The following is a 118,057-nucleotide window of genomic DNA, read 5'->3' on the forward strand; positions in this document are numbered from 1 at the left end:
GACTGCTGCAGAAAGTCAGTATCACAGTCACAGAGAAAAGAAGCTTCCTCTTGACTACACTTCAAAGCATGGTATCAGATTTGAATAAACTATAGAAACAACCAGTGGTGGTAGCCTACTGGTAACACCCTCCAGGCCCCAGCCATCAGAGGTGTGAAAGGTTCCACACATTTTTACAAAGCCACTCCTGGCCTTATTTAAATGATGGGCGGCCAGTGTTGAGTTTCAAATCAACACAATGCACGATTCGGGGGGAAAAACAACTGGTGGTTTTCAAATCTCAAAACTAAACTATACTATGTATAAACAGAAGTTCTATTGAAAGGGCTCAGAATGGAGCTTATGTTGTTTGCTTTAGTGTTGTTGAATACGTTGCTGCAGCTAAATGCTGATATGAAACTCCAATTAGAGTTGTATGCATAGGGTTGTATGAGAGTTTGCATGTCATTATTGGTCCATCGTATGTCTCTGATCGACCACACTGGAAACACGCCCCCATTCCCCAGGGGGCTTTTGTGTTATCGTTTTAGCATAAAGTTAAAGTTAGTAGACATATAGTAGGCGTTCATATCGCCAATCTGCCATTAGTGCCAAACTGTTTCCAAACTTGCTAATAATTAAAGTACCGTATTCAATCAAATAAACAAAACATTTGCTGCAGTAGGCTGCTGCGTCCACTACAAAAAACAACAACACCGCACATTCAACAAACAAAAACTGCAGAGAAAGTGGTCATGGCGCTGGTCGGTCAGTACCATGTAGTAGAATGGTTATATTGTGCGGTGGCACCTTAGAAGAGTATGCACTGGTTTCCACTAGGCGTAGTAGCAGTTTAAACGTCCGGTGAGAAAACGGATTGTCCGGCCAGGTTATGTTTATTTGAACGATACTGTCTATTATTCCATAGTCCGGGGGGACATTCACTCGCCCCACGATTGGCGGTTAGTTGGTTGTCAAGGCAACTGCTAAACTAGTTGTAGTCGTAATTTTATGCCCCCCCCCCGTCCCATCTCAAACTCTTCAGCTGTTCGCTCTGGCGTCGGACAGGGGGGTCTGGGGCCCACGGAGATTCCTTGTCCCAGGGCCCAGAATTTGGCCCCTGTCCTTAGGGGTATGGACCAGAGCTATTAAGCGGTTATCTGTGTATAATCACACAATAGTGACAATACTTAGGCCTACTTACTTGTCTGAAAAGATGCAGTTTACACTTCCACACAGTCTACGAATATTATTGTCTCTTCAAACTGGTTTATGTAACTGTCAAGATGATCAAATACATTGTCCCGTCTGCTGTTTACCGTGTTATGTTAATAACTGAACCGACCATGCATTTGGTCATGTAAGTGTGTAGGCACACACAAAAATAAAATAAACACGTTGTAGGCATATCATATATTAATTACACTATAGGCTAGTCACACACACACACACACACACACACACACACACACACACCTGTCTAAATATAGTTAAGTATAAGTAAAATAGGTTTAAACTAAGTGACTAGTCGTAAGCAAATTAAATTAGGCAAACTGTAGTGCTTATTCATTGTAATCGAAACTGGGACGTTGCTATGTGGTGGATAGAATTGGATTGAAATGGTTACATTTTCAGTGAATAATAGTGCCAAAGAGCAGCGAGACGCAGGCTGCTTCAATGCCAAAACAACGACCACACAGTCAGTCGAGTGTCGACTCTGGTCTAAAAACAGTGCCAGATTTTCCCTCCGAGGTGGAAAGCCTGGTGACGCGAGGTTAGTGCCAGATTCAACGGTTGGCTGATGCCCACCTAGCCAATCACAGCGCGACGGACCCTCCAACCTATGGGATGTAGCCTACCTTTATTGAATTGTGAAGAGCTGCTGGTGAAAAGGGGGAGCTACTAGTAGTGGCGCTAGTACTGAACAACACTTCTTGGACGCTATCGTTACTATTTTACCTGGCTTAACCTGAATACCATCATCGATCGTATTGCAGATAGAAGACAAGTTAAACGATTGTGACTTTGAAAATGGATTAACTCGATGGAAGTAGTTTGAAATTACTTGAAGTGATCGGGTCGGACTCTGTTCGCTCTGGGCTGGCTTGGAGGGGGAGGTCCTTTGGCTTTTGAAGCTCGCAAGTTTGGCAACGTAACAGCATTAGCCTAGTTAGCCAGCTTGCTAGCTAAATATCGCGACCGCCTTTGAGAAGTCGTAATTCCCCGCATTAAGGATTTATAACGCAGGACTTTGCACGAAACCCCGCTCTTTGCGGCGTCAGTTGATCAAAGTGCATCGGTAGGTTACGCTACATTGGCATGGGCGTTTTCTTTTTGTTTTCTTTTTGTGTGTAATGTTATCGCAGTAGCTAACTAGCAAAGCTAGCTAGTTAGCTCGCTCGTATGCTAGCTAACGTTAGCTTTCGTTCCCCACCTTAGCCAGCCAAGCAACCTCGGCAGGACAGTTTTGGCGAGGCTAGCCACGACAATATCGTGCTTGCTACCACCACGACGGCAGAGACCACCCAGTCTGCAGTCATGTTTGAAATGGAGACTCACATATCCTGCCTTTTCCCGGAGATTTTGGCTATCATTTTCAGCTATCTCGACGTTAAGGACAAAGGAAGAGTGGCCCAAGTGTGCGCGGCCTGGAGAGACGCGTCCTACCACAAGTCTGTATGGAGGGGGGTGGAAGCTAAGCTCCATCTTCGGAGAGCCAACCCGTCCCTGTTCCCAAGTCTTCAGACGAGGGGGATCAAAAAAGTTCAGATTCTCAGCCTAAGGCGAAGTCTTAGCTACGTGATACAGGGGATGCCACACATTGAAAGCCTTAACCTATGTGGATGCTTCAACCTCACAGACAACGGACTTGGGCATGCCTTTGTGCAGGACATTCCATCCTTGCGGGTTCTGAATCTTAGCCTTTGCAAACAGATCACTGACTCTAGTTTGGGCCGGATTGCTCAGTATCTAAAAAACCTGGAGGTGCTTGAACTGGGAGGATGCAGCAATATCACAAACACAGGCCTGTTGCTCATTGCCTGGGGCTTGCACAGACTGAAAAGCCTTAACCTGCGCAGCTGCCGGCATGTGTCTGATGTTGGCATCGGTCACCTCTCTGGGATGACCCGGAGTGCTGCGGAAGGCTGCTTGTCCCTGGAGCAGCTGACGTTGCAGGATTGCCAGAAACTGACAGACTTGTCTCTCAAACACGTCTCAAAGGGCCTAAGCAAGCTAAAAGTGCTCAACCTCAGCTTTTGCGGGGGTATTTCGGATGCAGGTATGATCCACCTTTCACACATGACCCACTTGTGCAGTCTGAACCTGCGCTCCTGTGACAACATCAGTGACACTGGGATAATGCATCTGGCAATGGGCTCTCTTCAGCTCTCTGGACTAGATGTGTCCTTCTGTGATAAGGTTGGGGACCAGAGCCTAGCTTACATTGCCCAAGGACTGTATCAGCTCAAGTCCCTTTCCCTTTGCTCCTGCCACATAAGCGATGATGGAATTAACAGGATGGTTCGCCAGATGCATGAACTAAAGACCCTCAACATCGGCCAATGTGTCAGAATCACAGACAAGGGTCTGGAATTGATTGCTGACCACCTGACACAGTTGACCGGGATTGACTTGTATGGTTGTACCAAGATCACCAAGAGAGGCCTGGAGAGGATAACACAACTCCCGTGCCTTAAAGTGTTAAATTTGGGACTATGGCAGATGACTGAGAGTGAGCGAGTTCGGTGAACGCTCTCCTTAGGCTTAAGTGTCATCATTGTTTATAATGTTCACTCGTATACTGAGATGGACTGTTTATATATCCATTGTTACCTTTGCCTACTATACTGTGACTAAACTAGGAGAGGAATCAACATTAATCACTGGAATATTGGAGTTTTGAGTATTCAGCTTCACTGCAGTATTCCACTCCTTAATCCCATACAGTTTTTGAGTTTTCATTCTTGTGCTCTCAATTGCTGTACTTACTGTACTTTGTATCACCTAGGCCTATGTAAAGTACTCATTAGCTAGCTACCTCACTCATCAACAAAACAGGAGTGCCTACTGCCTTGGAAACTCAAATCACATGTTTCTCTGGGACATTTACCAATGGAGGTTTTGATATTTCAGAAAATGTCATTGCAAAATAATAGCTAGTCATTTTAACACTTCCCACACAAAAAAGTCTGGAGTACCTTGGATGGACAATTTTGATAGAAAAGGATTTATTTGGCCGATGTATTTTTGCTTATGTAATAAATATTTTTTGTAATGAATGACTGTTGTCCAAAACATTGTACTTCAAATTGAAGTGAGATGATTGCTTTTCTTTTTCTTTTACCTATTTTAGTTGGCTGTCACTTTCTTATTCCTGAGGAAATGCCATATCATATTACAGTATGCTAATCTCTGATCACAGGCTATTGTCAATGTCAACATGACTTCAACTAAGCATAGTTACCAAGTCTATATGCAATACCTGCAAACAGTACACCGGTCTTCTCTCCTGAGAAGCTTCCAAGGATATAGTATTGGACTGTTTGAGTTAAAGCAGTAATTTAAATTTGTTTATATTCATACTGTAGTGATATTTATGAATAAAGATGGCAACTATGTTTCAATATTTTGTGGTGATTCATTGTCCCATTTGTGTATCAGCAAATTTAGCGGAAGTTAGAGGATGATCCTCAATTCTAGAATAGAAAATATTTGAGAAGTGAGAACAAATCCAATTTCATCTTCATAGATTGATAAACAACTTGGTTATGTTGCAATAATTTCAAACTGCAGTTTCTGCAGGACTAATTCGTTTTAAAGCAAATGTAATGTGAAAAACTTGAAAGCACAAATTACTTTATCATGGACATGGATTAAAGGCTGCCACCACAACTAATGCTGTCTTCTATGGAACCATTATAGGTTAGTTATTTTAAGATGAAATATTATTTGAACTGTTAAAACTAGCAACATGTTCAAAAGTATCTTGCGTAAACCCAAACATATTTCCACATATTTGCTAATAGTTCATGAAACACTGCACTAGTGTGATGAGGCTCCTTTCATGCTATTAAACAAATTGCAGATTTAAGGACTTAGCCTGACAAAATGTTTAGTTGTGATATTCCGGTATATATATTTAATCCATGTGATATTGATAGATAATTACATGGGATCAAATGTCAAAATGATTATGTAAAGTGCAACTAGTGGAAGCAGCAGACCAGAACATGTAAGGCCGTCTGGACAGGGTGATAATACCCATGTTGGATAAGTTACACTTCACTCAGAATAAACAAATATTTTTGTACAGATGTACGTACATTGCATGGTCCATCCAGCTCTTGGAACTTACAAACCTTATGTAGCGGCTCATCGTGACCAACATGAAAACCTTAGTACAGTACAGTGGTCACCAGGTTATGCATAAGCAATTGTCTGTTTAAAGCAGCAAATTAGACTAATATTCAGTCGTTTTCTTATGTTAACATTCAACATAGGGTGCTTGTTTTTTATACACAATATGCACATTAACTTTAAATTGATAATCATTCAAGACTGATAGATATATTTATTTACATACATACAAAATGCAAATACTCACAAACATCTGTTTTGCTTTCTTTTTACACAGTTTGTTTCTTATTAACACAAACAGACAGAAGGCAGTACATTTCTTTTACAAATGCAAAAGAAAAGTAAGAAAAATGATTACAGTGAACATGATAGAAGCCCCTTAATCAGCTCTGTGCTCCTGAATGAAGAATTGAAAGGAACGATTAAAAACAGATGACAAGACGTTAAGGCAAGGGCAGGGATACACAGGCCAAAGTAAGGGAACTCAACACTTTGAAAATCAATTTTTTCTAGTGAAAGATTAGTGATTTAAAAGAATGGACTAGAAGAGAAAGATGCGATCTCTATTCCAACAAGGTGACTAACCGGAGGCCAAATGAGAATGCAAAAGACAGTTTCCAACTTGGTTTTATGAATGTCCAGTTACCAGCTACTGTTGGTCATTCAATGATGACACAAATTCATAACCGATTTCCAAGTGAGAACTGAGTTTTTGTTCAAACAAAAACTAAAGTATCAGCTTTGAGAGATCCATATGGTTGTAAGCAAATTAAAAATGTGTAGGTTACTAGTACTGATTAGGCTAGAGGACCGTGGTTGGAGACTTATTTTTGTCTGCATGAAAAAGAGAAAACATTTTTGTAATTGCAGCACCCACACGAACACACCAAAAAAATACTTGAAATGATTAATACATTTACATCACTATGTGGTGGACTTATATAAAAATTACTATTAGAAATAAACACAAGTGAAGTACTCTCCCATCACAGTCACGGTTTGAAAACATTTGCAATTCACACATTTTGACACTTAAAAAAAGTTTGCTTTTTTGACACATTTCATCCCTCAGTTTTTTTCTCAGAGGACACGAACTTCACGTCCATTTTGTTCAGAGCAGCATGCTCTCCAAAATTCTGTGCAAACATTCAATGCATATCCATATGGTAAACATCATATTTTTTATATGTATATTTATATATATATATATTTATCTCTATCTATAGAACATGACTTTCCGCAAGTTATGGCAGTACCGTCACACACACATTTTGTCTTAAAGACAAAATTAGACACAAAAGACAACTGCACTGCTTTGAACTTCTCAGATTTTTTTTTAAAAGAATGCACGACATCTTCCACTAGTTACCTTTATTGAGTCATTGTATGTGTTATTTACAAACCGATCTAAAAAGTCAAAATCCACTGAAAAGTGACTCTTCCTTTGAATGTGATGCAATATCATTAATCAAAAACCTCAGCCCTGAAATAAAAAATAAAAAACATTTTCAGTGAATCATTCAGAAGCAAAATAATGTTTTGGGGGCTTTAACTAACATCTATAGAAACTTTGGATGAGACTGGATGGTCAATGGGTCAGATTGAAAATTGCCTTAGCACCAATAGTACAGAGGACTAAATATCCCCAACATTAGGTCCAGTACGGCTCCAAGGCCACTAGAACATTCTGAAAAGAAATAACATTGCATACCAAGTAAACATTGTGTGCAAACCATCAAAAAAAAATCAACGTTTACCAAGATTAAGCTCTTCTCTCTCTCTCTCGCTTCCAGTCTCATCCTAAATTGAGAACTATTTGTGTGAAACTAAGAGCTTCCCACATTAAATATTGACCCAAACGGGAGAATTATGTCAAAGTTCAGGCGAGGATCCACTGCCAGAAATCCTGTACAAATCCCCATTTTATGCCTGTAACCCAACCGCAGAAAATGCAATGAAACTCACCTAGAGGCTAGAGCCAAAGAATCCTTACAGATCTAATCTGTGAAAGGAAATATTAGAACATGCACCCTTTATTTTTTGGTTTTAATCAGTGATTTCCATCCGTTGCGGTTATTTCTAGCCAGTCTCAATCTACCAGCAAGAAGAAACAACAACTTGGCAAAAATACAGCCATTTTGTCCCTACCCACTACATTGGAAACACTGGCAAAAAAAGATAATACAAAAATGTATCTACAGTACATGCCTCCACACTACTCGCCCACAGGAGCATTTCTCCCTTCCTGTCTGCCCAGAAAGCAGACGTTTCCCACATTCCACCCAGACAGAAAAGTGCTTTCCTGCCCCAAATAAGGAATGCAACTGACCCAGTTTTTTTTCCCTTCTTGAACTAAACCAGTTTGTTAGAACAAGTCAAGGACCACAGAAGCACAAACACAGAACACAGTTTTTGCTGTACCTGAAGGCTAGTAATCTCTAAATGAAGCACTACACTAGAGCCTGACCGATTCCAGATTTTTGTGTCCGATGCTGATCCCGACTTTGGAGAGTCGTAAAACCACTGATTACCAATGTTTTGACTGATATATTGCCAAAAAGTTAAACATTTGAACAAACAAACTAAATTGTTTCCATTTGAGAATATTACATTTATACGCAAAATAATATATTTTTTGAAAGGCTGATCTACAAGTGAGCTTGTAGATAGTCTATTTTAACGTTTTTATTATGTTAGGGACACCAGGTTAAAAGTGGTTAAAATCGGCTGCATATATCGGCTAAACCGATACATCGGTCTGGCTCTACACTGAACAATGTAGACATACGGTATATGGGACAGAAGAGTACTTATGTCATGAGAGACCCTCCCATCATATCCCAGTATATAGGGCTTCCCTACGAAGCACCCCACCCCATGTGGAGGGGTTTGAAGACGAGGGTTCGGTGTTGATAAGAACATAGTGGGGGCTGGTGTGTGTGTGGGTTTTTTTTACATTTATTATCAGAGGTCGGACATCAGCATGACTCCTCCAGGGCATTGACGACCTGCTCCAGGATATCGGGGCAGTAGTCGGCGATCTGCTGCAGTACACAGTTGGCATACTCCTGCAGCTCTCCGCTCTCCCTCTCACACACCTCCAGCTCACGCTCCAGCTAGGAGAGGGCAGAGAGCGTGTCAGTTCAGACTAGCAGAATTATTATTATTATTTACGATTCTGTCTATCAGTACATAACTCAAACAGCGCCAAGTCGGCTCTAGCGGCGTTCGGTAGTGCCTCTCGTTCCAGAGACAACGCGCCTCTGTAATTTTTTTGCCAAACTACTGTTAGTCTTTTATCACCAAGTTGGCCGAGTGGCATAAAACAATGCCTAAAACCTTAAAGATGGAGTGCCGTACCTTTGTATTTTTCCAGTTTTTCATGTGTATGAGGTGACAGTACTTCATTAGAGGGGATGCACACGCAGATTAGACACACCAACGGACCGACATGCAGGTACAGCGGTCGGACATGCAGTCGAACATGTGCTGCTCCCGTGCTTGCGGTGACAGTCAGACCAATAGTATGTCTAAACTAAAGCCTGTACCCTTCATTAGAAATAAAGTCCAGAGGGAAGCACGAACCGAACGTGCTTGGGTCCCGGGTACCCATTACAATAATTAAATTTCGGTTCTCTCTATCGGTTCCCACACGCGGTCACACGCCATTTATTTATTTTCTACCCGCAGCGCAGGGAACAGAGCTGATCTACAAGTCTACACCGCGTTGCATCAGCGACGCGTTGTGGGCTTGTGGCTTGCAGAGGTGGAGCTATTTCTCTGCATAGAGTTGTCGAGGAGTGTAGAGACAGAGAGATGCGCGGTGCAAAGAAGCATTGAAGCAACACAATTATTAAAGTTTCTTTTTTTTCTTTTTTTTTTTAAGATATTTTTTTTGCGGCTTACGCCTTTTATTGATTTTTGAAGGGACAGACAGTAGGCTGACAGGAAACGGGAGAGAGATGGGGGGATGACATGCAGTAAAGGCCGTGTTGGGTCCGGGAGTCGAACCCGCGGCACACTGCGACTGGATTACCAGTCCGGTGCCCAGACCGTTACGCTACGGCCTGGGCCAAGTTTCTTAAACTTAATTTTCAAGTTAAGCTTATGGGAGGAAACTTTTAAGAGAGGGGACAGGAATATTGTGCCCTGAGTTGCCTCACTGCATGATCATGCATGTGCGCTGCACAGCATTGAATCAACCCACCTCGAATGCGCGCCCGTGTGTGTGTGTGAGAGAGATATCACGGCGTAGGGTTCAGAGGCCCAGTCAGTTTAGAGCTTGCAGTCTAACTTCGAAGAGAGGTGGCGAAAAAACAACAAATTATAGACTACTCTGGCAGCCCATGTGCATGCAAAACACAGCATGCAAGCCGCCTTTGTTTTCAATGATCCCGCCATTCGCACGTCAGCAAATCCGTTCACACTTATCGGCCGTAGATGCGCTGCCCCACCCCCCCCGCCCCCCATTTGCGATGCTAATTTGTGTGTGTGTTTGTGTGAGTGTGTGTGGCTCTCAAATCTCAGACATGCTTTTATTTGTTATTGTCAGTAGTTAGTAGTAAGATAAGTAGCCTGCAACACTGCCCTGGGTAAATACAGAATAGATAGGCCTATATTATATTTAAAATAATCACTATAGGTGAGGATGTTACACTATTCATTATAAAGCTTTTTTGTTAAATAAACATTTGACCTCTTATTTAAGATATTTTATACCATTTTGGAACCGAAATAGGGAACCGTTAAGAACCGGAATCGATAAGCAGAACCGGAACCGGACTCCTAACGATACCAATCCCTAATCACCACCCATCGCCACCGCGTGAATCTCGTTTGCGTCCGAGCCTGCCTGTGATTGGCCTACAGACGCTGCCCGTCTTGACTGTCCGCCGAGGTGGATATACGCATGCTGGATAGTCTGATGCTACTCTCTGTGGTGGGAAATAATACAAGTAGTACGGTGGATTGGAAGGCTAATGCTTAACGGTGACGCCATGGTGCCATCTGGTTTAGCAGGGGTTTTGGGAGTTAACTGATTTTGTGCCAGGTACAAAAATACTCATACGCCCCCGCCCCTCCGTATACTCCCGTGTATACTGTATAATGGTTGAGCCCCACGGATCCATCCACAGTTTGGATCTAATTTGTGACTTTGTACCGCGTCACTCTGACATGTAAACATTTCTGACGACAGGTTACCATGCCGTGTGTGCTTACGCCAATGATAGCAGACTGTGTGTGCCTAGTGCATGTGTGGGGATGGGCAAAATCCTTCTCTTAACAGTTTCCGTGCTTTGAATGGATTACTCCAGGTTAATGTCGCTGCCATATCGGACATACGCGACTTTTGTTTTATGTGTTTAATCCGCCGTAATGTAAACAAAAAAAAGAAAATTCTTCTTCGCCGCGGAGAAAGAGAGTAGGCGCATCTGTTGTGATAAAAAAAACGGAAATCGTCACATGCCGTGGGCTGCTAGGGCTTCTGGGAAATTGAGGCCAATGTAAACGAATGGGGTGCAACGCCTCATTGAGACCAGTCTTGTGTGCGTCTTCCGGGTGCACCAAGATGGTGGATGCTATACTCGGATCATAACAAACCAGGGGAGCTTTTTTTGCTGGATTTTCGCGGATTAAAAGCCCAAATAATTCAGCGTATGCTCTAAAGGTAATACAACAATCTCGGCAGTGAAGGGGGGTTGATTAAAAGTCAGATAAATCGTTTTCCGCAGTCAAACTGTTAAAGTGGATGCGGATGGTGACATTGGCAACTGGGATTTACGCTAACAGCTAGCAGCACAGAAAGTATTAATGCGGTCCGCTCATGGTAGAGGCAATTCCGTGTGTGTCACAGATTGTGTGTGTAATTTCGGGGAGAAAAAGCGCATTCGCCTCCAATACCTGTTCAAGAGTCATCTTCTGAAGTTCCTCCTCCCAGGCTGGAGGCTCGCTGTCGTCATAGTGAGAGGGTGCGGTCAGCTGGCTGAGAATGCTGGGGTCACGATCGTGGCAGAGGTCAGTCAGGTGGGCGATGTAGAGCTTGAGCTTACTGCGGTTCTGGGACAGGGCTAGAAGAGGGGGGATCATCTGCGGGTTCGGCGGGGTGGGTAAGAAGGGTGGGTAGAGAGAGAGCAATGGGAAGTGAGAATCAGAGTAAGGATTAGGACGTAGAAAATAAGGAAATCAGGGATTGAGATAAAAAGAAAGACAAAAATAAAATAAATATATAATATTAGATTAAAGGGACAGGACACCCAAAATCACCAAGGTAATCTTTTGTGTCCTTTTTGATAGGGAGCAATGACAGTACAGTTTGCTCATAGGCTTCTGATTTAAGAGCATTCTGCCGTTTCTGTAGCTAGCCTATTTCCCGGTTTCTGGGTGAAAATAAGTTTTTGGCGCACACATATTTATGTGTGTTTCACGTGCTACGCTGAGCAGACGCACAGTACTGTTTCATACACCACTGCCGTCCACTTCAAGCCGTTTTCTGAACAGAACACACTTCTCTCTCGCTCGTCTAGCAGAAGTCAAATTTAGTGTTTCACAAGTAGTTTCTTCAAATGTAGTGTTTTGTAGTGTCGAAGACACGCTGAAACAACAGTGTGGCGTCGTTTCAGAAAAGAATGATATGCTGCACACTCGACTCCCACCCCCCCCATCCCCGCACAACGATAGCCACGCCTGCATTTTATGTTTCTTTTCATTTCTCAATTCAGATCAAATAAATGACGAGGGGGAGGTGTCCTGACCCTTTAAACATCAATGATCTAGAGACTCAGGGTATTGAATTGAACCACTGGATGGATTACCAGTCGTTCAACAAGAAGAAAGAAAACCCCACTTACACAAAAACACAAACACTGGATCATATTCAACACGACTGAAATGGTATTCACATCACACAAACAAACATGCATGGACAGTCTCTGGTCTCAACACCATGCTACTCAAACTGACCTTCCACAAACACATTATGCTTCACATTTAGCACATTTCTGTAAACTGACATTTCGTAAATTTCCACATGTGACATTCACCACACGTGTGTTGTAGATAGAAATAAACAGAGTTATACGATTGATAAAAGTGTGTTATAGAGGCTATTTTGCATACTGTAGATATGAATATAGGTATGCCTTGAGATTTTCACTTGCACTTTGGTGTGCCTTGGGCACAAAATGTTTGAAACCCACTGATCTATACCGTGTCAGTATATGCTTTTGCAGACACACACTGAGCCGGGCACAAAGTCATGTCACTCTGAATGTGTGGGTGCACACTGCACATGCAACCTGCCATGATCCCTTCCACACAAGCCATTAACCACTTGAACCCCAACATGCCTATTCATGGGCGTTTGACAAAAAATAGTATATCTACAAGTTCACAACGCATCTTGTAGATTGGTTTTTCAGCAAAGAGATTTGATAAAGAGGGCTACAAATATTCACGGATCTAGTACAGAACCCTGGGGGACTCCGGTCAGATAAGTATATAGGGTTTTAAAAACAGTAATAAGATGAAGACAGTGTTGCATGGTGTAGACAAGTGGACAAGTGGTTGCATGGTTTTAACGTCCTTGATGGCTGTGCTTTGCTCTCAGAAATGCCAAATGAACACACAAGCACGAACACCCACATCCAACACAAACACGCAATACACGACGGCAAAACAAACGCAAACGAATGGAAAGATGAGTAGGCATGCCGTGGAACAAACAATGAAGGATGGTTTGACGAGTCTGGCTGTCATACGTGCTCACCCTTACGAACAAAACGGCTGAGAGAGAGAGAGGGGGCAGGCAAAAGCTTGGCTATGCCCAAATACCCTCCTCATCATCCTGTTGGGCACAGGTGAAGCCAGTCGCAGCATCAGGAAGGAACATGTGGTTAGTGTGCAATGCATACAACGCCAGAGTAAGACAGGAACAAACAGCTCAAAATGTATACTTGTAGATCTGTTAGAGAGGAGATTGCGGTTCACCTGTGTTATGACAAAGACCCTACTTCAAAATACTGAAACCTTATTAAAAATATAAATTAGTCCTAAGTTGTTATCATGTTAATTAGTCACCTATGTGACAGAAGTTATTGAAATCGGACAGAAGTCTGTTATAGTGAGTTGGCAAATCCATCCAAGCAAAATGGACAGAAAGAGTGAAAAGTTACCTGATCAGGAGAGGGCTTGTGATTGGTCTGGTCGGGGGTGGTCTTCAGGTGGTCATCCTCGTAGTTATCTGCCATCAGCTTCATGCGGTTCTGAGTCTGGAGGCGCACGGGGGGAGAAGAGGAAAACAGAGACGAAACCCAAGACGTCAGTGACCGAATCCGCATGAAAAGGGTTTCAAAATGAATAGCAGCCATTGCTCTGGAAGATCACAGTGGTTTAAATCAGGGGTTCCCAACCTTTATATTGTCATGGACCGGCTGATAGTTCATAAAATGTTCACGGACCGGCGGGGGGTGGGGGTCGCGCGTCATCGTAACAAAAACGTTCTCAAGGAAGACAGTTGACTGGCCCTTAAATAGGCTACCCGCTGCTATAGGCCTATTATTTTTATATCATTGACCTAAATGGCGTTATATCATTATCAACAATGATGGTATGATTTATAAAAAAAAGGATTAGGCTCATGTCTTTTTCATAAATTGCTGGAAAACTTAGTTAAACATGCAGAGTGACACATTAGGCATTAGGCCACTACTTTACCTGGATAACATCATCTTTTTGTTTTGACATGAAATAATAATCCTGTACCGTCACTGTGTAGCGTTTGGTTTCATTAGCGCAATCTTGACAAAATAGCCTACAGCTGCTGCTGCCCGCAGAGCATACATGAACGGTACCAGTGGCACTTATCCCGCGGACCGGCACTGGTCCGCGTACCGGTGGTTGGAAACCTCTGGTTTAAACAGTTGTCACTGTCATTTCCTTTCACAGTCAAAGGTGAGCAAGACTACTCTGGTGAAATGCATTATTCAAACCGTCTTGAAAGCATATGCAGAAAAACCCATTCTCGTCAACAGTCAGGCCACTTGAGGATGTAAATAGTCTCTCCCCTTCCACACAAACTGGTTTTATGTAAAGTAGACCATCATGCCTAGCAGCTCTCCTCTGCATAATAATGTTTCCATGCAAGATCTCTTTTCTCTTTTTTTTATTTAAGCGCCATCTACACTTAAAAGTGCCACAATTTTTTGTGTCAGGTCACAGGTGAGGTGACAGTACTTCATTTTATGTGCAATGGTGTATTAACTTTGTATTTAGGGTTTCTTCCTGGAGGCTGAACCCTTGACAGTCAAACGGGCCAATGAAATAAACAGTAATATAGTGACACCACACTATCAGCCCCTGCCCTAACCCCTCCCCCTTTATCATACAACTACAGTTGTGGGTGCGGCTTCAGTTCACCACCCACCAGGCAAACCAGGCTAATACTGTACACTTTTTTGAAAAAATTATACCTCCTTATATAACAATAAGAACTGATGATCATGTTTTAGTGTGGGAAAAAATCACGGCACTCCATCTTTCATTTAATCACCTACCTTTAATCATCTACAGATGAAACTAGTCAGTCTACAAGCTCGCTTGTAGACTGCAAGCCACTCCTACACACAGCAATGTGTGTCTGTATGCATCTGTCCGAGCACTGAAATAGCGGTTTTCAGTTCAGACGGGTCTGATTTATTATTATTGTTTTGAGGGGGAAATGCTTCCAATTTTAGGGACACCAGGGTTAATATTGTTAGTGTGTTGCAAGAACTTAAACAAGATATCTTTTTTTGGTGGGCGATAAACAAACCTTGTAATGTATTATTAATGTAACCTGCTAGCCAGACCTCTGTTGCTAGGCAGTGAGCCCTATGGTCTTATGCAAAAGCAGCAAATAAAGAGCCCCTCGTCACCTGCTGTTTAAGCTGCTGCACCAGCCGGTCCTTCTCTCTCTTCAACAAGGCCACCTCATCCTGGGTCTTCTTCTTCTTGGAGGAGGACAGCTCCAGCAGAGCAATGTTGGCGTCTTTCTCACTGATGGCAGCCAACAGCGCCTCCTGCCTGTGAGGAGAGCACAGAACACATGCAAACATGCATGGCATTTAACGTCACAGGTACTGTAAATAGCTCGATTATCATTTATTATTGACAAGGCGACGAGGTGCCCTGGAAACCAAACGGGGGAGGGCCGTAATTGGCTGACATTTCAGAACCGGCAGGCGAGCAAATCAATGGGCTGCGCAGATGTACACTGGAAAAGTCCCAGTTGTATATTTAACTCTTGAGCGTGTAAAATTGGAACCAAATGGACCCGTTTGGGTAAGTTCTTAAGCTCCAATGTGTGTGTACTTCTAAGAGAGCTCGTGTCTCTTACTTCATCTCCAGGACCTCCTCCAGGTGTTTTCTCCGCTCCTGCCTCAGGGTGGTGAGGTGAGCCTCCTTCTCACACAGAGACTGCTGGGTGGAGGACAGCTTGGCCCGCATGGACTCCAGCTCCTGCTTCACCTTCTCCATAGCCCCCAACAACTCCTCCATCTGGACACACCCCCACACACAAAGACAGAGTAGAGAGTAAAGAGAGCTTCTTGAGCTGAATGAATCTGAGAAGAATGCAGCCAGCATTGACCATCGAATGAGTTTACTGACTGCCGTGGACTTAAGGTGACATAGGTAAGAAGGACTATTGGGGAAGAGTGGGGGCAGCTCTGACACAGGTAGCAAGACGTACAAATAAAATGTAGAATTTAATTTTATCATTTCCTTTTTATTTACCTGGTATTTACTTCAAAGAACACAACACTGCTTCGAATCCATACATGAGTGGTGGGCCACGATGTAAATTGAACGCACAAAGGAGCGGGTGAATAATGAATGCAATATTTTGGACGCACAATCTTAAGTTTACACGCATAATAAAAGTTGTTTATTTTTATAAAGTAAACAGCAGGTAAATATGGCTGCACTTAAGGGGTTTTGTTTGCTGATCACAGATGGGGAAGGCGGGGGATCAAACACAATGAGGAGGTGGTAACCTGGGCTCGTACCTTAGACCACTGTAAGTGGGCGTGGATGGACTCATGCATTGGTTTTTTCTGAGAGGCAGTGTGTAGCAGAGAGAGAGAGAGAAAAAGAAAGTGACAAGATAGAAAAAACTAAAGCTGAGAAAGCCGGAAGAGAGAGAGTAAGCGCAGAAAGAAAGGACGAGAAATCACACGATGGCAAACCGAGATGAGAAGGAAGAAAGAATTTAGAGAATCTTGGCACGTGAATGTAAACGTGTGTTGTCCGTTTGTGTCTTGGGACCGGCTTCAAGAGGCACATACCTGTCTTTCCTGCTGTGACCTTGCTGCCTCCTCCTGCGCCAGCACCATCTCCCTCTCGGCCGTGATCTGCACGCTCTCTCTCAGAGCCTCCTCCAGCTCCTCGATACGTTCCGACTTCTGACGAATGTTGTCCTAAAAATACAACGAAAACGTTACATAAGGACACAAAGGAAGGAAGGACGAACGGACTGAAAGACTGTCAAACGATGTACTGGATGCGGGTGTGCTGTCAAATGTGAGGTGAGCGCCATAGCAGCATCCGTACCAGCTAAGAACTGAGCCCCCACACACACGCCTCATCACCTTGACTTGTTGAGAGTTCTCTGACATATTGTCCTCCCTCTTCCTGGCCTCCTCCATCAGCCGGGCATTCCTGCTCTTCTCCACCTGCTCCTTGTGTTTTAGGGATGCCACCTTCTTCGATTGGTCCTTCATCGTCCTGCAGTCACAGCAACAGGGGTAACATGAGACCGGAGGCGCCAACCTACAAGGCCAAGGCCCCGTTATCGGTGACACAGGTCCAACTAAGAATCAGTGAGAATAGTGCGTGGAGGAATTAAAATGGGCTGTGGCAGGCGGAGGTTTATAGCTCATGATACGATGCAGAGGAGAGGTGATGGAGGATGCGAAAGGAAGGAAAAGGGAGTGAAGGAATGCAGCAAAGTGAAGGATTTGTACTCTGGAGACGCAAACGAGGACACAATGGTAAAAGAGAAAGGGAGAGAGAAAGTGAGAAGAGAGCATAAAATACTAACCTGGATGCCTGACTGTAGAGGTGATAGATTTCCAAGTGCAAAGACAAGAAGGGAGGAGAGAGAAACAGATTCAGGCACAAAGGAAAGCGAGGAGACAATAAAGGATGAGGAGAAGAGAGAACAGAACAGATGTCACAGCTCTACTGGAGGGGTTCTGCGGCGTCTCTGCTCACAGCGCACATGATAGACAGGTGTAAGTGTACATCCAAACACAGGGAGGGGCGCTGTATGCACTCAAACCAACATCGGTACCCGTCCCACACCCCCCCAGACATACTTCTCAAGCTCGCCGATCTTCTTGTCTTTGTCATTCTTCTCATTCTCCATCTCCCGGAGAATGTCCAGCAGGCGATCCACCTCAGCCTGAGCCTTCCCAGAGTCCTCCTTGTGACGAGCCACCTCCTGCTCCAGAGTGGCAATGCGCTCCGTCAGCTCCGTGTTGGCCTTGGCCTCCAGGGTTGCATTCTGAGCCTGACGGACAGGCATTAGCAGATGAGGAATTGATTTATAGATTGAATACCGTACTTTATTAACCGTTTGCAAATGGTACAGTGGTACGCTTACACAATGGTGCTAAAAGGATAACGCAAAAAGCCCTCACGGCTTATTTTACATTGTGGTCCTGTGTATTCAATTCATAAAGAATAGGATCAGAATCAGAGATGGGACAATATTTATTTACCCGCTTGACTTGGTTCTCCAGTTTGAGACACTCCTCCTTCTTCTGCTCCAAGCTGATCTCTAGACTCTTCAACTTGGAGTCTTTTTTCAGGCCAGAGGAGGCTAGTGACGAGGCGTGCTCCTTGAGGTCCAACAGAGAGGTCTGGGCATGGACAGACAAACACAGAATTAACCAAGAACGAGACATGAAAATAGATTGAAAAAATAATCATATCATTATATAATATATAATAATGTGTAGGCATGCAGCATGACTCAGAATAAAACATTTGGGACTGGGGGAATAAAACTTTATTTCCAACACAAGACACTGGCTATATAAATAGGATCCACCATTGGATGATTGTGTGTTTTCTGCACGTCATGTTCTGTCACCCCTATGCGTCCTGCACAGACTGACAGGCAGATAACTCCTCCTTCAATAATCACACTGAATGAAGTCTTCACTTGTTTAATGTGACATCCAAGGTAGGGTAGAAACAGCAAAGAACATAATTTACAATGAGCCAATGTACTTCAATACAATAAACACAATGTAAAACATAAAAATAAAATATTAAACTCCAATTTAGCTGGCATACAATAGCACAAGTAGGTATTATGTCTTCATCTTCATTATACAAAACATACAATGGCTGCAAACAGTAGTTAAATGTTAGAAAATGCAATGTACATTCTTCACAAAATACACACATCTGAAATAAGATCCAACCATAAACACAACGTACCAGAGATGCCTCCAAAAGGCCAAACTGGAACAGGTCAAACAAACACCACTGGAGAGAAGAGAAATGCACTGCGTGTCTGCTGCTTTCCAACTGAGAACTCCATCCATCCATCTTCAACCGCTTATTCATAGTCGGGTTGCTGGGGCAACAGCTCCACCAGAGCTCCAGACATTCCTTTCCAGAGCAACATTAGTAACTTCCTCCTGGGGGATCCCAAGGTGTTCCAAGGCCAGTGAGTTGATCCCTCCATCTGCGCCTTGGTCTGCCTGGGGGTCTTCCCGGGGGGTGGGACGTGCCTCAAGGACCTCCCTAGGGAGACGTCCCGAGAGGCATCCTAACCATCCTAACCTTTCCAGGCGAAGAAGCAGTGACTCTACTCCGAGTCTCTCTCGTGTGACTGAACTTCTCACCCTATCTCTAAGGAAGATGCCAGCCACCTAACTAATTGTGGCCGCTTACTTAGTAAAGGCACAGAACATATTTAATATACACAAGACAGCACACTCCCCGTCTGGTATTTCCAGATAACACCATAACTTTAACTAAGATAAGTACTCATAACTGTCCAATGCAACTCAAAGGAGAGGTGAAACATTATGTTCAGTTACAGGTCTGAGAACAACTTCTTTCTCTTTCTGTTCACAACTGTGATCTTGATCTTCCTGGAAGAGAAGCTGGGACTACGGAATAGAGTCCGCGGGACCACCCCCTGGGACAGGACTGGTGGTCACACACTGGACGTGGGCTTGGTTCCCATCACAGTAGAAGGCTTCTCCCCACTGACGTTCCCTGGGCCTCTGGTTCTCTTTCTTTGCCTTGACCTTAGTGTTCTCAGAGTTTGAGTGGCTGAAGAAGCCATTTTTTCTCCTCGAGCAACTGTGCAGAAGGCTCCTTGAGCTCATGAGTGGGTCTCATGACGAGATTGACCATCTCCTCCTGGGAGGCTGGCCAGAGTTACTGGTTTTGAGTGTGACTTTGAAGGACAGTGACTCAGTGATGGGACTGAAGTTCTGCTCTCTGGGACTGTGGTGCTCTGGAGGCTTGTTGTCAACGAAGTTCTTTCACTTGGTAAGTATCAGAACATGGCTTGACTGACTGATTATCATCTTCTAATCTAAGGTTCTTGTGAGGAAGACTTTGGTGTTGGTGGGCTCCTGAATCTTGCTCAGGCAGACGTTTCCCACTATAACCCAGTTTAAGTCCACCTTCTGGGTGTATGGAGCTTCAAGTGGTCCATTTAACAGGTTTCTCACCTTATGTGCTCTTATAACATCTGTCAATCAGCAACATGATGGGTGCCTTGTGATCAAGTTCTGGGATTTCCTCTGTAATAGGTTATTAGGTGTGGGTGATGACGAGCAGCTTGTGGTGTAGGAATTCCAGACCAATCGTCAGGAATATCGCTGCACTCTATCAGCATAGGTAAGGGAATTGTGACGTTGCTGTCTAAAGACTAAATTTGCTCATCTGCCGCATGTCTTTATAACACGAGTGCAGGTTTTTAGGCTGTGAGGAGAACTTGGACTGTCTACCGGTAGGTTGAAAAGAGTGAAAAACTCTGGTCGCACTAAGGACCGGTTACTCAGGTCATCCAAGATGGCATAGACTTTGACTGCTTTCTCCTGGTGACCAGAAGGGTACATTTGAACAAGAATTGACGTTGAACATGTTTTGCAGACAATATTGCTGCCACAGACCTCCGTACACATGGCTGACGCATGTCAGCATGTTCTTCAGAAGAGGCGAGGGGCTCACCCTTGATATTCCCTCATACAGGGTATTGTTGGTAACATGTACACTCCTGCTGATGTTTGTACTGCACACAACATTCTGGTGTAGCACCCGTCCAGAGACTTCTGCAGGGTTGGCTTCAGGGTCCAGCATTCACTGCCATATAGAAGGACAGACTCTACCGTTGCATAGAATAAACCGAGTTATGGGGAGGTTGGAATTCCATACACTGGTCATGCCATTCAGGGCCCTCCATGCCCAGGTACTTGAAGTCCTTGCCTCCTGTTGTCAGAGGTGGATGTTCCGGTGAGATGTTATAGGTGATAACCTCAGTTTTCTTGGCAGTTATCCTAAGGCCCACCTTGGCACACTCGGATTCCGCTCTCAGGAGTTCCTGAGAGTTCCTGTGCTTGTTACACATTGATCCTGCTCTCTTCTACTGATGGCCTTCCTGAGTGCATAATACAGGACTATGATGTAGAGGAAGGGGGCTAGGGTGTCTCCTTGCATTACCCCAGCCCGTATGTCAAACTCATTGTTGACGTCTGGGTTCACCACCTTGGCCCTTGTTCCTGCATACATGGGCCCTCATTTATCAATGGAGTGTAAATTCTGCCTTAAATTCAAGCGTGGGTCATGTCATGTCGGCACGGCATTTATCAAGTGATCCAAAACAGCTGATCCTGGCGTAAATTTGGTTGCAGCTTTGATAAAAATTTCACGGTTGAAATCGCGAAACAGCAGTGCCGCCACCCGCCAGTCCCTATTCCCGAAAATGCTCTCGCATAAGCGTTCAGCCTACTGTAGGTCTGACGATCTGGACCTGCAATTTATCTGAATGTTAAAGCACAAATTTAATTAGGTGAACGATTAAGCACCTAACTTAGCCTGTATTATTGCAAATAGGCAGGCTATATGCATGTCATTGTCACTTTATTCTAAAATCAAAATGTTATTTAATGACTGGGATTATTTATCGCACACATGCGCTCGCATGTTTTAACAGAGCCAGTAAAGCACTGTTTGATTAAGCATCTAACTTAACATGTTATAATGTTTTTAATTGCTTGTACAGTTGGAAATATCCTACCAATTTCATATTACACATCGTCAATGTATGCCTTTACAAAATATACGGTATATATTTTTTCACATGTATTATTTATTAGTTTTATAGCTATTAGGAATGAATACATAACTTTAGATGCCTGTCAGCAGTTCAGACAATGCTACTGAATTTTGGCGTGGCGTACTTCAAAGTCACGTTGGAATGATAGATGCTGGAAATTCCAGTGAACGCCCATTTTTGGTTGTAAATCACGTTGATAAATGAGGGCCATGGTCTCTATTGCCCGGAGTGAGTTGGGAGGTACACCGTAGGCCTCAAGGATCTTCACTATCGTACCTCTGTGGATCGAGTCAAATGCCTTTTTGAAGTCGATGAAGCAGAGTACAGCAGTCAAGTTATCCTTTTTCACCCTCTCGATCATTCTCCTTATAGTGACAATATCTGCGCTATGGTAGTCCTCCCCTCTCGAAAGCCATTTTGGTTCTCCCTCAGGTGAGGACCGATGGCATGCCTTATCCTGTTTAGTATAATTCGGTTGTAAACCTTTGCGATGATACACGTCAGGCTGATGCCTCGGTAGTTGTCTGGCTGTCAAAGGTCTCCAGCTTTAGGCACCGGGATGATGTTAGAAAGAGACCACATTTCACAGTTTGTCGTGCATTAACCTAGACTTTTGCGAGCTGATGATGCAAGCAGAAGTTTAGGTTTGTTTGTTTTAGGCTTTGCCTCCGAGTATACCTCCATGTCATCCAGAGCTGCTGCTAGGGCGTCGGCCTTGGCTACTGCTGCTGCTGCAGCACTTTCGGTATTTAACATTTCCAAGCGTGCATCTACAAATGCCTTCTCCTTTTCTAGGCGTGCCTCTGAGGATGCTCTCTCTTGATCCAGACGTGCCTTCTCCATCTTGAGCTGCATCTCCTTTTCAGCATATCTAAACTTGGCTTTGGCTACTTCAGCCTCAGCTCGAGCGGTGGCCGCTGCTGCAAATGAGCGGCAGGAGCTTCTGGATGAGCGAGATGCCTGTGAAATACCACGTTTTACTGACGGTGTCTTTTCTCCATCCATGATGTCTGTAGATTTTGTTGTAGATCAACTGGATAGGAAGCTCTGTTAGTCTGTTTTTACTGTTCTGTCACCCCAATGCGCCCTGCACAGACAGATAGGCAGATAACTCCTCCTTCAATAATCACACTGTATGAAGTCTTCACTTGTTTAATGTGACATCCAAGGTAGGGTAAAAACTGCAAAGAACATAATTTACAATGAGCCAATGTACTTCAATACAATAAACACAATGTAAAGCATGTAGAAAATAAAAGAATAAACTCCAAGTTAGCTGGCATACAATAACACATTCAAGTAGGTATTATGTATCCATACAGGAAAATACTACGGCAAATAATATGCTGGTTGTACAGTGTTCTTCATTATACAAAACATACAAGGGCTGCAAACAGTAGTTAAATGTTAGAAAATGCAATGTACATTCTTCACAAAATACACACATCTCAAATAAGATCCAACCATAAACACAACGTACCAGAGATGCCTCCAAAAGGCCAAACTGGAACAGGTAAAATAAACACCACTGGAGAGAAGAGAAATGTGTCTGCTGCTTTCCAACTGAGAACTGACTAATTGAACCAGGCGCGTAGCGTGAATTAAAGTATTGACTGTGCAGACACACACACTAATATAGCACCGAAGTCCTGACGTCACTGCAAGTAGAGGGCGTCAATCCACAGATTTGTGTACTTTTTATTTGCATTGTAATCTCCATAGGGGGATTTTAGATCACCTCATATAAGAACTGTGTTTGAAAAATAAACCGATAACGCCAGCCTTTTCACTCATATGGATATGAAGCATCGACTGAAGGTGGAAATGTACAAATATACCCAAAGAGTAACAAAATAAGCGTTAGAAACTACTCAAACAACCCAGAGACTACATTTCCGGGTAGACGGGTAGCTGCAACTGAATGTTAATTACGTTTATTTTTATTTTTTATTTTATTGATATTTAATGTTTCATGGTTAGTACGAGTCGAGTCACCACCAGCTGAGCTTACGTCAACGAGGAATCTCAGGAACGCAATGTGTTGACAGCTGGGCGTATATTAGCAGCGACATTGCCTTCATATGTAGTTTCAAGGCTTTTGCGGCCACATTAATTCCATTTTCTCCAGAAACTGGCTGTATCAAATATGAATGGACATCATTAACGACGCGCAGCCACTTCCCTGACAGAAAGTTGGTGGTCGGTTTATTTTTCAAACACAGTTCTTATATGAAGCGACCTGAAATCGCCCTATGGACTCGAGATTACAATGCAAATAAAGAAATACATGAACCTGTGTATTGCCGCCCTCTACTGAAAGTGATGTCAGACTTCGTTGCTCTATGGGGGACCATTTAATAAAGGCGGCTTGCTGTGGTTCGCTACCAACAGATATTTGCATGCACAGGAGGTGAAGGGCTGCCAATGTAGGCTAGGTTTGCAGAAGTTAGACTGGGCCAGCTCTAAATAGACTGGGCCAGGGCCCGGGTGGCCCAATGGAGAATACGCCTCTGAATTGAACTACCACCAGCAGGCTGCTACCTACTCAACACACCTGTGTGCCCTCAACTAATTAACTGAACTAGGCCTCCTGTCTTAAAAGCACCGTCTTAAAGGCACAGGGCATATATTTAACATACAAGACTGCACATGAATCTCACCTCTCTGTCTGACAGGTCTCCCTGTATTGTACTCAGTCTCTCCTTCAGCTCCTTCAGTTCTTTCTTGCTGGAGTCAATCTCCTCCGACTTCTCACGATCGTCTCTGTCTCGCTGGTCCTTCAAACGCTCAATGATGCGCTCCTGAGAGAGAGAGGGGGGGACGATTATACACGCCGTCACCGCAAATAACTAACCTCCCTCCAGGACAGCAAATGTTAAAGTAACTAACCTCCCTCCAGGACAGCAAATGTTAGAGTAATTAACCTCCCTCCGGGACATCTCAATTCAATTCAAAGGAGCTTTAAATTATACATTGCCAAAGCAAGTATCAAAGAATAATAAAACTGTTGAAAATGGGGAAAGTATATACAGTTGCGAAGCTTGTAGATCTGATATTTCTGCTGTTTTAGATTTTTTTTTAAATGCATGGACATTTTTCAACATGGAAAAGATTGACAATTATGCAAGAATTGTGTGAAATGTAAAATGTCACATTGCATCGTTATATACATTATATACTTCAATTCGAAGCATCTACATCATAAAGCTCACAGTGCCCTGGGAAGATAATGTGGGCGAAGCCTATGAGCGCAAGAAGCTTTGATATTCCAAGATGGCAGCGGATGCTAAACAACAGTTCGCCCGTGGAAGTGGGATGCAGAGGCTTCATGGGCAGGTCAACTACCAGTCTCCTCAAGGGCATGGGAATCCGAGGCCAGGCCCAACGTCAAACCATCAAAGCCCTATCCAGTGCTGCTGAAAGAGCAAGCCAGTGGCTCTGGATCAGGAGGAAGGACAACAGCTGGGCTCCGAAATAACGCCCAAGTCCAAGATGACATCAAGGGGAGTGAGGTTAGAAGGGGATAAGGCAGAGGGGGGCACGGGGAGGACGACGCCCCTGCTATGGACTGTCCGTGGCACTTTGGGTAATAACATATCATATCCTGTGTTTGTAAAACAGTCCTATTTAGTCTTCTGAAATGGTTTAGTCTTAGTCGACTAAATATCAAAAACCTTAGTATTTTAGTCTTAGTCAACAAAATGTATGTTTGCACAGATAAAACACAGACAAACACACATTGGCAACTCAAATGTGCTATTGTACAAATTTGTTATGTCTGCACTACTCTTCAACCTGGTCATAGACTGAGAAGAACCACCGAAGACATACCAAGAGGCATCAGATTCTCACAATTGGAAGATCTCGACTGTGCAGATGACTTGGCTCTGTTCTCCCACACACACCAACAGTTGCAAGAGAAAACAAGTCGTCTGAACACATTTGCAAAGCAAGTTGGCCTGAAGATCAACCAGAAGACAGAGCTGATGGTGCTCAACATCCCAGACCCCCCACCAGTACACAGACGGAATAAACATACCCACAACAGAGCATTTCACATATTTAGGCAGCATAGTCAGTCATGATGGAGGCACAGGTAGCGACATCACAAGCAGGCTCAGCAAGGCCAGAAACACAACAACGCCCAGTAAAGCACCAACACCAAACTTAGACTGTACCAGAGCTGTGTCCTGTCTACCCTGCTATAGGGTTCTGAATGTTGGAGAACGAAAGAAAATTATCTCCACAAACTGTCAACCTTCCACAACAAAAGCTTACGGAAAATTCTATGAATATTCTGGCCCAAAAACCATCTCCAACCAACACCTTCTTGATCTGTGCAAACAAGAAAACATGGATACCATTCTTATGAGAAGACGGTGGAAATGGATTGGGCATAATACGTAGTAGGACAGGACATCATCACCAAAACTGCCCTTCACTGGACAGTGTGGACACCAGAGGGCAAACGCAAAAAAGGCCGACCCAAGAACACATGGTGTAGGATCTATAAAGACGCTGGCCCAGAACAGACTGAAGTGGAGATCCTTTGTTGCGGCCCTACATGCCAGCCAGCATAAAGGGCAGTAAGTAGGCAGGGCATTAAGTACTAAGTAAGGAAGTCTGTTCCTAGTGTTCTTATGTAAAGCGCTTTGGGTATTTAGAAAAGCGTTAAAGCGCTATATAAATTTGAGCTATTATTATTATTACATAGCGCATGCAGAGGAACATGCTATTCTTTATAGTTAAACAACAACCGTGCTGACAGGCACTCTTCACCAACCCATGAAAACACAGCCAATTACGTTTTGTTATAACATCCAGCCAAGCCAGATGCACCACAGACGATTCAAAACAGTAGTAGTCTCAGCGATGGTGGGCTAGAACGTTACGTTACCCATTACCCAAAAAAGAGATGAAACGTACCTGGTTAAATAAAGGCTTAGTAAAATATACATGCACGCGCACGCACACACACACACCTTCTCTGCGAGGGACTCCTCCAGGGTGGTCAGAGCAGTGTCCGTGTTAGAGGTGTCCGTCTGCAGAGATTTGACTCTGTCTTTCAGGTTGCTCATCTGCTTCTCCTTGTCTCTCAACTGCTCCTGGAGGTTCTCTATCTGGAAGAGACCAAAACAGCAGCACACAAAGCCACTGTCAGACATCAAACACAGATTGACTATCTGTGTTTTGATATTCTTTTAAATGTTTCAACATGGAAACGATGACAATTATGCAATAATAATTGCGACTATCTACGATAATCACGATTATGTAATAATTGTGACAGGCCTATGTGCCTCACCTTCTTCTGGAGCACGTTCACCTTGCGCTCCTTGACCTCCAGCATGTCCTTGAGGTCATGGATCTCCCCGTTGAGCGTGCCTTTCTCCTCGGACTGCTCCTGGATCTGCTTGCTCTTCTTGTTCAGAGTGGTCTCCTTCTCCTCCAAGCGCAGGCGCAGGGCATCCACCTGGCCAGGAGAGGGCAGAGAGCATTAGGGCTGAGAAGGAGGGCCAACAAAAACGCCTGGGATAATGGTTTGATGTGCGACGCGTGGTCTAGGGCTGAAACTATCGATTCTTTTCTTAGTGATTTTTATATCTATGACATTTTCGATTAATGAAATAACCGAAAAGCGCAGGTTATTTTTAATACTTTTAAAATATATTTATCAACACATAGTTTAAGCACTTAAGCATTATTTTATACTTCGTCACACGTCATATAAATATAGTCAATGAATATAGCATAACTCCAAAGTGGAAAAAGCGGCACTTACAGGATGTAAGACTGGCTCAGATGCATTTCTCATATTTTACGCGGCGGCGTTTCGGTAACAGCCTTCCTCGGAGCAGATTAAAATAGTTAATATAGCAGATTATATTAGCCGTCTCCACCAGACCGAAGGTGTAGCAGAGACTATAGAGCCCCCGACGAGCGGCCCGGAGAGAATTTACCATTCATTTTTCCCATGGACGTTTTTCAGAAAGTATTTAGACAGAAAGGGAAGGGTACAGCAGTGCACTAAGCTCATCAGAATGGTTTACATAACCCGTCAAACCACCCCTACTGAAGTGCCGTATTATCCGCTGTATTGGAAACAATAATATCTAGAAGAATGTGCTCCTCAGATCTCTGCCAGGCCAGGTAGTAGAAGTTGATCTTAGCCATGACATGATTATAGAGATAATATGTACTGATTTGTGTAATGTTTGGACAAAATCTGTAGGACTAATGGCAAAAATAAGCCTCCTGGTGGCACTAAACAAGCCAATGTGCTGTTTTACTGAGCATCAGATCACACACACACACACACACAATGAAATTTTCCGATATCATGCAACTTTCAGGATGTCATAACAGTTAATACCCAAGGACAATTATCAAGGACGAAATAGGCCTATGGCATGCTGACTTCAACAATAACAATTCTGGACATAGTGGGAATTCCACGCTATCAATCTAGAGGTGTGGGAGTACTGACTTGGAATGTCCCACTCCCTCCCAAATAACTAATTTCAACAACAATCAAGAGGAAGCTGGGGGAACCATGGTTATCCACAGTCCACACTTCTAGTGAAGCAACTCGGTGGTCAACAGCAGCTTCGAAGTACGAGTGTGTGGGATCTGTGTTAAAAATGTACTTTCCTGGTCGAATATGGGATTAAATTTTTTTGTTGTTGTAGTTTCTTAACCCTTTTCTTAACCATGGGGCGGCAGTGGTTCAGCGGTAGACTGGCCGGATGGAAACCGCAAGGTTGCCAGTTCGAACCCGGGCTCCCCCAGAGTTGGTGTCAAAGTGTCCTTGAGTAAGACACTGAACTCCTAATTGCTCCTGATGTGCTGGTTGGTGCCTTGCATGGTTTCTGCCGCCGTCAGTGTATGAATGTGTGTGTGAATGTAATGCACAATCTATGTAAAGCGCCTTGGATAAAGGCGCTATATAAATGCACCATTTAACACTAAACCACCTTTTTGTCACACCGTCACTAAACACGGGTATATTTTACCCAATGTAAAATATTCCATGAACAATATTTCTCATCAAAATATATTGATGTACATCAATACATGGCAAAATTGAGTTGATCTTCTTTAATATTTCATCACAACTTTGCACAAAAATAGATAATAGGGGGGCTATCATGGGGGGGGGCAAAATCAGTAAAATGTGGGTATTATTTTAACAATATTCCTATACCAAAACATAATGGAGCTGGGAACGTCTCCTTTGGTCCATCCATTCCTGGGACATGTGACAATGGTCCAGTGAAGAAGACAAAATTGTGCGTGTATGGGATTTATTTCTATCACTCTATCACTAAGCACGGGTGAAATTCACCCGAACACCTGCCCGTAGAAAGAAACAGGGATGTGGGCAGGTAAACAAACCTACCTTCTATGATGTCACTGAGCATCATAAAGGTACTGAAAGACCCACCTACCTCAGACATCAGCAACATTATAAAAATTACAAAAATATAATTGTCCGGGTGAAAATCACCCGTGTTTAGTGTTCTACGGTTAATCAAAAATCGAATTCCAATGTTCTGTGATGTGTTTATGCTGTACCTCAGTCTGTAAGATGGCTGCACGTTGCTCCTTGGCGGTGAGGGATTCCTTGAGGACCTCAATGTGCTGCTTGCTGTCTGAGAACTGATTGTTGAGCGTCTCCAGCTTGGTCTGCAGACCCAGCATCTCTGTGTCCTTCCTAGACAGGTCCTGCTTCACCTGCTCCATCTGAACAGCCACAACGAGCAGAGGAGATTGAAGAAAAACATTTGTTTTATGGAGTTACCTACTTTAATCTCTGAGTTTCAGTCCTGTGAACTATTGTTTTATTGTTTGTTTTTGGGGGGCACACTCTCGAGTACCACCTAGCGTCGACGCCTGTATATACCGGTATACGGACTTGGGGGGGAAAAGAGTTAAGTAGGTCTGGAACCCAGAGCACACAAAGCGTATTGTAACCCCAACTACATTCCATGTTGGCATCGTGCCCAAACCTTGTTCTTCATGAACTTGGTGTGGCTGCGGTACACCTCCATCTGCTTCATCTCCTCCTGCCGCTCCTCGCAGCTCAGCAACCCGTTGGACTTCAGCATCAGCAGCTCCTCCTCCATGTCCCTAAGACCCCTCTCCATGGAGTTGAGCTTAGCGTCCTGAGACAGAGGAACACACGGGATGATACTGTTATATTCACACAATATCAATGATATCTGATGATGGCAATAATAATAATGTAAATAATAATTTTTTTCTCAATATAATGTATTCCCCCTAAACATAACATTATAACTTTATTTTATTTGGCGTCCAGGAAGTGAAGATGCTTTCATTGATGAGAGTCTGAAACCATTCATAGACACAAAAGTAAATGACTAAATAGGAAAATTCCCACCTTCATGTCGATGACAGTCTGTAGAGCCTTGGTTTTGGTGGATTCGGGGGTTCCCTCATATCGGCGGTGCAGCTCCTGTCGAGGAAGATGAAGTACAACATGTGATGAGCAGACGTGAAAGATTGTCATGGTAGAGAACAACACAGAAACAGGTGTTTCTCTGGTTTCTGACCTCTCTCAGAGCCTGAGTCTCTCTGTCTCTCTGGTCTAGGAGACTCTCCAGGTGGTGCCGATGCATCTCGGCGTCGGCCAGCCTTCTGGTTCGTTCCTGGTCTTCCTCTGAGGCCTTGGCAGATGGACCTGGAGGGGCAAAGATTATATGATATGTTGCTGTCGGGAGGAAACCACCCAACTCAATTTTTGTTTTAGCTGTGCTATTGAACACCCTTTACATCTGTGTGTTGGTTAAAAAACATATTTGAACTAATGGATAGTATTAAAAAGTGCTTCGGACAAAACCTCCATTGGATCCTCAAACTGTCTGCTAAAACAGCGAACTCCACCACCTCTTCTCCTCTCATGCAAGTAATTGACAATATATACAGTCACAACACCAACTTTGATGAGGCAGTATTACTTTGTGTGTACTGTGTGTGTATGTATATATACATAAATACGGTGTATCATTTTCTGAATAATGAACATTTTGGAGTGTTAGGTGATTGAATAATAACTGAATCGTGATAGTTGAATGCATACAGTACATATGGAGATCTTATCTTACATAAGGATATATTGCTTGCTCTGGGTGGGATCTCTGTCTGTTTGCAATCACCGACAGAGCGGTGTCGCTCTACATTCTACATCTGATTTGAGACTTTAATAAAGATTGAACTGAATATCTTCATTAGGGCACATTATTTCCAGAAATCTCTGCATGTTAAAAATGAAGACTGTCACAAAGGTGACAAAGCAAACAGCAGCACAGACCCACCTTTGCTCTGCAGCATCTCCAGCAGCTTCTTGATGGACTCGTCCCTGGCTCCCAGGGTCTGCTTCTGCGTGTCGATCCTCAGCTCCATCTCCTCCAGGGTCTTCCTCAGGAGGAAGAGCTCCTTGGCCTGCCGCTCGTGCTCGCTGTGCAGCCGCCTGAAGTTCTCCTCGGTGGGCTCGGAGGTCAAGGCCAGCTCGCGGCCGTGGTGAGACGGGTCCTGCTGGAGCAGCTGGTTCAGGTCCCTCTGGATTCGCAGCTCGTCCTGGAGGGCCTGCGCCGTCATCTGAAGGTGCTGGTGGCAAAGACATAAAAAGGACAAATGTTTCCCCATTTACGGTTTGGGTAGCCCATTCATTAGTCTACTACTATAACTTGCTTTTTTGTCCATTTAATTCATTTTTTTTAAATCCCCCCCAAACTAACAGGGGTCACTAAAGAGGACCTAATCTAGACATGGAAGGCCATTTGAGCAATTAACGCCTTATAAATTCTGTGTTTACACTGTAACAAATGGCCTTCCATAATCCCTCGCCGGAAACCCACCACAAACACGGCAAATAGCCTTCATTGGACCAGTGTCAAGTTCATCCAATCTTTATTTTGATAAGATACCCAAGAGGTTGGCTAACAAATTCAAAACCACAGCGATGACGAGAAACCGCCTTTCTCTGTGTTTATGGATCCTGGCATAATATCTCGTGTTACGACTGAACCCTGCATGATTGAGGATTTATTGATGACTTGAAAGGCAAGCGTTGCGGCCAAGCCTTGTGTCTTACATTTCATGCCCGGCGAAATACAAGTGGTGAAACACAATCGGCCTAGTGTACTGTTGCAATGTTTGTGGCATTTGAAGCCACGGGTACTTGGCAGTGACGCCGTGGCCCGTGAGACCAACGCATAATGCTGTATTACATTGTCTGGTGTGGATCAGCTGTGGGCCGTTTCAGACGACAGAACAAAGGGAGAAGTCAGTGGCTGCCACCGTTTGGCTCTGTCCGCCTCCTCTTCCTCCAGGCCCCCTCCCTCCATTTCCTTCCTTGTTCATTCTCTCCTGGACTCCTCCTTTCTCCACTCCCGTCCACCGACCGTGGACGCCCACGCCCTATCTGTTTCTCTCCAGCACTCTCACCTTTCGTATCGCTAACCCTCACTTTCCATCAGCCCCATACCGCTCCCTTCCCCTCCACCCGTGACTACTGACTGACTAAGGCTGACTCACTGCTGTGCCTGCACTGATCCTCCCCTCCACCCCCACACACACACACACACACACACACACACACACACACACCTCTTCCCTCCCGCTCGCTCCTCGCTCTTGCTCTCTCTCCGCCTGAGGAGAGACAACACAGTGAGGCGTTTCAGAGCGAAGAGGCCATAAAGAGAGATGTGATGCCATAATGCCATAATTAACCATAATGATGAAACAGATAAGCTTGCGGTGGGTCACAACAACAACACCACACTGCGTGAGCACAAAAAAAAGCCACAGTCCAGGCTAGAGACGTCCACGGTGCGAGGAAAACTGTGGTTCAAACAAAAACGTGCAACATGCCTTCGTCTCACAATTTCCCCTTGTCTCCTCCGCTTGCCTCCATTCACATAATCAGTTAATGTCTCCTTTAGACTGCTGGCATAATTTATCCGCGCTGACGAGCAGCGTTTGCCAACTTAAAAAGCAATGCCAATTTGCCTTGTGTCGGTCCGGACGGTCCGGCTTTAGCGAGAAGCGGAACATGACAGCCATTTCACAACAAGGCACATTTTGGAGGCTAGGTAACAACAGGCACTTATCACAGAGGATAAGGGGGATCAATGTCTTATAGTGGAGATTTTCTCAAAAGCTGCGTGGCCAGAGTACACAACACATCAGCACTGCCAGCAGAGAGCAATGACACATACTGTACAGTACACAGTCAAATATAGGCCCAGCTAAATTCACACATACAGGCCTAACACGCAGTGCTCTCATGTGCAAGGACAGACACATGCACGCTCAGTTGGAGGCTGGCTACATGAGGGGGCGGACAGTTACATGGAAGGGATAATTACCCAGATGCCTCTGTGCATTTGTGTGTGCTCACGCCTGCACTTGTGCGCGTGCGTGTGCAACCGTGTGCGAGTGGGAGGAGGCCAACATGTGAAAGCAGACGTTTTTAAATTAGAGCAACCACTGATTAGCTTTACGCTAGTGGGGCATTACTGGGAATTAGCCCATGTTGTGATTTCTGTGACTCAGCAGGAGCCAACACACCAAATTATACAGATCTGCCCATCGACTCCAGTACATTCATTAATGGATTAGACCTCTGGCAGCACATGCAGGGAGAAAACAACGGAAGACTCACATGATTCACCTTTTTTTCCTCAATAATATAATAATATTCTACGGATTCTAAATACCACAGATCTAATACGTTTCCAGTTGTTCTCTCCTCAAAATGTGGATTCTTGTTAAAATTGGATATGTAGGCACTTGTACGTGTATGTATTTGTGTGTGCTCTCAAATACACACACATCAAGACACACTGAGTGAGAGGGAAGGTGCTGAGCAGGGCATTACCCTAAATGCAGAGCCAGCGTCTCTTTCCCCTGGCTCCTGGAGGCCAGGGAGAGAGAAACAATCAGGGTAAAAGAAATGGGAAAAACAAGAGGAATGAGATGGATTAGGCAAGTGTGTGAGAGACATAAGTAGAAATAGGGCATGGAGGCACAAGAGTAAAAGTCTTAAGGCTCATTCATAGTCTGGATTTTCGGTGGTGAGGTGACCACCGCTCCGGTGGTGAACTGACCACCGGAGCTAAAATAACGTTGAGCGGTGGCAAGTAAAAACAGAGAGAAGGGCTGGGGTGTTGGAGGTGGTTTGCTCTTCACCGTGGCTCGTGACATCATGTTCTAGTTCGTTGGTCACCTCACCACCGAAAATCCAGACTATGAATGAGCCTTTACCGTGGGAGTTTTCATAACCTTTCCTACCATTTAAAGCAGTCTGTATGAACATGCCTTGGTATAACCCAGCTGACAAGAGATGGGAATCGAAGGCCATCGACCCCTCAATCGCTCACACTTGATCAGGCTCATCTCTCCATCAAAGCCTGGGTTATTATTCATATTTTCTTTAATGTGCGGTGTCCCCAATCTGAAAATAACTCTTGTACCGTGTCCCCCTCCCCCCACCCCCCTCAGGTCCCCCACCCCCCTCAGGTTTCCTGTCTCTCTACACTCTCCTATCCAAATAAAGCAGAGAATGCCACACAAAAAATATCTAAAATCTTCATTCAGAGTCAGACCCATGCACAGTGCACACGTGCAGGCTTTTTCTTCTTTTTAATGCAAAGTGTGGTTCCCTGAAGCTTGTCATTTACTATGTGATTTATGCCCAAGAGGAATTCCACGCTTCCTTATTCTTAGCAGCAGGTAAACCACTCCACACATACCCAAAGTCAAAGTCATATGATTTGTCACACACGTTACCGCAGTGAAATTTGTTCTCCACCCAGCTTTAAGATCTTCAGCCTCACTATATATATATATATATATATATATACATATACACACACATTTTCATATCCAGCCATTTCTAAAGCATACAAAGATGCTAATGCAGTCATTAAACTAACATCCTCTTTGATCTCTTAAGCATGAGCATATAGCTGCATAGAAGAGGATTAACTAAATGTTCGAAAGCTCACTCCAACCTATGCAGAGGAAGAGGAAGTGGGAGAGAGAGAGAGAGGGATGAATGAGACATAGAAAGGAGAATCCCTTACAGTAAAACGTTGGTAAGCTGCATTATGAAACACGGAAATCGTTGAATAGCATTTCCCACAAGCGTGACCACTACCGACAGATGATAATAGCTTATTTGCGATGTAATAAACGTGAGCTAAAATTGTGTAAACAGAGGAGCTCTGAGGAAATAACAAATATTTACTAAGCTTTGATTTTGACTTGCTGTGATGACGCCGCCTACTATGCCGCTTACTATGCAAACGCAGGCCAAAAGGATTGGCAAGGCATACATACCTGTGTTTCATCCTGAATTACACGGTATTGTTCCTTCCACACAGTGATCTTGGAGACCTCGTCTTTTCGAAGCGCTCGCTCCTTTTTCAGCTCGGGGCTCCAGAAGGTCTTGATAGAATTCATGGAGGAGCTGAGCTTGCTCTCCTTCACCTCCACTTCCCGCCGCAATAACTCATTCTCACGCAGAACCTGAGGGATCCAAAATGATTATGTAACATGATGCAACTAACACCAAGGCTAAAAGTACACACGCGACAAGGTTCTCCAGCAAAAACATATACAAGCAATGAGGTAAAGCCAGCATAAAAGCAGAGCGAGTTACCTCTTTGAGTTGGGCCTGCAGGTCCAATATGGTGTTGTCCCTGGCTTGTCTCAGAGAGTGGGGCACAGTGGACGCCATGTGGTGGTCCCCAAACGCCAGCGCATCACCGATCATCATGCCCACAGCATTGGTGGGCACTGAGGTGGCAATGTTGGGGGTGCTAGCAGCCACCCCGCCACCACTGCTGCCCCTTGACCCATACATCACCCTCTGCCTCCCCATAGTCGTCATTGTCCCACCACTCTTTGGGATGTGGTCAGTTACCAATGCAACCTCGTTGTCGCTCAGGTACATGGGCCCTGAGGTAGCATACGCCGCGTTGAGGGACTGTATGTTCTCCATGGACAGGGTTTTACCCCCCGGCCCTCCGGGGCCACCTCCGCTGCCTCCGGTGCTGTTGGTGCGACGGTGACCCATCCGTGGCGAGCGGGGCAGGCGAGGGGAGCGGCCGGATCCCTGACTAGCGCCACCCCCTCCCTCTCTCCCTCCACTGTTGGCTTCCCCTCTGCCAACAGAGCGGGCACTGCCGTACATCTTCTGCTAAGTAGAAGAATGGAGCTGACAGTCTTACTGAAAATCTAAGGTCTCACAGGTGCCAAGATATGCTCGCCGATTGTGTGACCTCACGTCTCCCAGCAGCAGTTCTGTGTGTGTGTGTGTGTGTGTGTGTGTGTGTGTGTGTGACGGCGATTCTGTTTCAAGAATCAGCAAGCACAATGTTCATGATATATCGGAGCTCTCCTTGACTGATGATGCTCTTCTAACCTGAGCCGTCTTCCGCTTGTCTCAATATACTGCTCTGAAAGAGAAGAAGAAATTAATTCATTTAGAAAAGAAAACAAATTGAGTCCGTCCTGTGTAATGATTATATTATATGCTATCAGGAGGAGCTATGCTGATTGAATCATACCCTATTCATTCAGATAGAAAGTCCTGTGTAACAACAGAGAGACAACTTGGGTGAATACGGGGATGGAACATAAACAATAAGCATCCCTTAAAAAGGATTACTGACCAATCCTTTACACAAAAACATGTTGAGGCCATCAACTTTCAGAGTCACTGGCCGGGTCTTTAAGCATTGAATGTAACGGTTCCCACCTAAACAATAACAATCCTGTGTTCATGTATCCATTTGTAACACACACTGACACTGATAAGAGCACAAATGTAACGTACGGTACGGTACGGGTCCACACTGAGGATTTATTTTTGCAACAAACCCACCACAGGCTTCTCAGGCATTCAGCTGACTGTCTGCGTGGCCTAGCTAGCGGCGCTACAGCTATAGCTAACACATTTTACTACTACCGTTACATTACATGGACTCATAATCGTGTCCGTTTAAAAGCACTTCAACGGATTAATGTATAATAACGATTACGTTCTCTATATAAACATTTGTACAGAGTGCTATCGATATAGCTACGGGCTACGGCCTCTAAGTGGGGAAGGACTGTCAGTCCAAGGAAAAATATCCTCCCAGGTTACAAAATTAAGCCTACGATTGTCTTTTAAAAGGAAGGGGGTCGTCTGATCTGATGTGTTCAATTTAGATCGGATCATCCGTATAAAATGCAGCAGAATGGGATAAACAGTAGAGTGGACCACTTCTTTACACAATCCCCACTATAACGTATAAGGTAGAACGTTAAGCGTTTGCTTTGGAGACACCCAAAGCATATCCCATTTTTCTCCTCCTCCACCTCCATTAAAGGGCTGATCATTTAGGCTACGCTTTTATTCATTCACATCTCGCATTCCTTGCTGCAGATCGTGTCATTGTAGCGTGCAAAGTAACCAAGTATAAATTGCACAACATATTTGCTCAGATTAGCTCACGATAATGGAGGTTATTCCTTTCAACTGAGTGGTCAGGCAGAATCTTATTTTTCCCCCTTTCGTTCGCTAACACAATAGCCTGTCATGAAAATATATCACTAAACCAACTACCTTATTATCCTTTTCCCCCCGATGGACGTCAAAACGGTGTCAATTTTGAATCCTGCGTCAAATGGAAATCGGCTGCAGAAACGCTCATTTTCTTTTAATTCCTCGCTATGATTATGAGTGTATCTGATTTTCCCATCTTTTGCCAGTAAAAGCAGCGGCTCTGGAGAGCCAGGGCGCTTCAGTGACGTCAACAAGCCCGTGATGCGCGTTCACGCGGCACTCATCGCCACGCTTGAATTTTACAAGCGCGGCCACGACTGTTGGGGAAAATGCAGATGGTCAGCGAGGCAGCAGCAATGAATGACCTGTCCTGTCCTCTGAATATTTAAAATGTTATCAGTGACTATTAGGCCTATTATTACGAATAAGTAAAAAATCAGATATGGATTCTTGATCCATTGATCCAATTGATTTAATTAACTGGCAGGCAGTAGGCCTAATAATAAACATTGACGTGGTAGTAATAGATTACAATTGGATAGCCATATGGTGATGATCTATAGATCTGCATGGAGCCGGCCAGCAACTCTACATCTGACCTCAAACATCAAACCCTTAAATCTCCATGATGGAGCTGACCTGTTCTGACATTCCATGTTGATCCCTCGGGCTCCCCACCCGTCCTTAGTCTTCCTCCCTTTTGACTGATAGTACCTGTCATACCTGACATACCATATGTTGATCTGCCCTCATCAAACCCTGTACAAAGCTCAAGTCATGCTATATGGCCAGTACATAATTCATGAGCGGACGTAGAATACGCACATCGACAGGCTGGGTGCTGGACTAAATAAACTTCAGTAGATATTGGATGGAGCCCGCAGCCCCGCACACCACAGGTACAAGAAAGACGTTCTTTATTGAAATACTGACAACGTTTCCATCTATTTGATCTTCATCAGGTCATGTACACAAAAGTTTGTACTTTTATACTAAGGGAGTGCCCCCATTAACCAATCAAAACACCACATTTTGGTGCCCCTCCCATCACTGCAGGTGTGACGTGTCAACCCTGAGTGAGTAGGTTAGGTGGGGACCCATGCAGACATATTGATGTAAATATATAGTCTGTTCCGAGATTTTAGTGCACTAATTAAAAACATTTTAAAACCATTTTAAAACATACATGTATATCTATACTCATTTCACCACCTGGCACAGAACTGTGATGCAGGAGCATGGAACAGATGAATCTGTCCTGGGGAGAGGCACAACATGCTGCCAGGGATCGAATGAAATGGAGAGCGCTCATTGAAGCCTTATGTCCCATAGGGGACGAAGAGGAGTAAGAGATACTCATTTCACCGGTACATCAAATAAAGATCTCACAAGTCCTATCTAGGTCTGTGGGCTTAATTTACATTTCCAATGTTATTCCTTTTGTTGTATTGTTTTCCTTTTGTAAGGTAAACTCTAGCAACTAAACTGAAAAACTGAAAAATACTGATGTAAGATAGATAAAGAACAAACAATCAAGATAACAACCAAAGGAACTACAGAAAGAAACCAAAAATGATATAATACACACCAACAGATATACATGAAACAACAACATATGCACCAGGTTGGATTTATTGTAAGTCTTACATTTTGCTGAAGCACAACATAGTGTCTCCTCCCTGAGATACATTGGTATAGAACATGTTAAAACTCCAAGAAGGGGAGGTAACATTGATAACCTTTTATTAAGAAGAGAAAGTTACTACATTCATACTCCATGATGCAGAGGGGCTTAAACCAGGAAGATGAAATTAGACACTTTCTGTAGAAACCTTCTTTGGTTTGTTTGGAGTGAAGCTCTGCTTCTCCAATTGATTTAAAAAAAGTAAAAAATATGGTTCAAATATATACTGCCCTAAGCTTTAAAAGGTGGCCTCCTGCGTTGAATAAATCCAACCTGGTGCATATGTTGTTGTTTCATGTATATCTGTTGGTGTGTATTATATAATTTTTGGTTTCTTTCTGTAGTTCCTTTGGTTGTTAAAAAAAACACTAAGATCTTACGTAAAACCTGTGCATAGCCACTATGTTATATTATTCTATGATTTACAATTTAGGCATTTAGCAGATGCTCTTAATCCAGAGCGATTTACAGTAAGCAAGAACAAAAAACATCGTAATACATCATAATAGTCATCATGAATCATATGTAAGCTAAGAACCGTGGAATATCATGAAACTACGCATATATACTATATAGTGCTATGTCTGCATAAAATGCTATCTAAGTTACATAAGTTGAGCCTTTGCATACGCCTGTAAGGTCGTCGGGGCTAGTGCAAGTGCTATGGGCTAAAATGGAGTCTGCATAGAACAGGTGGGTTTTCAGACTATGGGGGAAGATTGGGAGTGAGTCTGCAGTTCTGATTGCAATGGAAAGTGCATTCCATTTTATTGTAATATAGTCTGGGCAGTGCAGGGCTAGTACTCATCATCAGACCAAACTTGAACCATTATAGGCTACCGTCTTCAGAAACGAGATGTAAGAACAATAACTTGTATACATCCAAGACATTCATCTCAGCCTTTAGTTAGTCGATTAGGTGTCCTCTGTGTTTACCAAGTGAACCATCTTCAAATTGGTCTATTTGTTCATGGCTCATCTGGGAAATCCCTTTCCTCCTTATTTCATAATCTATGGTATAATTCTTATGGTATAAGGTCCATAAATACCAACAGGCATAGCTCGAATCACCTCAGACCTCCAAACGTCTCAAACTGCAACAGGTTAATATAATAATATAGGCTTCAGAGAGTCTAAAATATGGAATTCTCTGCCTTTACATCTATATGAGAGTTGTCTGCACTAATTCAAGAAGGTTCTAAAATCACTTCTCTTAACCACCAAATAGTGCCAATTGAAGCTGGGTCCATTCAATATTTTCCCTATACAGTTTACCGTTTTGTGACTTTGTCTTGGCTGGGTTTCCCGAACGCATTTAGTGTAAGACATGTAGTGCTGCACATGCTCAGATGCCCTCTAGGCCGCACACAGAAGCCTGTGAACATAGACATTCCGTGCATAGATGTGCCACGCAATGGTAGGCCTCAGGTCTACCATTCTGAAATTTAATTTAATAATATTTGGACTGCTGGACAGCTGACAGTAGGCTCTCTTTACTCGAAAAAAAAGAGAAAAAAAGAAGATATATACAAGTCTTACACTAAATGCGTTCTGGAAACCCAGCCTTTGTCTTTTACTATTGTGATATGCTCTTGCTGTTTTCTTTTCTTGTTATATTGTCTATATTGTTTTTCTTTTTAGGCATTCTCCTTCACATTTCTATTGATTTGTGTATCAATTTTCAATATTCTTGTAAGTGAAAATAAACAAACAAACAAACAAGTCATTCTTCTGTTTGTTTGTTTTTTACTTAATTTTCAAATAAAACTAGAAGTGTGCTCCTCTGAGCAAGATCAGTCAGTCGTGGAGTGCAGCCGTCAAGACACAAGCTGTGGGGGAAATACAGTTTGTAGGCTATACGACAGACAATTGTTCAAATTTGTGACCCCCTATGGGTGTCAGTGAAATCACTAGAGGCAGATCGGACGCAACGATCTTGGCTCGTGGCACTTTTTGCAAAACAGGCCCATACTGCATTTGAATGCCAATTGTAATCAGAAAAATCTGACTGATACATAACCCCCCATAGAATGTATACCAAAATCTGTACTATTAGTTGCAATTTTTTTGGAAAACTACTCAGCTATGGGTCAAGGCCTGTTATGGCATCACCATGAGGCTGAATTGAAAAAGTTGAGGTGGAGGTTCTTCCTTGGAGTGTGCATAAAGTTTCATGACGATCAGTCCAGCAGTGTCTGTTTGATCATGTTTACATTTTTACATCTCAATTTCTCAAACATAACATGGGAATACTCTCATTCTACAAGTCTACCACCAAAATGTTGCCCTGACACCATATCCATTAAACATGTAAATCACTTGATTCTTTCAAAACTGTCCTGAACCACAAAGGGGATAGAAATGCACCCACTGCTTTTATCCTTTTTGTATAAATATACTGTAATGTTTTGTTGATGACATGTATTATTGTGTTATTTTAATGCTATTCTGATTCATTGAATTACATAGAATCACAATGAAAACATGTCCCCACGATTTTTGTGACTGTACCTCGTGCTGTTTTGAATAATAAAGTTATCAATCAATAAATCAATCAATCAATCAATCAATCAATCAATGATCCATCCATCCCATCCCATCCATCCATAACCGCTTATCCGGAATCAGGGCGCGGGGTAACAGTTCCAACAGAGATTTCCAGTCTTCCCTTTCTATTGTGAGTGAGTATGTACACTGTACAGTATATGACAAACACTGTCAGCACTTTTGCAATCATCAAAGAAGACTCAAACCACCCCAACTAAACCATGAACTCTTTCAGATTATATCACATGGAAAATGGCTATGCAGTCTCAAGGCCATTGGCAGCAAGGCTTCTTCCCCCTGTATTAACAGGCAATCAGTACAAAAATAAGTTGTACTGTACACACACACACATGGGTGTGTGTGTAGTCGTGTACTCTCAATTACAGCTGCTATACCCTATTTTCAACCCTGACTATATAATACAATAGTTTATCATGAGCAGTTTTTATCCTCTTGGGGGTGCTACTGTACCATGTACTGAAGGCATGCATACAGTCAAAGTATGACTGCGTTAAAACTGAGGCTAATGCATGTTTTCACTTCAGTGTGTCCTTGTCCTCCTTATTCATATCAACATAAAAGGCATTGTAAGTTTGATAATTTGTTTCAAAACAGAAAACAATGCATTTTGTCCTTGGGGTGGTGCAAGAAGAAGTAACACAACACAACAATAACAATAATAGGCTATACTCAGTATAGCCTATTATTGTTATTGTTGTGTTGTACAGTATAGTATACTGTATATGTGAGCAAGAAATGTAAGTTAAAGGAATACTAATAAAGAATGATAAAGAGTCTCCTCTCCCCTGAGAAATCACTTTAGCAGCAGGTAATGTCTGGAGAATGTGCATATTCTGCATAAGTACCAGAAGGTGGGCCTATTTATGATGTAATAGATATGGCTTTTATCAATAGTTTTTGCCATGCACTTCTGAGATTGAACATTGATAGTGGAAACATTGCACACTGCACATCAGTGGTTCTTACGTGTGAGCGATATTAATGGGCCCCCAAATAATTGGCAAAATAACTAAGCTTTTAATGATAATATAACACATAAGCTTTCATTGTGATACAGATAATAAGAACTTGTGTTAGTTCCATTGATCCAAGCCAGAGCACAACATCCTCTGAAAATGCCCAAGCAGCGAACATAGGGATTTTCAAGTGGGCCCTGATCCAGAAAAGGTTGAGAACCATTGCTCTCACTGCTTCTTTGCCTGGAAAGGAGCCAGCATAGGTGGTTCGGGCATCTGGTTAGGATGCTTCTCAGGCATCTCCCTAGGGAGGTCCTCGACAAACTTCCCGCTGGGAGAAGACCTCTGGGCAGACCAAGGCGCAGATGGAGGGATTACATCAACTCACTGGCCTTGGAACGCCTCGGGATCCCCCAGGAGGAAGTTATTAATGTTGCTCTGGAGAGGAATGTCTGGAGCTCTTGTTGCCCCCGCGACCCAACTACGGATAAGCGGTTGAAGATGGATGGATGTTGGATGGTACATTTAGCAAAAAACAAACAAATAATCAGTCAGACTGAAGACAGACAGAAATCTCTGAAAGGGCACTATAATAGCTCAAATTCAGTGTTGTACACAGAGTCTATAGTACTCTAGACCAATGATTCTCAAACTTTAATTTCAAGGATCCCAAGTTGTTGGGATATCTTTTTTTATTTTTTATCTCTGGGACCCCAATTTAACATTTTTAATGTTATAAATTTTCATCCAATATGGTCTGTCATTTGGTCCAGAATCCCTTTACTCTTTGTAAATTGTGTGTGATAGCCGTGAAAGAGTTCCAAAGACATTCGTATACGTTCCCTATTTGGATGTAATAATCTATCAATCTTGTAGCTGGGGAGTGGGGACCCATGGAACCCCCCCAAGGACCTCACTATGAGAACCATTGTTCTAGAAGTTCTCAACCCTTGTTGTGCTTTTTAACCCCTTTCTCCCCAATTTAGCTGTTATGCCTATTGAGTCCTCACATAGCCTACATGTTTGTGTTGTCACTGCTGTTGTATCCTACTTACTCACCTGCCAGTGAGGAGCCCCCACCGGGAGGATGCTATTATACAAGAACCATTGTTCTATCTATTCTAGACAATAAAACGTCTGGGTTTCCGAGGCTTGTATTCATGATGGGTACAATGGTGCTAGTATGGTACCCGTCATGAATACAAGAAAGCTGGGCACTAGGGAAATCCATGGGCACCAGGAAAAGTGGGCACCTTGGTTGAGAAGAGTGGGGGGAATAGTGGGTGAGAAGAGTGGGCACAGCACTATAGAGAAGAGTGTGGCTACCAGGAAGAACAGGCATCTTATAGTAAAACTTTGCCTAACCCTAACCTTAAACTCAGTAAAAACCATGCAACCCTAACCTCAGCCATGACGCTCGTATGACAACCATGTTTCAGGGCTATGCCTAACCCACTTTATCCCCAGTAAAATTATGCATAAACCTAACCTTAACCCTAACCTCAGAAACTATGCCTAACCCTAATCTCAGTAAAACTATATGCCTAAAACCTAACCCTACCCCAAACAGGTCCCCTGGCCCATAGTGCCAGTCTGTCTGCCCACTCTGCCTGTCTGGTGCCCCGTGCCCACCATTCTTGTTACCGCTGTCATTCGACTCACTCGTGTAAAAATGTCCATCCAGACTAGAGTGCTACTGCAGCACTGCTACCCCGAGTAGCCCTGTGTGACACGATTGACTAATAAGTAACATTATAATTTATAACCGCTCAGGGCTCAGGCTGACACACATACAGGAAAGAAAGATTATTTAATGATATCAACTAGGTCGGATTTAGAAATCCACCTGCGTTATGAGGTCATCGTTCAGGACTCAGGAGCGCAGGCGCTTTATCAGATCAGCAGGAGAAAAAGCCACTGCGTTTGTTGGATTTAGAATCTGAGTCAAGTGCAATACGAGGCTCGGAGGCTGTCTGCTTGGAACATTGTTCAGATATATAGCCACGTGGCGACCGAACGTGAATATATTAAAACCATTTTAAATGTCGGTTAAATGTGTTTTTACGAATGGGATTTTTACGAATGGGATTCCTCTCCAGCGACTCACGGTCTCAACGCTGGTAGCTGTCACTTCTGTGGCTAAAGGGGTTAGTGCAACATCGAGGTAAGTGACCATACAATTCGTCGCCCGGTGACGGTGTATATTCCTCGCTGTCGACAAAACGACGCGAGTTCAACTTGAAAATGTGTCGACGCAGCTCACGGCGACAGTCTGAGTTGAAAATAAGCAATGTCTGTCGAGCTAAAGGTTCGCAACTAATTAGCCATTAGCCTAGCCCTAGAATAGTAACCAAGGTTAGGTAATCGACGTCACACACTATGGATAGATAATTGACGTCACACACTGAGTAAGTATATATATATATATATATATAGTGCCATTGGAGCAGGCGCCTCTTCCGCATGACTGTGACATCACTGTTGAATCCTTTGTATCTTCTATCCTTCGTTTAACCAGCTGGAGCAAGCCTCGAGTGTTATTAATCATACATTGTTAATACATCATCCTCGAGTCGGTTAAATAAGTGTCATTCGGTAAAAGCTGTATGTATCCTGAAACATGGCGGGATTAATGTATCGTCACTACTGTTTGAGACAGAGTCGCCTAGTAGAGTCACCCGTCAGAACTAGAGACCATAGACAACGGGAAAGCCTTCCAGAGTTTCAAGCCAAATAACTGGACATTGGGCTCATAAATCAAACGGGGGACGTCTGGGGGTGGATCCAGCCGAACCAGGCTTTCTACACGGTTCCACCTTAGAGTATATATACTCTATGGGTTCCACACGTCGGCCCAGCCCTCTAGTTTAGGCCATCTTGGTTGGCGTGAGGACTGGAGAGGGGAGGAAGACCCGCCTATCTAAGGTTGGCTAGTGTAGTTTGCTAGCTACCGCTAGCGGCCGTGCTGCTGCAGTTTCTGTCAGTGTTTGGGATCCTTTCCAACCGGCATACCCGGGCGAATGCGTCCGGTAGTGTGAACAGCGCGGCTTATGTTAACCCAGAAGTTGGACCCGGACTTTCGCCCATGGTAACATTGCTAAAGTCACACATAACCGGTGTAAACGAGTGGTGTTTTAACGTCAGCTAAATAAAACGGTGTTGCGTTAGCCGATGACAGTGAGCTTGGCCTATGGATAGCTAACTAGGTGGTTGCTAGCTCTGTCCGCAAGCAAGCTAACAAAGAACCATTGCTCCTCCTTGCTTTGTATTGCTGGATGTTGCCATTTCCAATGGCTCTGATGTCTCATTTAGATCAGATGGGAAGGTGCAACGCAACATTTGTGGTAATCAAAAATTATCAACCAATACCTTTTAAATTTACTTCAGTCTATATCGTAAGGCAACTGGTCTAACATGCAAGTGCCGATGTATTTAGGTAACTATAACGTAGCTATAACGTTACTCTGTCAAATTTAACTCTGTTTAATGTCTACAACAGGCAACAGCCATTCGGATGCGATCGATAAGTTGTCAATTTTTCGATTGCACTTCAAACCTTGTTATTTTCAGGAATCGATCCGATCCTACATGATATTTATTTTTTGACTGCTTGGCGTTTTGCCTTTAGGGAAGTTCAACCATGTATTAAAATACCAGAATTAAGTAGGTCATCCAACAGGTACACAGTTGTGGCTGGTTTTATTGATTGACCATGGCATCAAGCATGCAAACGTTTTGGTATCGAAACTATCGATTTAAATCCAGTTGTCTTTGAGACCGAGGAAGTCATAGTTGGCGGTGTTGTTTCATTAGTCAGTTCCTGCAGGCGGCGTTGCCAACTTTTGTCATTCATCATGGATCATAACTACCTACCTAGATACATTATATCCTTATTTGTGAGATAAAGTAATTAAACTGTGAAATCGGGGAGTTGAAAGATACAATTACATAATCATAGTCCTGTGGTTTTAAATAAAATAGACAAAGTTCACTTAACAACTTAATTGTATCAAGTTACAAGACTTTGTCCATTAAAAAAAAAACAAAGCAATGTTAACATTCTTGTGTACTGTAAATTCTTCACCAGCACCTCTTTCAAATTCTGTTGACATTTGACATATTGTTGGTTACACTCTGAAGCATGCTGCTGAACACTGTTTTGCCTAGCCGCAATTTGTAACACTAGTTTTAATGGTTTGAATCTAGAGTTGCAACACCAGCCATTGACAGTTTTGACACTGGCAGCCCATACATCCAAAAGTTCTATCTGATTGTATTAAAAAACATTAAATAATTTTTCAAATTGCACATAATGCGTTATTGAATAGGAGCTGTTCCATTTCCAAACTCCAACACCTGGAGTGAGTTTAACGCTGTTTAATACAATCGGATAGGAAATTTCTGTTTGGATGTATGGGCTGTCAATGGCTGGTGTTGCAACTTTAGATTAGACCCATTAGTGTTGAAAGTTACGTCTATGTTTTGCCCATGTAAATGGTGATTGTACTTGAGTGTTTTACTTTCTGTCTGTAGCCTAAACATTATTGTAACACCCCTATGACTTTGCTGTTTACATGACAAAAGTTATTTCGTTTGTTTTAGGATTATACTGATCTGTTTTTCGTTTCCCTTGCAGTAATATAGCCTGAAGCTCACCCGGAGTGTGGACACTTGACAGTCTGCTTTTGCCTACAGTGTGAAGTGAAGTGCCTGTAGGCTGTATCTCTTCGGCCTCTTAGTGATTCCTTATGCTTGATAGAAGCGGTGCCCTGTGTCCTACAGGATGGATGGTGTGGATTTAAAGAGACTTGTGTGTCAGCATCAACACTTTCTGGTTTGCAACGGTGTTCTGTTCTTTTCCATTTACAAAAGAACACCACCTATCCTACACCCAGACTCTGTGCATTGTATATGTACTGAGCAATAAGAATAGACTGAAGGGAAGTGGACAGTGCAACAAAAACAATCCTCCTTTTTAAAGGACAGATCAATACTGCTCAGCTGAGTCTGTATGGAGGAAGTCAAAGTATTTTTATTTTAAGCTCTCAGTTGAATTATACCCGCTCACTCTTGCCGTGGGTGGTGGGATGTCGGAAAAGTCCAACGACAAAATGGTGAAGTTCCTGGCCCCCCCTCCAAAGACTGGAAACGGCACCGGGTCTGGTTCAGACTCTAACGTGGGTGAACGGCTGACGACAGAGCAGGTGCGACGGCGCCATCACACCATGGAGCGGGACAGGGCTAATCCGGAACACCGATTCTTACGCCGCAGCGTCATCAGCGACTCAAATGCTACAGCTTTGGATCTCCCTTTACCCAGCAAGATCCCTGTCCTTGCGCCCCAACGGCCTCCTCTCCACGAAGCTGCTCCCAGGAGGGTGCAGGCTGCTGCTATCATACACACGCCCCGGGTTGAACCCAGCGTGCGTCTGACTGAGGAGTCTGCAAAAGGCAACAGTGAAGGAAATGGACAAGTGGTCAAGTTGGAAGCTGTCAACATTGAACAGCAGGCTGTTGTAGCGCAAGACATCTGTGATGGAGATGTGGTGGTGGCACGCTCGGCACCCAGTCTAGCGGCTGAACCACCGGGTCAGACCGAACCAGAGGGCACAGCTGAGGTGAAGCTACAGCATGAGGGAGAGGATGGAGAGGGGGAGGATGAAGAGAAGGACTCTGCCAAGGCGCGGGCAGAGGCAGAGCAGAGAGAGGCTGAGAAGAAAGTTCAGGATGACATCGAGGAGGCCGAGACGAAAGCAGTGGGAACGTCACCAGATGGGCGCTTCCTGAAGTTCGACATAGAAATTGGCCGTGGTTCCTTCAAGACGGTGTATAAAGGCCTGGACACGGAAACCACGGTGGAGGTTGCCTGGTGCGAGTTGCAGGTATGATATGAAACCACATTGAGCGTCTATTCCTAAAGTTGCCTCCATCTCTCTTTATCACTCAGGCACGCAGTTTTGCGTTTCACTCTTGAATTATATTAGGGTTAAGATGAAGTACAGAAGGCCAGACTGATTGAATACAGCCTAAGTGATTTCATTCTTTCTTGTTACCTGAGTTAAAGCTTTTGTAATTTCTTCTTTTGATGCCTAGCAATTCCCTCTTTACTAACGTTTCATTTTTGTATGCTCATTAGAAGAGTAACAAAATAGCACCCATGCACATTCTGTATCTTTTTTTTGTCTGTGTATGTAGTTATGTACACAGTATTTCTCAAGTTGAGGTTGACATATTTTTGTTTGGTATACTTCTCGCGACTCATTATAGTCACATTTTATTGACAAGTTACTTTTCCTGTCGTTGGAAATTGGTGCTGGTGAAAATTCCTTATGATGCTGTGAGTTTAATCGATAAGCACTGAATGTATGAATGAAGATGCAAAATATCACAAAAGTAATGCTTCCCAGTTCCCATGCTTTGCAGGGAAGCATTGCTGAATGTATAATAGAATGACTGGCCATACTGTTGAAAAATCATCTCCTCTTGACTAGGTTAAATCTAGTTCTGTGAAGTCGACAGTCGTCCCATTTAACATTGAGTTTCAGCATTGCATAATTAATTGGTTTATCAGTAGGCCTATAGCAGTATAGCTAGTCAGTCTGTTATGACTGAATACAATGTCTGTAGTCGAGAGGCCAAGACACTGCTCTGTATTATGATCCGGATCAATAGCTGGTCATTCTGTAGTCAGCAGCCTTGTGAAAGGCCCATACAGCTCTGCTGTCTGTCCAGTGAAAACGGCAACATTGGCGGGCCACAGCAAGATTTGACCTCATTCACCACATGCATGCATGCATGTATTGTCACGGTCTGCCCATTTTAAGTGACAGAAGCCTCACAACAGCACACACAAGCATTGGTTGCGCATGTGCATGCAGTCTGAGAGCACTGTAGAGATTACAGACTCAATGCCCCTCCCCCCATCACATAGAGAGAATCTTGCACATGCTCAGTCTATGCTTGCTTTGAATGCTTATGTGAATGTAAAATGGGTCAGATCCCTGACAGAGGAATTTCTAATCTCCTGTGTAAAGTCGCAGGCTGACCTGCCAAGGCCTGTTTCTCCCTATACTTTGAGTTTATTTCCCCTTTTTCTCTCCACTTCTTTTCTCTATACTACTGTCTTGCCTATTCTTCCTCCATTTCCCCTCTTCTTCAGTTTTACTCTTTCACTAAACATTTTTCATATTTTTCTGTCCTCTGTAATGGTCACCTGACTCCTGACCTATTACTATGAATATGCTGATGACAGAAGCATGGAGTTATTGACCTACACTGCTGCTCACTGTATTAACTTTCTCCATGCAATAGCATAACAGAAACCTAGCAACCCCTTATGATGACATTCCAATGAGTCAAGAATTCACAGATTTGGGGGCACGGTGGCATAGTCTAGCGCTGTCACCTCACAGCTGAAGGGCCTGTCTGTGTGTAGTTGGCATGTTCTCCCCATGTCTCCTAGGGTAGATACCCTCACAAAAACATGGAACTGGTTGGAATAACGTGTTCTTCCACATGCTACTTCCAACCGGGGAAACTGAACCTCCCCCTGTCAGGTTGGACTCCTCGGCCTTGGCTGTATTCTGTTCAGCTGCTACACTAAAGAAGCTCAAATCCCTCCTCACATGCTTATTAAATCTGTCCCATGATCACACTACTGCCATTTCCATTCTTCTCATTAACACTGAGCATTATATGCTCGGCATCAGACATAATTTCTCTGCTGTTCTAGGTAATCAGGGCCCCATTTTCAATAGTATATTCATTGAAGTGAATCATAAAGGTGTGTGTTAAATGGGTCACTGGTCACTCACAAGTCACAACTTTATCTATCTAGAATTGATTGTAATGCAATATATACCGTCCCATTTTGTCTTAAAATGGTATGAAAAGAGGCACTGAAAGAGTTATTTATTGAAAAATCTATGTTTTTGACAACATGACTACTGCAAACATATCGATTTATCAATACTCTACCTCTCTCGTGGTTGAGACACATGTTTTAATAGAAAACTGAACAGTCACATACTGGACCGTTACATTTGCATATTACATTTTCACCCTACCAGCCTACAACATCAAACAATGTAGATGTCTGTCATGTGTAATGCCCCCACCATATTACCTCCCCACTTGTATATTTAAAGGTCTCCACCCAGATTTTGTGTCTAGCTGTGTGTTTTTCCCACGGCACCAGCCAGCAATCTGTGGGCATATGCCAAATTCAGGACACTCATGGATGAACTGCAACAGCGCCTGCGCAAGTCTACATGTTTGGAACATGCCATGAGTCTGAATAGCCATACCACTGCACTCACTGTGGGTTCCAATTCATGCTTCCTTTTTTATTTTAACACTGCTAGACATAATTCCTGTTGTAAAATATGGAACAAATCTTATTTTGAATTGCAGACTAATGACTATTGCCTTTCTTTTGTAATTTCACAGTTACTGGTAGATAAGGTATTCTTAGTAGTGGTATGTCCTGTTATTATCTGATGATCAGTAATGCAAAGGTAAATGAACCATGCTGTCACTTGTTGTTCAGTAAATTGTGAATGTCAGCTGAGAGCAGTGGCAGTGAGGCATGCTAATGAAACAAGTTTGACAGGTTTCCCCCTCATAAAAATCCCAAATCTTGTCTTTTAGTACCTTTTGTGCAATAAAAAAAATATGTGGAATGGCACTGGCACACTCAATCTGGAAGCCATCTGTTCAGTGGTCTTGGTAGAAAGAAATGTTAGTCATCCACCCTTTTCCACCCACCCACAAACCCACTCAACATTTGTTTCGGCTCTCACGTTGCAGGCATGTTTGAACAATAAGTAGGTCACCGCACAGGGGAAGAGGAGCAAAAAGGAGAGGAATAAAATTAGGACCCTCCCCTTTTCTCGTTGTTCCTCAGCGAACCATGTCATCACCCCCCAAACTTTCTCGCCCCCCCCCCCCCCTCCCTCCTTCCTTCCTTCCCCCCCCATTACTGGCTGATGTCCATCTTTTGAAAGACGAGAACTCCAGGCATCCTGGAGTTCTCCAGTGGAAGTTGCCCATTCAGCTAGGGATGTGCTGGCATCCACTGGGAGTGGCACAGACACCAAAGTAGTCTAAAAGACGCTGCCTCTTCCTAAATTGCAGTCTTCCAGGGATAGGCTGACATGCATTTGGGTTTGTTGTTGTCTTTGACAGACACATGTCACAAGGGGTGCATTACCAAGTTCCGACCAGCCACTGGTCCGACAACGACAACCTACCTCAAACCCTAACCTAACCATAACCGCAAGCACGGAGCAGCGCATGTTCGCCAACCTTACCGCATGTTGGCAACCTTAATCCAGTCGTTTTCCGCATGTCGGACCAATGACTGGTCGGAAAAGCGTACAGACCCCGTCACAAGTAGAAAAGGGCTCTCAAGAAAAGGATTAATGACCTCTTAAATAAATGAGAATATAAACAGTCATCTATTTATAATTGCACCATGTCTATGTATGTCTGTAATCCACGTATCTTGAGAACGGTTCGCCCCACAGACTTCAAATTTGACACGCATGTTCCACACCACCACAGGAAGTGGTGGGCTTGTGTCTGTGGGATACACCGTTGTCCACCAGAACCAGCACTAAAGCCTCTGCCCAGGCTCCGGACAGGGCCCAAATCTAGATCACCCCTAGATCTCCATATATGGAGCTGGCCTATTCTGACATCACTATATAAATGGTGCATTCATATAGCGCCTTGCCGCCTTATCCAAAGCAGTTTACATAGATTGTGCATTACATTCACCCATTCACAGATTATTCACAAATTTCACACACATTTATAGTATACACTGATGACAGATGAAACCATGCAAGGCACCAACCTGCACATTGGGAGCAATTTGGGGTTCAGTGTCTTGTTCAAGGACACTTCGACACTAAAGGTCATTACACACTGGCGAATTAGCGACGCGATGCGAATAAGCGATCTGAAAATGTGAAATATTTGCCCGGCGAATTTATTCGCATTTGCCTATACAGTGTACACATCTATGCGACGCGTATTGTGCGACTATATTAGCCTCTCCTTTCCCTCCTCTCCTGTCCTCTCCTCCCCCTCCCGCTTTGGTATCCTTTCTTTAATACCCCCGTATCCAGTACTTCACAGATGGAGGGGTCCAATTGGTACCGGCCCACATGGTACAATTGGTACCGGCCGCGCCCGTGCATGTGGGCATATATTCTGGTTATAAAGTCTTTATTTTCGGGTCAAAAACGGGTCTGCACAGCAGAAATAGCCTAGTGCAAATCTTACCTTAATATGATGAGCCTGTTCACTGCGGTCATTTTAACTTTTTTCAATATTGGCATATTGCCTATGGTAAATACCATAATAACATCAATCAAACAACTCCTCCTCTCCTCCTCTTCTCCTGCGTTATGTCATTATTGGTATCCTTTCTTTCATACCCTAAAGAGAAGGCACTCATGTGCCGAAACGTTGGTCTTTAATAGAAGTGTTCTGTATCGTGATTCGTGACTATACGAGCTGTGCAACCGATCCTTCCTTTACAAGTTTGTCTCCCGTCCCGTGGGCAGCATGCACCTCGATCCTCACTATTGGTTTGCAGCGTGCGCTAATACCTCTTTTGTTTGTATTGGTAGCCTATATCTTACGATCCTTTCCACCACTTCTTGTCTTCTTCACTACCGTGATGTGGTGTCCAGACAGGCCCGGCGCCAGGATGAAATGACTGAGGGGGCAATTGAGATTTTTGAGGGGGCATTTTTAATGTAAATAATAAAATATAAAACGACGAAAAATCATATTGCGTTGTTAAATCAAGCTGGCAGTATCAGTTGTATATCTCAGGCGGTCCTATGCAAGATTAGAATGATAGCGCTCCCCCACCAGGGGGGGTCCAGGGGGCTCCAGATTATTATTATTTTTTGCGATGAAAATGCTTCAATCTGGTGCACTTTGAGATAAAAAGGAAGAGGCTAGATCTATAAAGAACTACACACATCAAATGCTGCAATTTATCAATCAATGGCACTGCCAAATATAAAACCAAGCCAGAACACAAAGTAAAATTACATTTTATTATTGACATTTTTACAAACAAATAGGCTAGTTACAGTAGCTAAGCTGCCCACTTAAGCACCCTGACCACACCCAGCACAATGACATTAGCACACCTCCCCATCTATAGATCATGGCATGAAATTAATGATGCATCCTTTGAATAGGCTAGTTACAGTAGCTACCCACTTAGGCACCCTGACCACTGCAACAATGACATTAGCACCCCTCCCCACCCCAAGGATGGCCTATAGGTGAGGAATGTTGTTTTTGCAGTTCTAGATGGGAGATCATTAAGATGCTGCTGCATCCTGTATTAAGATGCATCCTTACTTCCTTCCTTTCAAGCAATGGAATTTAATTGAATGCCTGGACAGTCCAGAGTCATTTGGGATCGACGGCCGGTCGGCTGCTCACCCGTGCCGTCGATAAAATAAAATTATAAATAGGGTGATGTCAGCCAATTTGGGCCACTTTTTGGTAATTTGGTAATTAAACTGAGAAAAAGCTATGCATGGCACTAAATTGGGTTTATATGATTATTATTGACTGTTTAATATGTTTAAGTTAAATGTATTTAATAACTAATAATATTTTAGTCCCTACAGCTTCTGAAACAAGCTGTCACATATTTTTAAGATGTAGCATTTTCATATAAAATAAGCCACCTGATCAGCTTGATCAGCTAAGATTTTAGCCTTGCTTTTTAAAGTTGAACAGCCAATGGATGCACATGATTCTCGCTACAAGTGTACTTGACATAAAACAGTCCATGGTTGTTATATATGACTGATATTATTTCATCTGTTGAGTCATAAGATGTGATGCATCCCGCCATGACTACTCAGGGTAAATGCCAGGTGAAAGCAATCTCAGTTGTCAATGATAAGGTGATCACGTAGCAGACTTTTTTTTTTCCAGCTAAAATGGGCCACTCAAGCTGCAAAGAAAAACAGTCATTTCTGATTTAAAAGAAATCACACCGTGACCCGTGTGAAGTGAGGGGTGCTCTTTTCATCGTACATTATCCATTCATTGTCAATGGGAATTTAGTCTTTGTGTAGGACAAAAATTGCCGATTTGCTCAGACACATGACGTAAATTCTCCATTCATTGTGAATGGCATTTCATGTTTGTGTTAGGACAAAAAATACGACACTATAGTTTAATATAGGAGGGGCTACCCACAATAATGTCATTAGCCCTACATTGTATTAATAAAACCAGTAAGACACCCTGAGGGCAAGAAGCGAGCGTGCATGCATCCGCCTGGGTGACAGCAGACTGCTGGGTGAGCGCTGGCACTTTGGCATGGGGGGGATCAGATCAACATCTACATCTACATACAGACCAAAGTTTGGCGGAGCCCGTTGCTGCTCGCCGTTGCGTGCTGTTAGCACACGCACACCCATGTGCCATGTCCACGCACGCACACGCGAGCGCACACACCCAACAGAGTTGTAGGAGGGGAGGTGTGCAACAGTGTGTGCTGCTGCGCTATCCCGACCTGCGTAGCCGGACCGAGCTGCTGCTCTGTTGCACACCCATGTGCCATGTCCACGGCACGCACGCGCGCGCATGCACGCGCGAGCGCACACACACCCAACAGAGTTGTAGGAGGGGAGGTGTGCAACAGTGTGTGCCGCTGTGCTATCCCGACCTGCATAGCCGGACCGGCGGCTGCTCTGTTGACAGCTACTGTACGGTACGCTGCTGTTTATACACAGCAACAAGTTTGGGCTGCATTCTGATTGGTCAGAGCCGTTGCAGTTCGCCTGCGAATGTATGCCAAATTCGACACCAGAGCGAACAAATAAAGAGCGAAAACTGTCGCATTTTCGCACATTCGCCACTGATGTGGAAGCTTGCATTGACTTCAATTGTTTTAAAAAAAAATGCGAATTATTCGCACGAATAAATCGCGTCGCCAATTCGCCAGTGTGTAATGACCCTAACTCTGGGGGAGCCCAGGTTCGAACTGGCAACCTTGCGGTTGCCATCCGGCTACTCTACCCCTGAGCCACCACCGCCCACAATGATGATCTGACATCACGTGCGACCTCGCCCTTTATTAGCCAATTGATAACCCCCAACGAGCACTGTTCTTTTTTTTTTTTATATATATTTTTTATCCCACGATTTTGTCCACCAACCTAGTCCCCATATATGGGGGACAAGGGGAGAGCAACGGACTTGAACTCATGCTTCCTTCATGCCTGAGTGTCCAAGTTGCTCCTTTACACCTGACAGGGGGGAGTTTCCCTGGTTGGACGTAGCGTGTGGAAGGAACACGTTATTCCAACCAGTTCCTTTCCCCTCCATCAGGCGCCCCGGCTGGCCAGGGGGAGGCAGTTTAGTGACCAGGATTACTGCATGTTTTTTGTGAGGGTACCTACCCGAGCACTGTTCTAGTTACAAAATATGGCACAAGACATTTCACAGCTCCCAAAAAAGAAATATGCCTTTTTTTTTTTACACAAACACAAACGGGAAAAGTAAAACAAAAATACCCCAATGGCAGCCCCTCACCTTCAGAGGGGAAAGAATACGGAACTCCCTGCTAGTGCTAAATGGAGGAATTGTCTGTGCAGCCACCTTAGACCTAGGTGCTCTGCTGGCGGTACGGTTCTGTTCCATCCCCAGTGTAGCCCGGCCATAAGCCCACAACATCGCTGAACAAATACAGCTTCAGCGAAAGGAAAAATATATATATTCTATACCATTACACTTACTATCCAGTATCCAGTATGTTGCTTTTCAGAGATCAGACCCCCAACATAAAGATTATTCTGCCCCCATTTTAAATCATATTTTCATTATTATTGAGGTATACCATGCCAATTGTTTGAGATTATGTAATTGCATCGCTTGTTGTAACATCTGTATTTAATTTGGCCATGCGTTGGGCTTCATAACTCTGTATTTTATGGGCTAAGACAAGTGATATAAATTTGTATGAGGAAAACTACCCCATTTGTTATTTATAGCATTAAGGAAGTGACCTCTGAAGTAATGAAAGCGTTCTAATTATTGGGCATGTTGCAATGTTGCCTAAACCAGATGAGCTGTTTCCGGGCTTGTTTACAATGAACAATCTTGCATCAAGTTGCATGTGGTTGGTAACTCTGGTATCATAATCTTATATTAGAGATTTCTGGTGGAAGTACAAACAAAGACTCCTTGTTCATCGAATAAGTAGTGATTGAACGTCCTCCACTTACTTATGTTTTGTGTAAACCAAAGATCTAGCTTAATCTAAGCCCTTAGATGACCTAGTCAACAAAATAGACATTTGGGGTCCTTGGCTTCAGTTTCATCAATCAGCTACGCTTCTTTCTTTTCTGTTGGCAGTAATGCTTTTGAGGTTCCCAGTATTTTTCCATGTCATATATTCATTTTCAGTAAATCATTGGCTTTATATGAACTAGTAAACTTTGCTCTTCATGCTTGCTCTGCATAATAGTCTTTCACTGGTTATCATACAGAAGCTATCATGTGTGACTCAACCATACAGAAGCTATAGTGTGAAGAGGCTTGTGCACTGTATGCACAGTAGTCTCGTGTAGCCAGACAACTATTCCACAATCCCCTAAATGCTATATGATCCATTCTACCGAATTGGTTCAAATTCAGAGTTGAAAATTGTGTGTATGCTATGCAAAATATCTTGAGGTTTGACTTTTAACGTTTTCTCAGAAAACTTAAAAGAAAATATTTTTCTGAGCTCAATTGCACCCAAAAAAACTGAACTTTTATCATTCAGTAGATTTTCTGTGGTCTGGGGTTTTCTAGCTCAAACAAGAGTCCACAAATCCCATATGACATAGAATCTGCCTGCAGATGTCACTGTTTTCACTGTTTTCATTGCAGCTCAAAAGGCTTCAGAACACACACACAAAATTCCAGACCACAGAAAATCCACTCAATGTTCAAGTTTGGGTGTGTTTAATCGAGACATAAAACCTAAAAGAAAAAAGACATTTTTAAATAAATAAATTGATGTCATGATACCTTAAGTCTGACTTTTTGTCAAGCTAACGGGTCATAGGCCTGGGCCGTGGCTCAGCGGTCCAGGCACCTTGGCTGGTAAGCCAGCCTTACAGCGTGCTGGGGGTTCCAGTCCCGATCCCGACCAACTTTGCTGTGTCCTCCCCCCATCTTTCTCCACCTACCTACTTGTTAACTGTCAAATAAAGGCAAAAAAGCCTAAAAGAATATAAAAAAATAATGATAATAAAAAAAGCTAACAGGTCATAGTCAATGCATTATATAGTCTTTTACAACATGTATAATTAACGGCTGAAAATTAATAATGCTGGTCCATGTCAAAAAGGCCAGCTTTCAGGCCTGTTGGCCCCCATGACCCACATCTTAGACCATGTTGCCGCCCACTGTCTTCCATATAGCCCTTTAGTGTCCCCCTCGCAGAAGAGACCTGACAGCGCTATCCCTCAGCATGATCACAGGTCTTTCTCACTCCGTCTATTTTTAGGCTCAATGGGTTATTTATGACGGTCTTTGCCTAGTAGCAGTATGCTCTATTCCATGTTGCCGATGCCCACACTGTGTAATTTACTGTGATTCACAGTGCATATCTGCATAACATGTAAAGGCTCCACTGACCATTTTAATGTTTAGATAACATTAAGCTTTAAATCCCCCCTTGGCATCTCAATCAATCTAATGAAAAATGTGTTTTTCCCCCCTATGCATTTGAAGGGATGACTGAGAGCTGTTGTTTGAAACTGTAGCATCAGTTATAGTGTTTTGCCACTGATTTGAGGCGAACGTCTTGCTTAACATCTGCCCACCTGAGTGATTAGAGAGTGTTGGACTTGTAATATTGGTTTATATTACATGAGAAGATGGGTCCCTTCCAATTGAAGCGAAGCGGTCATGTGACGTGAACACTGTTGTCTTTCAAAGTGTTTGCTAGAGCAATACAGCTCATGTGCTGACTCTGCAGTGGAACATCAAAGCAGAACGATGCTGATTGTGATGTTTTATCTGTTGGCCTAATCTCCACCCCGTCGGAGTTCTGATTCACCTTTTTAACCCACTTTCACCTTTATTCACGGTTAACATGTACTCTAAACATATGCCATAACCTGTTTACCCCATTAACCCCTTTCCTTCATTGTGGAGGAAATGGATGATGCCCTCTGTAATTTTGAAAGGCGATATGGCCTAAATTTGATATCAGTGTTTGTTTTTTTGCTTGATATTTTTGTCTATGTGATGACTATATTTACCATACCATTAGAAAATAAATTATATATATATATATATATATATATATATATATATATATATATGCTCATTTCTGTGTCATTGCTTCGACCTGAAAATTACTGTTCTGTTTACTCCTTCCTGATGGAAGGAGAACAGTAAGTAACGGTGTAATGAAATATTTGATTGAACCCACTCAATTATTAAATGTGGGTGCTATTTGGCTACCGTGGTGTCTCCACAAGGACATTATGCTATGGTATGTAGCTACAGGGTATGTTATATTGCAGAGGGAGTTGTGGCAACCAAACTATTTATTGGGCTGACTCATTACCATTGTGTCACACAGTACCGGTGTCTACTGTGAGTCATCTGAAGCCATTACTGTGTTGTGAATGGCTGCCAATGTTGATTTGTTGTTTTATTGACTTTTATTACCCAGCACTTAAAAAAAGGCATTTAGATGATGTTGGCACAAATCTGAAATGGCTTCCGTTCCATACGCCTTCCTTCTGTGTGCCCTCCTCCACATCAGTTATTAACCACTTTCAACCTGGTGTCCCTATTATTGTGTTCAATTATTGTGAAAATTACAGATCTACAAGCTCACAAAGTCACAATGCATTGTCATTCGTTGTCGTGTGTCGCGTGTATTGTGGACTTGTGGATCTGCTATGCCACACAGTATAACGTAAGTATAAAATGGGGCATAAGTGCTTAATTAGACCTATGAGGATTGTATATTTGTATTGCTGTCTCATTGAATTCTATTCAGTATGGGCTCAGGTGACTTATATTAGGGGGGCTAGGTGATGTGGACAAAAATATCACAACATTGATTGACTACCTCTATTGATATTGTGAGAACTATTAATGCTTTCACAAAATGTACACAGAACTAGAAACTAGTGTTGTGCCACATTGTTTCCATCAATGGTTCAAACTGCGTTAGGCTACTACTCCTTCAACTTCACTTCATCTCCTAGTTTGTGATATTAGTCCTGAAAAGAATATCCTATGGAGAGATGTGTTTTACAATTCTTGGTTGTATAAAGATAAGTTTTGGTCGGTTAGAGAAGTGCATGGCAGCAGAAAGACGGTGTCATCGCGTCTCAGTTCATTCATTGACAGTGTGCAGGCATGTTACTATAGCAACCCGACACTGGCACTACATGTGTTGCAGCCGAATGTGTTGCAGCCGAATGTATACTTTGCAATACAACGGGGCAGTGCGCCAAAAATAGATCTACAAGGTCACAACACGTTGTGGAGTGTGGACGCAAACTTTTTTCTCAAGTTCAGAAGCGCAGTGGCTAAATCGTTGAGATGTATCCTTTTTGAGAAGATACTCAATTGTGTATTTTGTCCCCCTATGAGTGTGACTGAAAAAAACATGCAAAAAACACGTGAGTTAGTCTGCGAGATAAGGCCCTTCACGTGAGCTTTTGGTGATGACTGTTGAGTGATGTGTGTTTAACTGAACTCTAATCTGTGTGTACTGAACTCTAATCTGCGCTACTGGCATGCCCTCCTGACGTTGTGTATTCTTACTTGGGTGGAGGGGTTTGGACTTGGGAGATTAGGAGGGAGCTTTTGTGTCGGGAGATGGGGCAAGGGAGGCACATGTGCTCTATTTGAACCCATCACCCAGATCAGATCTACTTCCTATATACAAAACACATTGTGTGCTGCTGTCACCACTCACCATTTGTCATTTCTCAGTTATTGAAAATGTCTGATTGTTGGTATAATCAAAGATGGATCAAGTTTCCCTCTGGCAGCAGTAGAAATAGTTTAGGTGGGGGTGGGGCGTGGTTCAAGTAGGGGGAAGAGGGCTCATGACTTGCAGCCCAGGGCTTAATGCCTATGAATGCTCCTGTGGATGGTTTGCATGACTGTTTCCACATGGTGTGAAAGGGGGATGGGGGTGGGGACGACACACGCTGGAGGGAAGGGGAAGCACAGGCAGATCGCACCAACTGCTCTGAAAAGTAGGTCAGTTGGTCAAAGTACACGGTAGAGCCTCCATTCCCTGCTCGTCACTCCTCAGCCTCTACATCTCTACATTCATATTGCTCCCCCATGCCATGGCGCCCCTCCTCCAAAATGCCTCTTATATAGCCCGTCTGCTACCATTTATCGTTTTCGTCTGCCCTAAGTGCCCCCCCATGTCACTCGGCAGAGAGCCCTTCTAGAGCTCCAGCTTCTGCGCACACAAACATTAAACGTAAAGCTCAAATTTCCCCAGTGAAGACTTAAGTGAAGCTCTTTATTATCTGATTTTTATTCATTTTAGTTTTTGGAATGTTAGTCAGTGGAAAGTTTTCTGGACCTCATTCTTGTTCACCTCTCACAATGGGCTGAGTTTCCTGGACAACCTGGCGGGTTGCCAGGTCTCTGGTTGAAGGGAGGTTTTCATTTGCTAGGTTTTTAGTTGAGGGTTTTTCCTCTGGGCTTGGCTGACTGGTGTTATAGGGTTGGCTGCCTCATAGTAAACCTTGGTGCAAATGTAGGTCTCCCCACCACTCGCTCAGGAAACTTGCAAGTGGTAGAAATGCCTTTGTTAACTGCTGCCACCCTGCCAGCACTCATTGCTGAACTTATCACGTTTGGCGCTATCACATTCCTGCAGGCAATTCTGCTAGGTGTGTGGATTTCACCATGATTCATACAGTACGTACTGTACATTAGACCCCTGGAGTCAATGGGCCCTTGTTGACCCATCAACACGCATGGGAACTTCAGCTTTGTTTCGTTTATATACAGTACATCTACAAGAAGACTATGTAACAGCAGTTTAATCTTTTTGCCAGCCTTACCATCATGCTGGTAATGGTTTGTATCGGAATAACAATGAATGTGGCATGTAGAATTGGATGCCATGGGGTTTGTAGAAAATGTTGTGAGGTTTGTTTGTGAAGACAGTTGGTTTTGAGGGCTTTGGTAATAGACTTCATTTTGATATGCTGTGGCTCTTTTCACTTTGGTAGGAAAGTAGGTCAAAGTTACATGCATTCCTCTCATTTCACAGCCCTGCGCCAGAAAAAACAGTCCCGCTGCTCTACACCCCGAACTGTATGCATGCTTGTGGCTGACTGTGCATATGAATGTTTACGTGTCAGTGAAAACACTATTCCTTTTTATTTGTATGTGCTCAACATAATTTTTATGAAATTTCACATCCTGGAATGGGTCACGTTTTTCCTCTACTAAAGCCTCACACTTGAGTTGTATTAAATTAGTGGCGTGTTGCTAGTTATCAGTACAGACATTCAAATGCTAACTGACATTATTTTTCAGGGCTCATAACTAAGATTAACATTTGAAACCCATCATATGTGAAACTAAAGTGTTTTTGACCTGAATGAATCGCAGACCTACCAACCTGCACGTATTTTGCGTAGAAATGCAATTCTAGGTCTCAGTACGCACGTACGACATTCACAACGATAACCACGCAATTTTGGGTTAAGGGTGAAATCATCCCCCAACTAATAGTTAGGGGATGATTTGCTGAGCAGAATCATGGGCAGAATGGTGAACTTTGCAAAGACATGTGAAGTCATTTTGCTGCTCATAGATTATATAGTAGCAGGAATTATGTTAAATATATTGAACCGAGCCATCTTGTCTGAACAAGCTGGTCCATCTGGTTCCATTGCCAAAGTTAAATTACACACGTGTCAATCAGCCAGCGATCGAAAGGGAATATATATACCGGTATATATTTTGGGAACCAGTGGGAACAGTTTTGCACCTCATTCACACAGGCAAAGAGAGGTGATTTTGTGTGAAAAACTGTCATGATATGGAGCGTTTTTCATTGCTTGCGACGTCGTCTGAACCGATCAAAGTAACCAATAAATAATAGCGTGTATATCTCAACGAATACAAGTGTTTGGGGCCGTGAAACCTCGTCATCTATGTGAAATGAATAAGTATGGTTTATCAACAATGAGCCTATGAATGATTATACAGACTAGACCAGTGTTTCCCAACCTTTTTTATCTCGGGGAACACCTAGGGAGGTGGGTGTGTGTGTGTGTGTGTGTGTGTGTGTGTGTGTGTGTGCGCGCGCGCACAGTGTTGGGATTAATAAAGTGACAACTTTTACTCCATTACCATTATCCAAATTAATTCCTTATTATATATATATTTTTTTAAATACATTTTGGAGAAAAAATAGCTCATATGCAATGTGAAATGCCACCTAATTCTTAATCCTTTTCCTTGTCTTTATTATGGGCCAACTTGTGAAAGCTGCATGCTTTTATTGTGAAGGGTCTCAGTTCTCACAGCCTGCATATTTCCACATGCTAAACATAGCTGATCGACGAGCTCACAACACGTTGCGTCCGCAACGCGTTGTGAGCTTGTCGATCAGCCATTTTCAGCATGCAAGCATAACACGTGTACGAAAAATCTGCCTAACGATGATGTCACTGGTGGTCGTGGACGGGTTTCTGAACTGCCTACAGCTGTTTATTATGATACACTTTTCATTTCATAAAAAAAAAGGGTTTTCTTTTTTTTTCTTTTTTTTTTTTTTTAAACCGCGGTAATGAACCCGATACCGTGGTATCCGTTACATACCGGCGGTATGGCGATTTTGCCCTAGTGTACGACAAAGAATAAATCAGGCATCACTGCGCTTCTGTGGACTGTGGAGGGAGGGAGATATATTTTGTTGGCCGAACGAGGCGATCATGTTTGGACCTCTATGGACGGCTATTTTGGACAGCTATTTTTCGTGGCACATTATGTTTAATCATAACAACGTCACGTTTACTTTAGCTCCTCAGTGTTTGGGTCGGGACATGTATGTGTCTGCTGTCTACGTGCATATGCGCTCTGCGGATGCATCTAAGCATTAACATTTCATTGGCCGAGGGTCGTTAGAGTCTATTGTTCTGTGTTGTTGTTATCGCACGTCTAATGGTTAGACGTGTGACAACAACGACGCAACAATAGGAAGCCTGCAGCCCAGTAGCTATAATATTTCTTTCGGGGGAGGGATAGTGTTACTTTAGGTAAAATTAGGCGGAACACTTGGACACATCAAACGGAGCACCAAAGCTCCGCGACACACAGGTTGGGAAACACTGGACTAGACTATATAGACTATCAGGTCGATTAACCAGTTCCAATAATATTACTAATCATATTACAGTTTTTAGAGCTGGGGGCGTGTGGTATGTCATATTGCAATTTTGGGCATGTTAAGAAGCGCTTTCGACACCCCGTGCATTGCGCAAAACGGCCTTGAATTAGTCATGGGTGTGTTTAAGGCGTGTTTGAGACGTACCCAATCAACATGTCCGTACTATTCTCTTTACCAGTCAGCTGATGTCACATACGGAATGCGCACTTTGGGGATCGTGGTATTACATTTCTTCAGGCTGGCAGCCTGGCACCATAGAAGACATGACATGACTTTGTCACATTTGGGTTAATTATTCCTATTGCACTGCATGCTATCACCTTTATGCCTCAAAAGAACAGACCCACCTATACCTTTCAGATCGGAATGGAACTGCGAGTAGATAGCAGCATATTGGCAAATTGGCAATCCATGCATAATGTTCCCAGAATCGTCTAACCCCCGAACATGCAAGTTCGTTTGATATTGTTTAATTCGATAACGATAGAACCATGTACCATACAGCGAATGAAAGCAAGATTCCTAAGGAATATGGAGATTTTTACATTTAATAAAACGGTTGAGAAATGAGAGAACCATGAGTGTTTATAGGCTAATATCAACGTTTTATCAACGTTTATCAAAGACAAACGGGCTGTGAACTTGAAGAGCTCAATCACCATCCCGACACGGAAGAAATATAGCCTAGTAGTGCATGCATGTACAGTCAGTCCGGAAAGTATTCAGAACGCTTCACTTTTCCCACATTATTTTATGTTACAGCCCTATTGATAATAGGAATAAATTCATTTTTTTTCTCAGAATTCTACACAAAATACCCCATAATGACAACATGAAAGAAGTTTTGTTATGATTTTTGTAAATTTATAAAAAATAAAAAACTAGAAATATCACCTGTGCATAAGTATTCAGAACGTTTGCCATGAAGCTCAAAATTGAGCTCTGGTTCATTCTGTTTCCACTGATCTCTCTCAAGTTGTTTCTACAGCTTAATCGGAGTCCACCTGGTGAATTCAGTTGATTGGACTTGATTTGGAAAGACACACACCTGTCTATATAAGCTCTCACAGTTGGCAGTGCATGTTGCAACACAAACCAAACATGAAGTCAAAAGAATTGTCTTCAGACCTCCGAAACAGGATTGTTTCGAGGCACAAATCTGGGGAAGGGTACAGAAAAATTTCTGCTGCTTTGAAGGTCCCAGTGAGCACTGTGGCCTGCATCATCCTTAAATGGAAGAAGTTTGGAACCACCAGGAATCTCCCTAGAGCTGGCCGCCCGCCTAAGCTGAGCAATCGGGGGAGAAGGGCCTTAGTCAGAGAGGTGACCAAGGACCCGACGGTCACTCTGTCAGAGCTCCAGCGTTCCTCTGTGGAGAGAGGAGAAACTTCAAGAAGGACAACCATCTCTGCAGCAATCCACCAATCAGGCTTGTATGGTAGAGTGGCCAGGCGCAAGCCCCTCCTTACTAAAAAGCACATGGCAGCCCGACTGGAGTTTGCCAAAAGGCACCTGGAGGACTCTCAGACCATGAGAAAAAAAATCCTCTGGTCTGATGAGACAAAGATTGAACTATTTGGCATTAATTCCATGCGTCGTGTTTGGAGGAGACCAGGCACCGCTCATCACCTGGAGAACACCATCCCTACAGTGAAGCATGGTGGTGGCAGCATCATGCTGTGGGGGTGTTTTTCATCAGCAGGACCTGGGCGACTAGTCAGGATTGAGGGAAAGATGAATGCAGCCATGTACAGAGACATCTTGGATGAAAACCTGTTCCAGAGTGCTGTTGACCTCAGACTAGGACGACGCTTCATCTTTCAGCAGGACAACGACCCAAAGCACACAGCCAAAATATCAAAGGAGTGGTTTCAGAACAACCATGTCAATGTCCTTGAGTGGCCCAGTCAGAGCCCAGACCTGAATCCCATCGAACATCTCTGGAGAGATCTGAAAATGGCTGTACACCGACGCTCCCCATCCAACCTGATGGAGCTTGAGAGGGTCTGTAAGGAAGAATGGGCCAAACTGCCCAAGAATAGGTGTGCCAAACTTGTAGCAACCTATTCAAAAAGACTTGAGGCTGTAATTGCTGCCAGAGGAGCTTCTACAAAGTATTAAGCAAACGTTATGAATACTTATGCTCATATGATTTCTTGTTATTTTTATTTTTAATAAATTTACAAAAGTCGCATCAAAACTTCTTTCATGTTGTCATTATGGGGTGTTTTGTGTAGAATTCTGAGGAAAAAAATGAATTTATTCCTATTATCAATAGGGCTGTAACATAAAAGAATGTGGGAAAAGTGAAGCGTTCTGAATACTTTCCGGACTGACTGTATATGCACTGTTGCACTTGCACACAGTAGCCTACACACGCTCTTTATTTGTTTCTATTGAAAAACACCAGTAAAATAACGTTTATTATATTTTATTTAATTCAAGTCACGACGAAGGAATGAGTTGAATGCGTGCTGCGTAATGCTGTGGCCACGATGGTATGGTCTTCACTGAGTTCGCTCGTAGCATTTTATTGAAGAAGACTTGAATCCGGGTGTGATACAGCATATGAAAGCAAACTTCCCAAGGATTATGGATATGTTTTTATTTATTTTTAAGGTTGAGAAATGAAAGAATTATGGCCGTTTCTAATCTCAACATTTTACAAAAGAAAGACGCAAAAAAAGGCTGTTGCCATGTCTCATAGAAACAAGTAAATAGGTCTATAAAAATAAGCGCATATAACAGGGGTCTGCAACCTATTTTAAATGAAGTGCCATGTTTTTATTTTCTAGATAGTGAGTCTGCCATATCCAGATTAATTTTAATGACACCACATTAAAATAAAAAAACATATTTTGATTGTCCACAAATATAAAGTTCTTCCTTATTTTTAAATATGTTCTTGCACATTGTTATAATGATCATTATATATATCCCCCTGCAGTCAGAGTTCATAGTTTTAATGAATGAATGTGTTGCATTGTGAGCTGGTATAGATCTGCTATTTTCAAAAGTAATCTTGGAATTTTTTTATTTAATTTTTGGATTAGCCGTCCTTAGTTGGGCAAATGCATTCATCTGGGGATCCTTGACATGGGAATGTGCTGTGTGAGGATCACTGGTTTAAACAACATTAGGAGAAAAGCCCAAATAACCACTTTAGAAACAAGAAAAGCAACCACAAAATAGTACAACTACCAATATTTACAAGCAACTTTACAGAAAAAGAAGCCGCTTATAATAAACAGACATGGCAACACTCTACCAGCCTCCCAGAGCCGCTCAAGTGTAAAATCAAACAGTGCTTGTTGCGTTTATGAGGTGGTCAGACCCACGTCTAATCGTTATGCGCTGAGTGTCTTTAGGTCAAGGGGCTTAATAGCAAATTGCGCAAAGCGAAAATAATTAACATATGGACACTCCCACAATGCTAAAATATTCAGGAACGCCGTATGCCATAATGTGTGTGCGTTCAACACGGGCCGAGTGCGTTCAACACGGGCCGATATGCCTTTCATAATACCATTGTGCGCAGAGCGAGGGCAATTTATGTATTACCACATGGTAAAACGCACCTTCAAAATCTAGGCCTATATGTTAAAGGACCACTTCACCACTTTTCAACCTATCTTCATGATAAAATGGCACGATTTTTTTCTACTCAGTCTGTGTCTCATAGGAGGGCTGTGGGCAGTTTGGAAACCGTCTTCCAGTGACATCATCATTAGGCAGATTCTTTTTTAAACAAGATTTTTTTTACAAAAATGTTTAGATTTTCATTATCGTGAGAACGATGGCTTCCATTTTCGCATTGGAACTTTTCAGGACTAGAAAGCCTGCAGTTTTTATTGGCTTGTATTCCCCATCGATGATGTCACTGGAAGACGGTTTCTGAACTGCCCACAGCCCTCCTATGAGACACAGACTGAGTAGAAAAAAAATTCGCCATTTTTTTCATGATAATTAGTGAGGACCTATTATATGAAGATAGGTTGAAAAGTGGTGAAGTGGTCCTTTAACTCAGTCTGAGCAAGTAGGCAAGGCAATTTTATTTATATACCGCCTTTCATACACATTCAAACAAAGTACATTACAGCCCAGAGTCCAGACTATCAGGCTATCTATCAAGCCTAGTTGATAGACATCATTGTGAGTAAGCAATGTTAAATACATGTTTTTAAATTGTACTTAAAAACGTCTGTAGTTGGAATTTCCAAATGTCTGGAATATTGTTCCAGGTTTGTGGTGCATAGTAGTGAAATGCTGCTTTACCATGTTTTGTTCCAACTATGGAGTGAACAATTGGTAGGCCAGCCCCAGATGACCTAAGGGTTCTAGAGGGTTCATATGGCTTCAGCACAGAGCCGAAGAGTTTGATCAATCCTCAAGGGGGCCCGTCCCCCCCCCCCGCAGCCCCGCTGCGGATTTATTTATTTCCCAAATGGTCTAAAAATGAGTTATTTTAGCATACTTTTACCAATGAATTAGCCTATACACAGACAACGACTTATCAGCCTATTTTGGACGATATGGGTCTTTTCTCGAGTCAGTGTGTAGTCACTAGTCTGTGTAGGGTTAGGTCTCTTTGGTGAATTCTTGATCAGTGTTATGTCACGAGTCAAGAACAACTACCATGAAATTCTGACACGCTTTGATGTTGTGGACATCTGGCTAGGTGAAAACAAAAGAAACCCGATTAGCATTTGAGACTTTTAACACCTCTTGGACGGCCGGCGGAGTAGTCTCTCAAGACAGACTGAGGAACAACAGGGGAGGCGCTGTTTTCCCGAATATTTGACGATGGGATTCTCATATTGCCGGCGGAGAGGTCCAAAATATAATGTAAATGTAAAATGTCCACGAAAATCTTCATGGGGGCCTAAAGGGGCCCTGGGAGTCTTCATGGGGGCTGCGGCCCCGTGGCCCCCACAGACTCTACGTCGTTGCTTCAGCATGTCTGAGATTTTATTTACCACTCTAAATGATTCATTCATTTATATTACAATTAACACAGCTATTTTCTCTGTTTCTCCTCTATAGGATCGTAAGCTGTCCAAGTCAGAGAGACAGCGGTTCAAAGAGGAGGCAGGAATGTTGAAAGGACTGCAGCATCCCAACATTGTCCGTTTCTATGACTCTTGGGAGAGCCCCTCCAAAGGCAGGAAGTGCATTGTGCTGGTCACTGAACTCATGACATCTGGCACGCTCAAAACGTAAGTCTCAAATTCTGGAACACATGTGCTTAAAGGAGAATTTCGGGCTAGAAGGCTTTCTTACCTTTATTTATTATATTACGTCCCCACCAAAGAGGTCCAGGTGTTATTTTGTGCAAAAAAGCCATTATTGGCTATTTCCCCTACTACCATACAATGGGGTGTGGGTTTTAGTGCTAATTCGCTTATTTCCATCGCTCAAAAATCTTTTTTTTGTATATATCTTCTCTTCATAATGTAAATCCCAAAGGGCACACTTTACTACTTATTTAGATGAAATAAGCAAATTATCACTAAAACCCACACCCCATTGAGGGCGTATGGTAGTAGGGGAAATGGCCAATAATGTGTTTTTGCACAAAATAACACCTGGACCTCTTTGGTGGAGACTACAAATAAAGGTAAGAAAGCCTTCTAGTCCGAAATTCTCCTTTAATATATTTAAATGATCACATGCACAGGCAGGATATCAACTTTGAAGAAAAAAAAGGACGAAGAAAGGCTCAACAGTTTTCTCAGTGCTTCAGGCAGGATATACTACATGCACAGGCAGGATATACTTAGTTCATACTGGTCATCAGTGCACTTACAGCGTACTGTTATTTACTAGTTTGATACCAGTGCTGAAATTATGCCTGTTGGCATGACCCAAAAAAAGTGATCGATTGACAATGACAATGATTGTTCGTTGCCAAATTAACAGATCTTCCGCTAACTGCGTCAGACTTGGTACTGACTCAATCTCTATCGTTCCAAAATACCATAAGGTTTGTTTTTCCCTTGAACATTATGAAGAAAGCCCGGCGACAATTTTAACTAAATGATCATTATTATTTTCATGGTGGAAAAGCTTGATTTGCAAGCCAAAGAGTACATCTTTGTGATGTCACTGATCACATGACACCAGGTTCTAGACCTCCAGTTATAGGCTAAATAGAAGGTGCGCACACTTATCCGACACACCAACGGACTGACATGCGGAAACAATGGTCGGACATGCGCTGGTCCCGTGCTTGCGGTTAAGGTTAGGTTAGGTTTGAGGTAGGTTGTCGTTCTCATGACAGTTGGACCAATAGTATGTCTAAACTAAAGCCTTTAAGTACAGTCCCACTACAAATGGAAACGGTCAGAAAAAAGTTGTTCAAATATGTTTTAATGGGGGCGCCCGGCCCGCTAGCCCAGCGGTCCAGGAGCATGGCACATACAGTCTCTGGCCTGATGAGTCCCTCATTTGTTTGGAATGGATGATTCACCAAGCAGAGGAATGTCGCTCCCTGTTTTATTTAGATTTTTAGAGTCCCGTTCCGACGATCTTTGCTGCATGTCTCTCCCCATCTCTCCCTCCCTCTTTCCTGTCTTATCTTCACTTGTCTAGAACCCATCGATAAAGGCAGAAAAGCCAAAGTTTTAATGTAAATGTGACAGGCTTGAAAAGACGTCTATTAGAAATGTTGTTTTGCTTCACCAACAATATAATTCTTAATAATTCGCATTGTAATCTACCTATGGTGAGCAAGATACACCAGCCTTTCTATATCTTTTTATTTATTTTATTTGTTAAATAAATATTAGTCTTGATGATGTTTAATTCTGGATCTTGTGTAGATATCTGAAACGATTCAAGGTGATGAAGATTAAAGTGCTGCGGAGCTGGTGTCGACAGATCCTGAAGGGGCTTCACTTCCTGCACACTCGGGCTCCCCCCATCATCCACAGGGACCTCAAATGTGACAACATCTTCATCACAGGCCCCACAGGGTCTGTCAAGATAGGAGACCTGGGACTGGCCACACTCAAGCGGTCCTCGTTCGCCAAGAGTGTCATAGGTAAGACTATAAGTCACTGCGGCTGCCTCCTGTTGCCAAACTGCCATGTGACTGACTTAATGCCAATGATTGTATTGAATGATGTTGGTATTTAGAGTTGGGGTTTTATGTTTTAGTTTTTTGACAGTGTGGTTTAAAAACAGACCACAGTGTTTCAGCTCTCTCTCAAACCACAGCTCAAATGGTGGCCAGATTTTGTGGCTGATAACCACAAGCATTTTCTACCATTGCCCTCACGCAGCATGTCGACTAGGTTTGGTCCTGTGATAGAATCAATTTATCTTTTTCCCTTTAAACCGGGAAAGGTTCTTTTTCCTTTCAGGCACCTACTGAAAGTAAGTAGCGCCAGAAATTTCTCTTTGAATTCTACATGAATATTGTCATGCAAATGTCCTGTCTTATGAAATGCAAGTTAACTTGGCTGGGGCTAAAGGTATACCCCTTGCCTTCTGTCTTAGACTGGTCTTTGTTCTGTGGTTTGGAAATATGTGGTCTGTTTGCCAGTGATGCCAATAATATTTAACGTCTCTCTCTATGGGTTTGCTTCAACAGGTTGTTTTTGCTAGTGTTTGTCTCTTACTGTCTTTTAAAACATTTTCAGGACAGCAGAATCTTTTTGCTCGCTTCCCTGTCAAGGGAGGTCTTTTCCCTTCTTCCACCAACCCCCCCCCCCCCCCCCCCACTCCCCTGTATCAGCTTGTTTTTTTACTTTCACATTCTTGGGTATGTTTTTAAAATGTAGGCTCTAGCCTCAGCTGTGCCCCATTCTGCTGTATGGAATGAATAGGGTACGGCTGGTCATTAAGTAAGTATGCACTGATATGGGCCTGGTAAGTCTGCTAAGTGTGCTGTGACACACATCATTTCCAAAACAATTAAATTCAAATAACAATCTTGAGTTTTTCTGTGTATGACCTGAGATTGAAAGCAAAGTTATCAGTAATTTCATGAAAGCTGGTGTACAGACACACCGTTGAGCTCAGTAGCTAGCTATGGGATATGCTTCTCTCAGACTTGACCATAACACTTTTCCTCGTACAGCTCAACTGGAGACGGTAAGTTGGACATCCAAAGGTAAGTTTAATAAAAATTGTGTTTTTTTTCTTTTAACTTGGTTGTGAGGTAAGGTCTTGACACAAGTTACTTCCATAGCTAGTCTTATTTATAAAAGTTCATTGGCATTCAAAATGGCAATCTGACAATCTGTGTTATCCTTGAGTGCCTCTCTGTAAAATGCTATATTGACAGGTTATATCTAACAACCATTCTGACAAATAAATGTGTGTTCTGTACATTGGCTTTCTGACATTAGATATTATTATGCCTCATAAATCAAGGTCCTACACAGACAAACGCGTGCCTCTTTCTCTCCAGTCTAACTGAGCCCAGCTTCCCCATTCTTTTTTTCTGTCCTTTTTGCTTTCCTCCCCCTCTCCTCTTTTTCTCCTCTTCCTCCAACTCTCTGCTCGCAGGTTCTACCCCCCCTCAGGAGACGGCAGCAGCAGGCTGGTCACTCCTCCTCGCCCTGCGCTTCCTCAGCCCATCACGGGTTCGAGGAGCGAGAGAGAGGGCGCGGTGGGTTGTGAGAGACCCTCTCACTCGAGTCAGTCAGGGAGAAAGAGAGTTCTGAATAGTTGTTTTGATTTAAGGTACCCCTGAGTTCATGGCGCCTGAGATGTATGAGGAGAAGTACGACGAGTCAGTGGATGTGTATGCCTTTGGAATGTGCATGCTGGAGATGGCCACCTCAGAGTACCCTTACTCAGAGTGCCAGAACGCTGCACAGATCTACCGCAGAGTCACCAGTGTAAGTCGTCCCTTCAGCCCTCTGTGTCTTCCCCTTTCTACCAGCACCCCCCCCCCCCTCCCCCACGCCTTCACGTTTGCTGTGCAAGATATATCCCCCTCAAGAATGATCTGCCCAGTCGCTCGTCCATCGCTTGCACAGAGCTCTTGCTAATTTTTTTGTTAAGGCTATATAAGCTTTGTACCTTCCAGCACCTCTGTTTCCCCTTTCAGCATCACCTCATTCCTTTGTCTTCTGCTCTCTCTTTGGCTGTTCCATGCTGTCCTCTGCCCTCCACCCTTTGCCCCTTTGCGATAAATGCACCAGTTTACAGGCTCTTTTAACAGAAAACACGTTAGCCCCTCCCTCCCGCTATCCAACCAGTTTTTCTTGCTTTGTCCTTATGTTGCGTGTGTGGGTGTTCAGCATATGTACCTGAGGAGTGGATGATTGATGAGGGAATGTGCCAGTGCAGCTATTTTCCTCCCAGCGGATAAGTGATCCGTGTCATGCGTCCAGAATGGCAGAAGCTGTTACAGAAAAACACTCTTCACATTCATGCAGTTAGTCATACTGGATCACTCTTTAAATGCATAGCTCCCTGGTGATTCATGTCCTTAGATTTACTCAAGACTCAAATCACTGAGGCTCATGGATGAAGAAAGAGCTTATCAAGAAAATGTATTTAAAAATCTGCACACCCACTGCCCAAGCTTATCATTAACCACACACAGAACTGAAGGTCTTTGCTGTATTATCAGCTGTACTCTGCAATAGTGTTGAGGCACTGTCTATAGTGTTCTGTAATGTTCTTTTACATCACTGCTAAATATTAAACCTGTTTATTATGACCATAGTACCAAACTGTTCACTTACATTGTTGAGGTAAACGTAAATGAACTCTGGAACAATTGTGCTCTCATCAGACAGCTCTCAGCAAGTTCCCCTGTATTTATGTAGCGCCAGGAAGTCTCCTCCTGACATTGGCCCAATCCATCACTCGACAACAAGGCCCCTGTCTGTTGTCCCATGGCCTCTCCTCACTACCACTTCTCATCGTGTAGTCACTGATGGTGTAAAAACACCATCAGTCAATGACTCATTACCCACCCACCTTTAATTATTTCTGGTTGAATTGGTGGGGAGATGAGCTTTCTAGTGAGTAACCCCATGCACTACTGTGTACAAAGTATTTTCCAAAACATACGGTCACCAATGTTGTCTTACATCCTGTTCATCAGGGCTGCTAAGATTTGACACGGTTAGGTTAAGACTACTGGCACAGAATATCAGAGCAAATGAGGACATCAAAAGATGCTGGAGAGTTTTCACATTAAACAAAATATTTAGAAATAGGTGGGTCATTCTCATTCAATGTTCTGTGTTTCCTGTAGGGGGTGAAGCCAGCCAGCTTCGACAAGGTGGCCATTCCTGAGGTGAAGGAGATCATCGAGGGATGTATTCGCCAGAACAAGGATGAGAGGTCTGTTTTTTTCCTTGCAGTTGTACAATATTGTCAGTCAATCCTGATCGATTATTTTTCTAACCCTGTCCTGCTCTACTCAGGTACTCTATCAAGGATCTCCTGACCCACGCCTTCTTCCAGGAGGAGACGGGGGTTCGTGTGGAGCTTGCAGAGGAGGATGATGGAGAGATGGAAGCTATCAAACTGTGGCTGAGGATTGAGGATGCGAAGAAGCTTAAGGGGAAGTACAAGGACAACGAGGCTATAGAGTTCTCTTTTGACCTCAGCAAGGACGTGCCGGAGGACGTGGCACAGGAAATGGTAATTTCCAGCTGCAGTTCTCTGGTTTGATTTGATAAACCTTTTGTGCTAAATGACTGTACCGGTATAATACATGCATAGTCTATCTACAGCTTTGGCCATATATCGTACATAAGCCTAACGGCCACATTGTTCAGTTGCCATACTCGTCCTACATGATCAACATTGTTTTGCTTGCTATCGCCATGCTAGCCTGAAAGCAACCTATGCTTTTCTGGCTATCCACACTTTTCCTGGGCTGTGTGTGCTCCAGTTCCTGTTGATTTCATTGGTCATCTGACCAGTTTCATTGGCTTTCATTGGATCAAATCGACAGGAACTGGAGCACACACAGCCCAGGAAAAGTGTGGATAGAGGGGCTGAACAAACTAGCGCTGGAAACCGACACCGACCTCCTATTGGTTCACCAACCTATAAGCCCTCCCCAGTAAAACGCAGTGGAGAATAAATATATACATTGATTTTGTTCTGTTCTTTTTAAGTAATTTGGGGATGATATTCACTTTTGGGTTCCAAGTGTGATTATGTTTTTCTGCTTCAGGTGGAGTCTGGCTACGTGTGTGACGGTGACCATAAAACTATGGCTAAGGCCATAAAGGACAGGGTGGCACTCATCTGTCGCAAGAGAACACAGAGGCAGCAGGTCTGTACCATCTCCCTTTGGTCCCATTTGTACAATAACATTCAGGATTTTACTGTGCATAATTGGTTGGTGTTTAAGGTGACTGTTGGTTCATAGGCTTTGCTTGTAGTCCAGTGAAAGGAAGGTGATGTAGGTCATTGTGCTGTGGTTTACTAGTTTTATTACCCTAATTATGGTGGTATGTTATGTTCCCAGCTCAAGGTACTAACACAAAGGAATACACCAACGTTAACCAACAAATATAACAAACACTATAAAATTTGTCCACATACAATAAGGGTACTTGTAGCTCATGAGGTGCAATTCTCAAAATAACAAAGCAGCGTTAATGCTGCTTTGGCAAGCTATATGGACTGCCACATGAAGCACAGCCATTAAGTACACCACACTACCCTGATTGTCAAAGCGAGAGAATTGCAAGAAAAATCATCTCACTGACCTAAGAAAAAGGGAGAAAAAAAAGGAAAACAGGCTAACACCTGACAGTAGCCCTAACATATAGTTGTTCTGGTTTTTATTTTGGTGTACTGGGGGCATTAACAAATCTGCCCTTAATTGAATTAAAGGTCAGAGAGGAGCACGAATTAAAGGTCAGAGAGGAACAGGAACAGAAGACGATAGAAGAAGAACAGCCGGGTCAGTTGCCACCCTCACAGCCGGGCCCACCACCCAGCACAGAGGGCCCTCCACCAGCCACACAGACTGTGCAGCAGCCTGCTCCCTACGCACCACCTCAGTTGAGCCAACCACCCACTCAGCAGATGGCTCCCCAACCCGCATCCCAGCAGAGCCTTCAGACACCCATCTATAACACTCCTCTACCTGTCCAACCCACTGGCCCTGCACAGATCGTCCCTTATTTCCCACAGGCAACAGGGCCTGTCCCAGCTACAGCTGCAGGACAGGGTCAAAGTGTAGTCCCCATCCAGCCAGAGTCGGAGGAGCCTGAGACGGATCAGCTTCAACAGCAGCCACTGCAAGTTGTGGGAGGTGTGTTTTCAGAAAATGTATTAATGTTCAAATATTCGATGACAGTATTGTAACATGATAAGAGAGGTCTTTAATAATTGGTAACCTGTCATCAAGTCAACACTCTTCTTCCTTCTTGCCCCACCTCTTTCAGCCAATCAAATGTTGGAAAGACCCCGGAGTTCCTCCATTCTCCCAGAGCCTGCTCAGCCCGTGATGTCATACAACTCTGTGCCCAATCAGCTTCAGCCCCAGGCCACCTACCCTCAGACACAAACGGAGCAGATACAGCAACAGCAGGTCCCAGTGGTGAGTTGGGTTATAATTGGTATATTAAGTTATCTGTGTTGTAGATAAGAAATGCACTTGCCCTGTCCTTTTCACACCATCTTACTTCCCCTTCACTCAACAGCTGTCCCTCAGTGTATCTACTAACTTGTGCTCTTGTTTTCACTCTGTGGTACATTAGATCCAGCCACAAATCCCAGGTGTACAGCCTACCACCGTTGTTCCTGTTGCCACCTGCGCCCAGTCTGCCCCCTTGGCACTTACTCAGGTACATTGTGTTTCTAAAGTCCAGAGGCCTAACATGCTCTTTGTAGCTTTCCCTTCTGCCTCCAAAACTATGGAATGCAATCAGAACTGCAGCCTCACTCCCAATCTTCCACCATAGTCTGAAAAGTGAAAACCCATCATGGCCCGTAGCAGTTGCCCTAGCCCCGACGACCTTACAGGCGTATGCAAAGGCTCAACTTATGTAACTTGGATAGCATTTTATGCAGACATAGCACTATATAGTATATGCATACCGGTAGTTCCATTATATAAATATTCCACTGTTACGTTCTTAGCTACGTATGTATGTGTTACGTATGTTATGTATGATAACGACTTTTTTATGTATATGATGTATTGCCATGCTTTTTGTTCTTGCTTAATGTAAATCGTTCTGGATTAAGAGCGTACGTGTTACGTATGTTATGTATGATAACGACTTTTTTATGTATATGATGTATTGCCATGCTTTTTGTTCTTGAAATTAAGTTATAAAGGGGTAGGGTTATATAAGTTTTTTACTTCAACCTACTCCTTTCTGAACATACAAAAGTTAAAAAAAAAAGAGAATAAATATATATACTTGCGGCCAGTGAGGCTTGTTCTTTTTTGTTTTTTTATACTTTGGGAATATTATTTTTGTTTTCTATATTGCACTTATTTTAATTCTTTGACTTGTTATGTTCAGAATAAAGTTTTTCATTCATTCATTCAAATCGTTCTGGATTAAGAGCGTCTGCTAAAGGCCTAAATTGTAGCTCCCATATGCCTCTTCTCCTTACCATATGCTACTGTAAAGTTGCTGTCTAAAAAAAAACATGGTCAGTATCAACATAATTATTAGCTGCTATGCTGGCTGTTTTCACGTTTGTCCATTAAGCAATAGAAATTCTTAAGGGCTTCCACAACTATGGAATTTGTGGTATCCGGACATGTTTTCATTGCTAAATCGAAGTACGAAGTGTTGGACCTGATGACATTAGGGAGTTATTTAACAGTCACTTTAGGAACCGGTCTGATTTTAAGTAGCTATGGTATGTTATCCTACAGGTAAGTGCCTGTAGTGTAGAGCATTGGAGAGGAGCCAGTGTACTGTGAAGCTATAGGAGATTTATATCTATTGGGGAATGAAGGAGAGTGACTGTTTAGACCAGTAAGGTTCTTTGACGAGTATCATGTACTGTACGACGTCTAACATAGATGTGTGCTAAAGTTCACATTCTCTTTCTTCCCCCTCCTTATTCCTTCCTATGTTCTGCCCCTGCCACTCCCTCCATCTGTCCCCCCTCATCCTTGTAGCTGCCTACCCAGCAAGTGGTTTTGCCCCCAATATCTCAGACGGCACCTCCCCAGCTGCAGCCAGAGGGCAGCACAGCTTCTCTTCAGAGCTCCACTGCTCTAATACAGACGCAACCTGGAGCTCAGCAAATTCAGGTGAGGTGACACACAAAGAACCTTGAATCATAAATTCACAGTCCCTGTAGCAACATTCTCACACTAATTTCCATTTTATTTTCAAAGTTTCCTCTCTGCTATGGACTAACTTTCTCATTCCATGGTTGTTCTGCACATTTCTTCTGCCTCTTACCACTGCATGCTGCTTAGTCATGGGCCAGTGAGTTGAGTCCTATACTGTCTCCTCCAATCAACGCAGAGCACCTATACTTTCTCTATCAGGCTTCATGCCTCTCTGTCCCACAGGTATTCTCAAGAGCACCAAACATTGTTTTGTATGTAGCGTAGGTGAAGTGTTTGGTTTGCTATCCCTTCTCCCTGAATTCTGTTCAGTCCCTCAGAAATATTGAATTCCAAAGTGCTGTAATATTGCAGCCTGTCCAGACTGTGTGGTTTGGCTCATTCATGTATGAATGTTTGCATTGATTCATGGGTGTACTCTCTGCATTTAAGGCCCCTGCGAGTGTTGCCCAAACACCAGTGGAGCAGCCAGCAGGTACTTCTGTAGTAGCGCCGCTGTCTGTGGAAAGGTAAGAAATCAGAAATTCCAGGTTCTGTTGTCTTTGCCGGACTTATGCAGCTAGCTCACCGGCCATTCAATATGTCCCCCAGTTGCCTGTCAGATGCTGCCTCTGGTCTCAGCGATGGCAATGAGGGGTCAGGAGGCCGCCACGAGGGCCGTTCGCTCAAACGCCATCAACGACGATCCGTACGCAGCCGTTCTCGCCATGACAAGACTGCCAAGGCTAAGCTCAATGTTCTCAATGTAGGCATTTTGGCTTTTCACACTCTCCATACTACATTTTAATCACAAATCCATTCTATATGATGCTCTGGTCTAACAGGATGACAATTCTAAATTAAATTATTATATTTCAGATTTCCAATATCGGGGACAGAGTGGCAGAATGCCAGTTGGAAACACACAACAGAAAGATGGTGACCTTCAAATTTGATCTTGATGGTGATAATCCGGAGGAAATTGCACATATCATGGTAATATGATCAACAAAATATTCACAAAGCTGTTGATCAGTCTAAATCGTCCTGATAAAGGTGTTATTGTTTTGCAAGATACATTGTTACAGACAGTTCTCTTTCATATTTGCCTCTTATTGAGGGAAACTGCTATAGTGTAGATTCTGTCTGAACAAAAACATTAAATGCCATCGACAATGAATGGAGAATTTGCGAAATTGTCATATGCGAGTGAGCAAATCAACTGTCTGTATGTCTGTCGGTGCAAACCCTTGGCCAATAAGGGCCACTATTATTGGTGACGTAACTAAGGTATGTTTCAAGGTCGGTATAAGGTCAATAATGGCGTTAAAGGTTTTAGAACAGCAGTTGTATTAGACATTACTTAGTATCTCTCTGCACGATGATAAGAGGGCCCCTCACTTCACACAGGTGTGATTTTATTAAAACTCATAACTGGACAAAATACCCTTGAATTAGCCATTGGATAATAGATTCTCACTGTCTCACACAGCCCACTCAATTGCAACACCTCTGAGTAAAGAGTAATTGAAAGCTTATTGACTCAAACATTTATAAATGTGACGGGCATGAAGCGGATTATGCTATCCATTTTCCAAATTGATGTGCAACTATTATGTGCCAACAGAAAGACTTCACATGTCGTCGGCTGAGTTCTAGTAGCTGAATGTCTTTGCTGTCCCCAACAGGTTGAGTTCTAGTAGCTGAATGTCTTTGCTGTCCCCAACAGGTTGAAAGCGAGTTCATCCTGGAGAATGAGCGGGAGTCCTTCATTGAGCAGATCCGTGAGGTCATAGAGATGGCCGATGAGGGCATGAAGGAAGGCTTCACTCTGGTACAGTTTATGTCACATGATGATTTTTCCTTGTTATTGCAAGCTTTGTCTCAAGCTCCCTAACCCTCCAGGAGTTTCCAAATCCAAGTTTGCAAACTCCCAGTTCCCAGTCTGACACTAGCTTGTTTATTTACTTTGTTTTTCTCTGTCAACAGATGAGTGATCCGCAGCTGCCAGATCTAGCTCCTCCAGGTAAACATTTCACCCTGAATGTACGGATGCATATATTCTAAATCTATTCTAGATGGTGCAATACTCATGTACATGCTTAGTTAAAAATGAATACAGATAATTGTTCCTATGTGTAGGACTGGACATAGTGAATCTCATCCCACCCTGACATCTCTTCCCCCAGGCATCGCTCCCAGCATTGCTGCCCAGGTTGTTCACTCAGCTGGCCGCCGGTTCATTGTCAGCCCTGTCCCAGAGTCCCGTCTCAGAGAACAGTTCTTTGGCCCTCCCTCTGCTAATAACTCTTTTGGAGAGGATCCAGCCACAGGTAAGATGCTGAAGCAATGTGTGTGAGATGTGACTGTGTGCTTATTCTCACAATTAGAATCCTTCATTCTGAATACGTATTTATTTAGTGCAGATGAAGACCGTATATCACTAAATCACTGGGGGTGTTACAGACAGTAATGCATAAGTTATGTTTCTCTTCATTTCAGACAGAAATAATCACTACAATGCTACAAATGCTTTGTGTTCCTCATTTCTCTCCCCAGTGAGTATGGGCCTCTCCTTGTCTGCTCCATCTGGCATTCTGCACCAAGCCTTCAGTCAGATGAGACAGACCCACGGAGAGAGACGAGCCACACTCGTTCACCAAAAAACTGAGCCAGAGCTGAGTGTTGTTCCGTCCTCTCAGGCTGCCGCTGGACCTTACTCAACCTCTAGCCACGCCTTGGCTCCATCAGAGGCTGCACCTCCTCTGACCGTCGCCACTGCCGCCCAGCCCGTTGTATCCGTCACCTCCACGACAACCTCTGCTCCCTCCCTGTCAGCTGGTAGGGTTTCCCCCACGCTGCCCCCAGCCTCCGCACCTGCAACTGCAACTGGTGATCCAAGCCCACCACCGCAGTCTTGTCACCAAACAGTCCCCTCCCAGCCGGCACCATCTGCCACCATCCCTCCCTCCTCTTCCACCGCATCCCCTCCAGCTGTGTCCCAGCTACCCCAGCATTTGCCAGCCTCTACCCTTCCTCTGCTGAACAGCACTGTTGCCCCCATTTCCTCTGTAGCCAGTGCTACAGCCAGTACCACTGGGGCTGTGTCTGCTTCAGAGCAGCTGCCTGTCAACAATGCTTTGCAGGTTCCATCTTCTCAAACCGTCCCTCCGTCCGTCCACGCAGCACAGCCCACCACCTCCCAGTGTCAGCCAGTTCCCACTTCCGTCCCTGCTGCTCAGCCCGCGTCTGTTCCTGCCCAACCCCCACCGTCTGCCAGCCAGAGCCAGGCCCAGACCCAGCCCGTGGAGCTAGAGGGGGCTGAGCTCCAGTCCAAGGCCCCTGTTATGGATGACCTAAATGCTCTGGACAAGAAGCTCTATTCGGTCTTTAAAGGTGCGAGTTCTGCCACGGCCAACTCAGCAGAAAACACCGGCACCTCCTCTCCCCCTACTGGGACTACCTCTCCTCCACCTGGAGCAGCCCTGTTACCCCCAACCAATCTTCCCCTCACCTCAGGAGCACAGAGTACCCTTGGCTCCACATCCACCCCAGGACAGGGCATTGCTCAGACTCCTCCAACCAAGCCCAGAGCACAGGTAACTAATTGCCAGTAGCTAACAAACCTTTTGTTGCTTTCCAGAAGAAACCACCTAACTCAATTTTTTAAATGTGAATCAATGGTATTTAACACCATTTATGTCTGTGTTGGTTACTTAAAATATTATAATAATACTAAAAATAACTAGAACTGCACTCTGTCGAGTGCCTACTTGCACATTGCACACAAGTAGGCCATTTGTGCGCATGTACTGTCGACTGCAACGAACTTTCAAATCTCAGCCTCTCTGTTAAACATGGAAATTAAATACTAAAACAACAAATAAACCTTTAAAGAAATGCGACATTATACAAATTCTTTGTTTAAAACAAATAATTTGTTGATGTAATTGAGAGAGGTTTCATGTATGGAGGATGAAACCTATGTATGCATGGCTTATTTGTGTGTGTCTCGCAAGTTGGTAGCTCTTGATGAAGCCAAACTCAGCCAAACCATTTAACGTTCTGTAGGAAGATTACATATTAAAAACAAATACAATCTGATATCTAATAACATTCTCTGGTTATAACTGGCTGTCTATGGTGACGTAATTACGATATGTTTCAATATTGGTTGGGTAACAGGTACCGTATGTATATATACGTACACGTATGCAAGTTGAAAGTACTATACTGTGGTCAACGTCCAGTGTATATATACCCGACACTGAAACATATCCTTATTACGTCACCATCGACAGCCATTTATAACCCGACATTGAAACATATCTTAATTACGTCACAATCAATATCGGTATTATATATACCTCCGAGCATACGCATAAAAAAGCCAGCACGACCACAATACTTGTGCACTCTGCTTGCGCAAGTAATAACTAGAAATGCACTCTTAGTTACGTCATGGTGGTCCCTTATTGGCTAGTGGACACTGGACAACACCGACATATGGTGGACAACACTGACATACGCAACCGATTACAGTACTTGCGTGCTCTGCTTGCGCAACTAATAATAATACAATAATATTGAACCAATGGAAAGTATTAAACCTCTTATTTCCATTGGATCCTCAAACTATCTGCCATTTCCTGAAAATTGAACATTTTGGAATTCTTCCAGACAGCAGAGATTTACTCTGTGTTTAAAGATGTTTTATTACGATTAACATGTTTGCTTTCCTCTTCTCTCAGACTTTACCTGCTGCTTTAGATCATCCATCTTCAGAGCATATACCTCCAATCCCTGGACCAGCTCAGGTGAGGACTCGCATGAGCCTTGTTTTTCATCATCATGGATTATTTTGCTTTTTGGTACAAAATGAAGAGCTACAAGAGTATCTTAAGTTGCTTATATTGCCTTATGTTTTTGTTCTTTCACAGTCGCAGCAACCTCTGGGTAACCTGGATGCCCAGTTGAGAAGAGCGCTGAGCCCAGAAACTGTTCAGGGAGGCAATAGAGTTCCTCCTCCTGCAGCAGGCTTCACACTGGGACGCTTTCAAGTATGTTTTTAATAAGAGCCGCAAATACATCTTGTTTGCATGGCGTTTTGATGTCAAATCTAATAATAATTCCCCACTCTTATTCTCAGGTCTCTGTTGCTACTGATGGTGCCAGCAGCAGTATCCCTGACCCATCCAACGCAGTATCCTCTTCATCTGCCACACCTTCTTCATCCTCTTCGTCGTCCTCTTCTTCTTCATCCTCCTCTCCCTCCAGTCCAGACAACACCCTTCATCGGTCAACCACTCTGTCCAAAGGAATCCGGAGAGGAGACACTATAGATGGAGTCCCCCCTGTCCCCACCGCTCCTCCCACTCAGCCTACCACCATTGGGCGCTTCCAAGTGTCCACGAGTGCTAATGCCAGCACTCAGCCCAACTCCAAAGTGGGACGTTTTTCAGTAACGGGTATGTATGCAATTTTAGAGTTCATTGAACATAAAAGAAAAACACATCACTGCCTGGGTTACTATGAAACCCAAATTGTAAGCTGGTAAAGCCTGACATTATTTAATTTTCCCTTTCTTAAGTAACTCCGGCCACAGTAGCAGGCTCCAGTCCCTCTCACAGCTCCAGTATGCAGAACGGGCCCTCGTCATCACCTTCTGATGCCCGCATCGGTTACATCAGCAGCAACGACGACTCAGGTCCAGAGGACGAGTCATTCCAGAATGAAGTCAGCCGTCTCCGAGAGAAGTATGTCTGCTGTGCCCTGTGTTGCTCCGCTTAGTGCATTCTGTGCTTGTGGGAGCTGGTTTACTTCTGTGGAACCGCTATAATTCGAGTACGTTTCTCTGTTCTCTCCTTAAATAGGCACATGGTAGAGATCCAGGCCCTGCAGTCTCGTCAAAAGGAGGAGATCGATTCCCTGTTCTCCCAGTTGGGTAAACCACCTCCCTCTGCTGTACTCTCTCCTGCCGTGGCCATGGCCGGTGGCCGACGCAGGCCTAAAAGCAAAGGCCACAAATCGTCCCGCAGTAGTGGACAACCTAGCCCCATTCATGCAGGTAGCGACAATACTGACTTTTCTTTTTTTTGCCATCGTCGCCCAATGTGTATGCAGTGCACTCTACAATGCCTTCCTATGCCGCTGACTGCTGCTGAACATTTACCATGAGGGAAGCATGTTAAATGATGTTCCCGGGTTAACACACAACTCTGTTATGTGTTATGTGCTTATGTCTTTAGGAGCCCCAACCACAGCCCATAGCCCCCATGGTTCAACACCTCCCCCAAAGCATAAGTCACCCACTGCAACAGAGGCCTCTGAGATGGCCAGTAGAACCTCTTTACAGAAGCTCAAATCTTCCCCGTCCATGCCCAGTCTCAGTACTCCCTCCACAGGTACATGCAAGCACTCTTGCTTTTCACAGGCAACGGTTGCATTTATTTGACGTCCTGGTTCATCGCTCTCCTCTGTTTTCCTCAGGTGGTGCAGGTAGCACCAGCTCAGATGGTGGTCCAAGCCAAAGCCAGAATCACAGTAACTCATCGACCCTACCACCTGGACCCACTTCTGCCCCTCTTAACCAGAAGTGCAAGGGCACCTTCACGTCTGACCTACACCAATTGGTGGATAACTGGGCCAGGGATGCAATCAGTTCCCAGGGCAAGAAGGGTCCCAGGACTGGGGCACAAGTAGCACCAGGGCATGATGTAAGGTTTCAGTACTGTCTTGTAACTCATGACACATACAGTACCGGTAATTGTCATTTGTTAATGACATAATAGCCTCACTTATTTTCATAAATAATAACCCTTTTTTCTTCCCTCTATACAGATAATCCCTCCAGCCAACATGGCACGCAAATTCTCAGCTCCAGGCCAACTCTGCCCCAACCCCCCCACATCCACCCACCATCCTAACCCTGTCAATCCCTCTGTCCCTCTTGGACATCGGAAAGGCTCTCTAGTAGGACCCGTTAACCCGGGGTTTGGCTATGCCTCAACAACTTATAGTGCCCCCCAATGGGCAGGTCCCACGGGCCCTTGCCAGGTGAACATGCTTAACCCTGCTCAACCCCTGGCTCAGTACCAGCCCCCCACCTCTACCCCAGCATCCTTACAGCCGAACTACCACTTGGGAAACGCATCAGCCCCACAGAAACCTGTCAACCCTGGAGGTTCCAACCTGAGGCCCACGTAGCCCAGTCCATGCCCTGGTCTGGGCTACGATGTAGGACAGGACAGGGTGGACAACTAATAGGGCGAGAACCATTTGCTCTCTTGGAAGCTTGTCGGTTGATTGGTTGATTGTTGTGCATTTTATGTTACCCCCACCGTCCGTCCGTCCGTCCGTCCCCCCCCCCCTCCCCCTCCCTCCCTATTACAACGATGAAGAGAGCAGTGTGGTTCAATCCTGTCAGGCATAGAGAAAGCAGTCTGGCGAGTGACAGGAAGGGAGTGCAATACACACAGCACACCAATCCCACACTTGCCCCACCATTGGCTGTGGAATGAGCTGTGATTGAATACCTGGTTGGTTTTGTCCAGTAATGGAATGGACCCAAGAGGACATGACCAACAACGGCCAAAGATGTCTATTGAAAGCACCCATTGCAATGTCATCATCATTCCTGTACAAAGGAGGGGGTACGAGGGATCTCGATTCACACTTGACTGTTCCCTGGCCTTAAGCTTGACTAGGACAGAGCGAGTACGTGTTGACAGTCCTCAACATAAACAACGGACATACACATACACATACTCATATGCATGCACAAGAGCAGAATTATAATAATTAATCATCTTGAGTGTGTTGTGGATTGGTAGCATAAGCTGTCTGGGAGAATGAGGTGAGTTTTGACCACACAGAATGTTCAGGGGATTGATGCTTTTGTCCTGGTTCAAGCAGTTAGGTTTTAAAGTGGGAAGGTGTGCGAGAGGAGGGTGTCAGGGAAATGAAAGCAATAGTAAGTGAGGCAGGAATGTAGTGGACAAGTTTGGAAGTTGCATATATCCCAGTAGCTACTTATATCTGCAGTAAAATGCAATAACGGCAACACGAAGATAAACTGTCCCATGTAACAGTGGCCTTAACCCCCCCACCAAACACATAGTACACGTCAATTTTGTAAATAGACATTTCTTCACAGGGTTATGATTCCATGTTAACCTGTTTTGTGTTCCTGTGAGAAGGTCTGGTGTCTTATTTGAGTTGTCGCTCATCTTATCCACAGAATTCCACGCAGGTTTTGAGACTGATATGTTTATGTGAGCCAATGGATCTGTGCACTGTATATTATAAGATACAAAAGAAATCTATTCTTGTGTTGACCACCACTTGGGGTTGTTTTTGAGTCACAAAGTATAATCAATTTGGTTTAGGGTTTGTTTTGAAACTGTCGAGGGATTACACTTCAGCTACTGTATTTGGATTTGTTTTCATTCTTTTCACACTGAGGTTGAATGTGTTATAAAGTGAAGGATACCATCTTGACATGGTACACATCACCTGGTAAACCAAACGCCAACTCTCGCTGGTGTTTAGTAAACACGGTTTGGCAGTTTGAGCTGTAAACTCATTAATTCTTAGGAGAAAGAAAGGGAAATGGTTTGAATGATGTGATCTTGTTTTTGTTGGGTTTTTGGGGGTGGGGGGGGTGCATGACAACACCGTTAAACAGCTTGCTGATGAAAGTCCTATCCAACAAATGTCACCTTAATTTGCCATAGTGGTCAGTCACCAATCATGACAAGCATCTGGGGTTCTCGCTGTGGTCTGTTTTGTATATGTATATTTAATTAAGAAAACAAGATGTTCTTTATGGACCTGTATTCAGCCATCAGATTTTGATGTTTCACTGTAATTATTATTAAAGGTTGTTAAACAACATGTAGTTAAAGGAATATAAAAGTGCAATTTCAGGGTTGTTACTATTGGTATCCTACTCGACACGGAGGGTAACCCTGTACTTTATTAAGCTCTTCTCTTGGACCGCCATGTCCCACTTTTTCTTTTACTGTATGTATATATCTATATTAATGTGAAGTAAATGGTTTCATACAGTGCTCGGTCACTATAGAGCACTATGCCCTCTTTACAGCCCACCCAGTACATGCATACATGCGTTCTGCCCTCTACATCTGCAGAACATTTGAGTGCCTTGCATTGTCAATAATGACCAATTCCACATACATCTAGTCCTTGAAGTAGTAAAGCCTGAATTATGCTTGATTGCGATCGGGTGTTGCACACCAAAAATGAAGTGAAATTGTAGATGTAGATCTATTTTCTGTGTGCGACACCAGCGTGCGACTGTATAAATCGTGCTTAATGGGAGTAGCGTTGTGACAGTACTGTTAAACCAGCTAACGTGCAGTGGGAAAGAAGCAAAATTTACTGTCATGTGTCCAACTAGTTTTAACAGCTTTTCAAGATCAGAATGAACACAGTAAACACAAGACTTAAGGATTAAAGAGCACACTGGGTAATTTGGTAACAACTTATTTTTCTCTTTTACAACTGCATTTGTGTTGCTTGTGTATTGGCTGTAATTATATTTTTGCTCTTAAAAACGTATGGTTTGGCTTAACTGTCTGTGGAGTGATCCATATCATTACAGTATTTCATCATAGCACTTGTTTGGTCAGAGAACGAGACGTCTCTTCTGGCACCGCTTGTTTTGCCACCTTGCATATGAGTGCCATTGTCTCATTGTGACCTTTTCACCTCCCGTAGATTGGATGACTACTTAAACTTCTCTAGAGAAAAATAAGTTACTGCAATGCAGAATATGCAATGTTTAAAGTTTTATAGGGATTGAGGGTGTAATGGAGGACTTTTGCATGCTGATGAGGGTTGTTACTGACTTAAATGTTTTTGATATTGAATAGATCCTGCTTTTTGTTGTTTTGCCTTTCTGTGAGTTCTCACAAAGTGCCGATCTGTTGAATTGCCATTCACCACTGTCACAGGCACAACTTTTGATTTCAATATACAACTATATATCAACATAGATTCTGCATGCTAGCATCATTGGTTTTAGATTTACAAATGTCAACCATACCACAACCACTGTACAGCACAAGCTCACAGCAGACTATATCCGCTTATTGCTATTATCAGTAACTTAACAAGATTCCTCTACAGTAATGTCTCCTGAGGCTAAAGACACCCAGTTATATCCCGTCGTACTCTATTTCTGATCCTTTACTGACTTCTGTGAATCAGTGTTCTCTGGTTTTGTGTACTTTCTCTCCACATTGTACAAAATGTAAAAAGAGGAATAAAAATAAAACTCAGATTTGGTATTTGTCTTTATACCCTTCGATAGAGATTGTCCCAATGTTTAAAATTGTAGTACCGGTAGTACTAATTGGCAAAAGCATTTACAGCATAGCCTGGACGGAGGATTCTTTTTGAAGGATTTCACTATATGTTGCAGTTCTACATAATTCCAACTAGTAGAGGCTACATTTATTTGGTCTAGACTAGTGAAGCGTGAGATTTGTGCCCAAAACGTTCATTATAGGTTTAGGTTATTGGAAGAAACTGCAGTAAGGGAATATTTTCTGAATAAAATATGTGCAGATGGTCTAAAGCTGAATGCATGATTTTACTATAACAGTTATTCTTTAAACATTTCATTCAAACATTTCTAAACCAGACACTGATGTTTAAATTGTTTTAATATAAAACCATACATTGTCACATTTACAGAATAAATGACATGAATTTTGTGTTAATATACACATTCAAACAATTAAACTCTTAAGAACAATTCAGAACAGATTTCCAGTGTTCAACTGTCCAATCTGCGTTTTTTCAAGTACTGCCCATGCCTATATGGACTTAACATCTCACCTGAAAGATTAAAAAAAAAATTAGCAAAGCAAAAACTAAATTTAAGAAAAAGGTACACCTTTGCCAAACATGATTTTTCTTTTCTATTTTAATCTCACCTGGCCTTGCTACAAGTTGAGGTCTGTACAGGGAGTGGTTTCCTGGAATTCGGCTGTGCTGCGGGGCCTCTTCTGTTGGGCCCCCCTGAGGGGTCTTACTACGGGTCTGCATCTGGTGATTTGCAGGTGGACTTGACCTGGAGCCTCTAGAAGGCTGTCCACCTGCAGGCACATCCAGCTCGTCAATACCCTCCAGGGTGAAATCCCACAACTCAGGATCATCAGCTAAAAAAGCAAACAAGTACCGGTAGACAAAGTGTGGTTAACCAGTTAAGCTACAGATAAAAAAATAGGAATGTGTCTTCATCAAGAGTATCTTGAGCCCTCTGGTGGTTTCAAGTACCTATATTGTTACAAGGTTCACTTTGTCCATTTGGGGCACTGTGGTTGGACTTGGGTACATCTACCTGGCCTGAAAGGCTCACACGACCTGCTGGAGAGAGGCATCATAATGAAAATATCAATGCCAGGTGAAAGCTCATATTTATAACATTTTACAAAGATATAGACAATGCTAAGAACGTTTTCTCCTGTTGTTCCCTCTTACCACCACATGGTGCCTGTACAACAGTGACCTCTGTAGCCATAGAATGGAACTGATATTCTCCCTGTTCTTGATGCAGCTTCTTAGCTTCCATCTCGAGCTTGAACCTTTGCTGGAGCTGTTGTTGCTTGAGCTTTCTCAGCTGTTTGGGATCTGTGTGCGTTTCAGGCAGGGAGACTTCCCCAGAGTCTGGTGATCGCCTGGAGAGACGGAGGATGGATATTATTAATGATGGTCAGAGAGATGGAGTCAGTAACTGTACAATTATTACTGAACGAAACTAGACACAGTCTTGTTTACCCGACAACACCAATTTCATTCTCCTTCTTCATGCCTGCCAGAGCTACAGAATGTGCCGCTGATGGTATGGGACCAGCATTAGTGTGATGGAAGGATCCTTTGGTTTCTTTCCCGCCCTCCTGGCCTTCTGACAGGCTCTGGTTCAGCACTCTGGGCTCCAGGGGAGGCCTGGCAGATTGCACTGAAGGCCCAGGGTTGTCATCCCGGGCCAGACTACAGATGCGTGCTTTCTCTACCATGGGTTCACCATCAGAACGCTTGGTTTTAGCTGGGTCCAGAGGAGGATTAGGCTGTACGGGAAAGAGTGATGGAGTCATGGAGAGACTCAGAATTACAATATAAGACGAATAACAAAAGACCACAAAACAAGACAGTTGAGATATATCTGACCTGTTTGGGGATTTTGTTAATGGCCATGAGGTATTCCTTATTCAGGATGCAGTTTCCAAGGGAATTGCCAAAGCATCTGAATGGGAGCAAACACACATCATCTTTGCCTTTTGTTGTTTTGTTGTCTGCTTATAGACAAACTGCATTATTAATCAGCACATCAACAGGTAAGCATTTCAAATTCTGTGAACATTGTATTGCACACTTGGGATTATGTGTTTGTGTCCATCTGTACATAAAATGGTGTTGCAATACCTCAGAGATCGCTTTAGTCCATCAGTGACAGCTTCCTTCCTGGCCTTCTCCAGTGACAGTGCTTTAGACTTCAGTCCCTCGCTCACTCCATAGCCCACATCTTCGTGGAACGACCCATCCTGGAAGTGATCACATCACACCGATTTATACTAGTCTAATATAGAGGATGAGTTATGCAGTATTTCCCAAATTTACAAGACATAAGTATGTTTTGTTGCTTAGAACTTTTGTGAAATGTGATTTCTATTAAAATAAGGTACTGGCTCGAGAATTGAGTGGCTCTAGTTAGTAAACGTCAGTAACCCACAATGCATTGCACAAAAGGCTACCAAGATATGCATTTCATGGGAGCCAATCGCACTGACCTAAATTGACCGCTTTTAAGTCCAAATTGGTGTATTTAAGCATGACGTTACAGATGGTTAGATTTAGTTATGTTAAAATAGATTTGTTTGGGTGTGGGGAATTTGGTTATACAATTTTAAATTCAGGATAGATGGTCAGCGAACGAAGTGTGTGACTTCAAACTCCTCATAATAATGATTGAATATATCAGGAAAACAACAAAATGTTTTGTCTTAGTTTAGGTCCTTTCGCCTTTGAAATTCAACAATGAAAAAGTCGCCAAATGTATTATTAATTGGTTGTTCAACTGACCTTCAACTGCACTTTGATAAATGCACTGACTCCAACATAGAACTTCCCATTGACAAGGTCCACAAAGTCTGTAAAGGCCAGAAACACAGTCTGTAAGTAACAGTGTATTGACATTGACAGCACCTTGGGCTGTCAGGAAGACTCGAATCGTATGAGATTCCAAATGTCTTACCAACACTCTGCTGGGAGATGGAGTGAGACCAGCCATTGTAGCCAAACATCTCATTGGCTAAGCTAATCACTCGATGCCCTTCAATATAGCACACCTGTAAAAAATAGGTTTAAGCGTTTATGTCAGATTTAAATTTGTGTGTGTGTGTGTGTGTGTGTGTGTAATGCATTTTACCTTCTGACCTCCTCCAGCCATTCTGCTACTGATGTACTCTGGTCCAAGCTTTTGTCGCAGAGCATTCTGGACTGCCTGGTATTCTTCTGCAGTGTAAGAGTGCTGTGAACAACAGAGTCCAGTCCAGTCAGGATATTATCTTGATGGATGCTGATCAAATTCTGTGCTACTTTCAGTTTCAGCAACAACAAAAAGAACGACACGATTTATCTCAAGAAGTGCATGACAGACAGTCATCAACTCTTTGGTCTTTTCTGACATTCAATTCAAGTTGGAGGGGGTATATAGCATTCTGTAAACAGAGCTATGTCACATTGCGTCGTTATATACATGTTATATACAGGGTGAGGGTATAAAGCTTTCCAGTATCAGGTCTATCTTTCTTTTTGTTTTCTTATAATCTGGTAATAAATCCAATGGGACTTCCATATGATAGTTGTGTGCTTGCGTTTGTGCACAGAGTCCGTGGACCAGCTGACTAAAAGGGGGCATCCCTGTAGGTTGTCTCTATGTCTGAGGGCTATGATGTTATGGAGCCTGTCTGGTTTTCTTTCTTTTAGGTGGTTATAAAATGTAATGCTCTCTTCTTTATGATAATGAATGGGTAATACACACCTGAACGACACCTGAATTAAATAGAATCTTGAGTATCCTGTGGTACTGTGCTAGGTTGTCAAGACTACAATGTTAGATTGAGGATGTTGTACCATCTGTATCAAGTTGGCTCCACAATGTTTTGGAACGGCTCACACATGTTCTCCATGGAGACATGGATGGATTTTTCTTAGTTTGGGGCCCATAATATGGGAGGGGAGTACACAAAAATACTATCAAGGGGTTTTTGCAAATTAAGGAACCCTTCCTGTTAAGTACAAAGGTTGTATGACTTTGGAAGACTATATGAATATATAAGTATTAAGAAGAAGATGACGTATGTATGTAGGTATGTCTATATGTTAGTCTGTCTGTGTATGTGAGTCATCAGTTTGTGCAAAAATGATTGAAAGAAAGGGTATTGTCTTAATTCTGCCCCTCAAGCATTGTTTGTTGACATTCACTGCTGGAGTAACATTACAGTACAACACTACTTTTAAAAGTTCACTTAACATTATGAAGACTAGCCTTGGATCAAGACTATCATAGATGTATTTTTATTGAGTATGACTTTTACTGACGATAGATTCAAATGTCAAAACTCAAAATCGATAAAATACATCTGATAATCAGATATTCTTGATCTGAGGCTAATGGAAGACAGAAATAGCATACACCACCTGTTAAATTGTTAGTATATTTTTAAAGCCTTAATTGTCATCATTTTACCAATGTATGTCATGAATGTGGTTCTAAAAGGAAATTAAATTATAAAATGTATGTTGATGGCATGCATAACTATATCTGAACCAGACAACCCTGAGTTTCCCCACTTGTAATTAACATTTTGGGAAGATAATTTTACGGTTTATAGACTTTATACAGGTGTAAACCACGTGTAATTAAGATACATTTCAACATTAGACTAAGAACACACCTGAACCCCATTTCGTTTCAGATAAGTGGGTGTTAATGAATCCATGTGTAACTTTGAAAGCGTACATTTATACACATTTAAATGAACATGTGTGCAAACGTGAAAGAAGTTGTGAGGTTTTATTCCAGAAGTCCAGGTCTACCTGTCCAAAGCACTTGGGTGGCCGGTGGGTCTTGTCGTCCTGCTCCATATTATTGTGCATCATTTTCGAGTTCTCTCAGTCCTCAACAAATCAGTAATCAGTTGCTAATGCTATTCGGTTTGCATGACTTTAAGTTTAGCCTCGATACACTTCGTCGTTAAACACACATTTCAGCTGTGTCACTGACTCCCATAAAGAAAATGTATATAAAATGAATAAAAAAATATGAAAGGAAATGTTGCTATTGAGTCTCAACAATCTTCTTCTCCTACTACTACTCTGCACCACTCCCGCTTTGTGTTTGGTTTGAACATTTCCTGGTCGTCCAAGTAGGCGGGGCATAAGACCACCATTAGTAGCACTCCGCTCATCACGGCTTTACGAGGCAACAAAACAAGCGACGCTTGGTTAGTTCACTGCTCTGTAGACCGCTGTATCGATAGTATCGATTCGATACAAACATTACTAAGGTCACAGTAAAAAGTCTTTAATAGTAGCCTACCGCATTTCAAGGTTTCCAATTATATTTGCAGCACTTTAAGAATCATTGTAGAACTTCCCTAGTTCCTTGCAAATGTGCACTTTAGTTACAATTAATTATTATTTCCCTTGACTGATTATTTTTGCACCTTTTTTGTCTTTTTGTGGGCCAGGGCATCTATCCAATATCCAGGTCCCCTTAAAGTGTAAGCTTTATTTTGATACTGTATTGTGTTGCTTATTATAATTTAGTAATTTTATATTGGACTGTTAGTATATTATTATTGTGGCTGTCCCAGTTATGGGTATGCTGTAATATTTAATTTTGCTTATTTTTCTGAAAATTTGAATATTGTGAATGTATTTTTCTTTTGTGAAACAAACTGTATTTTGGGGTATTTGTTAGCCAAAGATTTAGACTCTCGTAGAGTTTTTTTTTCTCGATTCTGACGAATCTCTAGAAAAAACTAGAGAGTCGATCTATATCTTGGGCTAGGTATTTGTGTGGTATATGCATGGTGAGATAGTGCCATCTACTGTGCTCTGTATTTGTGGTCTGTTTCATGGGCAGGTTGAATTAGGCTCACCTTGGTGGAAAGCCTGGTGGGCCGTTTTTAGCCCAATGAGTGTTTTTTTTTTTTGCAAAACTAATGCCTAGAATGGATTCAGCATCATGAAAACCCCCTAGTTTGACACATCACATGCTACATAAAGCATGATGAAATTTTGAATATTTTGCCTTCTATAGGTTGTAATTGGTATGGTCACATATTATGCCAATTATGAAAATTGCCCAAGTTAGCATCCGGCAGTTTCTACATGCTGGGGATCCATACTAAACATTTCTAACATAAAACCTTGGTGTAGGCTACTCAACATGTCCGGGTTCACAATGGGGCTCTATGGGCTGGCTACTAGAAGCCTAATCATCATAGTCAGTATCATGTCAGTACAGTACAGTATCATGACATGATATATTATCAGTAGGCCTACCATGTCAGTATGCATGGTGGGGAACATAGAACCTGGGAAATAGGTACGCTCCCTATCATGTCAGTAGCCTATATAGCACAGTAGCCTATCATGTCATGAAACTGACATGTAGGGCCTAATGATACTGAAAGTATCATGTCAGTAACATTTACATGTCAGTTTCATTTCAGTATCATGCATGGCAGCATGGTCATGGTCAATCATGTCAGTTTTTTTTTCATGGTCAGTATGTCAGGTCTTCTTCTTCTCCTCATATCATCACACAAACATACCTATTCGGCTATTAAAAATAGATGATCTACAAGGTCACAATCATACGACAGTGAGCTTATAGATCAGCTATTTTTTTTAACATTTTAAGTTTTCTGGTGCGAGCGTCGCGTGTGTGCCTATACTAGCTAGCTCCGCTCCGGACCTAAAGCGTAGCGTTGAGGTTCCAAATCAAACAGAGTCAATACATTATAATTATTGAAACAGTGAATGTCAAAACAACATGAGAGCCTGGCTCACCGAACTCTATGAATAAATAAATGTGTCATTTATGTGTGCCTGCCGCCTCAACCCGTTAGGACACCACGCACGCACCCCTTCACACTCTGATTATTAGGCCAAGATGCCATAATGCGCGTGCACGTGTGCTCGTAGACGCTCGGTCGGTCCGTCTACAACACGGGTCTGCTGCATCTAGTCAAAACAACATGGGGGCGAGCATGCGGCTCAGGCTCCATGAATGACTCCCGAGTCCCCACGCATAGGTCGCTGCTGCTGGCTGGCGCATCTCTCCACTGCACCCCGCTGACCGCTCCGTGTGTGTGTGTGTGTGTGTGTGTGTGTGTGTGTGTGTGTGTGTGTGTGTGTGTGTGTGTGTGTGTGTGTGTGTGTGTGTGTGTGTGTGTGTGTGTGTGTGTGTGTGTGTGTGTGTGTGTGTGTGTGTGCGTGCGTGTGCGTGTGCGTGTGTGTGTGTGGTCGGACTGGGTGGTCTGAAGAGGAGAGGACAACCAACGCGACTGATGTGCAGCCAAATGATGCATATTGATCGTCGGTAGTCGGTAGATATAGGTGCTGCCCATTTCATTCCACCAAGAATAACACGACAGGACAGGAACGGTGAGTAGGACTATACAGAGGACTGGCGGCGCATTTGGCAACTTTGAACATTTATGAATATGATGAAGCTATTCGTGCACTTCGTGTGTGTGACTATAGTGTGCGACCCGCGTTTTGTTTACACATTCCTACCCTGCCCTGCTTGCGTTATGCTACAGCAACACACGCGCACACACACATAGAAAAACATCAATGTATTGCGCGATTTGCACGGTTTCGATTTTTGTTTGTTCTATGATTTATTAACGGGGACAATGTCGAGGCCCACTAGACAGGCCTAAATGCGTTATATTTAAAATGTAAACGTCGATTGTACGGGTGTCGATTCCAATATACTCGTCTTAATGTAGCAGCCTATACAAGAACAAAAGCAGAATACCCACTGGCGTGGCATCTCTCCCTCCATGTCTGCGTGTGTATACTACTGTATACTGTATGACTGAAGAGGGAGCGGAAATTAATGTGATTTCAACTTGGGATATAAGGTAGCCTTCTGGGAAACAGATGAGTCACTCTCATTTACTTTGGCACCTATACAGGGAAATGATAACACACGCGCTTTCTGTCGTTTCTTCTGCTGTCTTTGTCTGGGTTGGGACTGACAACCCAGACTGTTGTTCTCCCCAGTGACCAGTTGATGGTGCTTGTGCATTTTTTATGGGGAGACACCCAAATATAATTTCATATTTCAAGAGGAACGACGAGCGAGGCTACGTGGCCTTTGCAGTTTGATTAATTCACTCAAAACTGATGTAATAGCTGTGTCACTGTGTGTGTGGAAATAGAAAGCTAAGGTCGATTGCAAAACATAATTTATTGCAAAAACTCCAGAGAAAACTGTTCGCCTACTCCCCATAGTGTTGAAATCATAAGAGTAAACAGACAATAGTTATATCAGTGTAAGGAATCCACCATAACATTAATATAATATGGATAAATAGGGCAATTAAAAAAGATCTATCTTCTTGGCTCCTTAGTCTGTGTAGCCTACTGACCTTTAAACCCTAGAGACGTAAGTTTATTATTTCATTTATTGAGCTATTTTCCTCTTCTTGTCTCTTTCACATCTGTTGTTTATTTTTGCCCTTGTTGAAGAGATAGATATTGCAAATGTATTATTCTTCATTCATTCAACTTTTATTTACGAATTACGTAATATCTTATATCCTCTGAGAAATCAATGCGGGTGACCCTCATATACAGTGATGCCTGATGAGAAATGCAATCATACAAATCAACACACCTGCAGAATCATTGTAAAACAGACTAATAAGGGAGGAATGCTCAGATGCTCGTAATATCAGTAGCCTACATTTTATTTATATACGGTAGTTGTCTCAACACACCTGACATGTAAAGCAAGTCCAGCTAATGCTCTACTTTAGTCTACAGAGATTCTACATTCCTCCAAAAAAACAAACAAACTGGCAAATACAAATGATAAAACAGCCTACTCAAATATTAATAGCCTATTATAGGAAACAATACAAAATTATAAATAATATAATACTACTATAGAAATGATATAGGACTGAGCAGTTTAGTTAAAAAAAAACCACAGTTTTATGCTTGTCACTTCAACTGCAGTGTCTCTTGTATCAGTATGATCTGTATTGTCAATGTCTGCCAGACCCAGTGCCCTCAACAATCTCAGGGCAGCCACAGTTTTTCACCATTTCCTGTCTGTTTTTGACAGATGCTAGACGGGCTCCGGAGGAGGCATGCTTCCCGCCCCTCCCCCCGACCCCTGTCCCTCAACTTCACCACCTTCTCAGCCCCTCCCCCAAGCCCTGACATGGACAGCGGCCACCATCCAATCAGGAGGTAAGGATCCGTTCCTAGGATTAGCATTCGGTAAACATGTGAAATATTGATAAGCAGTTGTAACAATCCAAGCATCTCTGTTCCCAGAAGGTTTCGTTCACTAGCTGAATATTTCTGTAACACAGCTAGGGTGAGGTGACCTAACGATAATTATGCCCTGACTTAATATTTTATAATGTATATCGTCTCTGTGGGGTGGAAACTGATACTACAAAACTGATAGGCTACTTTTCAGGATTCAAATTCAGATATAGAAAAAATAGCAGATCTACTAGCTTACTATAAACCTACTATAAACCACGTTTCGAGCATGCAGATCTGCTAATTGTGATGCTTTTGTGTGACGCTTATGATCAAGTAGTAGGGCGTTATAATTTAGGCATTTAGCAGACGCTCTTAATCCAGTCATCAAGTCATCATAAGCAAGCCAAGGACCTAACATCCGACTAACAGTAGAATATCTGTACAATAAATCTATATCAGTATACTATACACTATAGAGTGCTATGACTATCTACAAGTTTATCCTTTGCCTACAACTGTAATAAGGTCGTCAAGGCTAGTGCAAGTGCTACAGGCTAAGAAATAGAGTCTGAAGAGGTGAGTTTTCAGAATACGGCGGGAGATTGGGAGTGAGTCTGCAGTTCTGATTGCAATGGGAAGTTCATTCCATAGTTTTGGAGCCAGAAGGGAGAAGAGTCTGGGACGTGTGGAGCGTTGTCCCAGGTGTTTTAGAAACATTTACAATATATATAGAATATGGAGGTTTCTGCCCGACAGCAACGATATAATGGTGTGGATGTGTGCTTACGTTTGCAGATTCATTATAAAAATTCCTTCCGAAATGTGCTTCCATGTTTGTGTGTTTGTATGTATGTGGGCGTTGAATTGGTCTATTGTTTACAGTGCCGTCCACAGTTTCTGGACTGCGGGGGTTGTTCAGACCTAATTTTCACCTACAGCCACTGGAACAAGAGGCATCAATCTACACTGTATTTCTGCTGTCATCTCATCTCATACAGGGACATTTGTTTTATGAAAATGTGACTCAAGAAGAGATACCTTACACATGGCTGTACTGTACATTGGTAATAGTGAGTGCTCCTCAAGAAACCCCTGAATGAGGCAAATCCTGTTGCTGAAATGGGATGTCTCCCATAAGGCTGCTGCTTGTCAGTTTTATGTTGAAAATAGAAGAGCAGGAAAATGGTCTTTATTGTCCTGTATTGTATCACCATTTCCTGTCCCGGTTCAGTTGTTGTTGAGGTGTCCAGACTGCTTCCTCCTCAGCCCCGACTCTATAATGACAAGCAGAACAAAGTCTTGTCCTGATCAGCAGTTCCCTCCGCATCTGTGTTATGCATAATAATTTGTTGGAGTCAATGGCTGTATTGTATCATAAGGAGAGGGAGAGGGAGGAGAGTGAAGAGAAGAAGGGCAGGCAGTATCAGTGGATGTGCTATTGTTATCAAACAGTATGGTGACACTACTGTGGCCCACCTTCCAGCTTGGCTCCGCCCCATCCTTTTCTTAACACCCTATCTCTCTCTTACCACACTTCACTCTGTCCTACTTCGCTCTCTATTTATCTGTCACTGTACTCTCACTGTGCTCTGCCCCACTCTCTCTCTCTCTCTCTCTCACACACACACACACACACACACACACACACACACACACACATACACGCGCGCAGCTTCTGTTCCCTTCTCCCCTCAAGCTACCTTCTTGTCGTCCTTTCTTTCCTGTGTGTGTGTGTGTGTGTGTGTGTGTGTACAGTGTGTGTGTGTGTGTGTGTGTGTGTGTGTGTGTGTGTGTGTGTGTGTGTGTGTGTGTGTGTGTGTGTGTGTGTGTGTGTGTGCGTGCGTGCGTGCGTGCGTACGTGTGTGTGTGTGTGTGTGTGTGTGTGTGTGTGCATTGGTGCCTGGCCTGACCTCCTTTCTCCTGTCCAGTACTTAGTGCATACTCTCTTTCTCTCCCATCCTCCATCTTTCTCTCCCTTTCTCTCTCTCCTTCTCCTCTCCATCTCTGACATGAGAACTCTGCATCGGCTGAAGTTGATGAGCTCTCCGAGCCTCAGTGAGCTGGGAAAGAGTGAGAAAGGCTCGCCGGAGGACAGGGGAGAAAAGCAAAAGAGAGCGGGGGCCAACGCCACATGGAACAGGTACGTGTATTTCCTATGAATATTACGTCATTAACCGTTAACAGTCAAGGCTGGCTTCGTTAGTACGAACTTCCAAGCGTACTGATCCGGGCCGGCTTTGTCTGTGGTGTTGCAGCATCCACAACGCCGTTATAGCTGTCTTCCAGAAGAAAGGTCTGGCAGATAACGAACTCTACACCCTCAATGAAGGTGTCCGGTATGTAAAAACCCCAGGCTATGTGTATGTGTGTATACACACACACAAACACACGCACGCACGCACGCACGCACGCACGCACACGCACGCACACACACACACACACACACACACACACACACACACACACACACACACACACACACACACACACACACACACACACACACACACACACACACACACACACACACATACACACACACACACACACACACACACTATACAAGGGAACATTCATGTGTGCTATGTTTAACTGTTGATGTGATTTTGTGCTAAAAGTAGCATAATTATACCCTGGGTGTACAGAGCTGACTTAATGTCTGTTTTCTTGTGAATGAGCTTGTTTGTGTGTGTGCATGCATGTGTCATGTGGTCATGCCAGATATCTCATTATCTCTCTCAACCAGACATTAGACCCATAACCTCTATCATCACATCAGTTTCTATTATAGCTCAGTCAACACATTAGCACACAGGGGGAGCCATGTGGAGGTCAGAGACCTGTGGTCATTATTATTGGTTAACGTTTTCACCGCTATTTACTATTATGTGTGCATACAAAGCCTATTGGGTAGGTACTGTAGTAGGCAATATGTTTTGGAGCAACTAGAAAGGAAAGGCAGAAATGAAGGCAAAAAAGAAAGAAAGAATCAGACAAACAAAGAATCTGCATTTAGTGAGTCATGATACTTTTAGTGATGTAGTTATCTTTGTTTCCTCAGGCATCTGTTGAAAACTGAGCTGGGCTCCTTCTTCACGGAATACCTTCAGGTAACTGAAACCTTTGATATTGGGTGAAATAGGATCAGGATGGTTATCCACTCGGGAGACAGTGAGCTGTAAATGCTACAAAGCAGAAGCAATAGAACACATCTTCCAGATACATAAAACCAGTTACTGATGTATAAGACAGAATTACATGTTGCAATACATTGTGTTATGATAATTTCTGGTGTCGTGGTACTCGCTGACAGTACCTCTGATATTGCTGTTTAATAAGGTTGATTCTATTCACTGCGTCTCACAGAATCAGCTGCTGACTAAGGGCATGGTCATTCTACGAGACAAAATCAGGTTCTATGAAGGTACGAACGCTATTGGACACAATCTGAACAAAGGGAGCTCAGTGTCAGCAAGTATAAATCAATAGTCTCTTTTACATTTTTGCTTTACCCTATTTGTGTAGGCCAGAAGCTATTAGACTCTCTGGCAGAGACGTGGGATTTCTTCTTTTGTGATGTTCTCTCAATGCTGCAGGCTATCTTCCACCCTGTCCAGGTAGTGCTCTCTCTTCTATCTGCTCTACTATACATTCTCAGAGTTAAGCACTTATGTCGGACACTGTGTCGGACACAAGCTCACAACGCATAACGATGAGCTTGTAGATAAATTACGCAACCTAGGCTATTTATTTTCAATAATGGTTGCATATAATGACATTTCCAAAGCGGGGATACCATGGTTAATGTGGTTTTAATGTAACAGTGGTTCTGGGTGTAGTCGAATCTCAATCCCGCTGCCTTTTCCTCGTCTGTCCAGGGTAAGGAGCCCTCTGTTAAACAGCTTGCGCTGCTTCACTTCCGGAACACCATAGTCCTGAGTGTAAACCTAGATGATGCGCTATCGCGGCCTCGGGCCCGCGTGCCCCCCTCTGTTACACAGATGCTGCTCATTCTACAGGTGGGTGAATTCATACAAGCATGCATTCACTCATGTAAAGTCCCTTGCTATAAGACATACAGGTATCTCCTCTGTCATTTCCCTATTACGTAACATATACCTAGATACATTAGTGATGTCCAACCTTTTTCATTTTGAGAACCCCCAATTTGATATTTTATCTGACTGTGAGACACCGATCTAATAAATGTTTCTATCGTTAGACATCATTTGATCAATATGGTCTGTCATTTGGTCCATAATTCCTTTACTGTCTTTACTGTTAGTGTATAGGTATAGCGATAAGCCGATAACAATAAAACTATGATCAACATAGCCATTCTTGTATGTTCTTTGTTATTATTTGTACATGTAATAATGAAGATTATTACATTATTCTCACTCACGGACCCCTGGGCCCTGTGGGTCCCTGGATCCCATTGAGAATAAATGTCTACAGTCTTATGCCATGTTTTCATGCACATTTTTATTGTAATAGATTGAGTGCACGTGAAAAGCCTGCCAAATCCATATATCGCCGTTATTTGCAAACTTACTTGGCCATTGAAGTGATTTGGATTGTGTTGTTAGGGGGTCCATGAATCACGAGGTGCAAATGAAGACTACTTGAGACTGGAATCTCTGGTTCAAAAGGTGGTTTCTCCTTACCTGGGTACCCATGGACTCTGTTCTGGAGATGGAAGTGAGGCTCAATGCTGTGTGATGGGTAAGGTAGAGGAGATCATTCAAACCTAGCTGTCTGAGTTATTAGTTTATTGAGTAAATAAACAACTAATAGAAGTGCTACTCTGAGTCTGAAACCAGCTAATAATTTCTCCCTATTTTCTCTCTCTTGCAGAGAAACGTTTACAGTGGTGCTGGCCGAAGACCTCGGATCAGCCATCCAAAAACCCAGTGGTCCGATCTAAAAGCTATAATATCCCTCTCTTACTGACACCAGTGGCTGAATATGACCCAGACGCCAGCTCTGTTGGGAGCGGAGGAATCAGACGCCACTCGGCCTGCGAGATCATATGCTTGGAAGAACAAGGACTAGCCTACGCTGACCTAGCCTCTGGACCTGAGCTGTCCTCCTCCTCTGCCAATAGGCTCTGTGTGGGCCCTCAGTTCAATGGTAGAGTATTGTTCACAGAATAGATTCAATTCAATGAATGCGTCCATCCTGATGTTATGACTGAAATTAAATCATTGAGCCAGCAGTAAACAAACTTAATTCATGTTGACACAGACTAGCTGCTGTTTCTCTTCCTCTTGTCCACTGTCCAGTGGGGTCTGGGCCTGTTGACCCCCAGGGATCCTTGAGGGGGTTCCAGGGGGTCCCCAGCTAATTTATTTAACCAAATGCACCGATATAGGTCTGTAACTCTGAGTTATGGGGACTATTGACAATTTTTATAGTGATTATTCTATCGATTACTTTTTCAAGTAATCAAATCATCGAGAAGCATGTTTTTTTTAAACAATTTAACAAAAGTTTTATTTTTTATGAAAAGACGTGAGAGAATTCGACTAGATTCTTACAAACGTCAAAGTCAATTTATTTGTTTTGTTTAGTTTGTTTTTCACTTAGCAAGAATAGCAAATTTAAAAGCTCAGCTATTTTCGCTATTTTAAAAACATTTGGGGGGAGAAGGCGGAATTTCAAAAATGGATAACCTTTATAATCGCTGAAATTGATTACCGGTAGTTCGATTTAGCTCAGTTAACTGTTGCATCCCTGGTCCGTGGCCTAATGCATACCAAACTAGAGTTCCTTTATATTAAAATGTTTAAGAACCACTGCTCCTTCTCTGTGCTGGTCTGGTTCAGCCCGTGAATCAAATTAATTTACCTTTCTCGTCATAGGAATGGTACCGGGAGGAGCAAGTGCCCTGGAATTGCCTCTTCCCTCTCCCACCATCCTTCCGCTTCGCTCCCCAGGACCGCTTCATGGAATTGAAGCCACAACAACGCTCACTGATATGAGCATGGGTGCCTCTTCCACACCTCCCAGTGGATCGTCCAGCCCAGAAACCATAATTGGGCAAGTGTCTGCAGACTCGGACTCGGACGGGATAGGTCTATTCATTGATTTTCCATCCCACACCGCAGAGTCTATGGGATATGGTCACGAGAGCAGACAGAGCACCGTTTAGACAGGCTTCATCTCAGCTTTCATATTTGGGGGACAAAACATTAAGGAGCTTTTAATAGCTATTTTACAGTGGTAACATCTTTAGGATTGTCTGATTCCATGTTTAAGTGCACTCCATACACTGTAAGTGTTGATTTAACTCTGAGAGTGTACACTCTCAATGGATAAAATAAGACTGAGGATTTTGCTGTGTACATCTCCCAATGAGGGGCATCTTTTTAATCAACATCTACAAGAGAAAATAACACACACATTTTCTCATTGCATTAGATTTAGCGTTTCAATTTGTGTGGGTATTTATTCTGAGTCTCTGAGTCTTACACTCCCCACTTCTCTCCACTGTGGTCTTTTGATTTGATAACACAGCTGTATTCATTATGATAAAATGTGGACTGAAAGGTCTAAAGGTCAACCATCTGATATAAAGTTACTTTTTAGGGCAAACATGAATGTCATGACATCCTTTTCATTTGCTTGTCTAGACTCAAGTTGCCCTACTACAACAGGAGTGTAATGGGTGATTGTTTATTGTTTACATTTGACAAAGAGTTTTGCATTTTTACTGAATGTCGTCTTATACACTGTATTTGTGGCACCACTACCTTGTAAATAAAAATGTGTTGTCATTTTTTTTAGGATGGCTAGATATTGTGAAGTAAGCTTTTAACTGATAAAACGAATTGTGATTTTGATAAGGGCTTTTTAAATGGCTTTTTCAATGATGTTTACCTCAAACGTTTTGTACTTTTTTTTGACAATCTATGATATCTATGACGTTTTTATCGAAGGTTGTAATTTCCATTAATTTGTTATACTAGACCATTATAAACTTTAAATAAATGAATACCTTTGAATAACACATAATCCTTTGTTTCGCTGACACTTCTTTTTGTGTGATGAAATTAAATAGAGGTCAAATAATTTAGTTTTGGTAAAAGTACAGTTACAACAGCAAAACCGAATGGGGTTGGCACAATTTGCCTGTCCTTTTGCTCTTGCTTAGCAACACATGATCACATTTCGCAGTCGGACACGCCTTGAACAGAATGTTGGGAATTGGAGTCTTGTGACAGTTTTTTCAATCACTGACTGTTGCAAATAGTTGAGAGAATAAATTTATGTCGAAGATAAGTTAGAATATTTGTCATATGCTTTAAACCACCTGTATTACAGGGGAATGCAGGTTTATTTAAGGCCATCTCTCTACAGGGCCAGATTGAAATTGGGAGCATTCCAGCCATCATAGGTGCAGAGCAGACTGGGCACTATATGGACATCGGGGCACCTTGATTTAAAATTTTATATTTTGTCCAAAATGTAAATAATAATAATAAACTATTTGAAAATATTAGGCTATAAATGATGTGAACCTGCATGCCTTGCATGGTACATATCACACTTAATGTTTTTCCTTCAACTTAGGCTATTGTTTAGGCTGTAACTAATTTAGAAAATAACTAAAGTTCCAAAGAGATGTTTGTGAAATGAAAAGTTTTTTTTGTACACACATTTTATTGAAAATGCAAAATGATACCAAGAACAGTATCAACCAACAATTAACATTCCAGTACTGTCAAAATGTTTATCAGTCTCTCTATTGCTCATCAATCTTTACTGATAGAAAAATAACTTCACAAGAGGATATTTGTCTTTCTTGTCATAGAATAAAAACTATAGTTTCAAACAACATTTCCATTAAGAAAATAATAATATAATATTACAAAAATATATTCTATGAATAAGAATATTTTTCGTAATTACTATTACTATGTACACCTATGTACACCTTTCCTTAGTTTCATATACCGGTACATTGAGTAAATCATTCATGGAGGAAAAAAAGAAAAGTATTGCAATATACCAACACAAGGCGGCAGCCTTGTGTCAAAAGTGCACAATAAATGATTATTGTGCACTGTTGACACAAGGCTTAAAAAACAGCTTGTGAGCTCATGGTGGTGGGAGTAAATTACCCATAAAGTTTATAATCTCATACTGTTTGTAAGCATAAAAAGGTAGTCCAAGAGACTCAAGGTGCAAAGCCTTTGCGTCTGATCATCATTTTGACAGTTTTAAAAGAGTGTCGATCACTGGTGAGATAGTACTCTCTTGTTATGTTATGCCATGTCCCCCAGAAAATACCATCCCGGACCCCTTTGTATGCTCCCACATGGTATCTCCCGTTAAGGTTTGCTGCCATGCATGCATCAAACCACCACCCTGAGCTGTAGTATGCCCCACAGTTCCCGGAGGGGTAGCGGTCATGGTCCTTGTCTGGGGTAGTGAAGGCCCTGTTATTATGATCATACATCCTGTTGAAGCGAAGGGCATCGCCTGCAGAGCCCGAATAACTGCCAACCGTCAAGCGGTAGCGCATTCTCTCACTCGCCACCCTAAATTGCCCATACTCTGCATATCCCTTCACCCCCTCGAAGTCCTCCAGCTCCACACGCAGCACCATGTCCCTGGCACGGGTCAGCAGGTGGATCTTATCATTTCCCAGCCAGAACTCCCCTCCATCCAGTTCCCCGAATCCTGACCGGTACTCGGCCCACGTCCTGTTGAAACTCACGCTGCCATCCTGGCGGCGCTGTATGAGGGTCCACCCCCCAATGCCCGACTCCATGTCACAGAACACTGGGAAGGTGCTGTTATGGGGCTCAGGGGTCACCTGGTAGATGCCGTTGTTGCTTTTCTTCCCTCCGACTACATGATCAGAGCAGTCTCTCGGTGATGTGGTGACTGCAGACAGAAAGAGTATGTTTTACAAATAATGACTCATTCTACACAGACAGACAGACAGACAGACAGACAGACAGACAGACAGACAGACAGACAGACAGACAGACAGACAGACAGACAGACAGACAGACAGACAGACAGGCTACTGCTTGGCCTAAAGCCCAAACCACACCAAAGGGTCGGACGTTGGTGTGGTTTGGTTTACCTTAAAAACGTCTCGTCCTGTCCCAACCCTTTCCTGTGGTTTGGGCTTTACACCTAGATTCTAGAAATCATTTAACCCCTGGCCCCTGATCATTTCGGTACATGGTAGAGGACAATGGGCCTGGTCTACAAGATACACCACCTCATTGACACCCATGGTGTACTGGTCTAAAAACTACTTCAAAAACGTCAATCAAGTCCACAATCCAAAATCACATTCAACCCAGATTTGGCATTTTACCAACAGTCATAAAGAAGTGTGAATCCCTATTCTCTTTCAAAACCGCTTTAGCACTTACAGGTAGCTGCAATTCAAAACTGGCCTCTGTAAAGTGAAAGCATAACCCCCACCCTGAACCTTTTACTGTCTGTACATATATTTACTCTTTGAATTTCTACTCGTTTATATGATGTTTTTGATATTTGTCGACCATTAAATGTTTTCCATGAGTACAAAAGGACCCCAAGCCAATAGGCTTCCTTGCATAAATCATTTTAGTAGGCATTGTATTGTAAAGTATCAAATCAATTAACATTTTCAATTAATCTAATATGGTTAAAATAGAGTTTGAAGTTACAATGGATTAATCTATCAAATAGCCTATCTAATCTAAATACTTAATCAAACAACTTAAAAACTGGGGTGCACACAAAAGCCTGAGTAGGTTAAAATGACCCCAAACATGTAAGTGAAGATCCCTTTACATTTACAAGATAACGCTCCACCCAGCTGCTGGTACAAAATGAGTACAAAATGAGTCCAAACTGATAGAAGAAGTCCAAAATAAAGTGAAACAATGACATTAAACAAATTGCTTACTGTATTACTCATGAGGGCATGGGTCCTGTTATCCTATAGAAAAATAAAGCCTCCAGTTCATAGTTTACTAAGGGGTTAGGCAGTTGTTTGTCTGGATGTGTAGTGTATGACCTTACAGTAAGTGACTAAATGTGTTTGGCTGAAGAATCCACAAGATTGATGTGACACTTAATTAGTTATTCACTGTAAGCTGTGCTCCATTAAATGACGTTTTAAAGCTGTTACTCTGTCTAAGGCAATGTGCAGCTGTGGCTTTTATTTTATTCCAAAACACGGCTCACATAATGGACGTTGCACATATGCGTGAATTCCTCATGTAACAAAGATTAGCCACACAACATATGTTGCAAAGATGATGATCTCAGATTTAATTACGACCATCATTATTGATTATCTTTGGTCTCACTGCCTACTCAGTTTAATAAATACTTCTGTTTGCCATTGATGTGATATCAAGAACTGCCATGGAGTAATAATTGTAATGTCACAATTTCCACATAGAGAAGTTAAGAGAACTGATCCACAACTTTTTTTTTGTACTATAGTTTCTTTGTATAAAAAAGAAAAGTTTGGAAAATGTAATGTCATCTGAAGAAATCCACCATTCTCTTTTTCAAGGTTTATTAAAGTTCATAGGAATGGTCACATGCTAAGGAAAATGGATAGTTTTATTTTCTCTCTCCCTCATTCCTTCCCACCCACCTCCTCCTCTCCCATGTCGCTCCCTCTCTCTGTAGCTCTCTCTCTCTCTCTCTCTCTCTCTCTCTCCCTCTCTCCAAGTGTTTGTGTAATAGTTATGAAATTCAAGTTAATCAAATTAACTTGTATCTGTCATTTCTGCCAAGTACTTTCCCTAATAACCGCTCCTAGTTGACTTATTGAAACAATTAGATTATGTAACAACATAACAGTAGAGCAACTCTTCTGTTGTTATATTATTACATTTCCTATATGAAATGCCCAATACAAACACTGACAATAGCAACTACATGGTCAAAACAGACACTTGTGGGCTCTGAGCATGAGTTCATTGTATTAGTATGTTTGAGCCTAATCACTTTTTTTTTTTAATACTGTTTTTATTAGGCATTTTTTGTATATGACAACTTCAGAATATCCTTGACATTGATAATGAGTTATTCAGTTATATAAAATGAAAGATAATGACAGGTAATGTAAATTCCACATACAATACATAATAAAAAAGATATATAAATGTGATAAACACGAAAAAACAAAAAACAGTTAAACAATGACAAATGTGAACAGACAAACAAAACAAAGACAACAGGACAGACACTCTTGCTCTCAAACTTTCCCAACACGTTGTTGTAAATTAACTGAATTACAGACATTTCTTTTTAAATGAGAAAAAATAAAATAAAGAAAAAGTACTCTTTTTTCTTTTCTTTCCAATTTTCTAATATGTTATCTATTGTGTAGGAGGGGTTAGCGTGCACCTATTGAAATGGTCAATGAAGGGTTGCCATGTCTGGTAAAATCTATCTTCACTCGTAGTGCATAACATTTTTCATAAGTGTAGTGTGAGTGGGAACCTGTGCTTGTTTCCAATTCAACAGTATCAGTCTGCGAGCCAGTAGAGTCACATATTTTACCATGTTATATTGGAAAGTAGACAGTTTGACCCCGGGCCCCCTGACCCCCAGAACTGCTGTCAGTGGATCCGGGTCAAAAGGTCTTCCAATAATGTCTGACAGTGATTTAAATATACTTTGCCAATATGATGTTAGTTTAGTGCAGTGCCAGAACATATGAACTAGAGTGGCCGGCGACTGGCCACATCTGTCGCAGGCTGGATTCACATTTGGAAACATTCTGTTGAGTTTTTCCTTTGACAAATGCCTAATCACTTTTAACCAGACATTATCTGTGTGTCCGTCCCCCCCACGTACGCACACACACACACACACACACACACACACACACACACACACACACACACACACACACACACACACACACACACACACACACACACACACACACACACACACACACAAATAAATGAAAAGAATCAACATACATCTATTTTTCAAAAATAGCATATCCACTTACTTACAATGCATTGCTTTGTGATGCATTTTGAGCTTATACAATATACACTGTTGTAGATCAGCAATTTTCGCTATTCATTGAAGTATATAGGGTGGTTATATAAGTGGTTAAAGAGTAAGACAAAAGATTGTCATCTCTCATCTCTTACCTTTAGAAAATATCAGGAGCTGGTTTTCGCTGGTGTTCCTGTTCTCTGCGTCTTCCTTTGGATGTCTCGTCATATTATATTTGTCCTGTGGCCGTCCATTTAGGCCCCAGCTGTTATTCATAATGGCAGCCACCTGGTTAATCTTCACGCGTAGCTCTCGGGCACTGGAGGTAGTGGAGACAGGATTGGGGCTGGGAGTAGAGAGGTCAGATTTCGAGGTGGCAGGGGTTGTTGAGATGAAGTCAGAATTGAGTTTTGAGTGTACAGTGGAGCTGGTTTGACCGTTGTTGTTAGGAATAGGACTGCGGCTTGCTGTTCTGTATGTCTTAGGACTTTGTCTGGTTCCAGTTTCCTTTAGACTGAGTGTGAGCTTACTCTCTAAGTGTGACACACTTTTAGTATTTGGATTGGTTGACGGAATCACTGTTGCAGAACTGGTGTTGGGGATGCTTTCTGGAGCCCTACTGATCAAAGAAGTATCAAAAGCTGTTGTCTTTGGGCATGGCTTTGGTTTTACTGCAGGTCCAGGTATGGGTTTTATACCTGGTTTGGTTTTCATGTTATCTTTTGTTTTGGTGGTCCAAGGACTGCTTGTGGCTGTTGAGCTTTCCGTGATGTATAACCCCAGACTAAGATCAGTCGTTGTTGTAGTTGCTGTAGTTGAGCTAAGGCCTGCTGGTCTCAGGATGGTCATCGAGCTGGTCATAATGTTTGTTCTAGTGGTTGTTCGGCGAGAACTAGCCAATCGGCTAGTGGTTGTTGATAGTGAGTGATCTTGGTCATAATTAGGTATCAGGTGATGTTTAGGATGGGTGTCAGTTGGCAAATGATCATGCCATGGCTTCCCATCAGACTTCACAATTTGTCCTGGTTTAAGCTTTTTGTCAAGTATGGTTTTTTTGGGAGGATAATCAGTTTTTTTCTTTTTATCAGCTGAAGGTTTCACAACAGGTTTAGGCTTTTGGTTATTTTTTAGTTTTTGACTAGGATTTGGTTTTCGAGAAGGTATAGGTTTTACACCTGCTTTGGCTTTTGTGTTGTCCTTTGTTCTGGTGGTCCAAGGACTGAGGTCTGAGGCTGTTGAGCTTTCAGTGGTGTGTAAACTCTGACTAGGGACAGTGATTGTTGTAGTTGGGCTAACGCTGCTGTCAGAGCTTTCTGCAGGTCTCAGGCCAGTGGTCATGGAGCTCATCCCAGTGCTTGTATTGGTGATTGTTCGGAGAGAACTATCCAATTGGCTTGTGGTAGTGGTTGTTGATAGCCAGTGATCTTGGTCATAATTAGATATTTTTTCATCTTTAGGATTTGCATCAGTTATGGGCAAATTATTACGTAAAGGCTTCCCATCAGACTTCCCAGTTTGTCCTGGTTTCAGCTTGTTGCCAGGTATGGGTTTGTGGTGAGGATCAGGTTTTGTCTTTTTATCAGGTGAAGGCTCCATGTCAGGTTTAGGACCAGTAGGCCTTTGGTTAAATTTAGGCTTTTGACCAGGTATTGGTTTTTGGCCAGGTTTGGGTTTCACTCCTGGTTTGTTTTTTGAGTTGTCCTTTGTTCTGGTGGTCCAAGGACTGAAGCTTGTTGCTGTTGAGCTTCCAGTGATGTATAAATGCTTACTAGGATCAGTGGTTGTTGTAGTTACTGTAGTCTCATCAGACTTCACAATTTGTCCTGGTTTAAGCTTTTTGTCAAGTATGGTTTTTTTGGGAGGATAATCTGTTTTTTTCTTTTTATCAGCTGAAGGTTTCACAACAGGTTTAGGCTTTTGGTTATTTTTTAGTTTTTGACTAGGATTTGGTTTTCGAGAAGGTATAGGTTTTACACCTGCTTTTGCTTTTGTGTTGTCCTTTGTTCTGGTGGTCCAAGGACTGAGGTCTGAGGCTGTTGAGCTTTCAGTGGTGTGTAAACTCTGACTAGGGACAGTGGTTGTTGTAGTTAATGTAGTTGAGTGAATGCTGCTGTCAGAGCTTGCTGCTGGTCTCATGCCGGTGCTCATGGCGCTGGTCCCAGCTCTTGGACTTGCTGTAGTTTGGAGAGAACTCGCCAATTGACTAGTTGTAGAGGCTGTTGATGGCGAGTGCTCTTGGTCATAATTTGGTATTTGGTGATGTTTAGGGTAGGCATCCGTTATTGGCAAATTAGCAGGTGAAGGTTTCCCATCAAATTTCCCAGTTTGTCCTGGTTTAAGCTTTTTGTCAGGTATGGGTTTTTGGTGAGGAGAATCAGGTTTTTTCTCCAGTGAAGGCTTCATGTCAGGTTTAGTCTTTGGGCCAGTTTTAGGCTTTTGGTTAAATTTTGTTTTTTGACTAGGTTGTGGTTTTCGATGAGACCAAACACCTGGTTTGGTTTTTGTGTTGTCTTTTGTTCTATTGCTCCAAGGACTGAGGCTTGTGGCTGTTGAGTTTCCAGTGATGTATAAACTCTGACTATGATCAGTGATCAGTGTAGTTGAGCTAATGTTGCTGTCAGAGCTTGCTGCTGGTCTCAGGCTGGTGGTCATGGTGCTGGTCTTAGTTCTTGGACTGGTGGTTCTTTGTAGAGAGCTGGCCAATCGGGTAGTGGTCGTTGATGGCATATGATTTAGATTATAATCCGAAATTTCACCATCTTCAGGATTTGCATTGACTATTGGCAAATCTTCAGGTAAGGGCTTTCCATCAGGCTTTGACATTTGACCATGTTTTAGCTTTTTGTCAGATGTGAGGGTTTGGTCAGGGATCATAGTCTTTTCATCTGGTTTTGGCTTTTGGGTTGGTAACATTATATGTTTTTCAATATTATGGTCTTGGTCATAATTTGTTATTTGGTGAGGTTTAGGGTTGGCAACAGTTACTGGCAAATTATCATGCCAAGGCTTCCCATCAGATTTCACAGTTTGTCCTGGTTTAAGCTTTTTTTCAGGTATGGGTTTTTGGTGAGCAGAATCAGTTTTTTTCTTTTTATCAGGTGAAGGCTTCCTGTCGGGTTTAGGCTTTGGGACAGTTACAGGCTTTTGGTTAAATTTTGGTTTTTTAATAGGTTTTGGTTTTTGAGAAGTTGTGGGTTTCACACCTGTTTTAGGCTTTCCAGTAGTCTTTTGAACAGGTTTTGTTTTGTGACCAGGGATGGGTTTCATTCCTGCTTCTGTTGTGTTTTGTTTTGTTCTGGTGGTCCAAGGATCGAGGTTTGTGGCTGTAAAGTTGTCAGTGATGTTTAAACTCTGACTAGGATCAGTGGTTGTTGTAGTTGCTGTAGTTGAGCTAATGCTTGCTGCTGGTCTCAGGCCGGTGGTCATGGATCTGATCCTAGTGCTTGGACTGGCAGTTGTTTGTAGAGTTCTGGCCAATTGGCTAGAGGTAGTGGTTGTTGATGGCACATGATCTGGATCAGACATTTCATCATCCTTTGCATCAGTTATTGGTGAATCTTCACGCAACTGCTTCCCATCAGACTTTGATATTTGACCATGTTTCGTTTTTTTGTCAGATGTGGGGGTTTGGTCTGGCTTCCCAGTTTGTCCTAGTTTAAGCTTTTTGTCAGGTATAGGTCTTTGGTGAGGAGAATCAGGTTTTTTCTTTTTATCAGGTGAAGTCTTCGCGTCAGGGTTAGGCTTTTGAATAGTCTTTGTTTTTTGACTAGGTATGGGTTTCACACCTGGTTTGTTTTTTGTGTTATAATTTCTTCTGGTGGTCCAGGGACTGAGGGTTGCGGCTGCAGAGCTTTCAGTGATGTATGAACTAAGAGTAGGATCAGTGGTTGTTGTAGTTGCTGTAGTTGAGCTAATGCTGTTGTCAAAGCTTGATGCTTGTCTCAGGCTGGTGGTCATGGAGTTGATTCTGGTGCTTAGACTGGATGTTGTTCGTAAAGAGCTGGCCAATTGGCTAGAGGTGGTGGTTATTGGCATATGATCAGACATTTCATCATGTTCAGGATTCACATCAGTTATTGGTGAATATTCAGGCAACAGCTTTCTATCAGGCTTTGAAATTTTACTTTTTGTTTTTTTGTCAGATGTGGGGGTTCGGTCTGCAGGGATAATAGGCTTTTGGTCTGGTTTTGGCTTTTGGGTTGGTAACGTCATATGTTCTTCAGTAGTATGATCTTGGTCATAAATACGTTTAGGGTGGGCATGAGTTATTGGCAAATTATCATGTGAAGGTTTCCCATCAGACTTCACAATTTGTCCTGGTTTAAGCTTTTTGTCAGGTATAGGTTTTTGGTGAGGAGAATCAGGTTTTTTCTTTTTATCAGGTGAAGGCTTCGTGTCAGGTTTAGGCTTTGGTCCCGTTTTAGGATTTTGGTTAAATTTAGGCTTTTGAATAGGCTTTATTTTTTGACCAGGTATGGGTTTCACACCAGGTTTGGTTTTTGTGTTGTAATTTGTACTGGTGCTCTTAGGACTTAGGGTTGTGGCTGTAGAGCTTTCAGTGATGTATAAACTATGACTAGGATCGGTGGTTGTTGTAGTTGCTGTAGTTGAGCTAATGCTGCTGTCAGAGCTTTCTGCTGGTCTCAGGCTGGTGGTCATGATGCTGGTCTTAATGCTTTGACTGGTGGTTGTTTGGGGAGAACTAGCCAAGTGGCTCATTGCTGTGGTCGTTGATGGCCAGTGATCTTCGTTATAATTAGATACTTTTTCATGTTCAGGATTTGTATCAGTTATGGGAAAAGTATTACGTAAAGGTCCTTTTTTTTTAGTTTGTCCTGGCTTGAGCTTTTTGTCAGGTATGGGATGTTTTCTCTTTTGACTAGGTGATGGCTTGATGTCAGGTGATGGCTTTGAGCCAGTTATAGACTTTTGGTTAGATTTAGGCTTTTGACCAGGTTTTATTCTTTTGCCAGGTGTGGATTTAATACCTGGTTTGGTTTTTGCGTTGTCCTTTTTTTTGCTGGTCCAGGAACTGAGGGTTGTGGCTCTTAACCTTTCAGTGGTGTGTAATATCTGACTAGGAGGAGTGGTTGTTGTAGCTGCTGTAGTTGAGTGAATGTTAACGTAGGAGCTTGCATCTGGTCTCAGGCCGGTCGTGATGGAGCTGGTCCCAGTGTTTGAACTGGATGTTGTTTGTTGAGAGCTAGCCAACATATCAGGGATTGTTGTTGTCGTTGGCCTCCTTGCAGTTCTAATGGCAGTCCTTGGGTCAGGGCTTGCTGTTTGTTGACTCCGTTTCTGGGTCCTTGTTTCAGTCACTCTGTTAGTTGTTAACCCCTTCCCTGCAGTTGTTTTGACATGGTATAAGATGTCAGCAATGCTGGTTGTCTTGTAGATTCTCCCCTCACCAGGGGTTGTGCTTAAGCCAGGAGTAGCCCTTGTGCCCGTTATAAACACAGAACTTGAAATAAACGCAGAGTTTGTCATAGAAGTGCTGCCTGTTAGTTCAAGAGAGCTGTGATCATAACCTCTGTCATGACCTGTCATAATATGGGAGCTGGTGCTGGACACTCCTATACCTGTAGACTCAGGTGATGGAACCGAACTAAGTTTAGGAGGAGGGTGTGGGGTGTGTGAAAACATGTCTGTCATCTCACTCCACTGTCTGGATGTCAGTTCCTCGTTCCTGTCCCTTTGTACACCCTGGACAGTTTCTTCTGTCTCTGACATAATCTCCATCTGTCCCTTCTCTATAATAGACGTCTCTTTATTCCCTTTCCCTCCCCTCTCCTCTCTTTGCTGCTCTTTCTCTGTATTCCCGTGTAGCTGGATTCTATCCGTCCTCTCGCTCACTCTGGGATTCCCAGAAGGGGTGATCTCCTCCATGCTTTCTGTCTCACCGTTCTCCTGCCACGGATGACGATCATTCAGTCTATTCTCCTTTTTCTCATCATTACCTGTCCTCTTGCCTTCTTCCTTGTTTTGGACCTTATGCTCCGTCTGTGCTGTTCCCATGTTATCTCCCCTGATCATCACTGTTTCTTTCCTCTCATGTTCATTTTCCACAGTGACTTCTTCACTCATCCTCTCCCCTTGTCTTGTGTTGTCATCCTCGCTGGGTCGCACCTCTGCCTCCTGTAACTGACCCTTCCCACTGCTCACTGTCTCACTTTGATATTTCCCATCTCCCTTTTCCTCTGCATTTACATAACTTTCTTTGTCACTGTAATTTTTGCCAATTTTGCCACCCCCCTCTGCCTCCAGAATAGCCTTTCCCTCTTTAACACCATCTGTGCCACACTGTGTAAAGTCTCTCTCGTTTTCTGTTGGACTCTCAGCATCTCTCCCTTTTGTAAAATTCCTCTGAAGCTTGTGTTGTTCCTTACCTTCTTTCTCCGTTTCCCGTAGAATTGTGTTGTCTCTCCCTTTTTGGCTACCCGTGCAATCAGAGCATGTCCTCCTAAGTTGATCCACATTGTCCTTCAGCCTCTGTACCTCCTTTACAATATTTTCCAGGTCCTGGAGCTGTTCTGGCAAATGGACAGTGAGCGGTGGAAGAACCATTAGGTACGGGCATGCGTTTTCATCCTGCCCCTGTCCACATGCACCCGCAGGTTTCAGAATCACAGTACAGGGCCCCTTATTCCAAGGTTGGGCTCCTTCACCTGGGCTTGCTGTTGTCCTACGTAGGTCTGAGAAGGCCAGTAACGTTCCAAACATGCACAGTGCTGCTAGCCTCATCGTGTCCTGAGTTCTAGTGGGCAGAGGAGGGAGAGAGGGGAAGAGGGTGCTGAAGGACGCCAGTGACCCACCTCAGTTTTTGTGAAGCTGTGACAGAGAGAGGGGAGGAGGGAGGATGGCCGACAGACAAGAAGGGAGGAGAGAGCTGATGGGCCTGTTCAGTCCAGAGTATGTGTTGAGATGTGTGAGGGAGATTAGGAAAGAGAGGAGAGATAAAACAGTGAAAAACATATGAGAGGAATATTGTGAATGGAAGCATTTCTCAGTGAATAGTGTAGACCAGAAGGTTAAAACGATTATAAATTGAGCGTGAGCTGTGAATCTGTCATCCTTTTTAACCACACATTATATGGAATTAATTCATATTATGATATTATCTTATTACTATTTACCAAATTAGTTCAACCTAATCAAAACCTCTAATGAGGAACATTTGCAACACATTCTCGCTCCATATTGTAATAATAAACACACATTCTCTCCCCATGTATCAGCACTCTAAATGTGTGCATGTGTGTGACAGTCGCTTTGGCAGGCATGTCCTATGCTTCCTGTCAATAGGTCAGTAAACATGTGAATGGCAGATGTAACTGGTCTAAATATGCATTTCAATCACAATGTTGGTGTCTGGATTAAAGCCAGAATTCTGTTGTGGTGATTAGGAAATATTGTGGTTTACTTTGGCTTCTGTCATGAAAGGCAGGAATCTAAAGTCAGATGCTGTGCTTATCCAGGGAGGGCTACTTGATACAAATGCAGAGGTACTTATGATATTTTTTGGATAAATAGGCTACATTGTTTAAATAATGAACATAGAATGAGGGCTTCATGGCACAAAATAAAGTCACAGTAAAGCTTTACTTGCTTCTTCCACAGGATATGAGACATGTGTTATGATATCATATGATTTATGAATTCCTGGTTAAACGTAATGATTATTCCACCACCTATAAGGCTCCTATTTAATCCTGTGTGAAACTTGAAGCTGGTCCTCTGCTGTTTCCTTTCAGTTGCTCTGCTTGTACGAAGGTGGAGAGGTTTCTCAGCTGTCTTTTATAATAGCAAAGGAAGCCTTTTTGTTTAACAAAACAAAATGACTGTATGATGTCTTTGTTTGGAACTAAATATGTGGATATTGGTAAGAGAGGATAGCAATAGCTATATTATAAGTGAGCAACATTGATTAATAATTATACTGTACTCCTCCATATTACTCTTTATCCTACTATCAGGGTCCAGGTATAGTCCCAATAAACCTAATAGCTACTCAACATACTTTTTTTTAGCAGTTTATTATTAGATTGCGAGATGTATCTTTTCTCAGGTATTTGCTATGCTATTACAACTCGCAGATATCGGTTGACATTTGCCCACTGTTGCCAGAACAAGGATTAAAACCCAGTATCCTTTCACCTCTCTCAACCACTCTACTACTTAGACTGTGAAATGGTGCGAGAGAAATGTTTATTCACAGAGAGATGTCTGCATGTTCGGCCAAGTTGATTTATAATGTTGGAGCCACGTCATGCATGGCAGAGATGGCCCAGACGGTTACCGCTTGCTGCAGCCTGCAACCAACCTCCCTTCAGTGCTCATCTCATGTCAGTGCTGGAT

General features: G+C 43.0%; 6 protein-coding genes across 13 annotated transcripts; 3 read left to right on the top strand and 3 right to left on the bottom strand.

The window, feature by feature from the left end:
• The first annotated feature begins 1,864 nt into the window (after positions 1-1,864).
• LOC310857544 (F-box/LRR-repeat protein 14-like) lies at positions 1,865-4,588 on the top strand. The gene has a single exon (XM_083763257.1). It carries the CDS (start codon positions 2,518-2,520, stop codon positions 3,727-3,729), a length of 1,212 nt encoding a protein of 403 aa, XP_083619383.1. The 5' UTR covers positions 1,865-2,517; the 3' UTR covers positions 3,730-4,588.
• A 943-nt stretch (positions 4,589-5,531) lies between these two features.
• On the bottom strand, positions 5,532-37,487 carry LOC310857693 (ELKS/Rab6-interacting/CAST family member 1-like). 4 transcript variants are annotated; one of them, XM_083763485.1, is made up of 23 exons: positions 37,326-37,487; positions 35,373-36,171; positions 35,051-35,239; positions 33,588-33,623; positions 32,315-32,356; positions 31,021-31,312; positions 30,259-30,386; positions 30,087-30,161; positions 29,692-29,847; positions 29,258-29,425; positions 26,988-27,155; positions 26,665-26,802; positions 24,343-24,483; positions 18,096-18,236; positions 17,691-17,884; positions 16,962-17,097; positions 16,659-16,790; positions 15,710-15,870; positions 15,249-15,396; positions 13,509-13,604; positions 11,239-11,424; positions 8,294-8,453; positions 5,532-7,024 (listed from the first exon to the last, which is right to left on the bottom strand). In XM_083763485.1, exons 2-22 carry the CDS (start codon positions 35,904-35,906, stop codon positions 8,316-8,318), a joined length of 3,399 nt encoding a protein of 1,132 aa, XP_083619611.1. In that variant the 5' UTR covers positions 35,907-36,171; positions 37,326-37,487; the 3' UTR covers positions 5,532-7,024; positions 8,294-8,315. The 4 variants fall into 4 exon arrangements, with proteins under 4 accessions (XP_083619611.1, XP_083619610.1, XP_083619612.1 ...); XM_083763484.1 differs by having other exon boundaries at positions 5,532-8,453; XM_083763486.1 differs by lacking the exon at positions 32,315-32,356 and having other exon boundaries at positions 5,532-8,453.
• Positions 37,488-44,369: 6,882 nt separating this feature from the next.
• Positions 44,370-88,487, top strand: LOC310857751 (serine/threonine-protein kinase WNK1-like). 5 transcript variants are annotated; one of them, XM_083763613.1, is made up of 28 exons: positions 44,370-44,637; positions 47,110-48,355; positions 68,965-69,137; positions 70,743-70,963; positions 72,613-72,770; positions 74,144-74,232; positions 74,316-74,535; positions 75,077-75,178; positions 75,745-76,168; positions 76,302-76,456; positions 76,617-76,703; positions 78,002-78,136; positions 78,308-78,403; positions 78,611-78,687; positions 78,770-78,923; positions 79,037-79,153; positions 79,887-79,991; positions 80,147-80,183; positions 80,347-80,490; positions 80,717-81,756; positions 82,909-82,974; positions 83,098-83,217; positions 83,307-83,625; positions 83,748-83,913; positions 84,031-84,224; positions 84,406-84,561; positions 84,647-84,873; positions 84,998-88,487. In XM_083763613.1, the coding sequence occupies exons 2-28, from the start codon at positions 47,561-47,563 to the stop codon at positions 85,361-85,363; spliced, it is 5,943 nt and encodes a 1,980-aa protein (XP_083619739.1). In that variant the 5' UTR covers positions 44,370-44,637; positions 47,110-47,560; the 3' UTR covers positions 85,364-88,487. The 5 variants fall into 5 exon arrangements, with proteins under 5 accessions (XP_083619739.1, XP_083619743.1, XP_083619742.1 ...); XM_083763615.1 differs by lacking the exon at positions 44,370-44,637 and adding an exon at positions 45,349-45,398; XM_083763614.1 differs by lacking the exon at positions 44,370-44,637 and adding an exon at positions 45,792-45,909.
• Positions 88,488-88,961: 474 nt separating this feature from the next.
• Positions 88,962-93,562, bottom strand: rad52 (RAD52 homolog, DNA repair protein; the record flags this gene model as incomplete). The annotated part of the gene is made up of 11 exons (XM_083762728.1): positions 93,287-93,562; positions 91,614-91,715; positions 91,440-91,533; positions 91,268-91,335; positions 90,611-90,729; positions 90,356-90,431; positions 89,966-90,255; positions 89,669-89,865; positions 89,465-89,551; positions 89,122-89,346; positions 88,962-89,023 (listed from the first exon to the last, which is right to left on the bottom strand). The coding sequence occupies exons 1-11, from the start codon at positions 93,347-93,349 to the stop codon at positions 88,962-88,964; spliced, it is 1,383 nt and encodes a 460-aa protein (XP_083618854.1). The 5' UTR covers positions 93,350-93,562.
• A 1,672-nt stretch (positions 93,563-95,234) lies between these two features.
• Positions 95,235-104,731, top strand: prr5a (proline rich 5a (renal)). Its single transcript, XM_083763880.1, has 11 exons — positions 95,235-95,866; positions 97,563-97,690; positions 99,729-99,854; positions 99,970-100,050; positions 100,776-100,824; positions 101,081-101,138; positions 101,240-101,331; positions 101,593-101,733; positions 102,304-102,439; positions 102,572-102,847; positions 103,579-104,731. The coding sequence occupies exons 2-11, from the start codon at positions 97,563-97,565 to the stop codon at positions 103,866-103,868; spliced, it is 1,377 nt and encodes a 458-aa protein (XP_083620006.1). The 5' UTR covers positions 95,235-95,866; the 3' UTR covers positions 103,869-104,731.
• Positions 104,732-105,411: 680 nt separating this feature from the next.
• Positions 105,412-116,445, bottom strand: LOC310857707 (uncharacterized protein). The gene is made up of 2 exons (XM_083763510.1): positions 109,858-116,445; positions 105,412-106,609 (listed from the first exon to the last, which is right to left on the bottom strand). Exons 1-2 carry the CDS (start codon positions 116,441-116,443, stop codon positions 105,897-105,899), a joined length of 7,299 nt encoding a protein of 2,432 aa, XP_083619636.1. The 5' UTR covers positions 116,444-116,445; the 3' UTR covers positions 105,412-105,896.
• Positions 116,446-118,057: the final 1,612 nt, after the last annotated feature.

This window comes from Protomyctophum parallelum, assembly GCF_964188405.1.
Source record: "Protomyctophum parallelum genome assembly, chromosome: 4".
NCBI classification, from domain to species: Eukaryota; Metazoa; Chordata; class Actinopteri; order Myctophiformes; family Myctophidae; genus Protomyctophum; species Protomyctophum parallelum.

Coding starts and splice junctions, on each gene's coding strand:
- LOC310857707 (XM_083763510.1), bottom strand. CDS start 116,443: ATGAGGCTAGCAGCACTGTGCATGTTTGGAACGTTACTGGCCTTCTCA. Junction 106,610..109,857: donor GCTCCTGATATTTTCTAAAG/GTAAGAGATGAG, acceptor TTCTGTCTGCAG/TCACCACATCACCGAGAGAC.
- LOC310857544 (XM_083763257.1), top strand. CDS start 2,518: ATGTTTGAAATGGAGACTCACATATCCTGCCTTTTCCCGGAGATTTTG.
- LOC310857751 (XM_083763613.1), top strand. CDS start 47,561: ATGTCGGAAAAGTCCAACGACAAAATGGTGAAGTTCCTGGCCCCCCCT. Junction 70,964..72,612: donor GTTCGCCAAGAGTGTCATAG/GTAAGACTATAA, acceptor TTTTGATTTAAG/GTACCCCTGAGTTCATGGCG. Junction 75,179..75,744: donor AGAGAACACAGAGGCAGCAG/GTCTGTACCATC, acceptor ATTGAATTAAAG/GTCAGAGAGGAGCACGAATT.
- prr5a (XM_083763880.1), top strand. CDS start 97,563: ATGCTAGACGGGCTCCGGAGGAGGCATGCTTCCCGCCCCTCCCCCCGA. Junction 97,691..99,728: donor GGCCACCATCCAATCAGGAG/GTAAGGATCCGT, acceptor CTCTGACATGAG/AACTCTGCATCGGCTGAAGT. Junction 101,139..101,239: donor CAAAATCAGGTTCTATGAAG/GTACGAACGCTA, acceptor CTATTTGTGTAG/GCCAGAAGCTATTAGACTCT.
- LOC310857693 (XM_083763485.1), bottom strand. CDS start 35,906: ATGTACGGCAGTGCCCGCTCTGTTGGCAGAGGGGAAGCCAACAGTGGA. Junction 31,313..32,314: donor GAGCGAGCGGGAGGGAAGAG/GTGTGTGTGTGT, acceptor CTTTGCCACCAG/CACCTTCAGATGACGGCGCA. Junction 30,387..31,020: donor GGAGATGCTGCAGAGCAAAG/GTGGGTCTGTGC, acceptor TTGCCCCTCCAG/GTCCATCTGCCAAGGCCTCA.